The sequence below is a fragment of the Xenopus laevis genome, chromosome 1L (assembly GCF_017654675.1).
Source record: "Xenopus laevis strain J_2021 chromosome 1L, Xenopus_laevis_v10.1, whole genome shotgun sequence".
Taxonomy (NCBI): Eukaryota; Metazoa; Chordata; class Amphibia; order Anura; family Pipidae; genus Xenopus; species Xenopus laevis.
This window is the reverse complement of record NC_054371.1, coordinates 154,790,292-154,910,632: the sequence shown is the minus strand read 5'-3', so window position 1 is coordinate 154,910,632 and position 120,341 is coordinate 154,790,292. Positions and strand designations below refer to the sequence as shown.

Below are 120,341 nucleotides of genomic sequence, written 5' to 3'. Positions count from 1 at the left end.
AGCCTTGTCAGCTGCAGAAGGAAAGTTAACATTCCTACAATGACAAAGTAATTTGAAAGACGCAGGCTAAGTTTATTCTCAAGGTAATGTCCAACTTCCACATGAATCAAGATATTGTTCTACCTTCTTGTTTCCCAAGACCCAAAGTCTAGCCTGGAAGAAAAACGGCACACATTGGATGTTGTCAGATGCCTAAATACTTACCTAGAGTTATCCCGGAGGGGAAAAAAAGCAGGGGCTCAACCAACTGGATTAGGAGGTGTATAAAAATATCTTATGATGCAAAATCCAGTGCAGTACCTTAAAAAATCAGAGCACACTCTACTAGAGGCATGGCAGCTTCCTGGGCATTCCAATCTAGAGGAAATATGCAAAGCAGCAATGTGGACGTTCATAAAGAATTATAAATTCAATGTATTTGCAAACAAATTCTAAATTTGTTACTGCGGTTCTTCAATCAGTGTTACCTTCTAAAATCCCTCCCTCGCAAACTGGTATAAGATGCTTTTGTACATCCCGTTTTTGCCCACTGCCATGTGTAAGGAACAGGAAAAGTGAAAATCATATCATACTTACCGAGATTTTACTTTCCTGGACTGAAACATGGCAGTGGGCAAGGCTTCCCACCTTCGTAGGGGGACACTCCAGGAATTAAAGATGGCAGCCGGGGACGGAAGCAAAGCTTTTATTGTGTAATATCCTGTCCAATGTCTATGATGTAGAGAGTGATATTGAGACAATTTGCAATTGGTTTTCATTTGGTTTTTGAGTTCTTCTTTAGCTTTTTATTCAGCAACTCTCCAGTTTGCAATTTCATCAATCTGGTTGCTAGGGTTAAAATTACCCTAGCAACAATGTGCTGATTTGCATAAGAGACTGGAATATGAATAGGAGATGGCCTGAATAGAAAGATGATAAAAAGCAGCAATAACAATACATGTGTAGCCTTACAGAGCATTTGTTTTTTAGATGGGGTCAGTGACCTCCCATTTGAAAGCTCAAAAGAGTCAGAAGAAGATGACAAATAATTCAATAACTAAACAAAAAAAAAAAAAATAATGAAGATTTGAAAAGTTTCTTAAAGCTGGTCATTCTATAACAAACTAAAAGTAAACTTGAATGTGAAACACTCCTTTTACAGCCGAAGCTGGCTCTGTATTGCAGTTCCGTGCTAAAGGCTTGTTTCTGCATTTCACTTTCTGGTTTCACCTTGTGCCTGTTGCTGGATTGGTTATTGTAGACTAAGGGGCACATTTACAAAGCTCGAGTGAAGGATTCGAATCAAAAAAACGTCGAATTTCGAAGTGGTTTTTTGGCTACTTCGACCATCGAATGGGCTACTTCGACCTTCGACTACTACTTCGAATCGAACGATTCGAACTAAAAATCGTTCGACTATTCGACCATTCGATAATCGAAGTACTGTCTCTTTAAGAAAAACTTCGACCCCCTACTTCGGCAGCTAAAAGCTACCGAAGTCAATGTTAGCCTATGGGGAAGGTCCCCATAGGCTTGCCAGCGTTTTTTTGATCGAAGGATATTCCTTCGATCGTTGGATTAAAATCCTTCGAATCGTTCGATTCGAAGGATTTAATCGTTCGATCGAACGAATAATCCTTCGATCGTTCGATCGTAGGATTAGCGCTAAATCGTTTGACTTCGATATTCAAAGTCGAACGATTTTAGTTCCTAGTCGAATATCGAGGGTTAATTAACCCTCGATATTCGACCCTTAGTAAATCTGCCCCTAAATCTTTGTCGAATCCTTGTCTGTAATTTACTATTGGAATTATCTTTGCCGTATTCAGGTTCCCTGTCGATCCCACAGCAGAAAGTTCCAGGGCCCCAAAACGTTGTCAGTGAATGAGAAAATGACTAGGTTTACATTATATTCAGAATGCTTTAAATGTAATCATAACATATATATTAATAAGCTGAGTTTAGTCTCAGTAATGATTATAGGGTCATCAAGAAACATAAAGCTAATAAGTTCCTTGGGTTGGACTTAAAGTCACAATGGCATAAACCCAAATAAGGTTTTTGCAGGAGGGATGGCCTTAATAAATAAATGATCACTTATCTCATCATGCAGATCAGTTCAATCATGAAATATTTGTCTTTCACAAGGATGACAACATTTCAAAACATGTACAATAGGCCAAACTTGTCACATGATGTATGTTATATTTTACATATAAAATTCTATGTACCGCTGTAGTAAAAAAGTAAAAAATGTCTATAAAACAAATAAGTAATATGTTTCTGTGCTTAATTAATATGGGTGTATTTATGGTATGTGGTGATTTTTCATAGTTATATAACTACTAAATATATTAAAAAGCAAATTTTTGAAATAATTCTCTTTTTTTTTTGTTAGAGTTCACCCCTCACAAACCCAGCTCTGAAGTAAAGAGCAACAAGAACAAGCTGATAGGAACACTAATTGCCACTCATGACAAAACATCAACAACAATCAATATTAACCTTATTGTATGCAGAGGTGGTATTTATAGAGTGAAGAAGGTTTGGTACCCCTTCATTGTCAAGAATTTGTAGCTATAGGATGAGGACATACAGTATTCTTATGAAGTTTGCAGTCTGTCTTTATCACTATAAGACTGTTCTGTAGCTATAGACAGTGTACAGTAATTGAGTATCAGCAGCAGAGGTCATGAGGTAATGAGGCAGCGTTGGGATTTTCCAGACTGATAAGCAGAACATTTTTTAGGCAAAAAGTGAAGTCTATTTTCAGGAACCCTTTTTAGAAAGCAGACTTTATCAGTACTCTACAGAGTACACAGCATTAGTGATGGACGAATCTCTCCCATTTTGCTTTGCCTGAAAAATTTTGTGAATTTCCAGCGAAATTTGCAAAACAGCCGAAAAATAAGTGGACTCGAAAATCGCTCTTTGCGTCAGTGGGCATCCGAATAGTGTTGATGTGCGGCGGTTTTGAGGTGGTCGACTTTTCGGGTGCGTGTCCAAAATCTTCGCCCAGTGAATTTCCTCTGGAGTTTCGCAATTTATTTATGCAGCAGCACCACACGGAAAATCACCTTGAATTTGCGCCAGGCGAATTTATTCGCCCATCACTACACAGCATTGCTTAACAATTGCCATCTGTCATTCAGCACAGACATTCATTGATACAGTCTCTTAAATAGTCCACAGTTATAAATCATTAACCTGGAGAGTGGTTTAAACAATTTAACAACCAGTTTCATGTGAAACATCCATGAAAAACTTAGGGTCCACTTAAGGACATGTCCTTGGTCCTTTCATGCAATTTAACTTGGTGATCACTTCCTGAACTTCACTACGTGAGCACAGGGTGTGAGTGCTGAATTGATGCTGAGCTGGATAAATCATCAAGCAGGGCTTATATCTTCATTTTCGTGCTCTTCAATTTTGGATTCTGCGGTGGAGTTAAGAATAGGCAGGCGGTCTCCCCACTCAGTGTTTCTAGCACATCGATATAGATCCCTGAAAAAAGCAAAAAATTTGAATATCTACCGACTTTGCAAGTATTATTGTGGCATAATGTAGTAAAAGTCTTACATTTCCCTGCATTTATTAACCAATAGCAACCAGTCAGATGTTTGTTTTCAAACAGCGGACCTACTGATTCTATGGGTTAAAAGACAGGTAGCCGATTTAAGACCATTTATTACATTACCCTATATATTTGCTAATTATTTACATAGATACATTGATTGTGATTCAGTCATGCAAAACATATTAAAGATGATGGTGTATAGTGATTGAAGCTTTAAAAATTGGGTAAGTGGTTTACTAACAGTACAGGTATGGGATCAATTATGTGGAAACCTGTTATCCAGAAAGTTCCGAATTACAGAAAGACAGTCTCCCATAGACTCTATTTAACCAATAATCCAACAATTTTAAAATGAATTCCTTGTACTTGAATAGAATTAAACCTTATTGGAAGCAAAAACTGCCTATTGTGTTTATTTAATGTTTATATGATTTTCTAGACTTGAGGTATGATCCAAATTACGGAAATATAAGTTATCTGGAAAACCCCAGATCCTGAGCATTCTGGATAACAGGTCCCATACCTGTACAAAGTTTAATATGGCAAAATTCCATGCAAACTACAATCGAAAAAGCTTGGCATATTTCTTATGGCAATGAATGTTGGGAAATACAGTAGCACAATCATAGCAAATCACAGACTAAAGATGATTAAAATCAGTAAAGTATTATAGTTACTACATCTTGCTAATATCCTGCAATATATGACTAACTAGTAGTATACAGGTATAGGATCCATTATCTTGAAATTTATTATGCAGAAAGTGCCGAATTACAGGAAGGCCATCTCCAATAGACTCAATTTTAAGCAAATTATTCAATTTTTTTAAATTATTTTCTTTCTTCAGTAATAATAATAAAACAGAACCTTGTACTTGATCCCAACTAAAATATAACTAATGCTTATTGGAGACAAAACAATCCCATTGCGATTCTTTAATATTTACATTTTTGTTTTTTTAACAGATGTAATGTATGGAGATCAAAATGACGGAAAGACCCCTTATCTGGAAAACACCAGATCCTGAAGATTCTGAATAACAGGTTTTAAATCTGTACTACAAATGCTAAGGGTCATTTTCCCATCCTCTGGCACAAGTGCTGGAGCACTTAAACATCTTTGCCCTGTGGAATGCTGCACCCATCGCCGGATTAAACATTTAATTAGATTACAGCATGCTGACTTTTTTCACTTTGCACACTGCATTCTGTAAGTTAAATCCCCCCCTTATGTCTGGTAGTTGTAATGTACTAGAAAACATATTTCTATACCTATTTCTATAGAATATGTTACTAGATGAGTTAACTTTACCTGCTATGCCGCCGTGCTGTAATAACTTCATGCTTTAGCTCTCCATCAGCACAACACATGTGACAGTGCACGTGTCGTGGCCTGCTTAATACATGGCTAATCACACGTGGCCAGTGACCATCGCCTCCTCCCACAGAGCCGCGGGAAATGATTAAGAAGGAAAATTTCTCCCAGCGCTCATGAGGGTTCTGTGGAGGAAAGTAACATTTTTAGAAGAATGAACTGAAGGCAACTTTAAACAAAGTGAAAAATATAATAGAATTTAGTAACAATGTAATATTTTTAGGTCACTTGCACATTGGCCCTAGAACTGCTTCTTTCCTAGAATCAATGAATAAAATTATTTTAAAAACCACACAAACAGAAATATAGAAAAAGGGCATATTCAGATAGTTTTGCTGTAAGGTAAGTAAATGATGGGAACTCACCCAGCTCAAAGGCAATGTTTGGTACTTCTGGTTAAAGTTACAGGGCACATGCAGCCTTTCAGACAGTTTAGGACATGGCATCTGATGTGGACACTTCAGGAGAAACAAGAGGTGAATTAACAAAAATCTCTTGAGTAATGATAACTTTAAATTTAGTAGGCATATCCCATAGTGCATCTATGAAATATACAATATCTTTCACAAAACAGTCAAAACCAGACACATATAAGAAAGTAAAAGTCAGGCTAGACAAAGAGATGGTAGACTGTACTATAATGCTTGGCAGTAAAACCAATCATCACGAAAGAAAATAAACAAGCAATGTATGCAAGGAAATGACAGAATAAATGTTTATATATTATATATTACTCATAATCCATCACCTTTTATATCTGCCCTACATTTCTCTCCCATGGGTATATCCAACTCACCTTCCCATCTATTGATAACACCCCTTCTACTATGTTTATTCCACTGGCAGTCTTTGTTCCATCCCAAGTAATCTACCCCCCCCCCAAAGGGGAGTGCCCTAATTTGAATGTGGTGCCTTCACTTATTTATACACATAAACAATGATCTAATCTACATAAAAGGAAAACAGCAACATGTACTCACTGGGGCAAATACATGGGGAGGACGGTGGTCCCAAATCTCTTTGTCTTCTTTCTGTAGATAGGAAAACATATTTCTAATTTCTAAAGCATTGAGGCAAAAAAAATGTTTATCTGTAATGCCGATTAGGCTGTTCATTAAAGCCCAACGAGTTGAGTGTTCATGAAACTTAAAGAGTGCAAGTTTCTGCCTTAAAATAATAGCCTCTTAATGCAAATCCAATCCATCAAGTTACAATGATAGTTCTTCACTTTTCTACACAGACTTCAGGAAAACAAAAAGTTATGCTTCATGCTGTCCAACGTTTTCCTAATCCTGAACTGATTATCCACTATACCCAATGTTCAAAGAACAGATTATAACAAACTGATGATACCAGCTGGGGACCACAACAATAATGTTGATTGATGGCTGAAGGTCCCGGACTATTATGGTCTACAGTTAGTACAGACACTCTGTTACATTGTTATTTTATCATATTCACCTGTAAAACTATGTCCCGAGCTTCCATCAGAAGTTGATGCCCCTCCTTTGTACCATTCTCCACCAACACCTATGGCACAGAGAAAATGAGTCTGTATAGGCTCAAATTGGCTAGTATAATGATACATTCTTTATTTAAGAGAGAATCTTCAGAACTGTGGATGAAATGATTAAACAAACCAGAAAGCCTCCTGTTTTCCTCCACAAAGCATGAATGATTTTCTCCCGTTCGGACAGACTTGGAAGATCATTTAGTGAGAAGGCAGAGACTACGAGATCATACTGCACCTGGGGTGGAAAAAGGTAATCATCAACATACATATGTGCTAATTTAGTAACATGGGTGCCAACCTGGGCTGGTGCAATTACTTGCTTTCATTTTCTATCTTTTAGTAGGTTGATCCAAACCAGCTGCTATCCGGGTGCGATCGCTAACTGCATTGATGCAATTATAGTATTTGTGCAAGTAAATGAACCCAGATATTTGTCCATTAAGGGTGATGGTACATGGGTAGATTTGTCACCCAAGGTTAAATCTTCATTATCGCTGGCAAAAAATCTTCAATCTGGATTGCCGCAAAGTTTTGCTTTGATCGTAATTATGATCCTAATGTTATTCAACGGTAATTCTCCTTTTGTCGCTGCACAGTTTAATTTTTGCTACGAATGTCCCCGTGGGAGACATGCCTAAAGCTGGCCATAGACGCAAAGATCCGATCGTACGAATCGAGATCGGTCGTATGGTCGACAGGACAGGTTAGAAAATTTCTGTCGGCTGCCGATAATATCTCTGCGTGTATTGCTGATCGTACGATTTTCAGAGGGAGACTGTCACTAGCTTTGTCGGACATAACTTTCGTACGATTGCTGTCAGGGGCAGAACATCGGCTGATCTGTTCTTTAACTACTTTATTTGATCTGACTGGTAAGACTTTGATCTGAATAGTTAGTGGCAGGTCGGGAGATGGGGAAATCCGATCGTACCATGATACCTACGATCGGATCTTTGCATCTATGGCCAGCTTAAGAGTATGATTCGCTTATCACCCACTGATAAAAAAACACAGTGTACCTTAGGTGAAAGTGGCAAAAACTGTCTGAAGTAAACTCCAGAGATATGCATCTCACCATAATCTGAGCCACCTGTCAAAAAAAGAAAAACAAACATTTGCAGTCAAAGTAATGAGACAAAATTCAATCAATCAATTAATTCATTAATATTATTAAAGGAGAAGGAAAGTCTAAAATCATGTTATTCTCTATCTGTTTACCATGGAAAATAAATGCCCATACCACCAAGCATTCCCTCAATGTTTTGCATAAATTTTTGGGCTGCACTCGTTTTTTACAAAAGTTTAAACATGTATAAAAACCCATACCCATCCTGCAGTCCAGAAATCACTGTGAATAGGGCACACGCATGCGCAGTCCGTCTAAGTTGTGCCCTGCGCATGCGCACTAGGCTCTTGTCTGTTCCCTGTGAAGCGATGACGTTGAGGTCACGTGATACCTCAGTTCGTCATTGCTGACCTCTTTGCCCCTGCCTCATTTAATCATGCACCGAGCGAGCGCAGGAGCGGAGCAAGAATATTAATCAATGAATCCAGCGTGCGGGTCTGTCGGGTAAAGACGCATGCTTTTTTTTTTAAAATATATACTTTGTCCAGGTTTTTTTTTGAATGTGAGAATAAATGCTAGTAAGATTACTTCACAGGTCACAAAGGAGGCGCATGCGCATTACTGAGGGAGCGCAGAGTGAAGTGATGCGCCTATTTGAAAATGGCGGCGCCAAACTGGGAGAGGGGTCGAAACTTCTGAAGGATGGTGCACAGAAGCAGGAATGAATTCAGAGTTTTTAGTACTGCATTTCAGGAGGGGGCCTGATGGTAAACACACTGAAGGTAGTCTCGTTTTTTATGTTTCCTTCTCCTTTAAAGCAGAACGTTTGCTTTGTTCATAAAATGCAACTGTCAAAATGTATTCAGTCTGACCTGGACTCATTGACATTATCTCAGCACTAAGATAACTAAGTACATAACTGATGATATAATTAACCACTGTTTATAAGTATATAAGTAAAACAATATTCATGGTATGTATTATACAGTGAATGAAGTACCCCCTCTTGTAAAATATAAGGATATTGTAAGTTGACTTCTAATATCCTCATATTTTGCAACAGGGGGTACTTTATTTATTATAATACACAAGTTTGTGAGTCATGTGACAGAAATTGCATCACTAAGCTCCGATTATAACTGATGACAACACTAAGCGCCGTTCATAAGGTATAATTTAAAGGATATTCATGGCTTTTGTGTAATATACAGTTATTATGAACATAAGTTCAACATTAGAGGGACCAGAACACACATTCTCACCTTTTAGTACCAGTTCACTGAGTTTATTCATGGGTGCAGCATTATCTACACACATGTATTCAGCCAGACTTTTACCCCAGAGATTGCTTGCTGCCCTGCGAATCAGAAAGTAAATGGTACAAACAACAACTAATCGTGACATGTATTTAACCAATTTTTTACCTCAGGCATTAATTACTGTCTGGGGGTCACTAAGTAAACATATAAGCAAGGAATGAAAGAATAAAGGAATATTGATAGACAAGCAATACTACAATACAGATATAATAGGCGCGGAGTACCTAAAAATAATAAGAGGTGCATAAACTGATAGCTTGCTCTCACCATGTAACTGAACCAGTACCAGAGCCAAAATCCAGCAATGTTTGAGGCTTGAATTCTGGGCAACGCTGAAATATCTAATATGAAAAATAAAATTTGAGCTAAATATATCAGCACACATTATGCATGCATTCATGGCGAAATACCAGAAGTTTCCTGGTGTTTAAGGACAAAACAGACAAAAGGCTAAGGTAAAATGTTTTTTTTATCACCTCACCTCTTTAAAAGCTCGGGTTACTGCTGCATATCCTCCATCAAAACGAGCGGCAAAATAAACCAGACCCAGTTCTTCAGTGTAGCTACAAACAGACATATATTGATGTGATATGCAAATGTGAGGTGCGCTCATAGTGAAAAAATTTACTATATTTTATTTAGTATTTATAGTCTTGAACACAGACAGCACCAAAATGATTCAAGAGTATACACAGTTCCTGTTAATAATGATATAATAATATATATAATAATGAGTATATCTTTACTTGTTTTTTTGGGGGGTGGGGGAGACTAAAGGCAAGTTATTGACAGATTTGGAGTAATGATTGTTAGCTGGTGTACTGGGTGCACACTCATTTCAATTTTGCTTTTTTTCTATTTGTGGGTGTATATGTATCCACTATGTCCTGGTCTTAGCGACCACTTAAAGGGATTCTGATATGATTTTTATGGTGTAGTTTGTATTTCTAAATGACACTGTATACACTGCAACTAATTCACTCTACCATGTAAAATTTCATTCCTAAACCAGCAAGTGTTTTTTTTTGTAATACTGGTGTGTAGGCAGCCATCTCAGGTCATTTTGCTTGGGCATATGCTTTCAAAAGAGACAGATAGGATGGAACTGCTTTTTGGCAGGCTGTTGTTTCTCCTACTCAATGTAACTGTATGTGTCTCAGTGGGACCTGGATTTTACTACTGAGTGCTTAGATCTACCAGGCAGCCGTTATCTCGTGTTAGCAAGCTGCTATCTGGTTACCTTCCCATTGGTCTGTTGTTAGGCTGCTGGGGTGGGGAAGGAAGGGGTTATATCACTTCAATTTTCAGTAAAGCAGTAAAGAGTGACTGAAGTTTATAAGAGCACAAGTGACATGACTTGGGGCAGCTGGGAAACTGACAATATGTCTAGCCCCATGTCAGATTTCAAAATTAAATATAAAAAAATTGTTTGCTCTTTTGAGAAGCGGATTTCATTGTAGAATTCTGTTGGAGCAGCACTATTAACTGATGCGTTTTGAAAAAAAAAAAGTTTTCCCATGACAGTATCCCTTGAAAGGGGAACTATTGTGAAAAATTAAAATTTAATATAAGCTTCCTCATACTGAAGTAAGAAACTTTCTAAATACAATCAATTAAAAATTCTGCATTGTTTCTAACTTCTAAAATCTAACAAAATAACTGTCTTTTGTACAATTCTGCATGTAGAGAGACAGGATTTCTGGTGATTTTAATAGAGTGAGCTTCTAGACCAGGGATCCCCAACCAGTAGCTTGTGAGCAACATGTTGCTCTCCAACCCCTTGGATGTTGCTCCCAGTGGCCTCAAAGCAGGTGATTATTTTTAATTCCAGGCTTGGAGGCAAGTTTTGGCTGCATTACAACCAGGTGTACTGCCAAACAGAGCCTCAATGTAGGTTGACAATCCACATAGGGGCTACTAAATGGCCAATCACAGCCTGTATTTGGCACTCCAAGAACATTTTTTATGCTAGTGTTGCTCCCCATCTCCTTTAACTTGTGAATGTTGCTCACGGCTTCTAAAGGTTGGGGATCCCTGTTCTAGACAAAAGAAGCCCCTCTATATATTGGATCATTCATCTGACACCCAACTGCTGAATGAAGACAGAATGAGGAGAAACAGATGCTGAGAGAGGGATAGTGAATATAAACTTTATTATTTCCGAAACGGTACAGAGTTTTTAATTGATTGTATTTAAAAAGTTTCTTATTTCAGTATGAGGAAGCTTATATTAAATTTAAAATTTTCCCCTTTCAAGGGATACTGTCATGGGAAAACATTTTTTTTTTCAGAACACATCAGTTAATAGTGCTGCTCAAACAGAATTCTGCCCTGAAAGTCGTTTCTCAAAAGAGCAAAAAAAAATTTTATATTTAATTTTGAAATCTGACATGGGGCTAGACATATTGTCAGTTTCCCAGCTGCCCCATGTCATGTCATGGGTCCATTAATCAGATGTGCTGCAAATCAGTCCACGTGTGGCCAGAGGGCTGGTGTTATCTGCACTCTGCTAAATTGCCCAAATAAATGTCTTATCTCTTATCTTCCAGCTCTAAAATAAACAACAGAATGCATGTTTCTTCAGTATAGCAGCAAACCAACATCAGTTTTTAAAAGTTATTTAGGATATTGTGTATGGAGTCATTAAAGTCTGCAATTCAAAGATAACCCCTCTCACCATAGATACATGAAATAACATAGACAGCAAGGGACAACCATATAATAAGAAGTGAAAGCAAATTACATATTTACAAATGTTAATGAGCAGTTTAATTTTAATTTACAAATTTTAAAACATAGGAACAAGGAAAATAATAACTGTGGTCACCCTAGTTGCCAATATTTACTAACCCCCCCCCCCCATTGGCATAGATCTCAGCTTGTAAACACCCTTTGTATTCAACTAAGAGTGTGTCAATTCTTTGCCCACTCATGCAGATCACTTCTAATTCCCAGATCTTCTTTGGCCATTTTGCATGTTCAAAGGAGGAGCTTCATGGACTTGTGAACCTAATTTTCTGCATGCACCCCTTAAGGTTAGCTTCTAAGCAGCTGCCCAGACCACTTTGAAGGCCCAAACGGTATACATATTCTGAAATTTAAGGCGGGTGCAGTAAGTTCGGTATGTAAACTATGGCATTGTTATTAGGGTTTAGTTCTCTTTTAAGATAGATTTTTAAGGAGACTGTGAGGACCAATCCAAAATCTTCAGCTTACTTTTCTTCAAGTAGCTCATGTGGCTTTTAAGGTGTGGAAGTGTAAGTAATCTAATCAAAATTGCTTCAAACTTAGAAAATGTTGCTTATTTGAAGCATTTTTAAAAGCAGGATGGTAAGAAGGTAACAAAGACTGTACCAAAACATTTTATATCAGGAATAGAGTGATGTGAAGACTATAGATACTACAAGCATGTATAAACATCTCAATGAGAATGCACATTTGTTAGTTTATGCAGTAGATCAAGCTGTATGTGTGCTGGGTGATTGAGTGCTAAATACCTCAGTGGCTGCCAATGATATGTATTCTTGCGCAGAGTGTTTAGCACACGATTCTTTAACTTCTCTTGCTGCTGAAAACTCTCAGTCTCTGTAACAGAAATGCACATTTTATAAAACTAATTAGAATACAGTAAACAGAAAGTGGTATACTAACTCTGATACCGTAAATAATCTGCTTAAAATCACCTGCATCACCACCCACAGAGGCACAAAACTTCCTCTCCAGTTCTTCAGCCCGGACTCTCAAGTCCTTGTCCTCAGCTGGGCGTTTACGACTCCAAAGATAATTGTTTAGGGAGTTAATGTGCCCTTGTAGATCTCTAATGGTGCTACCTGAAAGCAGAAATGAGATAAGAAAATTAAACTATGTTATACATGTATTGCCTTTATTTAAACAATAGAAAAGATATTAGTTAAATTGCCAAGGATGTGTAGGGAAGGAAGTGGACTCTTGTGTGAGTTTCCCAAAACACAAACAGCTGCTGATATATTGGATACAAGGAAAAAAAGTGAATCAGCATTGCTTGTCTGTGAGACCAATTGACTGAGAAGGCTCCTTAGCAATGATATATAAAACATTATTATATATATATATATGCACTAACAAACAATATTGTTTTAATGTATATTAGTTGCTTAGAATTACATGTCTTTCACTGTAGAGAAAAAAGATTTTAGGTGGTGCACCCCTTTAACTGTACCTCTGTTTTTGTTCATGCCTAAAAACACTGTGTAAGCCTCGAAGTGTGTTATACAGTAATTACATACAATACAATTAAAATTGACTTTTTAAGCATAATGGAGACATCTTGTGGGCTGTTTAGGGTAATAAAAGACATTAAGCAAGATGTAAGAACTGTAAAACATTCACTGTTAATGTCAGAATGATCTCAATAGTGGTCCCAATGGGAATTACAACAATGAATAAATGTTGAACATATATAAAGTGAATCCATTTTTAAATCTGTTTATATATTGACTGTATTTATTGTTACTATTGTCTTTATTTTGTGAACCTACCTTGTATCAGAACCTTTGCTGCATCCTGAACTTCCTTTGGCAATCGAACAACTTTCATGTTTAAGATTCCAGGGTGTTTACGGTAAGGAACATGAGCCAGGAAATCAGATGTGTTATCAATCTGTGATACAGTGGTTGCCAATGAAGTCAGAGCCTGAGAAAGGAGAAATAATGATGTTTTACCAGTATGCCAAAATAAAGGGCTACTTAAGATGTAGGATGGAGAAAAAAAATGTATGACGCCACTACGCTAGAGATATCACACGGCCAAGCAGTGTAATAAATACAAACAGATTAAAAAATAAAGGTTTATTAAAAAGAACGAAAAATATGTTTCCCCTTAAAACTGCGCCCCAGGCAGGCGCCTACTCTGCCTACCCATAATTCTGACCATGAATGGGACAGGTGAAGGGTCTGCAATTTCTGTGCTGAGCAGAGCAACATCATATTCATGTGATTATTCAACAGCACACCTGTAGTTCACTTCCACTGCACTGGCGGTGCTGGTCCTCCGTTGACCGGCTGGGTCCCTTAGCAACAGCAAATGTATTCAAATGGATCTGAACACACACACAATTGTTTGCAGTCAGGGAGCTTACCCCTTTTATTTTGCTACCAACAGTATCAACGTTTCAGGGGGAACCCTCCCTTCATCAGGATGAAGTAATGGTCCCTCCCCCCCAAAACATTGATACTGTTGGTAGCAAAATAAATGGGGTAAGCTCCCCAACTGCAAACAATTGTGTGTGTGCAGATCCGTTTGAATACATTTGCAGAGCAACATCACAACACCTTTCTTTACTCAAAATTAAAGGAGACATATAGACGTATAAATGAAAGCCCCCCCCCCCCCAATCTTGTAGGCAATAATGAATAATATATGGTGCTGGTTCCACTCTGGGCAAAAAAAAAATGATCATCGACTTTATAAATGGCCCCTTTATATATAGCTCTGCTATGGTCCCTGTCTGTGTTTCAAATGAGGGGTGGGTATGTCTTAATGGTCCCTGGCAGGAGCACAGTAGTAGGGGAATAGCCAATCACAGCCCTGCAATCACACAAGCTTCAGTTCCCTATCATAACAGCCTAGCTGCTGATTGGTTCCTATCCTACAATGCAGTGTGGCACACAGCATCAGACTGGCACATTGGGGCCGACTGGGGCTGTGACACAAGGCCCCAAGTCCAACCTCCCCCACTGTGCATGTGTGCACTGCATCACATCTATTTAGAGCACTTCTTAAATGGGGCTGGCCAGTGCCGTTACTAGAGGGGGGCGGGCAATGGTGCGTGACGCTCAGCCGGGCCCCGCCCCCCTCCGTACATGACGGATTTCACTGGCGAGCAGGCTGCCGGGGGGCCCTGAGGGGGTGCGGGCCCTGGTCCGCTCGCACCCCCTGCTCCCCCGGTAGTTCCGCCACTGGGGCTGGCGAAGGCCCACCGGGTTTTTTCCCGGTGTCCCACTAGCCCAGTCGAAACCAGGGGCCACTGCCCCCTGCACAGCCTGGGGAAGGAGACAGCAGGACTAGTAGGGTTTTTGCAAAGATTTTCAATAATCAACCCAAAACAATACACAAACTACACAAACTACTTTTTTTTAAGCATGTTCCTTATATATTTATAAAATTGTACCGGCAATTTTTTATTTTTTTATACACAATATGTCCCCTTTAATAGTTTTTTCCTGTTAGTAGACAGTCGGCCATTAAGATCAGAAGGGTGAGCTGTTGTTACAAAATTCATTATACAGCGTTAGTGGTTTTTAATTGTATAAAATGACTAATTATCTTAGAAATGTAAAAGAAGAAATAATGTAAATTGCAAAAGTGCTCAGAGGCGGACTCTGAGCAATTTTACATTAACTCGTTGTTAAGGTTTAGATATTCTACAAATGCAAAACAAAATTGAGCAGGGAGTCAGGGATTTTCTGTGAATTCTGAACTTACTACCAATTGTGTCATTTATGGTGAATTGGTGAGATCAGCATCAGCTAGAACAGGTGGCAGACTTATCCAGTGTACACACAATCTCCCTGCAGAAGGGCCTCCTGCTAACATACCAGTCACAATAAAGGGTGAAGGAAGGGGGATTATTAGTTTAGATGTTTGTTTTTTCCCTTATAAATAACCTTGGCATGAAGCATCATATTTTTACGGCTATAACAGTATAATACCTACTAGGTGGCAACTAGGGTTGCCACCTTTGCTGATGGCTTAACCAGAACATGGGGGGGTGGCAGGGCAGATAGCATTGGGGGTGGGGCAGTGATGTAGGAACAGGCAGGATGACATCAGAGGTGGGCACAATGAAGTTGATGGAGTTATGACACTGTGTCAGACTATTGCATCACTTAGATGCATCTGGCTGGATTTCTATCCGGTTTGCAATCTTTTAAAGTGTTGATGCCCAGTTCAAAACCACACAGGTGGCAAGCCTATCTCTAGCTATTTTCTGCTTGATTAGTAAGCCCAATCCTTTAAGTATAGTACAGGTATGAGATCTATTATACAGAAATCAGCTATCCAGAAAGATCTGAAATACAGCAATGCAAATTTTGTATCTGTAATAATAAGACATTTTCTTAGTATTTAAATGTTTTTCTTGAATTGGCCAGATTATTGTTTGGGTTTTATGAGGCTGAAAAGCGAACAGAAAGTTCAGACCAGAACAGGCCTTACAAGATACCGAACTGTTCGGGTCAAGACCAAACAGGTGTCAACCCTACTCACAAGGACCAAACACTGAGTAGTAGATTTGCCAGTTTGAACTGATTTAACACAGATCATCATCATCATTAATTTATATAGCGCTGTCATGATACGCAGTGCTTTACTGCAGTTATAGCAAACAGGGAATAAATGGTGGATAACAAACAAGGATTACAGAGTACAATAGGGTTGGAAGGACCTAGAGATTAGAGTTTACAAACTAAAGGTTAGGGTACAATTGAGACATTAGGATTATATAAACACTTTGTCATTTTTGATACAGCAATGATTAATTAAGGTACATCGAATAAGCCTCTTTAAACAGATGGGTCTTTAAGGAGCGCTTGAAAGTTTGGAAAGAAGGAGAAAGTCTGACAGCTTGTGGCAGAGAGTTCCAGAGAAAAGCAGAAGCCCGAGAGAAGTCTTGTAGACGAGAATGGGCAGAAGTGACCAGAGGAGAAGTGAGGCGAAGATCAGAAGCAGAGCGAAGGTTTCGTGAAGGAGTGTATTTGGAGATTAGAGATGAAATATAGGGAGGGGTTTCATTATTAAGGGCCTTGAATGTGAGTGTAAGTAATTTGAATTTGATTCTAGAAGAGATTGGGAGCCAGTGAAGGGACATACATATGGGAGCAGCTGATGTTGAGCGGTGAGCTAGATGAATGAGTCTAGCGGCCGCGTTTAGAACAGATTGGAGTTGTGAAAGGTGACTTGTTGGAATACCTCTGAGGAGTAAGTTGCAGTAATCAAGGCGGGAAATGATGAGAGACTGAATCAGTGTTTTAGTTGATTCTGAACTGAGATATGGTCGTATTCGGGCAATGTTGCGCAGTTGAATACGGCAAGATTTTGCAAGTGTTTGAATGTGTGGTGAAAAAGACAGATGTGAGTCTAAGATAACTCCTAGGCAACGTGCCTGTGTGGTGGAATGAAAGGTGGTGTTGTTTACGGTGAGTGATATCTGAGGGACGGGAAGATCTTGGAGGAAATATAATGAGTTCTGTTTTAGAAAGGTTCAGTTTCAGGTGGCGCTGTGACATCCAGGAGGAGACAGCAGAGAGTGGGAAAGTAATAGAAGTAGAGTTAGAGAAGGAAACTTTAAAGGAACGGTCAGACAGATAAGATGAACCATGAAAGAGCAGTGTCCCGAATGTCAAGGAGGAGTGTGTGGTCAACTGTGTCAAATGCTGCAGAGAGATCTAGAAAGATTAGAATGGAATAGTGACCTTTAGGCTTTGCCAATAGAAGATCATTGGTTACTTTGGTGAGTGCAGTTTCAGTCGAGTGTGATGGGCAGAAGCCAGATTGCAGGGGGTCAAGGAGGGAGTTGTGAGTGAGATGCTGGATCAGGCGTTTGTATACAAGCCTTTCTAGTAATTTGGATGCGAATGGAAGAAGGGAGACCGGTCGATAGTTAGTGGGAGAGATGGGATCAAGGGAAGGTTTTCTGAGGATAGGATTGATTAGTGCTTGTTTGTATAATGATGGAAAGGTACCAGTAGAGAGTGAAAGATTAAATAGGTGGGTAAGTGCAGGAGAGAGTGTATTAGAGATTGGGTGGAGGAGGCGAGAGGGTATGGGGTCGAGGTAACAGGTGGTGGGTTTTGAGCAGGCTAGAAGTTGCTAACTTCATCTAGAGTTGCAGGGGTGAAGGAGTGCACGTTGGTCTGAGATTGTTGTCGGACGGATCGATTTTTTCATTAAAGAAATGAGCAAGGTCTTGGGCGGTAACATTAATAGGTGGAGGGGGGCATAGGAGTGAGTTAAATGTGGCAAACAGCTGCTGTGGTTTGGAGGACATAGTAGATATTAGAGAAGAGAAGTATTGTTCTTTGGCTAATGATAGAGCTCGGTTATAGTAGGAGAGCATGTATTTGAAGTGGATGAAGTCAGGATCAGTTTGTGACTTTCTCCACCGTCGCTCAGCTGATCTACTACATCTTCTGAGGTACCGTGTTACACTAGTGTGCCAGGCTTGGGGTTTAGCTGGCCGGCTGTGACGGGTGGTAGAAGGTGCAAGGGAGTCAAGTACTGTTGAAAGGGCATCGTTGTAGTGAGAAGCTGCCATATTGGGACAGGAGAGAGTATTAATTTCCTGTACTTCACATGGCAGTGGGCACTAATGGGTTAATCCCTCTCGACACCTGAAGGACAGGAAATGAGCTAATAAATTCCATGCCTCCCCCCCTCACCTCCATTCTCTTTCCTGTCCTCGACGAAGGAAGTGAAGGAAGTGTTTTATCACCTTTTACTGGCACCAGAGGGGGTTTGCCTCAAAGTCTCCGGAGCCTTGTCTTTAGGAGAGATCTCCATTAGGAGATAATGGCCTTTCGTTGCCCATAGCTGCAGTAAGACGCGAAGCCGTTAGGCGCATGCGCAGTAAGACGGTTGCAGAGCTCTTCCTGGACGCGTTGCTTGGATACGCGCCGGTGACGTCATCACGCTGTGTTTTGGCGCCAGCGTTTTTAAATCAGCGTCTGTGTTCCCCATCTTGCTGCCTGTTATCCAGACGCTGTTTTGGCTGTTTATGCCCTGAGCCTGCTACTATTTGCCTCCACAACTGCAGTAAGTAATCTGCCTTCTGGGGATGTTTGGTATGTATTACCTTTACTTATGGGTGTATTCTGCTTATGTTTTAGCTGACCCATGAGTTCTAGACGATCTAGATCCGCTGCCAGTGGGTGAGTTGCAAAGGGGTCTCCCCCTATCTGAGTGCTGTTGCACTTTTCATATGTTTATTTTAAGGAGTCCACATCATAGGCATTCTGATAGAAGAAGAGATGATGATCGTGGGAGGGAGAAGTCTTGTAGAAAGGAATGTATTTTCTGCTCTTTGCCTGCACTTCAGGATAAAAAAGTTTGTCAGAGCTGTTTTGATCAAAATAATACCTCCCAGTCTTCTGAGCAATTTAATAATTTCATGTCATGGATGAAGGATTCCTTTAATAAATCTATGTCTGACATGGTTGAAAAAGTTACAGATAATGTACTTGCTAAAGTTTCTGCCGATCAACCATCCACTTCATATGCTACAGCAGATTTAGCTGTTCACATTCCTGACGATAGTGTCTCCTCTGATTCACAAGAGGAAGGGGAAGTGGATTCAGATGATGAGTTGTTTAATACATCTTTCATAGAGCCTTTAATTCTGGCCATGAGGAAAACCCTTAATTTGGATGTTCCTTGTGAACCTTCTTCCCAACCAGACCTGATGTTCAAATCTTCCAAAAAAAGCAGTGTCTTTCATATTCATGATGTTGTCAAAGCCACAATTAAATCTGAATGGGATGTTCCTGATAAAAGATTTTTTCTGTCTAAAAGGATGAAAAAGATGTATCCTTTTCCTGAGGATCAAGTTAAACAATGGGTATTACCCCCTAAGGTTGACGCTTCGATCACCAGGGTGGCAAGAAGAACAACCTTGCCTGTAGATGAAGGGGTCTCCCTAAAGGATCCTATGGAAAGACGGCAGGACTCCATCCTTAAAAAAGCCTATAGTGTTTCAGGATCTATTTGTAAACCGTGTGTGGCTATTACCTCCTTAGCTAGAGCTAATAAGATCTGGTTAAATAACGTTGTTGAAGCCTTACAGCAAAAGGTCAGCAGAGAGGAAATTCTAAATTCCCTTCATGAGATTCAATTAGTAAATGATTTTTGTGCTGAAGCTTCTATGGATATCCTCAAGTTGGCGGCTAAGGATATGAGTCTGGTGGTGGCAGCTCGTAGATCCCTATGGCTCAGACATTGGTTTGCTGATACACCATCTAAGCATAACCTTTGCTCCCTCCCCTTTGAAGGAGATCTTCTTTTTGGTCCAAAATTGGAGAATATTATCTCTAAGGCGTCGGCTGGCAAATCAGCCTTTCTACCCCAAGATAAGAAAGAGAGAAGAACAACTTTCAGGGGTAACAGACCTTCATTTAAAGATGTCAAAGCTTACCGCCCAGGCAGAAATTTTCAGAGGCAATCCTGGAAGACTAAGCCTCAGCCCTTTCAGGTTAAGAAGGATTCCAAACCTGATAGAAATAAATCCTTCTGAAGGTTTGCGAGCCCTTCAGTTTCCTGTGGGGGCCAGGCTTTCACAATTCAAAACTGTTTGGGCTCAAACTACAACAGACCTCTGGGTATCAGAGGTAATTTCAAGAGGATACCAAATAGAATTCATAAAAATTCCTCCTTTTTCTCGCTTCCAAAAGTCAGCAGTTCCAAAAACAAAGGAGGCTCTGCTTGCCCTCAAGGGTATTCTGAATCAACTTCTGGTGAAGAGAGTGATTATCCGTGTTCCTTCCACCCAAAAAAGGAAAGGAATTTTTTCTCCTTTATTTCTTGTAAGAAAAAAATTGGGAGATTTCAGAGCTATTCTAAATCTAAGGTTCCTAAATCAATTCATAATAAAAAAGACCTTTCGTATGGAGTCAGTAAGATCAATCGCACAAGTATTAAGGCCCGGCGATTGGATGGTCAAGATCGACTTGCAAGACGCCTATTTACATATTCCCATCGCAGCAAGTCACCAGAAATATCTTCGGTTTTATTCCATGGGGATTCAATACCAGTACAGAGCCCTGCCATTCGGTCTCGCGTCTGCTCCAAGAGCTTTTACGAAAGTTCTAGCTCCCCTTATTGCTTCTCTAAGATTACAGGAAGTGGAAATCTTTTCATATCTGGACGACATTCTAGTAAAGGCGAATTCCTTGGAAAAGATTCAACACGACGTCAAGTTAGTGTTGAGGTCCTTGCAGGATCACGGTTGGCTCGTAAACATAACAAAATCTTGTCTGTCTCCGACTCAAGTTATCAACTTTCTAGGAGTCACTTTAGATTCAACTCTTTTTCGAATATTTCTCCCTCGAGAAAGAATCTTAGATGTTCAAAACCATGTACAGAAACTTCTCAGTTTTCCGATAACTACAGCTCTATTCTGTCAAATAGTCCTGGGCAAACTAACAGCCACGATAGACGCTGTTCCATGGGCCATGGCTCACATCAGGCCTCTCCAGTTGTCATTTCTGACCCAATGGCGCAAAGAACGTTCACCCGATCAGTACATTCTGGTGAGTCCTCCGGTTCTCGAGAGGTTGAGATGGTGGCTTCAGACACAGTATCTTCAGAAAGGTATTTCTCTTTTCTCCCCCCAGTGGATCAGGTTGACCACCGATGCAAGTGGCTCAGGTTGGGGAGCCCATCTACTTCATCTGTCAGTATGGGGCAAATGGAATATATGGGAGACAAGTCAGTCCTCCAATTGGAAGGAATTGAAGGCTGTTCACCTCGCACTAATTCACTTTCTGGAAGTGATCAGGTCCAAGTCGGTGATGATTCAATCAGACAATTCCACAACTGTCAAATATATAAAGAAGCAAGGAGGAACAAGGAGTATAAAACTCATGAAGTTAACGGAGGAGATTCTTGTATGGGCAGAATTTCATCTGCAGGATCTGACTACAGTCCATGTGCCAGGAGTGATGAATGTTCTAGCCGATCATTTGAGCAGGTTCCAGCCTCATCCAGGGGAATGGGAATTGAATCCAGAAATATTCAGATTAATTGTGAAGAAATTCGGGATTCCACAGATAGATCTCATGGCTATGAGGCACAATCGCAAGTTACCGAGATTTTGTTCCAAGAATCAGGATCCCCTAGCAGACCAGGTGGATGCCTTCAGTATCCAATGGAATTTCAAATTGGCTTACCTGTTTCCACCTTTTCCTTTAATTGCCAGGTGTCTGAGGAAAATCAGAGAAGAGAAGTCATCTGTTCTGATAATTCTACCTTGGTGGCCCAGGAGGTTTTGGTTTCCTCAATTATTCCAGATGGCAGTGAGGAGACCGTTCAGACTCCCAATCCAGCCTCAACTTCTAAGGCAGGATTGTCTATTTCATCCGGATCCAGGCCACTTCAAATTGACTGTTTGGAAGTTGAAAGGCAGAGGATGATGGGAAGAGGTCTATCTTCTAACACTGTTCAAACACTCTTGGCTTCTAGGAAGCCTGCCACTTCTTTGAAATACTCCAAATATTGGAACAAATTTTTGGAATGGTGTTCTTTATCTAACAGATCATCTGTTGAAATTACAGAAGAACATATTGTGGAATTTTTGCAGTCCGGATTTGAGAAGGAGCTCAGTCCAGCAACTTTGAAAAACCAAGTCTCTGCTCTTTCTGCCATTTCGGGAGTTGCTTGGGCATCCTCTCCATTAGTGGCAAGATTCTTCTTGGCGTTAAAGAAATTAAAACCTAGGATCATATCTAAAGCTCCTCCATGGGATCTTAATTTGGTATTGCTTGCCCTTACCAAGCCTCCCTTTGAACCTCTGGAATCAATTTCGTTCAAATTCCTTTCTTGGAAGATTGCCTTTTTGTTAGCTATCACAACAGCCCGCAGAGTAGGAGAGATCCAAGCTCTGAAGATTAATCATAACTGCATGTTTTTCTGTCAGAATAAATTGATTTTTCGTTTACCTCAAGACTTTCGCCCAAAAGTGATATCTGAATTCCATATCAATCAAGAAATAGTCTTACCTGCCTTTTATCCGAATCCTAATTCAGAGGAAGAAAGATCATGGCATACTCTGGATGTTGTTCGCGGTGTTAAAACCTACCTTGAAAGGACTGAATCAATAAGAAAATCAGATAATCTACTGATTCTATCTTCAGGTCCAAGATTAGGCTCTCAGGTGGCTAAATCAACAGTTTCATCCTGGATCAAATCATGTATTTCAGAAGCCTACAGGGTCAGTGCAGTTCCTTGTCCTCAATCTATTAAGGCTCACTCTACCAGGGCTATTGCTGCGTCTTGGGCATGCCGGGCCCAGACATCAACCGAAGAAGTTTGCAGAGCAGCGGTTTGGTCTTCTGCCAATACCTTTGTAAAAAATTATCAGCTTGATCTTCATGCTGCTGATCGAGATTCCTTTGGAAATTCGGTCCTTCAGGCTGCTTTGCTGATTAAATAAACTTATATTACCCACCCTTTTTTGTCATTGCTTGGGTATTTCCCATTAGTGTCCACTGCCATGTGAAGTACAGGAAAAAGGAAAATCAATTCATACTCACCGAGATTTTCTTTTCCTGGACTGAAGCATGGCAGTGGGCACGTTTCCCTCCCTAAAAATTTTGGGGAACTTCGTCTCGTACAGTGTGGAGAATGGAGGTGAGGGGGGGAGGCATGGAATTTATTAGCTCATTTCCTGTCCTTCAGGTGTCGAGAGGGATTAACCCATTAGTGCCCACTGCCATGCTTCAGTCCAGGAAAAGAAAATCTCGGTGAGTATGAATTGATTTTCCTTTATGAGATATGGATTGTGCTGATACTGTTGATAATTGTTGTGGTTCAAAGGCATTAAGGTTTCTGTACAAGATCTATTTTTTGTGTGATTAAAATAATAAACAAAAAGCCTGACTCTTTCTTGTAGCCCTGTGTCAGTGCCTTTTACTAAAGAGCTTGATAAATGCAGAAGGTGACAAGTAACATATCTGCAACTATAGTGTGAAATAACACAACTTCTTTACTATAAGTGACACTGCTTGCAAATCCTGTGAGGTTTTCTTGCGGCTTTGCAGCAAAATATTTATACCTGCGACAGTCGCAAAGAGACATAAGCGACAAACGAGAGAGGGGGGTGAAGAACGAGTTTATTAGGATTAATATGAAGATAATAAAAGAGCGGCGGGAGAGTAGTCTGACTTGGGTTATGAGGAGCGCACCAATCACGTGCTGCTGCCTCACCTCAGCCATTGGACTAACTGTGCCAGCCATGAGCCACTTCCAAGGTCCGGGGAGGAGGCTGCATCAGCTCATCTGTGTCGCTCATGGAAGGTGGGAGGTACCTCAATCTGTGGCACGCCTCCTTCCACTACGATCAGATTGCGCGTCTCCTGCATGGCCTCCTCCACTTGACGGACTGATCCACTCCAACGTGGGGTTTCTGGGGACTCACTCACCCGTATTCGGGTGACGCCCTGTGAGGGCGGTGTAGGCTCAAGTCTCAGACCTTCCCGGAGGTAACTAGGGAGTGACGACACGGATATGAAGCACCCAGCGTGTGACCTCAGCAATGAGCTTCCCTTCCGCTCGTATGAGACGTTCCGCCAGAACCCTTATATATACCCTCAGGAGAAAAATCTTTTACTTTAAAGCGACTCTATTCTTTCCCTTAAAAATATTATTTATTTTTCAGTTTTACTGCAAAACGAGCCGTTTCAAGACTCTGTAAAGTTTATGTCACTTAAAAAAATAATAATGATTGCAAAGTTTAAGGCCAAAAAGCTCCCAGCATCACCCTCGGTTTATTTAAATGAGAGGCGGGGCTTTGAAACGTGTCCTCAAAGTTAACACTTACAATGTCATGGATATGTAAGAAGCAGCCGGCCCTAACTCACACTTACTCACCCGAAGCTGGCGGTGGCATATCTTTGATGACAGCATGTTTCTGCAGCAGATACGAAGCGTCAATTACCGACTGTGCTGTCTTTCACTTGTATTGGTGCCTATCATGCTCGAATTCTCTCTCCTAGACAAGCCAATGGGATTGCAAAGCTTCAACCAATCCCTGCGCGGAAAATATGCGTCACGTTCCGCTGACATAGCAGCCAATGGGAGCGTGGGGCAAGTCGCTTGGAGAATGACTCTTAAGATCGTGACGTCACGAGCATGTGACCGCTCCATTTCTGGTTTACTATTATTGAGCGGTAGCGGCTTCTTCCTTTGGATCTGCAGGACGTTTGAATAGCAATCCAGGACTGCGCACTCGGGACTGTTCGGTGGTATGTATTAGTTCCATGCAGAGGGAAGGTTTGCATTCATTGACATACAGCTTTATCATATCTATGCCTGGCACTGTACACAAATAGTAATGTTCTGCTGCTGGGCCTGGGTGTCCTTAATGTAACAGCGAGATTAAAGAAGAAAAACCAATTTGTATTCCAGTTATATATCGGGTCTTTGATAAAAAAAAATGAGGCAGTATCACTTTAAAGGGGAGCTATGTTTGTCAGTAGAGTGTAAAGCGCCCCATTTCTTTCATTGGAAACAAAGGACATTTTTGGGTGGGGGGATGGGGAGACATTATTTGTATTCATCTCTACCTCAACTTTTGTGAGGCTCCCTTTGGTGTTTAACTGTCTTTATTCCCCTGCGGAGACACTTGTCAGTACAGATACCAGCTACTGACTATTACAAAGCAAAACATGTTTATCTACACACTAAAGTAAATGTCACTATTGTTTTGCTCCTAGATAACAGATTTCCAGATAAGAGATCCTCAATCTGTCTTACACTGGGAACACTTGTCATAGATAGATACAGTGACATGAGAAAAAGTGCTACAGTAAATGAAAACAGAACTTGTGACTTTTCTCTTCTTTTCCATAGGGTGCAGCAATGGCAACCCCTACAAACCTAGTCACTAACCGGGGCAGGCGCTTCAAGTGGGCCATTGAATTTGGAAGTGGTGGAAGCAGGTAATTGTCCAGATTCTTGGCCTAACAGAGGTTTTATAAATGATACTCTCAACACAGGGATGAAACTGAAGGTCCCTGCTCCTGTTAATTAAATGAGTGAATTCAGCATATCACTCTTTTTTTGTTTATGTCACTTCACTCCATTGCTACACATTCATATTAAACTGTATCCTTTGTATTCTCACAAGCCACATTGAAACCCTTAAATGTATGTGACTCCTCACTTCATCTTGTTTTTTTTTTTAGCAAACACTGTTTAGTTTGTGCTTGCCTAAATCTGACTATGGAACTTATGGTTGGGATTTTAGCAAATGTTTTGTTAAAAATGGTGTGCTTGGCTGGATTCGGTGCACCTTTAAAGAGGTTGTTCATCTTCCAACCCCTTTTCCAGTTCAGTCGTTTTCAGAAATTAAGACTTTTTTCGGTTGCTTTACATTTTCTATTTGTGACGTTTTTTTTCTAATATTGAAGTGTGAAGTTTAATTTTTCACCTCCTTATGTCTTTCTGAAGCAGCTTCAGTTGATATATTTCTTATTGCTGTCCCTACTGAGTAAAATCCCTGAGTTTAATTAAAGGCAGCTGTTAGAATTGATACAATAGTTGCTAATATTTCACAGATGCTGCTGAGAAATGTATCAATTAAATGTTGCAAAATTGTAACAGTTCAGAATCTGCACCTGAATTACTGAGCTGTCAGTCAATTTGTATGTGCTAACTTCATTTTTGGGTCTCTAAACACCAGATACTTTGGTACTCCTATGCACAATGAGCATCAAGCTGTTCAGTGGACCCTAAAATAATCAAAAAAAGATTGCACACTCAGCAAAAAAATAAAGTGTTTATTACATAAGAAAAATTACAAAATAATAAGTGATCCCAATGCATTTCGACCTAGTGGTCCTCCTCAGGGGCACAAATATAAATAATCAAAAAAAAAAAAGCAGACCCTTGGCATTCATATTTAGGATGTTTTTTCTTGGTACCTAATGTTATGTGGGAGATACAAACTTGCAAAGTGAATGTTTTGAGGTGATGTTTCAGAATTTTTATAGAAACCGCTAAGTTCAGAAAGGCTTTGATGTTTAGTAATTAGAAGTAGAAAGACCCATTTTGAATACGGCAGAATGTGCAATTTTCAAAAATATATGGTTTCCTGGGGTAATACTGTTCAAGGATGTTTGGCTTTGGAATCCAAAGTATGCCATACTCTACTGTAGTTCTTTGAAAATACGGTACTGCTGGGAGTTTCTGATCTATAGAAGTAAGAAATCTCCATAAAACTATACATATCTGCTAAACCCCCCCCCCCCAGGAAATCCCCCTAAAATGTTAAAGGGTTAACTACTACTTTGTTTAGTTTGATCTGCTTCCTGCCCATCACAAAGATGCAGAATGGCTAGTTGGAGAACACTTTTTTTCACTATGTGTTTTGTTTTTTTTTCACGTTCTTAGTAAGCAAGCTTCATCCATACCGGACATCTAAGCTTGAATGTGCTAATTAATAAAGGGCAAACATTACTACATATGAGGAGTACCTTATACAAGTTGCCTATTGTAGAACAGTATTGTAATTCCAAATGCATTTGTCTCACGAAAAATGGCCTCTTTCTTTTCGTTTAGGGGTCGTGGTGAAAGAGGGGGATTACAAGACAGCATGTATCCTGTAGGCTATTCAGACAAACAGGTTCCAGACACTAGTGTTCAAGAGTCTGACCACATCCTGGTGGAGAAGGTAAACCTGAAATGGACTTAAAGTGTATTGAATTTATGGTTGCATTTAAAATGATAGTGACAGTACTCCTCAGATATAAAGATGGCAAGGCTTTGCCTTTGGTGATTATATTACTTCAAAACAGGTGTTCTAATATGCCAAGACTCTACCACTATACAGTAGGGATGGGCAAATTTATTCGGCAAGCATGGATTTGCGGCAAATTTACAATAAAAAATTACCGCTTCAACATCGGCGCAAGCATAAAAGTTGTTGCGCGTCAATTTTTCGGATGCCCGTTGACTTTAATGCATTTGGACAAAAAAGTAGCGTGTAAAAAAAATTTGTCGCTTATGTCAAAATTGTTGTGTCAAAATTATTTTGATGCCCATAGATTTCAATACGTTTTGCAATTTATAGTTTAGTTTTGTGAGTCTAAGGTCCTGTTACTAGAGGTACAGCACAAACACTGCTTATATTTGGTTACTTTGTGCTGCCCCCCCCCCCCCCAATTGAGTGAAATTTACCAGGGCAAACTCTTAAAATTAAGAAGTTTACATACTTGGTAAATTTCTCAGGGTATCAGTGATACATTTTATCACTTCCAGTGCATTAAAGGAGAACTAAGCCCTAAAAATAAATATGGCTAAAAATGCCATATATTATATACTGAACTTATTGCACCAGCCAGTAACGTAACTAGAGGGATGCGGGCCCTGGTGCGTGACGCACAGCCGAGCCCCCCTCCGTACACAATTTTCTGTTGCAAATTATCAAGCAGAAAATGAGTTTGGCCCTTTAATAGAAGCTGATGCTACAGGGCTGATTATTAAATGTGGATGCTTGTCTGTATTAATTACTAATCAGCTTTATATTGTGACATCTCTATTCTATGTGCACTGTATATTGTGAGTGGGTCCCTAAGCTCAGTAAGTGACAGCAGCACAGGGCATGTGCAGTGAATCAGCAGAAAAAAAGATGGGGAGCTACTAGGGCATCTTTGGGGAGACAGATCTTTACTGCTAAAAGGCTGTGGTTGCCTCGGGCTGGTATAGAAGCCATAAACATAAAATACAAAATTACATCACACCTTCCTAGTTCCCTTTGTTGCAAGTTTTGTGTACTTCGCTACTAAATACGTGTCCTCTCTTTTCCTAATTAGTTTCTTTTTCTTTTTGTACAGCGATGCTGGGACATTGCTTTGGGGCCACTTAAACAGATTCCCATGAACCTGTTTATCATGTACATGGCAGGGAACACAATCTCCATTTTTCCAATCATGATGGTGTGTATGATGGCATGGAGGCCAATCCAGGCACTACTTGCAACACCAGCCAGTAAGTTATCATTCTTTCACTTTTAATTGTCTTGCTTATCCCTATAGTATCTGCATTTAGTCACCTTATACATTAGTGTGCAAACCTCTGACTTTGTAATGGTGCTGCGATACAGTTAACACCAAGGATTTACACTTCAAGCTATGAAAGAAAAATATAGATCTTTATAGCAGACATTTGCATTATTTTAGATTTTTATCTTATAGGTGAATAGGCAAACATTGATTTGATTACTAATGAAAGCTCATGACTAGATTTATCATGAGGTCCTAGAGAAGTGTGGATGCAGGCAGCTGGTGTTTGGCTAATGATATACAGTAGCACACTGTGCTGGCTCCTCACGTCATGTAGTGGTCAGTGCAAGATGCATGTTCCCTTCTAAATTAGCACTCGAACTGCATCCAATACCTCTTTGTTAAATAACACACTTGACTGGAGTAGTATTCTAGGCAGAACTACACTAAGGGGGTTATTTATCAAAGGTCCAATTTTAGAGTTATGTGAATTTTGTTATATTATATATTTGATTTTATTCACAATTCGAATGGTATGTTATTTATGAAGAAATATGAACGTCCAAAATTCGATCGAATACTCCTGACCCAAAAACGCGAATCAAAGTTTTCCAACAGAAAAAAAAAACTCGACATTTGTGCGGCAATTTTTTTTTTTACGCATTTTTTCACCCATTGGAGTCTATGGGGCATCATTTTCGAAGTAAAACTTGGCTAAAATTGGGCTGATCAATACTATACATCTTGAAATGGTTCAAGGGACCTCTACCATTAACTTCTACGTGAACTTGGCAGGTTTTAGGTGGAATTAGAACGGTTTCCAGGGTCGAGGTGTGATAAATCTCACATTCAAATTCCAGTTGGTGGTTTTAAATTCGAATTTTAGTTTTGACCAAAAAAATTGGAGAATTTGAGAATTCTAATTTACCATTCGAACCTTAGTTAATCTGCCCCCGACAGTTACCTGTCTGAGGGGAGCTTCCCTAGGCATAGACTGTAGAGTCGAAATGGGTTGGTGTGTTTTTTCAGTAAACTGGAGCGCTGTCCTGGTCTCGTGAGTTGAGCAGATATAATGGGGGGGTGGTTTAAACTCTTGCCCCTCTTGTCCTTCAAAAACAATCCTAGACTATCACTTCAAACATCTTTTTCATGTACAACAAATACATTTTGTCAGTTGTATCCACTTTAACTTTTTGATATGTAATCACACTAATAACAAGGTATGCAAAGGCACTATCCATTTAATATTACACATCCTGAAAACTATCATCCACCAAAGGGTTTGCATATATTGCCCTGGATGGGGGAAAAAAGGCAAATTTCAGTGACTGTATTTGAATATCCTCTGTCAATGTTCAAAAGATCCACTTACACAGCAACTATTGTTTCAATGGGGATATGCTTTAATATGGTCTGTTTCATCTAAAGAAATCAAAGGATGAATAAAGCCAATGAGAATTTGGCAGAGGATGCAGCAATGCTTTTAATGTACACTTAGGGGGTTATTTATTAAAGCCTAAATGTCAAAAACAATTCTTTTTTTTACTATAAAATCCAAATTTTTAGTGAAAAAAAAATTTAAATTTTTAATGATTTATTATACCACAAGGATGGGAAAAAGTCAGAATCAGAAAATTCTGGCATCTCAGACCTGCCGAGGTTTTATTGAAGTCCTGAAGATATCCTGATCTGCGCTGGGCTTTGTGCAAAAGAAGATTTTGTACGATTTTCATAATTTTTCCTGCACTGGAATTTTTCGGGAAAATGTATTGATAAGTAAGAGGAAATAACTCATGCGGATTTGGTCAAATTATATTTTAGAAAATAATGAAAAATTGATAACCCCCTTATCTGCATTATTTTTAACCCTGCGTTGCTATATGTTTTGGTATTCAATGTTTGGTTTGTGTCATCTCCTTTATTCAGCTTTCAAGCTCTTAGAAAGTTCTGGTCAACGCTTCCTCCAGGGTTTGGTGTATCTGATTGGGAACCTCTTGGGTTTGGCATTAGGTGTCTACAAGTGCCAATCAATGGGCCTTTTGCCAACCCATGCATCTGATTGGTTAGCCTTTATTGAACCACCAGAGGTGAGTAAAAAGTATTTTGACTTGACAAAGGGATAGCTTCCAATCTTTTATCTTCCAAGTGATTGACTGTGCCTGTCAAAGTGTTCTCATGTAAACATTTAAATGTTGTTTTGCAGAGAATGGAGTATACAGGAGGAGGATTCTTACTGTGATTGCGTGAAACTGTCTTCACAGAGGAAATGTTAATTCCAGCTAACACTTTGAAACAGAATAACCCTATTGCTGTAAATCCCACGGTTGCATTTTAATAAATTATTATAACGTCCATGACTGGCCAGTTCTTGCTAGACATCCATATAAGATAACAGACATCTCTCTTCTTATAAAACTTTATTTGTTCTTCTGTAGTTTTGAACCCATCCTCCACAACAAACAGGGGACATAGACATAAAGGCTTTTATTGCCAGCCATAAAACAGGCTAGACAAGGCAGCTTCTCTATAATGCAGCTATTGCTAGTTTCAATACTTTTGGTATCTACTCTATCCAGCAATACAACAAAGAAATAGAGACAGCAGTCATAGAATGAACAAACACATAGCATGATGCACTGAACAATAAATTAAAACCTGCTCAATTTGCATGTCGTATTAAAAAAAAAAACGTAGTGCAAATTTAAATAAAACTAGTGGGGGTTCCCATCCCTTCCGGATATAAAACTGCAATGAATCAAGGTACTGCTACTCATGTTTAGTTCATGAGTCCACAAAGTACATTTCTCTGGCCTAAGAGAAGACTTTTGGGCTAGTAGTCTCAACCAGCAATGCTGTCTGAAGAATTGCCAGATGCACAGTTCTAATCAGGACAGCATGCATGAAAAAAAAAAGGAAGGAGGCTTCACTTTCACAGGAATGTAATACATTAGAACACCCAAGGTTTTTGTGGCCAACAAGAGAAGTTCTATTTGGTGTTCAGTGGGTTATAAGGAGACAGGAGTCTGATCTGATAAAGCTGAGTCTTAACAATATGCACAAACTTGTGAATTTGCTTAAGTTAGTAGGGGTCAGTGACTTAACAATGGCTAGTTCTCTGAACCCATTCATGAAAACTGAGCTATTTGCATACAGTAATTTTGTATATTATTAATTAAGAATAATTAGTTTGTCCAAAGATACGTCTTAAATAATCTGGATATCTTCAGCTGAGTAGAACATTAAGCATTATTGAAAAGGCAGGAGCACTGCTGCATAGAGATGTACATTGTCACAGCATGATGTCTTATTCAGTCTTTTTCCAGTCAGAGGTGATTGTGATTCTTTGGACAATAAATGCATTCATGGCACTCCCCTTTGGCATTAAACAGGGTATTTTGGTGACTCCCTTTTTGAGAACTACAATTTATGGGAAAAGATCTTTAATGCCAACACTTCTGAGAATTTTCAGCATTTTCCGTTCAAGGGAGTGGATTAATTTGGCATTAACAAAAGTTCCATCTCTCCACTCTCTCTCAGATTGGTTTCCACAACCCCCAACCTGAGTAATGCACTCTATGCGTGCCTACGAGTAAATGGTGATCACCTCTGTTCCACCTCCTCTCACTAACAGCACACGCTCCAAGCCCTCTGTCAGAACCTCTAGAAACTCCATATCTGTGGGTGGGTGTTAAGGAGACAAAATGCTTTGATACAGAATGAAACAATAAAATCATTAGCCATTAAAAATACACCAATATTCTGCTTAGAATTGAGTGGTTCTTCGGAAGAATTGTAGAGTTGTTCAGAATTTCTGTTGAGTGCATGAGAATCAAAACTCAGATACTGGTCTCTAATTTTTCTCACAATTGAAACGAATGTGTCCTTCAGCCTCTGTACAGTAAATGTGGTACTTTTACTAAATATGGACAATTCCTGTACTTATAATGGACCCTGTAATGACCATAACCTTTTTTAAATGAATGTCACGATTTATAAAGGATACAATTTTCATCACCCTGAGGGTTACGAGGGGGTCCTGGCATGTTGAGCAAAACCAGTTTGGCATCATGGGATTTATTCACAATGACTTCATTAAGTTTCACAGCTGTGTGCATACGCCGAACATTTGACTGGTCCCTGGAAATCATACACAAAATACAAGCCATATTAGATAAACACACAAATTTAATTAACCAAAACATATATAAAGCAGACGTTTGATCAAATGCTGCCATTTAGGCCAAGGGCAGAATCCGCTACTCTCAGTCTGCATGTTTTTTATCAGGCCGAGAGAAGCGGATCCTTTTCATGACCCATTTCCATACAACTGAACCACTTCTGCACAGACACGCAGAAGAACAGGGCATAGGTGGGCCCAAATAGCAGGCATTTGGCAGAATGAGCTGTTCAAAGGCTGGAGCTTAGGAAAGGGAGGGGTTTGTCTGTTCAAAGGGAGATAAGCAACTCTGAACTAATGGCCCTGTTTATAATTATGTATTATGATATGATTAATTATATCTATAAGTATAATTCCTGTTTATCATTAAAGGGATTCGGTCATGATTTTTATGTAGTTTTTATTTCTAAATTACACTGTTTACACTACAAATAATTCACTCTACAATATAAAATTTCATTCCTGACACAGCAAGTGTATTTTTTTTAGTTGTAATATCAGTGTGTAGGCAGCCATCTCAGGTCATTTTACCTGGTCATGTGCTTTCAGAAAGAGCCAACACTTTAGGATGGAACTGCTTTCTGGTAGGTTGTTGTTTCTCCTACTCAATGTAACTGAATGTGTCCCAGTGGGACCTGGATTTTACTACTGAGTGTTCTTAGATCTACCAGGCAGCGGTTATCTTGTGTTAAAGGACCAGTAACATCAATTTTTTTCTATAAATTTTTTTTTAGTGTAGAACGAAAAAAAGCCACAAAGACATATTAAACTTTTAAATCGCTAAGTCTTTATTAAGAAATAACAGAAACTCTGCTTGCGCTCCTCTTCAGAAAAGGTGATCCATTGTGCGGCGCTCGATTTTTCCTTCCTGCTTTGCTTATAGGAGATAACCAGGGAGGAGAAATTGAGTGCTGCATGATGGATCGTCACCTTTTCTGAAGAGGAGCGCAAGCGATTTAAAAGTTTAATATGTTTGTGATTTTTTTTCGTTCTACAATAACAAATTTTTTTAATAAAAAAAATTGATGTTACTGATCATTTAAGGAGCTTGTTACCTTCCCATTGTTCTGTTGTTAGGCTACGGGGGGGGGGAGAAGGGAGCGGGTGATATCACTCCAACTTGCAGTGCAACAATAAAGAGTGACTGAAGATTATCAAGAGCACAAGTCACATAACTGGGGGCAGCTGGGAAACTGACAATATGTCTAGCCCCATGTCAGATTTTAAAATTAAATATAAAAAAATAGTTTTACTTCCTTATTTTGTGATGAAAAGTCAAGTGATTTCCCTTCCCACCCCTAATTTGCATATTTAGGATTCGGATCGGCCAGACACAAGGATTCGGCCGAATGCGAATCTTTCTGAAAAAGGCTGAATCCTGGATTCGGTGCATCCCTAATACTGAATAATTTCTTTAAAAGGCTCCCGATCAAAATTTTCCACCTGGGCCGAAACGCTAAGCCAACCGATATCCAAGTCTTCTGCCCATATTGGTTGGCTCATCTCCTGCCATACGCGCACCGAATATTGTACAAAGATTTGTTTTATACAATATTATTGGTGCGTCTATGGCCACCTTAACTCTTATGATCTATAAGAGGTAAGATTAAGGTTGGAGACAACAGAAAAAAATAGTTAAGTGGGGCATCAAGAGAAATGGCATATATGTATTATTTGTAACTGTATATTGCATTATACCATTTTTACTAGCAAGTTCTAAATTGGTGGCAATGCAGATACATGCGAAACAATAGGGCAAGCTGGTACTTAGTGTACAGACCATATAAAAAACAGCAAGGATTTACTTGTACAAGATCACGTTACATTGATCTAATGATTTATTTGACTAGATGTCTAATGTGAAATATATTCTATTTAGAAAAGTTTCACATTTTAGAAAATGTAGTTTTAACTCCCAGCAACCCAAAGCAGGCACAGTTTGTTAAAGGATGCTACAAATTGTAATCCAGGAACTGATTTAGAGCCATGGACTGTAGATTTTTGTTTTAGTCACAGTCACTTTACAATCCACTTAGTATATGGTATATCAGACTTTTCTGAAGTCTGACATCCATCACACAGAGCGCTACCAAAATACTGCAAAGTGAATTATACAGTAATATAGAAATATTAATAAAGTGGAAGCCCTTGGAGCAACAGTCAGAAGTATAAAGGTGGCCATACACCAGGGATCCCCAACCTTTTGAACCCGTGATCAACTTTCAGAAGTAAAACGAGTTGGGGAGCAACATTAGCGTGAAAAATGTTCTTGAGGTACCAAATAAGTGCTGTGATTGGCCATTTAGTAGCCCCTATGTGGATTGTCAGCCTACATTGAGACTCTGTTTGCCAGTGCACCTAGTTTTTATTAGGGATGCCCCGAATCCACTATTTAGGATTCGGCCTAACCACCGTATCCTTCACGAATGATTCGGCCGAATACCGAACCGTATTTGCATATGCAAATTAGGGGTGGGAAAGGAAAAACATTTTATACTTCCTTGTTTTGTGACAAAAAGTCACGCGATTTCCCTCTCCGCCCCTAATTTGCATACGCAAATTAGGATTCTGATTCGGTTTGGCCGAATCCTGCTGAAAAAGGCAGAATCCTGGCCGAATCCCAAACCAAATCCTGGATTCGGTGCATCCCTAGTTTTTATACAACCAAAACTTACCTCCAAGCCCGGAATACAAAAATAAGCACCTGCTTCAAGGCCACTGAGATCAACATCCAAGGGGTTGGAGAGCAACATGTTGCTCACGAGCTACTGGTTGGGGATCACTGCCATACACTATAAGATCTGCTCGTTTGGCAAGGTCGATAAATGAGCAGATATTGACCCAATATGCCCACTAACGGCTGGGCGATATCGGATGAATCCAAAGGTTCGGCCCTGGGGCCAAACGATTGGATTACGATACTACGAATGGGCTCCAACGGGTCGCAGGACTGCATCAACTAGCCGATGCGGTCCTGTCCTACAAAAAACCAAATATGACCAATCGATATGTGGCCGATTTTTGGCCTGATATCGATCGGTTGGACCCATCTGGAGCCCCCACACATGGGCAGATAAACTGCCAAATCAGTCTTAAGGACTGATATCGGCAGCTTTAATCTGCCCGTGTATGGCCACTTTAAGAAAAAGTACTTAGTAAGATGGGAGCATTTACAGTCTAATCTTCTTAGAGATTTAGGGGATATGCAGAGCAGATGGGCTTGTAGGCTTTTATCTGCCGAAATATACTAAATTTCTATTTAGACAATGGCTGAAAGAGGATTAGGATAAATTGAGGTGGGCAGTCAGTGAAGGAAGAACTGAAGGTGGAGAAGAAAACTGCAATTGAAAAAACAACTGCCTCAACTGAAAAATATGCAGCAGAACAGACCTGAACTTCTGCTACATAGTTTCAGTAGACCAAAGGAGTAAACCAATACTGCTTTCAATTACAAGTTTTTGAAAAATCTAATTTGCCCACAACTTCCCAAGCTGCAGTGAGAACAGGGACTCTTCCCTTTTTATTAATGGGATCATCTGCCTGTAACAATTTTCCTCCTTTGTGATCAAGACTTTTAGATAAAATGTAGATAAATCAAAAAGGAAAACATTTTAACATGTGAACAATTTAACAAGCTGTCATATTGATGCAAACAAATTATTTCTGTTTTTCAAAAATTAAAGCTTATGGCACATGGAGCATTTTCTAGAAATGTTGGTAAAGTGGCTTTAGAAATGTGTGCTCTGGCAAATAGACAGCATTGGTGACAGAAGCAGAGCATTTCTTCAAAATGCACATTATATGCTCGTTGAACTAATTAAATAATGTCTCCCTGTGTCACAGACAATATGCTAGGAAATGGCAGCATAGTAAATCTTTTTAAGGGCACCTATGGAAAGTGGCTGCGGATTCACAGATGACTGCATGTAGCAGTAGTCTTGAGAATGTGGACTTTTGGGAGTAGCAAGCTTTCTACCACACATTTCTATTAACAAAGCTTCAATCAGTATGTCTTACGGTCGTATGTTGAGGAGGTCCTGAAAGCTCGGCATTGGTTTGCTTTGGGCAACACGGACTGCATGGTGCTTGTCCCTGGTCCAAGTCATATGTACTCTCTCTGGGGCAGCCTCTGTATCTTCATCATCATCAGAGCCCACACTGGTTAAACGCAGGATTGAATTCCTGTCCTTCACCAACTGAGCCTAAATGTAACAAATGATATACTTTACTTTGACAGCCTATATGTCCATGACTGAATTTCTACATAATACTGCAACCAACTGCTAGAAAACAGCAGTGATTACTTTTACTGCTTTAAAATATCTGCTTCAGTACTTTTACACTTTTTTTGGTTCTCCCGTCAAGCCAGCTTTTTTCTTAAGAATTGCCTTTGAAAGATATTTACTCACCTCTCGCTCCCGATCTGTTTTAGAAAGACGCATTTGTCTCAGCATTTGTGATCTCTGCTCCATCATGAGTGTGCGTTCATATGTGTATGCAGATATATCACTGTCATGCTGCAAAGAACACAAGATTACATGAGATTCTTACAACATTTTTTGTTGTTATCATATGCTATCTTGTTATTCCATTCTCACCATCTCCACTACTTCCACATCAGCAGCGATACGTAAATGATAAAGAAAGGTAGCCAAGTCCTTTTTCATTTGAATACTGTTGTCTTCCATCTGAGCCACAGTGAAAATACGCATCTTACACTTCCTCCACACCTGGGTGGGAAAGGTGAAATTGTTGCTGGGTTAGAAAAAAAATTACAAAGAGGGAGATAATGCAATGAAGTTAGCTGGGAAAAAAAAGATTGAAAGTAGAGTGAAAATGATGAGTGATATCAGAAAAGAGTAGACAATAGGGAATGCACCATTGGAGTTTGAACTTTACCTTGTGTTGTTTTAGAAGGAAGGGCAGAAGCATAAGCATGCCCCCATCATGTACTATCCACCAAACATCAATGTGCCCTTCTGCTAATGTTTCACGGGAGCCAGGGAAAAAGGATACATTCTTTGCTACCAGAAGTGCTTGGCGTGCAGCTGTGGTCACACGAATGGTAGCTACAAAAAGAAAGGCGTGAGGTCAATAGAAAATGTGGGAAGTCACGGGAAGAATTTGAATAGAATTCAGCAGAAAATCACAAATACCCCATGCAATGGTACACAATGGAAATTACAAGGAACAACACAGAAAACACACATAACCAAAAAGATCACTTACTAATGAAGGATTTCCAAGCCCGTGAGTCATCACTCTGTCTCCAGCTACTTGGCCAGCTCATGATTACAGTGTTATGCCTCATTCCTCCAAGACCACAGGACTGTATAAGATGTGAAAGGCCCTCTTTCAACTTCTGAGCCACAACCACTTGGCAAAAGCCTTTTACTTTTTCTTGTTCCATTAAGTGTTTCAGTGCCTGTGGAATGTAAGACGGTCTTAAATGGGCAGAGTCTCAGATTGTATACAGAGAAATAGTATGATGTCCTGTGCAGCATACATACCTGCTCTGCTGCCTGTGACTCTGCATGGCTGTCTAGGTAGTCTCCCAGAAGTACTGTGCCCACAATGGTCAAACCTTTACCAGCCTTTAGTTGGGAGGCAAAGGAAAGAAGACGAGGTTGCGAGACATGGAGATCTGAATCCAGTTTCACCATAACAAGTAGCTGAGGTCTTTTGAAACACAGATATAGAGCAAGATAAACGTTTTAAAAGCTAGAACTGCACATATGGAGACCAATAATATACTGTATAAAATGCAATCTATTTCTAAGGTATAGAAAACTTTATACACAAACTTAATTTTTATACATGGTATATTTTATACGTATATTTTGTTGTGGTTTTATAGCTGGCTGTTGAGTGCTGTGAACATCCAATAATGTGACTTCAGGCTGTTTTAGGTCAGAGAACATTGTCATTCTAAAATTTCCCACAAAGACTTGTTTAAAATATAATACAATCATCTCTTGTACATCAGTGAACTACGTGGTAAGGGTAACAGCTGCTGAGCATAAGCCTAACTGAGACTATACAGAACTAGCTATAGAAGGGTTTTAAATTGATTCAATTTGTTTTCTCATAAGAGATAAATGTTTTTATATTTTATGGTGTGCAGAGGCACACAGGTTCTAAAAAAAAAACAATCTGTTCTGTTCTTGGGAGCCCCAAAATATCCTACTGCCAGCAACACTATTTGTGAAAAGCTTGATATTTTTATGCATTTTACAGATGATATTCTCTTTAATTTTCCTGATAAGGTTTCTGATGGAAGTTTGTGCGTATGCATTTTCTAAGGCTCCATTAAACACAACAGAACAGCTGTGACATTGGACAACAGATAAATCGATGCTGAATAGACAAGAGATGGAAACAAATATGATGGATTCTTTAAAGAAAAGTAGTAAAAATGATTAATATTTCATGTCAAATAGATTTCTTTTCATTAATGATGTTAGTGGCAGCGTAAAGTGTTTCTGAGGCTGTTCTATAGAGATGGTTAGTCCCTAGGAAGAGATGTTACGGCTCAGTGTAATGTGGTGCAGTGTAGAGTAATCAGTGTTCACCCCAGAGAGAGAGAGAGAGACAATGATTTTCTCACCTCCAGTTCTTAGTATGAGGTGGACCCGCTTCCAGACGCAGGAGAGCAAAACGTGCTGCACTCAAAGACAATCCACGGATTCCATCTCCCCATTCTTTCTCAGCCCTTTATAAGCAAAGATTGTCACATAGTTAGAGACAGAAATTACAAATATATCATGCAATATTCACTAGAACATGGCAACTCACCCATGGTATTCAATGTACTTGTATATCATTCCAGCAATTACCATGGAAATGAGGGCATAATACCAGGAAGAGATGAACATGAGGGCTAAGCACAGCGCCATTCCAAGAAAAGACAAAGTCCTACAGGTGGGAAAATACATTTAGCAGCAGATTAATATAAATAGCTAAATGTTTTTCAAGAAAACACAAATACACCTCACAGGTAATCAGTGTTTAGGACTTACCAATGATAATAATGAAAGCGAGGGCGCCAGTTGGGTGAATGGAGAAGGGTCTGTAATCCACATGCCAAGTTTACAAAAAGGTAACACATCAGAAAGAACCTATAAAGAAACAAAAGTAGAATAGGCATATGATAAGAAGAGAAGAAAACTCGTGTTAGGGTTTTCGGAAGAAGGTCAATAAGTATTTCCTGGCCATTACCAAATTTAAAATAACTCAAAGGAAATGCATACGGTCTTGTAGTTTAACCTACAAATTTAGTAATAGAAGTCATTTTTGAAAATTATCTGTAAATAAACATCTATATGAACTCCTAATGTCAATTATCTGCCAGTGTAATAGCTCCAGCAGTACATTATACTTACATAGATAGGATAGGTGCCACCAGGTCCAGAGAAGCAATGAGGATCCCCAGCTCAGCAATAACTGCTGTTAGAAGAAGAGCCCATGTGGGTTCCCCATTACTCTTTCCATGTCCAAATACCTACACACATGACAGCATATTTAGGCTCACAGTAAAAGAATAGGAATATTATTTCCTACCTCATTTCACCCCACTCACCCTCAGGAATGGAATTATTCCATCCTTAGCAATGGCTTGGAGCAGGCGAGGTGCTCCAGTCAAACTCTGAAGTCCAGCTCCACAAGTAGAGAAAAAGGATCCAATCACAATGACCCAGGGAGATGGCCATGAAAGTGCACCAACTACAAGAGTTCCTTGCACTGCATCCCCAAACCTGTAGGCAGTAATATACCAAATTAGTTTTACAGTACTAATCTGTAATGCACGCAGCACTGAAGTCTCTTTACTTACTTGTCTCTGAGCACAACTCCATCTATAGAAGCTCCGAACAGGATGACATTACTGAGGTCTGAGAGTGAAAGTTAAGGAATGAAATCTATAAATGTTCACCTGAAATAAAATAACCTACACTCTACAAAGTACATGAAATATGTGAAGTCTCTTTTACTTGTAGTATTTAATTTGAACTGTTTGAGGACACAAAAACAATATTATTGTACGTTACATCTAAAATATAATTACAAAACAGAAATGCAGAACAACTAAGAAGAGGTTAGTTCAACCTACTACCACCGCATCATCCATACTGAGTAGTATTTTACTTTCTTTTCCCTCTAAACAACAGTAGAGTTGAACGGTAACTTACTGTCCATCTGCATATATGAACGAACAGATCTGCAACATATATTTTTAAACTTATTTATTTTGCTATTGATAGCGGTAATGTTTGGTTCCCGGTTCAGAACAGGTTAGTATTGCTGTAAAAGTTTTGTAATAACCAATGACACGCCCACAGAGCAAAAAGGATACAGACTAAGGAGGTTGTGAGAATTGCAAGAATAGTTCCAATTGGAATTGATTTCTGGGCATCCTTGAGGTCACCCGAGCGATTCGATCCAGCCATAATTCCTGCAGGAAACATGAGGTAGCACTGAATACAACTGCATGATTAAACATATATAAAAAGCCACAGAATTACTAGTTTAACGTCCCATTTATTGTATTCCAAACTTCATAGGTGATACACTTGAGGACATTATTTTCTACAACAGTGTTATGAAATAGATATTTCTTGAGCAGCTCAGCTAAGATGGCAAACATTACCTGTCACAGATGGGAAAAATATTCCAACCAAGAGGGTAAAAGAAGTCGTAATATCAGCTAAAACATACTCTTGAGACTGCACAGCCAAATGCTCCATTGATGACAATGAAGCCTTCTCTATTATGTCTCCTTTTTGAAGGTAATTGCTCCATATATTTTCTGAGAACAAATAAGTGTTAATAAAGTAAGAAAATAAGGAAAGCAGGAGGGATAATATTGAAAACAATAGAGTAAAGAATGAATGGTACTATACCAGAGATGATCCCACTCTTCAAGCCTGGGATTCCTTGGACTAAGGTGACATTGTTATGGGCAAAATATTCATCACAAGTTGCATTTAGCTGACCCGGTGGGTGGCAGAATAAATCCCACAGGTCTGTGACAAAGGTCATGTTGTCCCTCTCCACTATCTTGGCACATTCAGTAAAATGATGCTTGGACAGAGTACGATTGCCAAGCAAGCAAATCCTGCAAGTTTGGAGAGACATGTCATTAAGAGGCACATGATTTTTGTATAACAAAATAACTGCTCCTTTTTCCCTACATATCTCTAGTTAACACTGACTGCAAGCTCAGGGACTTCTATTTTGGTTTGTTTAACAATTAATTAGCTACTCATGTTGTTGAACTAGGCATGCAGCAAGTTCATTGTTTTTGGATCCTCCACAAAATATCTGGCTGATTCTTAAACTTATTCTGAAATTTAAATTACATATTCAGATTTTAGAATAAAGAAATTGCATCAACTGTGAAGAAAAAGAATTGTGAGTTCAGTTGTCCAGAGTTTTAAAAAGTCACAAGAGGGCTCAGATGAAGTTCAGGTTCACACTTATGATTCAGCTTCATCGAAATAATCCTAAATATTGCTGGGATTCGTCCTAATCAGGGTTATAGGCCTTGTGTTTGCCATGTTTCAAATATGGTGTTATTTAGGCCTGGGGTAAAGTTTTTGTTTTTTATCCAAGTTAAATGTATAGAGTTGAATGGGGATAAGTCTGTTTTTTTACAGACAGAGTGACAGGTTTTATATGTATGAATGAACAATGGGTTATCTTGAATGTTTTTTTGGAATGTCTTTTATTGGGGAATGTAAAAGAGAATTCAGTGGTATTCCTTATGCCAGTGTTTAATCTGTGGATATCGTGGTGTATACATTTCTATGGTGGATCCAGTCGCCGGCATGCCTCATTGTATTCGGTTATGTTCGGGAGATTGATTCCACCTTCGTGTTTTTGTTGTTGGACTGTGAAATTGCCGATTCTTGAGCAGTTTTTTTTCCATATAAATGCTCTTAAAATCTGTTTTAATATTTTGCTGTCTGTTGTGGTGATATTGTAAGGTAACATTTGAATTTTATAGAGAATTATAGAATTATAGAGACTTCTTGTTCTATTTGATCAATGGATTGTCTGATATTTAATTTATATATGTCTGTGTGGTGTTGTGGCAATATGCATTCCTAGATATTTGTCATTTTTAAGTTATTTAGCTTTTTATTCAGCAGCTCTCCAGTTTGCAATTTCAGCAATCTGGTTGCTAGGGTCCAAATTACCCTAGCAAACATGCATTGATTTGAAGTGACTGGAATATGAACAGAAGAGGGTCGGAGTAGAAAAAGGAGAAATAAAAATTAGCAATAACAATACATTTGTAGCCTTACACACATTTGTTTTTAGGTGGGGTCAGTGACCCCCATTTGAAAGCTGAAAAGAATCAGTAGAAGAAAGGAAATAATTTAAAACCTATAAAAATAAATAATGAAGACCAATTGAAAATTTGCTTAGAACTGGCCATTCTATAACATATTAAAAGTTAACTTAAAGGTGAACTACCCATTTAAGACAATCTTGAACAAACATAATATTACTTTGCCATCCATCCCTTGAAGGGGCAGAAAAACCCTTGTTCAACATGTGTACAATGTATAGGGCTTGTTTTGAAATATTTTTTGTACTCCATATTTGGTCCTTGTGGGGTAGATAATTAAATATAAAAGATTTAGATTATAAACCGAGTACCTCTAGGCAGAATCACATAGTGGCTACTAAAGCAAACAAAGTACTGTTTTGCATTAAAAGGGCATTAACTTGAGAGACCAGTTACGTCATTCTAGATTTCCTTGTTTCTGTCCTATGGGATTTGTTTTTTGTCTGGTAATGTAGCATGTTTGCTATTTAAGCTTTTATGTTCATTCAAGCCCTCCTACTTAATAGGCACTAAAAAGTAATGGCAACAAATTAAAAAAAAAACTTTTTTAAATGACTTATTTCTTCAATTATTTCCCTATACTTTCAGCATTCAGTATTTACATTTCCTGTCGTCTTAGGGGGACACAGGGAACCATGGGTTAAGCTCCATCCTCCAGGAGGCAGGACACTTGAATAATAATTAAGGGGCGTGCCCACAGGCTATACCCCATACACTGTACATTCCTCTTCAGTTTTTTAAGTGTCCTGCTACTGGGAGGTTGGACCAACGCATGACTCTACGTTCAGCCCATGGCTGATACCTGGGGTGAGGCCTAAAAAGCAGGGTTACCTGTTTTTAAATAGGCAGCCCCATACAAGGTGCATAACACACCGGGGTCAATTCCTAGCGTTAGCTAATCAGACCACCTAGACAGTGCCTGCGCTAAGGATTCAGGGCAGAAGGTCTGGCCGGTGTGTGTGTGTGTGGGGGGGGGGAAGTGGTATACTACCTGTTTTTTATTACAGGGATATTGCCTAATTCTGCTGGGGACCCCCCCTTCTTCTACCGTGCCCCCCCTTCTTCTACCGTGCCATGCCTGCCTCCCTACTATGTTTCTGGCCTTGGCATTCTCCTACCTACAGTCTTCGCAGTCCAGGGCCTGTATGGGCGCTTAGTGTCAGTTGCCCACCCCTGCACACTCGGTCAGGACTTTGGAGGGTGTGGGAGGCTTCTGTGCGTGTTTCCTCAGGAGCGCATGGCAGTGGAACGCAAGAGAGCGCTTCTGCGCATGATTTTGAAAGCATTTTTGGTGCTGATTATCATCAGCACAAAATATTGCTGAGGCATCGAGCTACCTTTGTGACACCACCCTGGACTCATCTCAGATGACGGCCCGTACTTTGGCATTGTACATAGCAGCTCGCAGAACACTGTGGCTCAAAAATTGGTCTGTGGATCTTAGTTCCAAAAAGTCTCTAACTTCGCTACCTTTTAAGAGACAACGACTATTCTGAGAAGAGCTAGAGAAAATTATTTCCCAGGCAACGGGGGAAGGAGTACCTTCCTACCACAGACCAGAAGCAGAGGGGCTGCCTCAAATAGGCATGGAAAAATTTTTCGTGGCCAAAGTGGTAGATTTCCAAGGCAAAACCGTTCTTCCCAGTGGTCTCACTTTCAGGCCAGAGCCGGACACCATGGAAGACCAACAGGCCTCACAACAAACCCTCAGGGGAGAAGCCCACCTCAGCTTGAAGGAGCGCCCCCTCTGGAATCGTTGGAATGGATAGGGAGCAAATTACTGCAATTCTGGGAAGAATGGATACGTTATTCCTCAGATGCATGGGTCAAAGAAATTGTGACAGAGGGATTTCATCTAGATTTCACAACCAGGAGATTTTTCATGTCCAGGATTCCTCACTGTCCTCAGAAGGCACAAGCCTTTCTGGATTGTATTGAAAGTTTGGAGCGAAACCGGAGTGATCAGTCCAGTACCAATCACAGAGAGATTCTCCAGTTTTTACTCGAACCTATTTACAGTATCAAAGAGGGATGGGTCCTTCAGACCAGTGCTCGACCTCAAGAACCTCAACAAATTCATTCGTTCAGTGCGGTTCAAGATGGAGACGTTGAGGTCAGTCATCCGAGGGATGGAACAGGAGCAGCTAATGATGTCCCTGGATATAAAGGACGCATACCTCCATGTCCCAATTTGGCCCCCTCATCACCGCTATTATCTACGCTTTGCCTTCAGGAACAAACACTACCAATTTGTGGCTCTTCTGTTCAGACTGTCGTCCACTACCCAGGGGTGTTTACAAAGTTGATGGCGGTAACAGCAGCCACGTTAAGACTGCAGGGGATATTAGTGACCCCCTACCTAGACAACCTCCTTCTGAAGGCCAGTTCAATAACCAGGGCAAAGGAGGACCTGAGGATGGCATTGTTGCTTCTCCAGAACTTCGGATGGATCATCAACTGGTCGAAGTCCTGCCTAGATCCCAGTGACAGAAGGATATTCCTAGGATTGGAATGATTACACAAACTGTAAGCTTACCCATGGACAAACAGGCCAGGATCAGAGATCAAGTCCCCTTCCTACTATCCAGTCAAAGCACAACAGTACACCAAGCGATGCAAGTACTGGCAACAATGGTTTCTGTCATAGAGGAGGTCCCATTTGCACAAATACACCTTCGACCTCTACAAGTCAGCATTCTTACAACATGGAAAAAGGGATCTCTATCCCGAACCCTGTTATTGTCGCAGCAGACCACGGTGGCACTGCAGTGGTGGATGAGGCAAGAGAATCTAGCCATAGGTCAATCATGGGAAATTCCAGAGTGGGTGGTGATATCCACGGATGCCAGCCTCCAGGGCTGGGGGGCAACTTGGGACAAACAGTCTGCACAAGGTCAATGGTCTCCCGAGGAATCCAAACTGCCAATAAATATCCTGGAACTAAGAGCAGTGAAACTGGCCCTAGTTCAATGGACAGATCAACTCAGAGCAAAACCAATACGCATCCAAAACGACAACGCTACAACAGTAGCGTACATAGATCATCAGGGAGGCACACAAAGTCGAGCAGCGCTGGCGGAGGGCTGGCAGATTCTCCTCTGGGCAGATTTCAATTCAGCAAAGTTATCTGCAATACACATTCCAGGAGTATCCAACAGTCTGAATCAGCTAGATCCAGGGGAATGGGAACTACATCTAGAATTATTTTGACAGCTTGTAGATCAATGGGGGTCTCCCAGCATAGATCTAATGGCGTCCAGAAAGTAACAAGATTTTTCGGCCGCTGCAGAGACCCCTTAGCAGTGGGGGTGGATGCCATGACTCAGCGTTGGCAGTTCGACCTAGCATATGTATTCCGCCACTTCCCATGTTGCCAAGGATCCTCAAAAAGATCAAGCAGTCTCGATTGACAGTAATAAAAGTGGCCCCATACTGGCCTCAGAGGACTTGGTTCACCGATCTGCAGGAGATGTCAGTTGCGCAACCACTTAAACTATAGTGCAGACCAGATCTTCTACAGCAAAGTCCCATAGCACACCACAACCCCGGCCTCTTCGCTTTGACGGGATGGCTGTTGAAAGGTCCGTCTGGCGGAGCCAAGGAATTGATGAGGAGGTCATACCTATAATGATGAGAGCTTGAAAAGCCTCATCCTCCAAGTCAAACCATAGAGTTTGGCAGTCCTATTCCAAGTGGTGCAAGGAGTCACACTTCCCGTTTCTGGAATTGCAGCTACCCAGAGTTCTTTCGTTTCTACAACAAGGGCTACAACTGGGTTTCAAGCTCAGCTCGCTCAAGGTCCAGGTGTCGGCCCTGTCAATTCTGTTTCAATCTTGATTGGCGAACGAAGATTTGATACACACGTTTCTATAAGGAGTAGCCCATATCGGCCAACATTCAAGTCACCGGTGGCTGGTTGGGACTTCAATTTAGTGCTGGATGCATTGCTGGATCCTCCCTTCAAACCACTAAATTCAGTATCAGATACATGGATCACCTATAAGGTAGTGTTCCTAGTGGCAATATCATCAACTAGGAGAGTGTCTGAACTTAGCGCACTGTCGTGTGCTTCTCCATACCTAATATTTCACAAAGATAAGGCCGTTCTCCGTACGGTTCCTACCTTTCTACCCAAGGTAGAGTCCACTTTTCATGTGAACCAGGAAATTGTTGTCCCTTCTCTATGTCCAGAACCTAAGAATGATAAAGAACGTAGACTCCACAATCTAGATGTTGTCAGAGGTATGTGGAACGCTCAAAACCTTTCAGAAAGTCTCAAGCGCTATTTGTTATCCCATCCGGCCCTCGTCGGGATCAGGCAGCGTCTAAATCGACGATATCAAGATGGATCAGAGAAGCAATAAAACAAGCATACTCTGCAAAGGGAAGATTAACACCTGAAGGACTCAGGGCGCACTCCACTAGAGCGGTGGGAGCCTCCTGGGCATGGCGGAACTCGGCTTCCTTGGAGCAGATCTGTAGGGTGGCTACCTGGTCTTCTGCTCACACATTCTAAAATTTTACAAAGCTGACACATTTTCTTCCGCCGAGGCTTCCCTCGGGCGTAAGATGTTGCAGTCAGTACTTAAATAAACTCTGCAATAATTAGCTCGTTCCCACCCTGCTGTTTTGGGACTGCTTTGTGAAGTCCCCATGGTTCCCTATGTCCCCCTAAGACGACAGAGAAAACAGGATTTTTGATACTCACCGTTAAATCTGTTTCTCTGTAGTCATAAGGGGGACACAGGGCTTCCCGCCCATGACGAGCTATTGACCGTCTGGTCTAGTTTTGTTCAGTTCCACTGTTTACTTTCTGCCTGTTATGAGAGTTAAAGATTATTTAGCAGCTTTTGGAACAAACTGAAGAGCAATGTACAGTGTATGGGGTATAGCCTGTGGGCATGCCCCTTAATTATTATTTAAGTGTCCTGCCTCCTGGAGGATGGAGCTTAACCCCATGGTTCCCTGTGTCCCGCTTATGACTACAGAGAAACAGATTTAACGGTGAGTATCAAAAATCATGTTATCTAACCCTATCTATACATGTACACATAGCCATTTTCCCTTGACCAGTAGTTTGTATAAAAATTATTTTGTACTCACGGAAAGTCCGGGGGAGAAAATGCAGATTTCAGTGCCCCTGCATAAATTGCCAGAATAGACATTATGACGCAGGTCAGGAATACAGAGGCCAACTTGTTCACATATCGCACTCCCACAAACACAATAATAGCCATAATAATCAGGAATCCAGTTCCATATACTCGCATATTATTTAACATTGCTGCTGATTCCTCTGCCACCCCCGCACCATGGAATATGACTGCCTGGGGTGAAATGTACACCTAAACAAATGGCACAAAATAAATTAGTGATCTGAATATAGAACATGGACAAAACCAACAGATTCTAGATGTACTCTGACAATCAAGGCATTTGTCTCGAAAGACACAAAGCATGATAAAGCACAATTTTCTAAGAGGGAGGGTCCAAATTACCCTGGCAACCATGCACTGATTTGAATAAGAGACTGGAATATGAATAAAAAGAGAAGTAATCAAAAGTAGCAATAACAATACATTTGTAGCCTTACAGAGTATTTGCTTTATAGATAAGGTCAGTGACCCCCATTTGAAAGTTGGAAAGAGTCAGAAGAAAAAATGCTAATAATTCAAAAACTATAACAAAATAAGTAATAGAGGCCAATTGAAACATCGCTCAGAATTAGCCATTCTATAACTAAAAGTTAACTTAAAGGTGAACCACCCCTTTAAAATTGTTTGGATGACTTGCATAATAGGAATACATTATCACTATTACGGTAAAATGTCAAACATTTCATTTGAACAACTCAAGATCAACTGCTAGTAAATCATAAATATAAATACAACTTCAATTTGAAAATGGGTGATCGCAGGGGATACAATTTTTTTCTATTAGTTTCCCTAAAATATTTTCTTAGCTCATTTACTCAGCCTGAACTAGTAATGGGATAGCTCATCTATCCCTGGAAGTACCAGGACAACAGAGATTTTGCTCCTTTTCTCATCTCTTGTTCAATGAAAACTTCAGTCTTACAGAAAAGTTGAATTCATTTGTAATACTGCTGGCTCCACACAGGGAAAGAAAACACTGCCCCTTTTGTAAACCTCAAAGGGCACCTTTTATTAGGGGATAGCAATTAGAAGTAGGAATACTATTAATGAGCTCAGAAAGGACAATAGAAGCTGGGGGGTGTACTGTTTCCCACTGTCACAAAGAGAACTGCACAACTCATGGCAGGGAAGTGAAAAAGTACACCTCTATGCTTTGAGAATGTCTACTCTGTATCAGTAATGTCCAACTCTTTCCATATATAGAGTCAGTTATTCACTGACAAGTTCCCAGGACCAGTTTACAATTATATAATAATATGAGCCATGGAAGTCAGGGTAGAACATGAGCAGTTTGGGGGCCATAGCAATCTTTTGGTGGGCCCGGTTCAGCCCACGGGATATTTAGTTGGATAGTCCTGCATTATAAGGTGATTGACTGTGCTATGCATTGGTTGATAACCTTTGGCTTACCACTATCAACAATTGCAAGTGATGAGCAGAAATCCACAAAGTTGTGACTGCTGCAGTGAGGGAAATATAGTAAGTGAACCACTATGTCTATTTATTAGTGGCATCAATCACACAAAAGTCCCTTATGGAGAAGGAAAGGCTAAAATTAAGTAAGCTTTATCAGAAAGGTCTATATAAATACACCAATAAACCCTCAAAGTAATGCTGCTCTGAGTCCTCTGTCAAAAGAAGAACAGCTTTTCTTTCCTTCTAATGTGTAAACATGGGCTTCTGTATCAGACTTCCTGTTTTCAGCATAAACCTCAAAGGTTAGAGCTTGAGCATGCTCAGTTTGCTCCTCTCTTCCCCTCCCTAATGTAATCTGAGCCAAGAGCTATGAGGGAGAAGGGAGAGACTCAGGCAGGAAGTGATGTCACAACAAGCTTATATGGCAGCTGCTATCCTAAACAAATAGAGAGAGCTTCTAGAGCTGTTTACTCAGATACGATAAAGCATTCTGCAGAATAAATATAGTGTTATAGCTTGCACTATTGTGGCTAATCTATTGGCAATAAACTGCTTCAGTAGCTTTCCTTCTCCTTTAAAACATATGCCTTCTGAAACTAAAGCATGGCATCTCACCAGGAATATTTCTATAGCCCCCAGAATGTACATAGCAGTTGCAAACGTTGTTCCAAGGTAGAAGCAGAGGCCAACAGCACCTCCAAACTCTGGACCAAGGGCTCGAGAAATCATGAAATAGGAGCCTCCAGCTAAAAAAAAACAAAAACATGCACAATTAGTAATTAACTGAGACAGAAAGGACAAAAATACTTGAAAAAAATGCATAACAAAAAGGAAAGACTTGTCTAAGAAAACATGAGAGAAAACAGAATTCTAGTCAAAACAATAGGTATAAAGGTGGCCATACACGGATAGATCCGCTCGTTTGGCGATGTCGCCAAACGAGCGGATCTCCCTCCGATATGCCCACCTTGAGGTGGGCAATATCGGGCTGATCCGATCGTGGGCCCTAGGGCCCAACGATCGGATCCTAGCGTTCGCCAAACGGGCGGTCGGATCGCGGGACCGCATCAACGAACAGATGCGGCCGCGATCCGACGGGATTTTTAATCCCATCCGATCGAGATCTGGCCGACTTTCGGCCAGATCTCGATCGGGGAAGCCCGTCGGGGGCCCCCATACACGGGCCAATAAGCTGCCGACACGGTCTGTCGGCAGCTTTTATCGGCCCGTGTATGGCCACCTTAAGATTTGAATAATAGAGCCGTTAAGAAGGAACAAACATGAAAAACAAATTGTAGGTGAGTAAACATGAAAAGGGGAACAAGAAGTTGTGTAAAAGGACATGTGAGATGCAGCGGTGGAACTGGATTTAGGGTGTTAGGAAATTTCTGTGCCACCGGGAGACTGTGTCAGAGAGAAAAGAATGTGTAAAAGAGCAGATGGTAGCCAAAGACAACAAACATGTTAGACAACACCTGTGAGTGCTGTGGAACATAAATAGTAATAAAATGGCATATTCTGTGGCAGACAGAAAGTGAAAAAGCAAATATGTGCAAATGGTACAATATGTTCCAAAGAGTAAAACAAAGCAATTGGCTGGAGAAAAAACATTCAGCTAAGAACCATGATGAGTGAAATACATAGCTGATAATGTATAGGGCTGAAAGAAAGGGTTCTCATTCATCTTTTAGCAAGACCATTCTTGCATAGATGATGCATTTCCTATTACTAAAGGTCAACTTTCTTCCTTTCTGAGAATAACAGCCCCACCAGCAAAACTACTGTATATCTGCTGTATCCATATCATGATAGTCACAGCTTTTTAGTGTAATGTATCTATCAGTGCACCGCAAAAAACCTTATAGGGCGTATAAGGTTAAACAGGTTATTTGTGCAATAAGTATGGTTTCTAAGTTTTAATATGTGAAACACAATGAAATATTCCACATCAGATAGAAAAGAGACAAAGGGGTCTATTTATTAAAGGTCGAGTTTTGTTTTCTCAAAAAAATTGAGCTTTTTCACACAAAAAACTAGAATTTTTAGAGATAAAAACCTAGAATTTTTAGAAATAAAAACCTAGGATTTTTAGAGATTTATTATGCCCCGAAGCAGCAAAAAATCTGAAAATACTCCAGCTAAAACCTGTTGAATTCATGTAAAAGTCAATGGCAGATGTCTCTTTAATCATTTGAAGATGCTTTTTGCCTTCACGATATTCAGGTGTTTGACACTGGTTTTTGTACAAAAACTCGATAAATTTGAGGTTTTTTAAGCCTGTAAACACGAAAAATGTTAGGAATTTATAGAAACTTGATTTTTTTTTTTTAGTTTTAATAATTCGTAAGTTAGCCAAATTCATGGATTGGAGTTAGGCCGAGTTTGTAAAATATGAGAAGAAAAAAAAAGTTTTAGTATAAAAACCCAAATTGTGAGCTAGAGGCTGCATAAACATGACACGAAGGGGCAGATTTACAGTATAAAGGGTCACATTTTTTTTTTTAATGGTCAAAACATTCAAATTCAATTTGTGAATAATCCAAACTAAATTAGAATTTTGAGATTTATCAGACTCTGGCCCTTTAAAAAATTGAATTAGACTACAGTAACATTTTAAGTGGTGCATACCTGGTTTCATAAGACAATTTATCATCCACGGACAACAAATCTCCCGCAAATAGCTTCTCTTTACTTACATTTATATCGCCACATACAGTCATATGAAAACGTTTGGGAACCCCTCTTGAGTCTTCAGAGTTTTGTGCAACTTGCAATTGGCCACCTTAAATACCTTTTCTCATGATTGTACACACCTGCCCATGAAGTTCAAGGCTTAACGAGCTAATCCAACCAATTTGGTGTTGCCAGTAATCAGTATTGAGCAGTTACATGCATTCAAATTAGCAAAATTACAAGGGTACCCACATTTTTGCACAGCCAGTTTTTCACATTTGATTTCATTTCATACAACTGAATACTGCTTCACTAAAAATCTTTGTTCGGAAAACACCCCAGTACTGGGAAATGAAAGACATACCACTGTGGTATCTTTTTTTTTGTTGAAAGTGGTGTAAATTATTATGCAGGCTGAGAGGGGTTCACAAACTTTTTCATATGACTGTATACAACTTTATTATTATAAAAGTCAGAATAATAGAGGGAAATGGAACTAGTAAAGGTAGAAAAAGTCAAATGATAAAATACATCTTCTCTTACCTGGCACTACCCCATTGGTTGCAATGGCGCTCATAGAAATAGCGGTGAGCATGGTCTGAGGGTTGAAGAGCAAAGAAAGCATTAACAATAAAATGTCCCAGTCACAGAAACTCTTCTCAGTATAAAGTAACATCTTAATACTTAATACTTACACAGCAGCAGCAGGCAAATACAATGCAGAAGGAATGTAAGACTCCCGCTGTGCCGACCACCCATGGTAGTCGAAGGAATAAAATGACCCCAAAAATGTTCTGAAGGCAAGGAAGGTAAACCCCCATTATTGTGCCCATTCGGGGGGTCTGGAAGAAAAGTAAAAATACATTGTTACAATAAAGTAACGGTACAGTGTTAACAATCAGAACAATTAAATGGAAAATGAGAAAGGTATATAATATTGATGGGATGGAAAAGAAAGACAAACTACTGACGCTTCTTCAATTTCATAATCTAATCAGACAGAACAATCTCAGATCCACTGACCTGGATCAAATGATGTCTAGTAATGTTACAGAAGCTTCAGGCAGCTTGCTCAGAGTTGCAAGCACTACCCAAATCGGAACTGAATTACAGGATGCAACACTGATCTGGTGGAGTTCACTTTAAATGACAGATTGGGAGCTGGAGGAAATTCAGTAGTTTGAATTAGGGCTAATGAAGAACAAAAATGAAAATGCCCTTCACTCCTCTGATCCTCATTACATTTCTTCTCTTGTCTCACTATACATTCCTGGTCATCTTCTCTGCTCTTCTCAGAGCCACCTTCTCTTCACACCATCCACATCTACTGCCATCTCTCGTCTCAAACCCTTCTATCTTGCTGCTCCTTACCTCTGGAATTCTACCCATGAATTCCTCTGTAAGGAATCCTCTCTTAATCTCTTCAAGAAAAAACTAAGACTCTACCTTTTGGACCACTAGAACATTAGCCTAGTCCTGTCCCTACTGACTATGCCTTACCTTGTGCACTTTGTTATCTCCAATTTGTACCTGTATCTTAGCCTCCCATCCACTTACCTACCGGGCAGGGACCTCCTTCCCACTATGTCTCTTACCACATAGCACTTCAGCTCTTATATATTGTACTTTTATGCACTGTACAGCGCTGCGGCTCCTTAACCGCACTTTACAAATAAAGTTATACATACATACATACATACATACGTCTCACTTGCCTGCTTATATAATACATATTAGAGATAATTTACAAATTACATCTGCAGTGTGCAAAAACTTGATTTAGAACAGTAGGAAAGCAAGTGGTGCCTAGTGCGAAGATTTGGAAGTGCAAGAAGCACAGTTGGCATCAGTACCTTTAATTAATGTTTCTTTTTTTTGTGCAACTGACTGGGGGCAAATGTGCAGGCCTGCAACTGCAGTGCAAGGGGAAAATAACCCCTATTAAAATATATATATATTTGTCAGTCAGTACTACTGGTAAACAGTCATACAGCAATATCATACTTCGTGTCTCATATATTCCATGTGGCACAGTCTAATTTAATAGTATAAACAAGGTGACCAGTAAGCTCCACTTAATGTGTCACAGACCGTCAGCATGTATTATAGACAGAGAAGCTGAAGTACAGACAGCTTCAGTACCCTTGCCAAGAGTAATAAGAGACAAACAGTTTGAAATTTTTCTATTTTGCCTCTGGGTGGATCTGCTGATGTTGTGTTTTCACTGCTTGAGCTGTATGTAAATGTCGTCCTCCATATTATATAACTACTCTGGGTAACTGGTTAATTATTATCAATCTTTAATTTACATAGAGTTAACATATTAAATGCATTAGATAGATTTTACAATCATTCAAATCAGTTCCTTCCCCAGAACAGTTACAATCTAAGGTCCCTGTGACATTCACACACGATGGTCAGTTTATCAGAAGCCAGTTTATCAGAAATGCATGTTTTACATGTGTGGGTACTTGGAGAAAACATACAAAACCACAGGAAGAACATACAAACTTGGGTGGGGGAAGACTATGAATAATTTATTAGCATAGTGAATATTCTATAAACTGTTGTAAGGAGGCACCTGAGGGGATACAGAGATCATCACTCAGGTAATTGTGATATCATTATAAAACACCACTTTTATGCCCCTAAACCTGACGTGTTTGAGGATATTGCCCCCTTTGTTGCTGATGGACCACTTCCAATAATGGTTACCATAATGTTTACCTATACAGATGATTAGCATGTCAGTTTTATGATATCTACCATAATTTAGAAAGTGTTTACTCATCCCAACTGGCAACCTAACATTTAAAGAAAGATCTGTAGTTGTTCTGTACTGAAAACAATTCTTAAAGCTCAGACAAGACTGAAGCACAGTTTGTACATTTTGGGTCATAGTCTTGCAAGTATAAATATTGTATGATAGTTAATTCATGCCTTATTAGGCTGCTCTCCCCAACTTCACTGTTTTTACAAACATGAAATACCACTGCAAATTATCAGTGGGTCATTTAGTACACATTTGCTTTCATGCCAAGAAGCTTTGGGAAGCTTTGCACTGCAGGAATTTTACCAATGCAACTCTTGCATGTACTCATTTTAATGTATTTATCTTTTTTCTTTAGGCCTCTATTTAGTTTCATGTAAAATTAGTGGGAGGGTTTAGATATAAATAGGCAGATCATAGACAGCCTAGGCCTAATCCTTTCCAGATTTAGTAACTGCCATGACACAAAGTAGCAGCCTCTTATAAAGTGCATGGCCCACGCAGCATTTTTGCTGTCTCGATTTACAATACATTTCCCTAAGAGCAGTCACTTCCCATTCACATAGCTGAGGAACATGTTGTCTATAGATTCTGGTCTCAGGAAGGCATGGCTTGGGAACACTAAGCCATGCTTTTTTTTGTGTTATTTTTAAGCCATCCCTCCCTGTCTACAGTGCCAGCCATCAGGACTCTTGATCTTTTCTTCACTGAGTTATACATTAGCAAATAAAGGCATGTGTAAGCCAGGTGAATGAGACAAAAAAAAGCAGAACTACCAGGTTTTTGTCAAAAGTGTGTCTCCAAAATGTATTAAAACAAAAGACTTGCAGATCAAAAACACATTTGAAAAGAAAAGCTATTGACCCAAGTAATCTGACCTAGCAAGATAGCCTAGTGAGAGCCAGATTGCTCAAGTTTAGGGCAGCGGCTGACGGGGAGATTTGACGCCCGCAATTATTTATGCACGACCGCAGTCTCTCCCGAATCTCCCGAAAATGCATCTCCAATGGAAATAACTGAAATCACTGGAGGTAAAACCCAGGGCCACCATCAGAAATCACTGGGCCCCATACAACAAAATTTTGCACCGGCCCTGCCCCAGACTTCACACACCCCCAAACCACAGTAAAACATGTAAACTAAAGTAACGCCAAACGAAACAAACATGAACGCTAAAACCCATTGGTGGCCAGACACCCCCTAACAAGTTTAAAAAAAAACCCAAAAAAACCAAAAGGATTGGTGGTCAGAGGCCCCACAAAATTTTTAAAAAAAAAACATTGGTGGGCAGGGCACCCCTTACAAGAAAAAAAAATTGGTGGTCAGTGGCCTCATATAAAATTTAAAAAAACATTGGTGACCAGGGGTTTAACCTTTTCACTGCCAAGTTGGAAATTCTACTGCCAGACCGTTTTTGAACCTTTTTTGCTTTTTAACTTTAGGGGACTTTCCTGGGGGGGTTTCTTAGTTTACCCACAAAAACAAGATGTCGTTTTTTTCAGGACAACCTAAGCTTTCAAAATATGCTAGAATTTAGTTGTCATTCCAGTCCTGTAAAAAGATATGGGCTTCTAAGTGTATATATATATATATATATATATATATATATATATATATATATATATATATATATATATATATATATATATAAAAAACAGTTTCACATGATACAAACGCATATTTCAAAAGCATAATTTATTTTATGCATGAGAACACGGCAGATTTGGAAAGTCTTGTGTCTCCTGAACGAGCCAATACCAAATATATATATTTGTACTCCAAACAACCAGTTGCAATTCTTTCCTAAAGTTAGCAGTTTTTATAAAAAATACATTTTTGAAAAATTACCTCAAAGTGTCCAGTCTACAGCATTGTATTTTCCACATATCATTATATAACAAGATAAAGCACCCTAAATATGAAAGCCCGGGGTCCGCTGAATAGTTTGATGCTCAATATGCATAGGTGCACCTAAATATGTGGCATATAGGGGCCCCAGAACTAAGACACCCCATACGAGTTATCAGTTCTGGAATTCCAAATACTGCAAAATCAGCACATTTACAGCAGTTTTCAAGTGGCAAAAATACAAAAATGTATGTTCACCCCAGAAAACCATATATTTTTGGAAAGTACAAAATCTGACAAATCCAAAATGGGTATGGACGTCTTTCTACTCAAAAGTACCAAGCCGCAAAGCTTTCCTACATTTCGCAATTTTTATGACATTACCGAAAATCGCCTCAATATTGCAATTCTGAAGCATCGTGTCTCCCACATATCATTATATACCAAGAAAAATCACCCTAAATATGAAAGCCCGCGGTCCGCTGAACAGTTTGATGCCAAATATGCATAGGTACACCCAAGTATGTGGTGTATAGGGGCCACAGAACGAAGACAGTTCTGTAATTTCAAATACTGCAAAATCAACACATTTACAGAATTTTATGAGAGGTAAAAGTACAAAAATGTATGTTCACCCCAGAAAACCATATGTTTTTGTAAAGTACACATTCTGATGAATCTAAAATGGGTATGCACGATTTTCCACTCCAAAGTACCAAGCCGCAAAGCTTTCCAACATTTCCCAATTTTTATGACAAAAATCTCCTCAATACTCCAAATCTAAAGCATTGTATCTCCTACATATCATTATATACCATGATAAAACACCCTAAACATGAAAGTCTGGGGTCCGCTGAACAGTTTGATACCCAACATGCATAGGTACACCTAAGTATGTGGCGTATAGGGGCCCCAGAAAGAAGAGACCCCATACGAGTTCTGTAATTCCAGATACTGCATAATCAGCACATATACAGCATTTGCGACAGTTACAAAAAAGTACGTTCACCCCAGAAAACCATATATTTTTGTAAAGTACACATTCTGCCGAATAAAAATTTGCTAAAACTGTCTTTCTACTCCAAACTTACTTACTGCAAAGCAACGTCAAAGGCAGCGGTTTTTATGATATTTCTGAAAATCTCCTAAAAATATTGCAGTTGGTCAAACTTATGTCACCCAATTTCTCACATACAAATGGAAAACATCCTAAATATTGCCGTCAAGAGTCTACTGAACAGTTTGATGCCCAATATGCATAGATATACCAAAGCGGGTTGGCATGTGCGAACCCCAAATGAAAATAGTGCATAAGAATTTTCTCTGCTGTCAATTCGCATTCTGTGACCATAGTGCCCTGACTGCATATAATGTGCCGTAAGACACCCTAACAGTACAAAGACCCCCAAAACCATATATTTTTGGAAAGTACACCTTCTGCTGAATAAAAATTTGCTAAAACTCAGAATCAAATTTTCATACTGCAAAGCTACGCTAAAGGCAGCGGTTTTTATGATATTTCTAAAAATCGCCAAAATATTGCAGTTGGTCGCATTTATCTCACCCAATTTCTTATATACAATTAGAAAACACCATAAATATTGACGCCGAGGGTCTACTGAACAGTTTGATTCCCAATATGCATAGATATACCAAAGCAGGTGGGCACGTGCAAGCCCGAAATGAAAATAGTGCATAAGAATTTTTTGGCTGTCAATTCGCCTGACTGCATATAATGTGCCGTAAGACCCCTAACAGCACAAAGGCCCCCCAAAACCATATATTTTTGGAAAGTACACATTCTGACAAACACAGAATTGCTAAAAATGTGTTTCTACCCCAAATGATCAAAGTGTAAATGATGCTAAAAAAATGACATAAGGAAAAACAATGCAAGCATAAAACTGCAATAAAAATCACAAAAAATCAAATACAATTAGGAAAATCAACGAAATAACGAAATAACTGATCCAACAGCGTGGTTAGTGGTCAGAATGCTTGAGCCAGAAGTCACGCTGTGAAATCTAAAGTTTTTAGGGAAATAACATAAGGGAAACTTAGAAAATGAAGAACTAAAAAAAAAAATAAGTAAAAAAAACCCCTATAAGTGTGTGTTTGTGTATGCATGGATGTACAGCTCCAAATAGTGTATAAATATGTGCATATGTGTATGTGAGTGTGTAAATATGTGCAAAAGTGTGAAAAATCAAACAAATCAGAAAATCAAAAAAAAACTAGTTTTACTAGTATGTGTACTGTGTATATGTAAATGCCTGTAAATGTATGTAAATAAGTAAAAAAAGGGGCACTTACCGACTCTAGATGAAGGGGGGTCCTTTTCAGTGCTGGAGGGTCCAGGATCGCTGAGTCACTGCAGCAGAAAGTGCGTGGGCGGCGCTAGAACACATGAGCTGCGGGTCCTGCTACAAGGAAGCTGTTGGTGCGTCTCTGTGCGACCCTGGAGTGGAGGATCGCTGATCTGCTGCAGGTAAGCTCGTTGCCTAGGGGGTTCTGCTGCTAAACGCTCCTCTTGGCATGCTGATTTTGGATTTCGCTGTTTTAGCACAGAACGTAGCTCCTATGTTCTTGGCACTTAAAGCCTTTTTTTTTTTAAAAGAACGAAGGAGCTACGTTCTTGGCAGGGAAAAGGTTAATTTAAAAAAAAAAACATATTGGTGTTCAGTGGAACTTTTCTTAGGTTCTTCTTCCTTGTCCTCTGCGATTGCAGATTCTTCGGCTTTCTTCTACAGCATTCGGCTCCATTCGGGCTTCGGGTCTTTCTACAACTTTGGGTCTTTACGCTGCCACTTCCATTGCCGATTTGGGTCTTTGCATTTCGCACACTCTTAAGAGGGGCCCAGCATTTTCGGAAAGTGCAGAACAGCCGGGCCCCCCTTTAACCTTAGGTTTGCCAGGCCCGGGAGAACTGTTCCCGATGTGCCCCCTGATGCCGGCCCTGGTAAGACCAACATATATCGAAGCCTCTAGAAGTTTCCTCCTGAGGCAACTTCGGCCGACTTTGAACAATTGAAGCCATGCATTGATTTTAATGCCAGCAATTTCAATTACTTCAAATGGAGAGGCGGGGGAGATTTAATGCCACAATTTTATCATGGCCGACAAATCTCCCCGTCGACCACTACCTTTAGAGGCCATTGACATTGACTTAGTTAAATCATGTAGCAAGGATAGGCAAGAATACACATAGCTGCAGCACATAGCCCAAAATATGTGCCACAACAGCTAACATATAGTAAAAGATCATATACTGTGACGGGTTTTATAGCAATAAGTTCACAAGAAACAAAAATGAAGACCAGGATTTTCATGCTTCTACCATTTGACTACAAAAAAGGTTTAGAGGTCCATGTTCAACAAAAAGCACTCAACCCACCCACCCCAAAAATCTAAACATTTGTGCACAATGAAAGAAAATATAATTTCAAGAAAATTTTCAATACACGTTCATTTAAAAAATTGCTCTCAGCTGTTTAAGATTTCCTATTAAGTTACAGGACCCTTTGTAAGATGCCTCAATTGTGCAGCTTTAGTAGCACTGGCAATATTAAATAATACATAAAAATTAGCTACAGAGATCGATCATGTAACAGACATAAGCATCACAATTTATGTCTTGAATGGGACCCTCTTGTACACTGTGGCTTCTTTAGGGTACTGCCACATCAGATTGATTCTCACCGTGTGCACCCTGGCCGGCACAAGCACATCAGAAAGCTGATCGGAGCACAACTCCTAATGTTACACAATGACAAACACCCAAATTGACACACACAAAACGATGACAAGCAGACCTCACCACACTTTCAGGCAATGAAATTAAAAGTGCAATATTTGCCCAGGTCTAGTCACCAATCAGACATTTTTCTTTTACACAGCTGAACAGTAAATTCTAACCACATGATTGACTACTATGGATAATTAGACTCGTAGCAGACTCTGAAGCTATTATTACATTACCCTACAGAAGCAGTGACACACAGACTGGGTTGTTTTGTACGTCCCTACTAGCAAACATTCCATGTGCACTAGGAAATATATCCTTTGTAATGCCTACAATATGTACTTATTAGCAAATAAAACTGTCACCTCCAGGCATAAGAAATATAAAAATAGAGAAGTACACAGACTTCCCCTATTTTTGAAGATAAAATTTTGTATTGTCACATAAATTTCTAAATGTAACAAGACGCTGTTGTAAAAAGAAAATATATTTTGGCATTTATGTTTAATTCATGCTGTAAAAAAATCCTGCTCATCCCACTCACCTTTGTGGCCTTCTTCTTGCCCTCACTTTCCTCTTCATGTTCTTTTGCTCCCTGAGGCAGATTTGTGTAATTAGCCAAACGGTTAAGGAGGGAAGAAACTTTGGGACGAGTATCCATTTCTTCCTGCAGGAGAGAAAATGTAAATCAGTAGGAGAGAAAAGTTGGGGTAAAACTACTGTATATAAGAACTATAGAAACAATTGAGAGGAAAGTAGTAGATCTCTCACCTCAAACAGGGCCAGATTTCTGTCAAAACATTCCTCTTCATCATCGGTGTGATTTTGATAAAGCGCTGAACTCTTCCTGCGATCAATGTCTACAAAAGGAAAGTTTGTGTTTGCAATGGGGAACAAACATTCTTATCTCAGCAAATGTATTATCTCTATAACCTAATAAGCTGTACCTAGCAGCTTACTGTTCTCCTCTGTTACTGATGTTTGGCTCCGATCTAAAGGGTAAAAAGAAAACCAAAAATTAACCAAAAGGCTCTACTGTATTGTAAGCACAAGGCACACCAAAAATCTCTGCTCTTCAGAGTCAATCCAGCAGAAGGTTTATGTTCCAGAAGCCTTCACAATACTAAACATTAACCCTGGGAACTGAAAACAACACAACAGCGACTCAGTGTTATTCCAAGAGCTAATCCAATTACTGTTTACGGTCTGCTGTGGTGAGTCCTTCATACTAACACTGTATACTTACCAGCTTGTGTTCCTAAACGCACTCAGTACTAATCAGGTGGAAGACAGATGCGAGAAGACTTAGAAAAAAAAAATGTGGAGGTATGAAGCTGTTCAGGGCATCTTGTACACTTACCAGCTCCCCATGAATCCTCATTTTCAGTCCAGCTCGTAGGACTGGAGGTCGCCTCCTCAGTAGCACAGTAAGAGTCAGGTACTTTGGTTACTGTAAAATGTGGCATGGCTCCTTCTGCTTTCTTCCAGTTATATTCTTTTGCTACTGTTCACGGTTATATACACTAATTTTCCCTGTCTTTTTCTGATATATTCAGACATTAACTTACATCCTTGCAATTTTTACTTCTTTTCTTGTTTCCCTTTTCTGTATTTTTTCACACTCCCTTACATCCGGCTTTTCAACCTTTTGCCAACTAAACACTACCTTCAGATCTCCTTATCTCAATCCCGCTCACAGTTTTAGTCTTTCCTGTTAAACCCTCCCTCCACTTCCTCTCTAGTTTGCACCTACTTACCTATTCCTTATCCAACTTTTTACTGAACAGTTTTACCCTTAACCCCTCTAGAAAAGAAATAAACTTCTACGGTTTGCTGTTTTTAAATACTTTTCTCCCCTTTCGATGATCTCTGCTCTCTCTCTCTCTCTTTTCCCTTGCCTGTGCTTCGGGAAGGCAGACTGTCATAGCTTCCCGATCACATGTCCATTTCCCATCCCAGGAGGAGGACGTTATCTTAAAGGCACAGCTACAAACAAAAGCTCAAGCAAAACTACCCTGGATAAAATGCTTTCAAATAATGTTAAGGGTTGTTCAAACAAGGGCTCTGAAATTTGAGTTAGAATATCCAACATTTTTAGACCCACGGAGGACCAGATGTACACCTTTAATGCAGTACATAATTAAAAAGAAAACAAACATCTACGATAACAAATAATAGTGCCAAAGAAACATGAGACTGTTTGTGTATATTATAAAAACAAATGATATACACAAAACCTTAAATTGCCTGCTTCAAATAATAAATTATGGTAATCTTAGCAAACTATTTCTTAACTTATCATGGGACCTGCACACCCAATATTCATTTGATTGAGACTTCAATCAAATCAGCAGGTTGTATTTACTGGTCTGCTTTTTAAAAATACACCTCTGGTTGCTATGGGTTACTAGATTTTGGGCAAACTTTAGAAATACACTACCCCATATCATTCCCACAAGCAATTGGCACGGTGTCTGTCAGTTTGAAAGGCAATTGTATAGGAATACACTGGCACTCAAGGCAATTAAAGTGCAGCGTTACCCCTTGCTGTTTATTTCGTGCAAACTTTTGAAAGGCAGCCATGTGACATTATTTTAAACTTGCTAAAGTCATGGACAAGCGGTAACAGCTATTTTCAGATTTACATGCATAACAGCACTCAAATCCAGAACAGAGCACCTTTCACTCAGTCTGCTGTGGAGATGAATGTTTGGTTGGGAGTGCTGCAACTCATGCAATAACAGATATGCTCACGCTCTGTAACTGGGTGTGTTGCTTCCTTTGTAGAAAAAAAAAAAAGTACATTTATATTCAGTAAAATGCTAGGGAGGAGTCTGTAGCAGTCTGACTGCTAATTACCTGGTTTCAGGATACCCAAACATGTTCTTTACACACTTGCCATGGCAACAGATTACTAGTGTTGACAAAGGTAAAACTGAATTTTGCATTGTTTTTATTCTCTTATGTAATGCATCTCCTCACTTCCTATCAGGGTGAGGAATTACTGCAATTCCAGTTGTTGCTTCTCTGCCTATTACTTAGCACTGTGATACCCCTGCCTTTCTGAACAGTTACTCGAGCAATGTTCCCTTGCAACGGAAATCAAAGTCTGGAGGTCATTTCCAGAAGCTGGATATCTGAAAATAGCTGCTGCCGCTTGTCCATTTTTACATAATGTCACATGGGTGCCTTTCAAACTGACAGGCACCGTGCCAATTGCTTGTGGGAAAGATATGGGGTTGTGTATTTCTAGTATTTTCAAGTTTGTCCACATCTAGTAACCCATAGCAACCAGAGGTGTATTTTTAAAAAGCAGACCAGGAAATACAACCTGCTGATTTGGTTGAAGTCTCAATCAAAAGAATATTGGGTGTGTTCTGAAATCTTTTTTAATAGTGAAGATCATACGAAGGCTCAGTACAAATGTTAAAACAGCACCTGGATCAGCAAGGGTTGTCTTTTCAGAATGAATCATTATAATTCCCTTGTTCATCTAGAGAACATACAGTGCTGACAAGAGAATGCCTAGGGGACAATGACAGTTAAGCACTATCTGTCAAAACAGATAGCAATAAGGTTAGGATTCCACTGGAGGAAGATAATATCATGGTTCCACACATATATTCTGAAAATTTATATAGTGCCAGGATTCTATGACTCATTGTTCCAGATTATAAAGCCAAAGATTGTCCATGTTAATTAGGTGACCACAAGCTATTTTAAACTACATTCCAACATGGAGATTGAATTTTGTCAACAATGGAAACCTTGGGTCTCTCAAGTAGACAAGGTTGACACGGGGCTTGCGAATTTCGACTAATTTTAGGACAATGGAAAATTTAGAGCACTGAGTGGAGCAATATAGAACATGGAAAATTTTAAAGAATTTAAACACTCGTCAGTGCAGACAAACATTCTGATTGTTGTTCGAAAGGGTGCAGCTAAGCTTTATAGCAGTAATGTGAATATCAGTACTGATATTTGGAACTTTATGATCCCCACTCTCCTCAGAGTTTAAAAATCCTCAGAAAGCTTTTGCTTTTATAAAGGTAGTAGACATAAAATGTCAGTATGCTGTTTTAGAAATGAATGAAGACTTTCCTGCAACAACATCTACCAAGAAACACACTCACACATGAAATCTTCATCAAAACAAAGATCAAATTTCCCCCCAAGACTTCTTTGTTCAACTTTCCACAATGTTGTCAGGCACAAATGACTCTTGAACAAGGTCATGAGAAGGATTTTCAAAGGAGATAGAGACACTGTCAGGTACATTCCAATCCCATTTAAGCCAAACACATTTGATCATAAACATTTGGTGCATGTAGTGTCTGCTCTCAATGCTTCTCATTAAACCTCATTCTAAAATACTGCACTTTGGTCTATAAAAATTAATCTATATGGAACAACACTATGACACACAAGGGTAAATAGGATTACTGCCCTATTTATTATTCAGAAAAGTTGTTTAACTGTGTCTTTTAAATTATGTACAAAATGCAGTGGATAGTCTTAACAATAAATATGGCCATACACATAAAGATTAGTTTGTTTGCCGACTTTGGGAAATGCGCAGAACTCGCCTAATGGGATTTTCAAACCAGCGTGATAGATATCTGCCCAATTTTCAGCTGGATATCTATCAGGCAGACCGCCAGAAAGGGACCATACAAGGGCAGAGAAGCTATGACTCGAATTGTCAGCTTAAATCTGCTCGTGTATGGCCAGTTTTAGGGATTATACACAGGCCATTACTTTTGAACAAACAGCAAAGGCTTGTGAGGGTTTTAGCACAGAGTTGTTTGGATGGGTGGAACAGCACTTATACAGAAACACATGTTTGCTTACAAGCCTTTTAGATCTCCAACTCTTTACCTAACTCTGTCAACAGATAACCAACCCATAGTACTGTAAAAAAAAAAAGCCCTGTACATTTCAGCTTTGCCCCATTATATTCACATTCTCACTTCTCGGTGAAACATTTACAGACAAAAGAAGACAATGGAATCAATGACATATGCCTACATATAGAAATGCATGTCGCTACGGAGACATGCAGATCATTAATCAGCCTCCTCAGACCTATAAAATGCAATGCATACGTATTGGAGGCCTATGCAACTGCTAAATAAATCAGGATAGTGCAACATCAAAGTCAGTGTGTAGGTTTGGAGTTTTTACACACAATTATAACCAGAAAGTTTTGGTAAAAAAAATTATCAAATTACTAATGACCTCACAGGCAATCATGCATGGATAGATAGATAACTTCAGCGATTAGGAATATGGAGCACACGGTGGTTAGGAAAAATCACGCCTTCTTTATTGAAAAAGTAATTGTAAAATCATCCGTGCAGTACATATGTGGACATGACCTCCCCCACACTTTACGCGTTTCGTGGCATCTTGCCACTTCCTGCTTCTGAGTAAGTGGCTAGATGCCACGAAACGCGTAAAGTGTGGGGGAGGTCATGTCCACATATGTACTGCACGGATGATTTTACAATTACTTTTTCAATAAAGAAGGCGTGATTTTTCCTAACCACCGTGTGCTCCATATTCCTAATCGCTGAAGTTATGTACAATACGTCTAGATCCGGGGACGCTTTATATGTTGTAGCACTGGTGGAATAGGACCCGTGGATTTAAGAGGGTGAGTGCATGCGGATTGAAATTCTTACTATGGATAGATAGATAGATAGATAGATAGATAGATAGATAGATAGATAGATAGATAGATAGATAGATAGTGTAGATATCTTGATTTGTAAATGTTTGAGGTTTGGAGTCAGACAGTCCTATTAAACAGCAATAACCTTTTATCTACACTGAAAGATAAGGGTAAATGAAGACCTTCAAGACACTTTTTGGACTACAACTTCCATCAATCCCAGTGTGCTTTTAGCGCTCACTTCAGTTGAATGCTTGAAGTTGCAGTCAACAGCCTCATGAGACCCACAGGTTGCCAAAACCAAGTTTATAGCTTCCTGGAGCATAGGAAAAATGGTGAAGTTTTCCAGACAAAGGTTAAAACATGCCAACACCCCCCCCCCCCAGCAGAGCTTAGCCTTTGAAACCTATTCCTTAAATCATTACCCCACTTTATTACCTTCTCCACTGTCCATAGGGTTAGAGGTCCTCTCACTAGCTGGATCCACTCCTGTGGTTGCCAGTGAAGTGTCACTGTAAGCCTCACTGTGACTGGCATCTCTGACACTCTCTCTGGAGCTGAACCGCACACGGGAGGATGAGCTGAGATCTGGGCTGGTGTCAGAGATTGTCCCCATTTCATCTATTTTGGTGGGGGTAACCGTGAACCGTACCGATGCCATTTTGGGAGGCATTGATGGCAGCTCCTCGCTCTGAGCGGCCGTCCTGTCTTCCACGTAAAATCCCAGACAATATATGTATATTTAATCCAGCTATACGAAAATGCAGTAAACTGCGCCCATGTATTCCTTAGTTACTCTGAATAACTTTTTAGGATGCAGACGTAAAAGCAAAAAACAAGTGCCAAGATGATTTCTTGTTAAGAAAAATGACTCTGTACATCCTTGTTCATTCCAGTGCGATTTATCTTCATATTCTGCAAGTTATATATATACTGATTAGAAGATTAAATGGAAAAATGTGATTCGAACAGAAGACAAAAAAAAGAAGTAAACAACTAAACACCACAACAGACAAATACAGCTATAAGAAAGTTCAGAAAAAGAAATTGCAGTCACGCCATACAAAGTACATTTGCACTTGCTTGAGAAATGTAAATATCCTGTCCAGGCAAATCTATGTAAAACATTTCAAAGTAGCTAAGATTCACTGAAAGAGAAGCACACTTAACACCCAAAACCCATAGTGATAAAGACAAAAAAGAGGAAGATAGTGATATTACCACAGCCTCGCAGAGAAACACAATAGGAAGTTTTGACACAAAAACTGACGTTGAAAGAAAGGCACAGGCAACCCACCGGCTTAAGTCCAACCTAGAGCAAAAGAGAAAAGCAATAAATAGAATTAAGCAGAATGCAATAATGCAGGGATCTACTGCACAAAATATCTGGTTTATGGTTATTCCATGGAAATGAGAAGTATAGGAATCGAATGAATAAGGTTTTCCATTTGTAAAGGTTAGACTAAGTGAAGACTGCCCAGATGAATGGAGTAGACGAGGGAATTTCAGGGTTAAATGAATGATGATGACAGGGTTTATAATGGTTGGAGGGTATATATCGCTATTGCTGAGGGGAGAAGAAAACCAAAAATAATAACCGGATAAGGAAGGAAGAGAGAGAGAGCCGCTTGTCTTGTCTAATAGAGAGCAGCTGCAGCTCCGGCGCGCGCATGACAGACAAGAGGCGCGCGTTCTCGGGCGTAAAAGCGCGCTACTCACGGCGTACAGAGTTTGATAACGGGGACGCGCGTAGCTAGGTGGCGTATTTAGCGCTACCATCCGTGGGTTGTGCAGTTTGTTATGTGCACTGGTTAAAAACAGTTATACGGTCATGCAGAACTAACACACGTTAGCTGTGATTCATTAGCCCGTGCTGTTACTACAATGTAATCCACGGTGTAATTACAAGGAGGCTTCCCATAAAAGCTTTCACTCATTAGCCATCAATATGTGTTGATTATCTGCTGAGGGGGTTCGTGTATTGTCGATCACGCCACCCGTCGCCATACTCTATTGCCACTAGGCACCCTCTGTGTAAACCTGGCGGCAAAGCAAAAGGCGGCCACTTAGGAGACAATGTACAAGTGCTATTAATAGAGGCAGTGTTTTTGTTCATGTGTCTTGCTATCGTGCTGTGTTCTTGTGCCGGTGTTTCAGATAGAAGAACTGCACTGCACTGACAGTTATCACGAGTTTGCAGCATTCCAACTCTTACTCATACACTGGCACTCTGAAAAGGGTCATTGTAAGCAAAGCAGGCCCGCCTGAGAGGAATACTTAAATAACGATTTGCCTGTGTTGGTAAACTCGTTTACTGTAAAACATTTATTTATGGGGAGTCAGGGAAGCCACCAGGGTGGTGCTGTTTAACTGTTGTGGCCTGGCACCTTGTGAAAACAAAAATATTTCACAAGACGACCAACTATTACACAGAACACTGTGTCCTTGAGCTTGAATGATGGGAGGCCCACATCTGCAGCTGTAGGGCAATGATATTGCTAACTAAAGCCACATACAGTGTCACATTTTTACTGAGGCGCAGCAGAGATGTCACCTCACCCCGAAGTCATCACTGGGATTTAAATTCACTCCTGAATTCTTTTTTAACCTAATTCCATGACATAAGGTCTCAATCATGCCCTGGATCAATATCAGCCTAATCATGGTGTTGTAGTAGTAGATGTCTAGGGAGTAGAAAAGGCATAATAGCCCTTGGAAATGGATCGTAGCTGCATGCAATAGGCCAGAATGTGACAAGATGGCTGTATATCACTTTCCAAAGCAATGGCCCCTTCAGCTGATGTTACACACCCATGTTCCAGCATTTGACTGACAGGTTGAACATTGCAAACTTATATAATAGATTGAGCCCTGCAAAGTATTTTTTTTTTTTTTTTTTTGCTCTGGGTTCCACCACCAATGAGAACAGCTCTGGTGTTTTCTGTGATGGATTTGTGTTTTTAAATATGGCAAATTATGTACTCAAGGACAGCCAATAAGGCTGGGGTGCTAAGGAGATAATTTGCCCATGAAAAGGTTTACTTAATGTGGGCAAGTTTTAACATGCAAACTATAAGCTTGCTGTGTCTTGTCAAAAGGGCTTTTATGGAATAAGGCAAAAAAATTACATTCCTTTCACAGTTGCTGATTACACCAAAAGCACAGCAAAAACACAAACCAGTAACATTTCCAAAGGACTAGCATTAAGATGCTGTTGACAAGCCTACAACCTACCTTTTGTGTTTTTTTAGCTAACATATTAATGAGCTGGCCAGTTCAAATTATTACACATTTTGTTAAAGGAAACTATGGGCTGGTTCTCTGTAACATGGTGCCCTTGGCATTTGCTTCCCGTCACCACATTTTGTTTGAAACAGAGGCTGCATATAAATAAAGTGATGGTATCGGTTATTTTCTGCACTGAGGAAAAAGCACTGGCCAGGACAGGTAAACATCCAGGCAACCCTAATAATAGCACTCTAATGCCCTAGAAAGCTTAAGCGTGGTTGGCCTTGCACACATATTTCAGTCATGCAACACTTACACAGTGCAATTTGTAGAAACATGGTGATGCGGTGCTGAGATGAAAAGTAGCTAACCAGACCGGCTCTCCTCTTCTGTAAAAAACACACCAGCCCAAGGTCCCAGGTTAATTATTAGATTCCTCCGGGTATAACTAACAAACTGGCACACCCAGGGGAATTTGACTTTGCTTGTCCTTAAATCTGCTTTCCAATTATAATCCTAAACTAACAGATTACATTTCAGGCTGTAAAAACAACTAGAGAGCTGGGTCAAATGTTGGCCTTGTAAGGGGTCCAAGTCTACTTTTTTGGGCTTCAAAATTCCTCTTTCTAGCAGCTCTAATATAAGCCATTAGGACAAATGGCACAAAATCATCATGTATAAAACAGCATTGTGACCAAGATAGATCTAGACATTGCTAGACTTCATCTTTTCTTACTGGGCTGATATGTTAATGATACGCTTTCACATAATAACACCCATTCCTTTGCTTTCCGGTTGCTTACTTTTGGTACCTTCTCCTGACTGGCTTTGAACTTACTCAGACTACTGCATATTGATTGTCCCAGAATCTTCACAGATAAAGAACAATGTCCCCTCTAACTGTGTATGTGTGTGTATGTATTTTATTTATATATAGTACTACTTGCATATGCAGCAACTTAAATTTTTAAAATACAGTAACAGATCAAACAGGGAGAACAAAGTGCTATAAATATACTGTTGCACAGAGCTAAGAGACAGAAGAACTCCTGTCCTACAGAGCTTACAATATAAAAATCAGAATATAAAAAATTATTTTCTGCAAATGTTTAAAACTGTGTGCACAGAGAAGTCATGAATTATGCAAGTGCACAAAATATTTCTTTGCATTCCACTGCATTGTGTGCACTGGCATACTTTACAAGTAGTGTGTGCACACAAGTAAACAGAGCAGAGGGACCCTTGGTAGGGAAGCTGATAGTAAGTTGGTCCTTTGTATCTCCGATATGTGAGTTACCCTAAATTGCCTGGAATTTTTTTGATGCACCACCACTCCTATCATTTGGAATAGCCATTCTCAAGTTTACTAGTAACAGCAGCTTATCCTATATTGGGAGTGGCTGTGTAAATTAGTTTTCTGAGGAATCAAAAGGGAAAAGGGACTAGAAGCTGGACACTCCTTTGCATTAACAAATGCAAAGGAGTGTAAATAAAAAAAAATTATGGATGCTTTATACTACTGTTAAGGGGCCAAACATGCCCAGATTTGGTCACGGAATCTGGTTAATTGTATCATTACTGGACAACCATCTGTCCATGTATGACAAAGGACACAGTTGTTTGTAAATGGAATTTGTTTGTCCCCCTCCTGCACCACTCATTCAGACTTAAAACAGATGCAAGGTCTCTTCTAGCCTAGACTCCGACTCTCACAATGTTTTGTATGCTCCTCCCACTAGACATTTAAACAGCTGGCTTATCATACAATGTAAAGCTTTGCAAAAAAAATAGAAAAAGACAAATACTTCTTTTACAGTAGTTACATTTACAAATCACTCAAACCATCAAATATGTTTTTGTATAATGAAAACTTGCTTAGAATATTATTTTCTTATACAAAAAAATTAGGTGGAAACCCCCTTGAAGGAGAGCTGTCATCCATGTAAAGGTGCCTCTGCAGAGCTGTAAATTAAGGTGGTCATAGACTTAAAGATCCGCGCGTTTGGCGACATCGCCAAACGAGCGGATCTTTCCCCGATATGCCACTAAACTGCGTGGCTATATCGGGGGTAATTACGATGCGCCAAGCGGCTCCGACGGGTCGGTCGGGTAAAAATCCAACCTTCCCGATCGATATCGTTGCCAGATATCGATCGGGATGACCCGTCGGAAGCCCCCATACACGAGCAGATAAGCTGTCAAATCGGTCCAAACGACTGATATCGGCAGCTTTATCTGCCCGTGTATGGCCACCTTTAATCTCAGTCTCTTTTAAAAGAGCACAAGCCACCTGGCACCCAGTTATCTTAGTGGTGACAGCAAAACAAATTCCTGTCTTGATGCCATACACAATTCCTTCACTTTTGGTGGACCCATGGCCTGGGTAATTACTCTGAGGTAATAAAGACATATTCATACAGTATAGACATTATGAATAAATTCCATTTCATCCTTGTATGTCAAATGTGTACAATACAGATCTGTGGTTTTGCACCCTGCCCAGACTCAGACCCAGCATTTCATTCAGTATTTGCCAGCACAAAACTCCTGCAATATGCAAATGTAAACAGTTCTATACAGCAAGAGAAGAAAATATCACAGCAGATGAGCAGGGCCACAAAGTTGACCTTAAAGTACAGGGAGTGGGTCCTTGGAGCTGAAACAGCTTTAAATGTGTTTTTCAACTTTGAATTAACTTTTAGTATGATTCAGAAAGTTATCTTTAGAAGCAATTAGTCTTCAATTTTAATATTGGTGGTTTTTAAATTTAGCTTAGAAGCAGGTATCTGGTTGCAAGGGTCCAAACTACCTTAGTAACCAGGTAGTGGCTTGAATGAGAAACATAGGAATATTAAAGACAAGATGACAAGGAAAGGTATACAGCAAAACAAATGGAATCTTCTGAAAATAAAACTGCTTTATTACATGTGGGCTGCAGTTACTCAAGGCCTTAATGTATGTATAAAATTCCACCTGAATGGTTAATGCTGCAACAGCAATTTAACTGTTTGTGCTGCTGACGGGGTATTCTGGCAGGTGTAGTTTACAGCTGTATAGTTGCAGGTACAAAAGCAATGAAATTAATACTGCATAATTTTCTTTCTCCATTTTCTATGTCTGCTGCAGTAAACGCTTGCTTGTGCGTGTAGAGGCATTTAGTGCAAATGTTTTTTCCCATAGCAAGTTTGGAGCAGAGGTTTACTCTTGAATATTGTGTTACTTGTCTTGATGCTGCCAAATGAAATCACCCCAAAAATATAAATATTAATCTTGTGCCTATAGAGAATGTGATTCTAAGCATAGTTCTAACATTTTCAGCATCAGTGTTTTTAAAGTTATTTTTGAATGTAATTGCTACAGAAAGCAGTCTGCTTTTTGAAACAATGTTGCAATAGTCAACTCTCCTCAGGCCAAGATTATGTTTCTTCACAGGTCTGTCTAGGTCAAGTCAAAACCAAAGGTGCAGAAAATAGAAAGGGTCATGGACTGCTGCTTGTAGCAGCACTTACAGCTGCAAATAACTTTGAAATGATTCAAAATATTTTATGTATAATGTATATTATATCGGTTCAGGACGTAATAGATATGGCAAATTCATAACATTCAGTACTATTAAAGGGCAACCAATCACTGACTGATTTAATTCAATAAACTGCAGGCAGAACAATGAAAGCAAAGATGGAAGCAAACAGAAAACTTGTTTTAATTATCACACAACTAGGAAACAGAAAATCCCACCTGATTAGGAATGAGAAATTACAAGGTAATAAAAAACAAAAATGAATGGTTGTACCACATAGGGATAAGTCCTTTTGGAATTAAATTTACATGTAGTTTCTGAAGCATGCCTTCACACAGCATTAGGATGATGACGTGAAGGTATTCTTTCAACACTATGCGGTTATTTGCTGGTCAATGCATGAAGTATAGATAATTGGCCGATGTTTTCAACACAAGGAAGTGTCAGGCATTGTCACATGGCTCATAGCACAGGTCTAGGTTGCTGGGTAAGTAGAAGTCCAAATCTCTTCTTCAGATTGACACGGTGCCGGGAAAACTTATCATCAGGAGAAAAGCGCGCAGGGTGGGCTGAAGCAGTCGGCTGTCCATCAGGACAAACCTTCTGAATATTGTAAAAAAAAAAAAAAAAAAAAAAAAAAAAAAACAATCATTAGAATTACCAACATGTTCTTCCTTCATTCATTTCTAAATTACATCCATCACTGCTTCCACTAATTAAAATGACCCAACATCTGGACAGGTGGGTTGAGTATGTTATCTGGGTACACATGGATGGCCGTTTGCCCCATGCCAGTTTTTACATGTGAATCACAAAATAAATGCAGACCACATCACATATAGCAGGGCCCCACTCTAGCACCAATAAACAGCCTGTCAAATCTGCAGAAAAGTAAAATTTGTGACCCTGTATGCTATGTACATACGATAGGATAGGATACGGCTTTAGGTACAATATAAATTAATCTATTTCATAATTCCATCCTGACAGTCAGGTCAAAAAGAGCAAGGAAATAAATGACTGGTCTCTCTGAGTGTGATATGTGATTCTGAGGGAATAGATGGACCAAAGCTGTAGCTTTGGTTCCATAGTAAAGAGTTTGATTGTGTAATGTTAATAAGACCATCAGATTCACATAGTAGAAAAGGGACTTTTATCCCATATGTTGCACAGCATGTTTACTGGCAACATGCACCATGAAAGAACAACAATGGCACAAAAAGAGTTAAAGGCAGATTTTTGGCATATATAAAGTGACCCAATGATCTTGATCACTATCTATGTACTATGGCTATTTCTTTACTTAAAGGGGTTTTTCACCTTCAAACAACTAGTTGTTTTCCAATAGATCACCAATTTTTCCAATTACTTTTTATTTTTTATGTGTCACTGGTATTCTAATATTGAAGTGTAAAGTGTCTTTTTTTCACCTTCTAAAGCAGCTCTAGGAGAGGGGTCGTCGACCCTGTAAACTGTTTTAAATTTACATTTAGTCTTTGTCCTTGCTGAGCAGAATCTCTGGGTTTCACTACAGGCGGCTCTTGAAACTGATACAATAGTTGTCAATACTCCAGAGATGCTCCTGAGAAATGCATCAAATAAATGTTGCAAAATTGTAACAGTTCAGAATCCGCACATGAATTACTGAGCTGCCAGACTCAAACACCACAGACAAGAACATTCAACTATAAACTTAGATTTTGGAAAAACAGTAAAAATGTAAAGTAATTGAAAAAAGTCTATTTCTGGGGAACTATCTAAAAACAACTGAACTAAAAAAAAGTATTTGGAAGGTAAACAACCCCTTTAAGTTTGCCATCCATCAAGATTCCCACTTTTAGGCGGGCAATATTGTGCAGATTAGATCATAAAGCAGCACAAGCACCACATCAATAAAGCTGGCCATAGACGCAAAGATCTGAACGTACGAATCGAGGATTCGTACGATTTTCGGACCGTGTGTGGAGAGTCCCGACATTTTTCGTCCGGCAGAGATCGGTCGTTCGGTCGATCGGACAGGTTAGAAAATTTCTGTCGGCTGCCGATAATATCTCTGCGTGTATTGCCAATCATACGATTTTCAGTGGGAGACTGTCACTAGCTTTGGTTGGACATAGATATCGTACGATTGCTGTCAGGGGCAGAACATTGCAGATCTGTTCTTTAAAGGGGTTGTTCACCTTCAATGTACAAATCTTATGAAACCACTAACAATGCTCTCAATGTGTTAGAAAAACCATTTTCCATAACAAAAAGTAAAAATGCCATTGTAAAAGCTAATTTCTATACCTATTAACTCAGCCCTTCTCCTGTCTCTCTGACCAGTTTTCTGAAGTGATGGGAGTGGCCTATTTTGAACCTGACACACCAAGAACTTCCTATATGATGACATCATCATGCCCAGGCTTTGCCCTTACTTGTTTCCTATTGGATGTTGATACTGCCCTCCTCCTAGTAATTTATTGGGTGCTTGTGAACTGTAACCGGTCACATAATTTGAATGGTCATTGGTTGATTACTCAATTGTAATGGCAGAGGTTAACAGACGCAGCATATAAACAAACCTGTCTTGCAACAAACAATCACACAGCCATGCAGACAAATACTGCAGAAAAGGAAGGAGCAACATTGTTTGGCAACCTTTGGCATTAAGCATAATGTCAGTTATTTACAAAATTGCAACAAAACCAGCACTGACTTGCTTAGAAACGTATGTAACTTACACATCTAGCAGGGACAGTAGGGCTGCCACCTCACCCTTTTAAAACCAAACACATAAGAAATCCACAGGCTGCATGGCTAATTATCAACTCATTTAGATGCTGCAGACTGAACTGATTTCTGTGCAGCCATGTATCATGCATCTAAATGAATTGCTAATTAGCCATGCAGGCTGTGAATTTCATATGTGTTTGGTTTTAAAAGGGTGAGGTGGCAGCCCTAAGTGACAGGCAGAGCAGTGATGAGGGCAGGTACGTTTTTTGAACATTTTGTGTGCTCTCAAAAAATAATAATATATTTCTGGAAAGTACAAGTGTCATCTCCCATAGTAGCCATTATAATCCAATAATTAAAATTTTTAAAAATTTCTTTTTCCTGTGTAATAATAAAACAGTCGATTGTTCTTGATCCCAACTAAGATATAATTAATCCTTATTGGAAGCAAAACCAGCCTATTGGCTTTCTTTAGTGTTTACACCATTTGCTAGTACTAAGATCCAAATTACAGAAAGATCTGCTATCCGAAAGACCCCAGGTCGCAAGCATTCTGTATAACAGATGCCATACCTGTACCTTGTACTTGATCCCAACTAAGATATAATTAATTCTTATTGGAAGCAAAACCAGCCTATTGGGTTTATTTAATGTTAATATGATTTTCTAGTACACTTAAGGTATGAAGATCCAAATTATGGAAAGATCCATTATCCAGAAAACTCCAGGTCTCAAGCACCTTGATCCCCCCATCTGCACAGTTGAAGTCTCTGCAGTACACAGCCCACACTCCTCCTCCCTCTCACAAACTTGTAACAGTTTCTCTTCAGTACCTGAATGCTGCTCAAATTCCCCAGCACAGGAAGCAGTGGCAGATTGACAGCAGACATAGCCAATAGGAGTTAAGTTAGCTGCCAGTACAATGTGTGATGTCATATAAGGAAGAGGAAGTGAACACTGTAGTGTTTTTGGGGGTCAGTGACCCCCTCCCAGCACAGGGTCTGTGTGGAACTGAAGGATTAGTACAGGGACACTTCTGGGGTGAATATCTCTTGAACTGTACTTTTTCTGTTAACTATTTCTATGGAAAAGTTTGTTCTATTCATGTGAACTGTTAGATTTGTCAATTTGTTACAAAGGTGAACAACCCCTTTAACTAATCTGACTGGTAAGACTTTGATCTGAATGGTTAGTGGCGGGTTGGGAGATGGGAAAGTCCGATCGTACGATGATTCATACGATCGGATCTTTGCATCTATGGCCAGCTTAAGCCAATGTACTCCTTGCTCAAACAGGATTTTTTTACCTGATCAATATCTGCATGATATGCCGCCAGATATCAGTCAGGGAGGCCAGCTGGAGAGCCCCATATGTAGGCCAATAAGCTGCCTTTACTGCTCCTTCAGGATGTCTGGCTTAACAAGTGGATAAGCAGAAAGAAGGCCCTACTGTATAATGGCCCCTTGTATGGTATGTGTCAATTTGCCTAAAGATGCCCATACATGGAGAGATCCGCTCGTTTGGCGATGTCGCCAAACGAGCGGATCTCCCTCCGATATGCCCACCTTGAGGTGGGAAATATCGGGCTGATCCGATCGTGGGCCCTACGATCGGATCCTAGCGAACGGGCGGTCGGATCGCATCAACGAACAGATGCGGCCGCGATCCGACGGGATTTTTAGTCCCATCCGATCAAGATCTGGCCGACTTTCGGCCAGATCTCAATCGGGGAAGCCCGTCGGGGCCCCCCATACATGGGCCAATAAGCTGCCGACTCGGTCGGCAGCTTTTATCGGCCCGTGTATGGCCACCTTAACAGATGTATTGATTGCTTACCACACAGCATCAGCATAAGTATAGCCACATATAAACAAAAACTGAGTGGTTGCACATGTGCTTCAGTGTGAAAACAGACTGAGCACATTTATTTTCTCTTAAGAAGGTGGCAAAGTGATCCACAGCTTATTTTGCATAGAGCACATCCCACTGGGTAAAAAAGTCTATTTACAATTTCAGAGTGCTAAATTGTTTTGTAATGCGCAATTCTACCTTTCTCTTTACATGTCTTCAACAAGCCCCTTTACCAAAATAAAAATTTAGCGATAAGTTTCTTTTACACTTTTTAATGACGTTACCTCCTACCATTAGGATCAGCGTAAAAAGCAGTTGAGGTAAAGGGGTGTCAGCGGCTCCTTTCTCAACTGAGCCAACATCATATAGGTACAGACTTCATCATCATTATCATTTATTTATAGCGCCAACAAGATACACAGTGGTATAAAATTGAGCGCCCGAACAGGAACAGGAACCCTGGAACACTTTAAAGAAACTAGCAATTTTTGTTAGAAGAAGAAATGTAAACAAATAGGTGGATGTCCCCTTTATAGCCTATCCAAAATGTCTTATTTGTGGCCACAAAATCTTTTTTGGTTTTGTTTTGTAACTTATCTTTTCAAAAGGCGTCTCGATGACAGGCTAAAGGCCTAAATGACACAGGTATATTACATTACAATTAAATGACAGAGAGGAAGACAATTATAACACTTTAAAGGAACAGTTCAGTGTGAAAATAAAAACTGGGTAAATAGATAGGCTGTGCAAAATAAAAAATGTCTCTAATATAGTTAGTTAGCCAAAAATGTAATGTATAACGGCTGGAGTGACTGGATGTCTAATATAATAGTCAGAACACTACTTCCTGCTTTTCAGCTATATAACTCTGAATTAGTCAGTGACTTGAAGGGGGCCACATGGTACATATCTGGTCAGCGAGTTTGCAATTGATCCTCAGCATTCAGCTCAGATTCAAAAGCAACAGACATGACCCATGTAGCCCCCCCCCCTCAAGTCTCTGATTGGTTACTGCCTGGTAGCCAGGGTAACCAGTCAGTGTAAACCAAGAGCACTGAAAAGCAGGAAGTAGTGTTCTGGCTATTATGTTTCACATCCAGTCACTCCAGTCTTTATACATTATATTTTTGCCTAACTAACTATATTATAAATATTTTTTATTTTGCACAGCCTATTTAGGCAGTTTTTATTTTTATACTGAACAATTCCTTTAAAGTGCGCCCCTCTAGGTACTAAAGAATAGTCAAGCTCAAAGTAGCTTCATAGTATAAAAAAAAATGTTAGCTTTGTATTTACATTACTCACCTTCATTGTGTATACACGGTCCCCCTGCTCGTTCAAGTAATACTGCAAGAACATTGTTTCACTTCAATCAGTAACACGCGCAAATCAGAAAGAAAAGAGCACACAGTCCTCTTCTCGCTCTACTAAGCACTCCACGTTTTCCGCCAGAGTATAACTATAACTTCCGCACAAACTAATTCCTGTTCCGGCAACGTTCGCGACTTCAGCACTTCCGCCCACATCTGTTGATCCTTCAGTCTTGTCTCAGTTTGTGACGTAACTATGGGCGGCAACAGTCCTACTGGATTTGTGCGCCACCAGCCTCCAGTAGTGTTTTCTGCCCTTTGTCCTATCTAGTCAGTAGATACTTGGGTATGTCGCTGACCAATCAGATCACTTGAGAGTGTAATGGTTAAAACAAATGCTTATGATTGTGCCACTTTTCTCCGTCAAATTAAAATACACTTGACCTTAGAATCTGTATATTGGGCTTGTAGTAAGCAGATGATGGTGCTTAGAAGTATGAAGGGCAGCAGGTCTGGATTGGGATCATACCTCCCAACATTTTGGAAGTAAAAAGAGTGACCACGCCCCTTTATGTGGCCACATTCCCTAATTACCATGTTCATTTTACAAAATGTAGCAGGTTATGAAAGTTTGAAAATTTTTCTCCTTTTTTTGTCTCAAAATTGTTACAAAGTATCTTATTTGCACCTGTTAGCTGTCCTGTGCTCTGCTAAAAGACAATTAAGTGAGAAACTTTGTTTCTCTTTCTGGCTGTTCAGTGCAGAGAAAATAGGGACTTTCCAGTACAAATGAGGGGCTGCAGGTTGAGCTGTCAAAAGAGGGACTGTCCCTCCGAAAAAGGGACAGTTGGGAGGTCTGTCAGATTCTACACAGAGGCCCGAATGAATGTGGGTCCCCAATCTATTTTAATCGTGAGCCACATTCAAATTTAAAAATAGTTGGGGAGCACAACACAAGCATGAAAAAAGTCCCAGGGGGTGCCAAATAAGGGCCATAATCAGCTATTTAGTAGCCCCTATGAAGACTGGCAGCCTATAGGAGCATCAGTTGGGCACTTCACCTGTTTTTTATGCAACCAAAACTTCCCTTCAAGTTAGAAATTCAAAAATAAGCACATGCTATGAGGCCACTGGGAGCAACATCCAATGGGTTGATGAGCAATATGTTGCTCACCAGCCACTGATTGCGGATCACTGGTATATAGGATTGTCACCTTTTCTGGAGAAAAATACCAGGCTTCCTATATATATATATATATTTATCTTTTTTCCCTATTAATAACATTGGGATCAACCATAATTTTTACCGGTAAGGCCTGTAAAATACTGGCCAGGTGGCAACGCTACTGGTGTATGGCATTTTACAGCTGCCCCTCTGGCATTTGTCAGAACCCACAGATTGCTAGTCCGGGCCTGCATGGAGAGTGTTAGAACATGCATGCTTGCGGTTTGAGGTGGTAAACCTAGTAGGTACAGTTGCCAGCTTTTCTGGAAAAAAATAACGATCTTCTTATATTTTTGCCTTATTTCTTAATAACTTCGACATGAAGCTTAATTTTTACTGGCCAGGTTGCAACCATACAAATAGGTTTGGGGGAGAGGGTGGAGTTAATATAAGCTGACCATTTGTCCCTGTTCCACAGGGACCAACCCTGTTTCAGCAGTTGGGTCCCCGTGGAGAAACGACTGCGGGAACTGTCCCCACCTGGAACATTCACAGTAAAAAGTCCCAGTGTGGATGTCCCTATTAATAACATTGGGATCAACCATAATTTTTACCAGTAAGGCCTGTAAAATACTGGCCAGGTGGCAACGCTACTGGTGTATGGCATTTTACAGCTGCCCCTCTGGCATTTGTCAGAACCCACAGATTTCTAGTCCGGGCCTGCATGGAGAGTGTTAGAACATGCATGCTTGCGGTTTGAGGTGGTAAACCTAGTAGGTACGGTTGCCAGCTTTTCTGGAAAAAAATAACGATCTTCTTATATTTTTGCCTTATTTCTTAATAACTTCGACATGAAGCTTAATTTTTACTGGCCAGGTTGCAACCATACAAATAGGTTTGGGGGAGAGGGTGGAGTTAATATAAGCTGACCATTTGTCCCTGTTCCACAGGGACCAACCCTGTTTCAGCAGTTGGGTCCCCGTGGAGAAACGACTGCGGGAACTGTCCCCACCTGGAACATTCACAGTAAAAAGTCCCAGTGTGGATGTGTGTGTGTGTGCGCACACAGAGCATGAACAAGTTTAGTAAAGCAGGGCCCGTGATAAACCTTTTAACCACTAGAGCAAGGGCACAGCAGCCAAAGTGAGCTGTAAGCTGAAGAGCCTGGCAGGGAAAAGCTTGCAGTGCTTTGAATTTCCCACCCCATTGGTTCCTACTGGCGAAGAGGAGGAAGAGAATTTTATGCTGCTGCTCTGCATTTCCCCCCTTCGCCCCTCAAATGTACTGAGAGAGGATGGGTAAAAACAACTTCTTCCTTATACTTAATGGTGTATACTATTTACTCTGTCTGCATTCAACCTACCTTATTACTGTTATCTTGTTGCAATTTGGCTCTTTAGCCTCAGTTTCTCCCTGGTATGGGTTCTGTGTGTATTATACATAGAATTGCCACTCTGCTATCCACCTATGAGTTTTGGGGTATGGAATGCCATACTGGGGTGTCACTTATGCCTTGAGGTGCTTGGGGTGTCTTTCACTCAAAATTAAGTCTATATAATAATTGTCACTCAAAATTATTTTCTTAGTCAAGTACTGTCTTGGAGCATTATACATGAAATTACCACTGTGCCATCCTACTATATGCGTTCTGGGGTATGTATACATGAAATAATCTCTGTGCCAACCTACTGAAATAATCTCTGTGCCAACCTACTATGAGTTCTGGGGTATTTATTCATGGAATTTCCTCTGTGCCATCTTTCTATCAATTCTGGTGGTATTTATACATGAAATAATCTCTGTGCCATCATACTATGAGTCTTGCACAGTGGGCATGGTCTAAAAATTTTGCCATTTTCTGCCCTGTCCCTGGATTTCGCTCTGACAATCCAGTCACCTTAAGCTAAAGGTCCAGTAACATCAAAGTGTTTTTTAAAAGAAATCGTTAGAATACATTGAAAAAAAACCACTAAGACAAATGAAACTTTCAAATTGCAAAGTCTTTAATAAGAAAGCATTTTTTATCAAGCTTTTGTTGTTCAGGTAAGACTAGGAAATGTCCCTTAAGTGAAATAGAAAAACATTTTGAAAATTATCTTGGGGTTTTGTACAAATGTTTAGGGAAAATTGCAATCAGTGAAAATATTGAATACAATACTGGTAATCAATTTGTCTGCCATTAGCCTAAATGGTAGGTTATAATTCACTGTGCTGTGTTACTATTTACATTTACATAGTCTACGTACATAGTGATGGTGCAGTGGTTCTGTCTTTCACATTCAGTAAGTGTTAAATTGATAAAACAATATTCGTCTCATATTCATCGGCATCAGACTTGGCCATCCAGCAAATTCAGGGAGAAATAGATTAGCAATGATCTATATTTTTATTAGCTGTAATATAATTATACCGAGGCACTCTAACTAAGGAAATATTATACCATAGCCATTAGAGCACTGATGTCTTTCTGGCTCCCAAGAAGGCATGGGGAAATGATAAAATGAGTCCGATAGGGAATTATGAAGACACAGTAATGGATATGTTTTAGAATATGAGTAAAATCCCTAGCTATTTCCAATAAATAACATTTTTCTATTTCATAGAGATATTTGCAAGGGTCCCCTAAAGAGCATTTGAGCAATTATGAGGGGATTATTATTGTCAATCTTTATTCTTATATAGCTCCCTAAACATAAATTGGTATAATTTACCTAAACCAAAAGTTTTAATCCTGACTTACTGCAACTCCCTTACTAACATAGGCCTATACTGCCAATTTGGTAGGCACCCTCCAGTGATTATAATTGCTAACCCTAGACCCCGGTATGTGTTCATCTTCACTGAAAATAAGCTGGCCCAAGGTCTGAGGTTAGTGATTATAATCACTGTGAGATACCTACCAATTTCATTTTTCCATTAAGTGTGATTATACCATGGTGTGACGTATGCCTACGCCCTTATATTACAGACTGATCTTCACAACAAACGCATGCTCCTAAATACAAAACCAATTTTATAAAAGGCTTCTAGCAAAGCTAATTTGAGTCTGAATATCACACTCAACCATGATGGCAAGTTGTAACCAATGAACTGATTTGGATGCATAGGTCTCCCTGCTGCCTCCCATTAAAATCCATACAGGGTGCTTTCTCTACCAGTGCACTTTCTGGCAGTTTGCATTGCAGGAAGAGGGCGGGGCAACAGGTGGTTTAAGTTGGCTAAAATACGCTGCTGGAGCAAAAACAACCTATGTGCCTTCAGGCAAAAGACTTATTGCCACTTACAGAGTTGATCAGTTGCTTTGTTCAAGGCAAGCTGTAGCTAGTCTAAGCTGACTGATACAAACTGCTTGGCTTCTGCATTGTTCAGGTACCACAAGGGACTTTAAAAATACGGCGAATGCCTGAGCAGGAAACTTGCCTATATTGTGAAATACCTACCATTGATGTATTGAACGTGCACAAAATAAATATACACATGATTTTCTTTCCATTTTATTAGATATAAACATTGTTAAAAATATTTGCAATCAGCTCATCATTGATCTCATTTAATATATTAAATATGATTTGCTTAAATGACAGCTGCTCTCTCTGTAAAAACTATTACGATAAAGCTAAAGTTCCCATGTATAGTTTTTCTTTCTTCTCCCTTGTATTGTCTGTTGCAGTTTTAACCCCTACATGTATGGCTCAATGAATATTCCTGATTTTCGAAATATTGCTTTACATATTTTTATAAGTACAGTATATCTGAGGTGACATTTTGGCATCTCTATGTTATTGAGGATCTGGTCATTTGTACCCCCAGGCCAGGGACACGAAGAAGTTTTCTCAAAAGCCAGTCTGCTCATCTCCAGCCACATCTTGTGTGCACACTGACTGTGTTTTACACCAGAATATACCCCATGTGTCCCTGATGGACCAATTCTGTGCTTGTCAGCTGGCCTTAAAGGAATTGTTCAGTAGAAAAATAACAACTGGGTAAATAGATAGGCTGTGCAAAATAAAATGTTTTTCTAATATAGCTAGTTAGGCAAAAATGTAACGTATAAAGGCTGGAGTGACTGGATATCTAACATAACAGACCACTACTTCCTGCTTTGCAGCTTTCTTGGTTTCCACTGATTGGTTACCAGTCAGTAACCAATCAGTGACTTGAGAGGGACCACATGAGTTATAACTGTTTGCTTTTGAATCTGATCTGCATGCTAAGGATCAATTGCAAACTCATTGAACAGTTATGTGCCCCCTTTAAGTCGCTGACTAACCTGCGACTTAGAGAGCTGTAAAGCAGGAAGAAGAGTTCTGGCTATTATGTTAGACATCCAGTCACACCAGCCTTTATAGATGACATATTTGGCTAACTAACTATATTAGAAACATCTTTTATTTTGAACAGCCTATCTAGTTACCCAGTTTTTATTTTTATACTGAACTGTTCCTTTAAGTCCTAAGACTGGTGAATGGAATTTTGCTATGTGGATCGGCAAGAATTATAAGCAAAAGCCAAATGGCTGTTGGAGAGAAAATAATAAGGTTAGTAAAGAGTTAACTGTAAGTGCATCTTGTACCTGTGTTATCAAAACAGTCTATGTGCTACTGAGCACTGCTTGCACATCTTATTTTTCTGTTTGCCTTTTAAAGGTAATGCTCATCAAAAAGGCTTTCAATTGGGTTCTGAAATATAGGGTAATATAATGGAGACATATTCATACTGTGAAAGAAGTTGCAATTGGACTTTATGTTTTCAGGTTGTTGAATTTTGAAGCGGTTTGTTCAGCAGCTCTTCGGTTTAGAATTTAGCAGCTAGGCAGTGATTTAAATATGTGACTGGAAGATGAATAGGAGCGGGCCTGAATAGAAAGATAAGTAATTATACAATTGGAGTTCATTAACGAGTTGAATTTTGTATTTCTGGTGCAGGAAAAAGTTACAAATATTTCTGGGCAATCTGGTCTACTGACCCAAGGGTCTATTGGAAGTAGGGACATATTAGAAGGAATGAGTAACTAATAAAACAAGGAGCTTTTCTGCTGTAAAGCTGGGTATGCATCCCACAGGAATGATGGCCCTCATGCAAATTACATGCACCCCCATGGAGGGCACGTCATTTCAGCTTTTTTAATAATAGACAGGTTCCCAGTAGGTTTGTTGGCATCTGCCAGTACATATTCAACTGACAAGAAGTAGACCTCAAGCAGAGTATTGCCTGCAATCAGCTCCATGAAGTTACAAAACTGTTGCTGCTTCTTCTTATGCAGAAGGGGAAAAAGTGCTTCCCACAGTGTTCTCTATTTTAAAGTTTTCAGGGCCAGAAATTTTAATCATGCTTTCATGATTAAATTAGTAAATATTAAGTGAGGCCTCCTGCACAGTTGCATTTTGGTTTGCCGGATCAAAACCTTTTAGCGTTCTTATAACGGTTTATTGGATGGTAATGCCACCTGATGGTCAAAGTCAAGTACAACAACCATTGTGGTATCCTTTTTTTTTTTTTAAACACATATACACTCATATAGGTATGGTAATAATAACGGTAATATTACAATAAAGTTTACTTTTATATACTTTACCACACTATGGAGGATAAATGGACATTCAGAATCATTAAAGGAAATGGAAACACAATTTCTCCATCATACTTTACCCAGATGTTGCTGCATTTAAAATCCCAGATTACTCCATCATATTAATGCACTTTATATGCTTAAAGCAACAGTGCTCAAAAACATTTTCTCTGGTTTTCCAGGGCCATCGGCCAAATTAATGAAAGAATTATCCAATGGAATAGGTGGCGATTGGTAGCTTGGTTGTTGGGAAGAAGTAACCAATTTTTGTGTACTGTTGCTCCACACTGGTAAAAATGTTGTGTTTGCTTCAGAAACACTACTATAGTTTCTTTAAGCAAGCTGCTGTGTAGCCATGGGGGCAGCCCTTCTAAAAGAAGGAAAAAAGGCACAGGTTACATAGCAGATAATAGATAATTTTAGAAACTCATCTTGAGTCTCATCTGTTACAGAAACATAAGGTTCACTAGCAAGTGATAAGATGAAAGATAAATATGCAATAGCTGAATATTGAGGGAAGGATGTGGTCAGGACTAGACAAGCAGGTCAGAGGTATTAATGGTAGACAAAAATTGGAAAAACAAAGAGAGAGGGAGGGTGAAGACTGCATGTAACCAGTAAGTTGAAAAACCAGAAGGTGCAGTTACAGGCCCATAGTAAAAATCATAATTTAAACAAGCCCAAATTGCCTAGTAACCCACAACAACCACATATTTTCTTTCAAACAGGTGCCCAGTATATGCTTCCTGACCACTGGCTATTGGTGTTTGACTGGGCTGGTGGGACACCGGGAAGGGGTGTGTTGGTGACTGGCAGCAGGATAGTGCAACACTGCTGGCTACCATGAGTTAGACCCACTAGAAACTAAAGATGCACCGAATCCAGGATTTGGCCAAGATTCTGCCTTTTTCAGCAGGATTCATCCAAATCCAAGTGCCTGGCAAAATCGAATCCAAAGACTCACATGACTTTTCTTCACACAAACAAGGAAGTCAAATTTCTTTTTAACCACGCTTGTCTTTCACCCTTTCCCCCAATTTACATGCAAATTTAGGTTTGGATTCGGTTCGGTATTCAGCCGAATGTTTTGCAAAGGATTCAGCCGAATCCTAAAATAGTGGATTCGGTGCATCCCTACTACAAACTTTGTGACTTTACCACATAGCCCCTTCTTCACTCTCGCTGAAGTAATTATTTTATTATGGCTGTTACTTTTGTGGTAACAGCTTATAACTGATACAAAAAACAAAGAAGGCAGATTTTTTTTTTTTTAATAAAAATAATTATAATATTATCGAGAACCGTAACAACAGCTTCCAATACACAGGATCTGTCAGAAAACAAATATGTCCAGATAAGATACAAATGTAAAATTCTCTGGGGGGGAAGGGAGAATGTTTTCCTGAGAGCTTATATAGTTGAGGTGACACCGTCCTCCCCAACCTGCACCCAATCAGGTAACAAATATACAGAGTATTGCTCCTATAGCACATCTTAAGCAGGAATTGTAGAATTGCAGAGCAGCCAGTCTTGCTAACCCCCACGCTGTCACATGATCACAGGAGCACGGTTCCTTCAGAAAGCAAGAAATGCTGGCTCCTCCATTACCCTGACCATGTGACCACATGCTGTGGGTACATTTCTTCATTAAAATTTGAAGAACACTTTAAAAAGTTTAATGCCTTTCAAGAAAATCTTGTACAGCATTCACATTAAAACCCTACAAAGTATTTGCTTTAAACTTCATTTACTGCCAGGCTTCCCATGTTCTTCTGGCCACATACATAGAGATGGACCACTCCAGTCCGTGTTACAGACACAAGCAGAGTAAATCTCCTTTCACTATCTCCCTTGATAAGTAATTTTTAATTGCCCCCCCTTCCTAATCCCACGCCACCCCCTTAAAAGATTCTCCCTCCCTCCCTCCCTGTTGTCAATCCATTTTGGATTGTTTCCCAGGGTTGTTTTTCCCAGAACAACCCCCATTATGCTGGATTTGGGGTGGCTTCCGGCGGCCAGAAGATGGAGGCCGCAGGTAGAAGAGAAACAGGTGACGGTAACAAGGATGCAGAATGGCAAAACCCACAAATCCATCTAAAAAAAAAAAAAGATAAAGTCTTTATTTTTTAATGTTCTTGCTGCTTTAGTTAAACAAGACCTACAATTATATTTAGGCATGTATAATATACTATTAAAGAAAATATAAACCCTCAAATTGAAATTCACAAAGTGTTTGTAAGACCACTCTGAGCACTTTAGATCAATCATCTTTAAATATCATCAGTTATTATATTGTTACAATATTGTTAATTTTCAGACTGCTAATGTCATTAGAGAAATGTCAGGTGACTATTTATTTTCACGGGCAACAGGGCAACATTTATTTTCTGGCTTTTCTTGCCTTTCTTTTTGACTGCACCTAGGCAGCCACAATGACCAGGGGTTAATGCTGTTGTTTCAAATCTTTATTTTATTATTAATATATTGAAAACTAGAAAAATATTTTAATAGAAAACGTTATTGAAAGTGCACTCAGAGTAATTTTCAATTTATTTTGAAGGTTTACAATACTTTAAATGGAATGTCAACCCAAAAAATAATGTTTGCCTAACAAAAGAAAACAATTCTAGGCAACTTTGCATTATACATACATTATACATTTTCTTTGGTATTTAAAAGGAAATCTCAACCCAAAAATAAATGTTTTGCCTAATAAAAGAAAACATAATTCTAAGCAACTTTGCAATATACATTCATTACACATTTTGCATGTTTTTTAACTTATTTGTATATGTATTGCTATTGAAAACAGTGTCCTTTCTATCATCTGCCCTGATAGCTCAGACTGTTGATACAATGTAAAACAAGGCAGCTGAATAAGTCTTTGCTAAGGAACAAAGACATTTGCAATATTGTTTAAATAGTAACAACTAGGAGTTAAAGGACCAGTAAGATCAAATTTTTAGTATACAAAGAAAAAAAATACAAAGACAAATTAAACTTTGAAATTGCTAAGTCTTTATTAAGAAATAACTTACCGAAACTTGTGAAACTCCTTTTCAGAAAAGACGACAGGGCGATGATCCATCGCGCAGCGCTCGATTTCTCCTCCCTGCCTTATAGGAGATAGCCAAGGAGGAGAAATCGAGCACCGCACAATGGATCAACGCCGTCGCCTTTTCTGAAGAAGATCGCAAGCAGAGTTTCGCAAAGTTATTTCTTAATAAAGACTTAGGGATTTCAAAGTTTAATTTGTCTTTGTGTTTTTTTTTCGTTGTATACTACGAATTAAAAAAAAATGCTGTTACTTGTCCTTTAAGCAAATGCTGCTTTCAATAGCAATTGTTTTTTCTAATAACTTTAAAACCACTGACAACTTTTGAATAAATGTGTATTGGAAAGTTGCTTAAAATTATGTTTTTATTTTATTAGGCAAATTTTATTTTGGGGTTAACGTAAGTCACATTTGTACATCGCTGCATCTAATACAGCAAAGACTGTCAAAAAATGAATAGCTCTAATACTGGTGTAACTGCAGGCAATATTTTTAACCCTGCAAGTTTCAGATTAAAAGGATAATGAAAGTGAAATTTAGTGAGGTGGGGGGTGGTGCCAATACGTAATGCACCCCCCTCCAGTAAAAGTCATCACTGTTTCCTAAAAGTTGCCACAGTTCAGCACAGAGGCTGGATACAGTACAGCATACAGTGCTGGAGGTAAGATGTTTTATTAAAATGCCTCTTTGCTCAAAGGTCCTGGTGTTTCCCTATTCCCAATGTGCTCTAACTTGTGTAACCAATTATTATTTCAGGTTTAGGTTAAAGCTAAATAAAGTGGGTGGAGGTGGTGCCAATATGTTATGCACCCCCTCCCACCCTGTAAATGCAATCACTGCTCCCCAATTCCCCAAACAGTTGCCACAGGTCAGCATAGAGGCTGAAATTTATTTCCAACATTAATAATGGTGGCATAAATAGGTTTGCTTTAGAATCTGTTATGGAACTGCCACACAGCTCTTGAGGTACAGTAGTCCCATGATTTTTTAAAATTTCCGTATAAAAAAAAAAGTAGTATACACTAATACCCAGTTTTAAAACACAAGACCATAACCTCAGCAAGATTTAACCCCACAAACTTACCCTGGGTCAGGCCATGCAGCTCAGTGTAAGCGCACAGCTCTGTGAAAACTTTCCCACTTTCAGCAGGGGGTGAGCCAAGAAGCGAGCGCAGTATAGATGCAAACCCATCAGCAGAGAGGAGGGAACGGCCGTCAGCATCACAGGTAGAGAAGAGCTAAAGACATTGGTTGGGGAAGAGATTGAAAAACAAATTATGTTACGTAAGGTAGGAGAATAAGAGAAAATAAATGCCAATATAAAATCTGTTCTAGCAGTTAGAGACATTCATACACTAAAGTGCTGTACAGGTATGGGATCCGTTATTCAAAAACCCATTATCCAAAGAGCATCCGACTATGAAAAGGACATCATCCATAGACTCCATTTTATCCAAATAATTCAAATTTTTAAAAATGATTTCCTTTTTCTCTGTAATAATAAAATAGTAGCTTGTACTTGATACAAAGTAAGATATAATTAATCCTTATTGGAAGCAAAACCAGCCTATTGGGTTTATTTAATGTTTTTATGATTTTCTAATAGACTTAAGATATGAAGATTCAAATTACTGTTATTCTGAAAACCCCAGGTCCCAAGCATTCTGGATAACACACCTCATGTTTGTGCAAATCAGTGGTACCATTATTGGGGCAAATTCACTAAGATTCGTAGTTGCGCCAGCATCCGCTTCGCCGCACTTCGCCAGGTGTATTTTCGCCAGCGCTACGCAAATCCACTAAAATTCAAAGTTGCGCTCAGGGGAAGCGTAAGTTTGCGAAGTTGCACTAACGTTAATTCGCCAAGCAAAGCAAAGTTACGCTACGCTATGCTTTGCATACGGCGCCAAATTGAAGTTACAATGGAGGTACAGTATATGAAACATCACTACACAAGCCTGGGAAACCTTCAAAACACCAAATAAAATTTTTATTTTGCCCTACACATGTGCCCACTGTATAGTTAAGGTGCCACGAGTTAGGAAATGTAGGGGGGAAGGAGGGGAGCCCCAAAAAATGTTTCGATCTCTTTCAGCCTATCACCCATAAAAAAAGAAAAAACGGCAGCGTTTTTTGGGACTTAGAGAAATTTTTAACTTTTTTTGAAGCAATCCCTATCTACTCTATTGCAATTCACCTGGTCTGAGGTGGCGAAGGAAGTCTGGCGTGAAAGGTAGCGTTCAGAAAAATGCGCGCATCAGTGAATTTGCGTAGTTACGTCCGTTGCGCAAATTCGCCAGGCATAAGGGTGCGAAGTAACACTAGCGAATTTACGGCAGTGTCCGTTAGTGAATCGGCGAATTACCGAAAATGCGCTACGCTAGCGAATTAACGCTAGCGTTAGGCGCTTCGTCCTTTAGTCAATTTGCCCCATGGTCTACTGGAAGTAAGTAATTCTGCTTTTTGTTTGGTGGAGGACTGTGTGGTGGAGGTATGGAGATACTTACATCAAATGCAAGTTTTGCTAACTCCTCTGCTGATCGTGTTGCATCCTGAGCAGCCAGCACCAAAGAGACCTCTCGGAAATCTATCATGCCAGAGGCATCCTGAAAAAATACAGCAGTTGTCATTAATCCAAAACTCAGTCACAGAGCACTGAATTCAACTAAAATGACAATATATGGGGGGCACTACTGGATGTATGTAGAGCTATAAGCATTTATCAGTATATTCCAAAATCTACCAATTGTAATTTATTGACTCACTATTTCTCTAGGAACTAAGGGGGTTATTTATCAAAGTCCGAATTTATCTCAATATTTTCTGAAAAAAACTAAGACCAAATCCGCATGGGCTTTTTATTAATACACTTTCCTGAAATTTTCTTTGCGGGAAAAAAAAAATCTGCAAAATCTGATTTTCAATATTTTTTCTGATTTTTTACACAAAAACTCAAAAATTTCAGGGTATTTCCAAAACCCCAGCGCACATCAAAAAATCATTGGGACTTATATGCAACCTCAACAGGTCTGAGATGCCAGATTTTCTGATTCTGACTTTTCCATCCTCAGGGTTTAATAAATTTGTGATTTTTTAAAATTCCAATTTTATATTAAAAAAATCACGAATTTTTCTTGATTTTTGCATTTGGAGTTTAGTAAATAACCCACTAAATGTAGCATCTATCATTAACCAATAAACCACATCAAATATCATGTGCCTCCTCAGACAATCCTACCTCTGTACATCACACTAAAGGTCCTCCTGTAAAAAGGCATCATTTTAGTCTACAGGTTTTACCCAGGTCAAGGTACCATGCTGTGGACCGGCATGTCTTCACATGTAAAAGAGTGCAGCTAATGGAAATCTTGTTTCTAAAGGAAGCCATACAAATTCTCACATTCACTTTAGCCCACATGGGAATAAACTTTTCAGGAGCCGTAACGTATAGCAACCAATCAGCAGGTAACATTTACTGGTCATCTGTTTAAAATAAAACATCTTATTGGTTGATATAGGTTACTGCTCCTGGGCAAACTTAATGCCTTTTATTACGTATGTATGTTATAGATAGGCCAATTCTAAGCAACCTTTTAGCTAGTCTTAATTTTTTTCAAGAAAAATAAAAAAAAAATGTTTTTTGGGGTTGGGGGGTTCACTTGGCTGCATATTTTTTTTTTAGAGCTAGCAATTTTTAGAGGTAGCAACCAGGCAAAAAGTTAATTATAAGGAGAGCAACCCTTTAGGGTAAGGACACGTGCAGATTCGGGGAGGTAATCGTTCCAGCGACAAATCGCCTCTTCTCCGGATGACAATCTCCCAGAACTGCCTACCTTCCCACCAACTATAATGAAAAATCTCCAGCGGGATGGCGCTCACGGCGATTCGTTTTCCAAAGTCACCCGAAGTTGCCTCACGGCTACAAAAAAGACAATAGTGATAATTGCCTTTGCTAAGACATTACATGTGTTTTAGCAGAGGCAATTCTCAGTATTGGAGATGGCAGGTTATTTATTTTTATTTTTTTGCACAAGTAGCTGCTACTAGTAGCTCCGTGTGTCCCAAACGTAATCTGATTGCTGGACCATCTACTGAAAACATCTTCACAAAAAGGCAAGAACAAACTGTCCTCCTAGATACCCTACCCAGTTGCTCTTTTGTAATGCGAGTCTTACTCACCTTGTGGAAATAATTGAAAACGCTGGAAATCACATCATGCTGTGTCACACCCAGTTTTTCTGCAAGCTCGTCTAATCCCACGCGAGAGCACACCCCCTCTAGGCAAAGATCAATCAGACCCTGCACGCTATCAAGAGAGAACCTGTGAAGGAAAAACAGCACTATGTTTAAGGATTCTGGAAAGATATTAGACCGGGAATCCCTTACACTTATGTACACCCTTATGCTTTCAAATAATGCTTCAACTGGAGTATTCCAAAGAAGACAGAAGGGCAATGAGTGATATTGGAATCCATGGGTGATATAGGTGGTTGTTGGTGTCGCACAGGCTTGGTGCCCGCGTTTCCCCAAGAAAAGGAGATGATGACACGCATATTGTGACACAGTGCAACAATGTTCATGCAAGCGTGGAGGGGGAGTGAGTCTGGAAGTCAGGAGAGTCAGGTGGGGCCCCCAGGAGGATCCTTGGTATTGCTGCCCCAGTGGGCCCCCAGTGCTTCAGTCCAACACTGGTGTCACATTGGAGTGGGGAGTGGCAAGTAAATTTGAAAGGATAGACAGTATTCAGAATAAATAGAATAGATGCAAAAAGGGCAGTGGGATGACTATATATGGGTTTATAGTTATGCCTTCCTGAGACTATTGAATGAAATGAAAAATCTGTACAAGTAGAAACACAAATGTAGTGTGTGAAAGAGAGATACACACAAAATTGTTATAACCGGGGTAAGCAAGTAATGACAACTGCATAACATAGAGGATGCTATACTGGACTTGATACCACCCAACAGAAATTATAAGCTTCCGTCAATGAATTTAAGCAAATCAGAGATGGGAGAAGGCAGATAAGCTCGGCAACAGCACTCAGACTCACCTGTGCCCAACGTAAATTAATGCTCAAATAACGTAACACTCCGTGTATTGTGTAAATTTCAACACTGACAATTTAAATAATCTCAAAGTGCAGGTGTACAGCATAATGTGTCAGTGAATACAATCAACAATGACAATATTATCTTTTAAAATATATATATATAGAAATCTATTATCCACCACTTTCTTCCTTAAAACTTTAAAGGGGAAGTAAAGTCTAAAATAGAATAAGGCTAGAAATGCTGTATTGTGTATACTAAACATAAACATGAACTTACTGCACCACAAGCCTAATCAAACAAATGATCTATGCTTTCAAAGTTGGTCACCATCTTGTAACTTTGTTAATCATCTTTGCAAGGCCAAGACTGTGCACATGCTCAGTGTGGCCTGGGCTGCTTAGGCATCATCATAAATTATCAAAACAGCACAAGTCAAATAATATCTGCCAGAAGCCGAAACAGCAAGACTGATTAATAATCAGAATATGCAGACTGCACTGGGTCCTGTGTTGTCACGTAATCTAATGTGGATTTTACAGTTTTTGTATTATTTAATACAAACTTTCTCCAACTCTGCAGAACCAGTGGCTGCAGCAAAATAATCCTTCAAATAGAATCCGAGTTTATCTGTTTAAATCTGGCTCCATGATCTTTGTCCCTGTAGCTGGAGTTGGAAACAGTAAAGGGGATATAAAGGCAAAAATAAAATCCAATACAAATCTCTACACAGTCGCCGACTGCTCTACAGGGAAACAAACAAAGCCGCTTCAGTTCTGCATGGCTGGGAAGTAAGGTGGGGGCTCCCCTGCTGTTCACAAGTATGATTGTTTCCCTGCAGAGCAGTTAGGGACCGTCAGATAATTCCTATCCACAGCAGTAAATGAAAGAAGAATTTCACTGTATACAGTCAGGTTTCTTATAAAAACAGTACACATTTTTTAATTAAAGTATATTGTAGATAAGTTTCTTTTTCATTAAAGAAAGTAAAAATGGGATTTTATTTTTTGCCTTTACATGCACTTTAAAAGAAGAGAAGGTCCTGTTGTGAAAATAATGTAATGTATAGATTACAGCCAAAATGAATATAACAAGAGTTGTACACATTGAGTGAAAGAGCCTAAACCAACCCAAAGTTTGTTAAGTGCCTGTCTGGATGAAGGATGGTGCACGTATACATTATGTTCCTGTCACCATAGTACCTTCTTTTTCTCTGAGGATGTGATTTGATGGTACACTTAAAAATGTTACGTTTTTTTACACGGCAAAGCCTGGCGATATGTGGTGTATTGTCCAGCCATTTTTTTTACACGGCATAATAAATATGCCTTCAAGAGTGCTACAAGGATAAGATAAAATGATGGTTGTACATCATTAATATCCCTGGTATAAATGCAGCATCACTAAGCTGAATGAAATTTAATCCAGGGAAAAAACGCTTACCCTTTGAAGACAAAGATCAGATCAGGTTTATCTTTGAAGTGAACCCCCCAAGTGGCCAACTGATGTGTTTTGTACGTTAACCAAATCCTTCTGCCCTATAGATATCAGTATATAGTGAATAATGTACCCCATTGTAAAACAGAACGATATTACATATCACAGACAAATGTGACCATATAAAGGCACAATGCTGAAGGCCTCTATAAAATCAGCAACTTTTCTGTTAATAACCCTGTATTTCTTCATGTTCATCTGTTCTTCCTTTCCTTCATTTAAAGGGATACTGTCATGGGAAAAAAATTTTTTTCAAAATTAATCAGTTAATAGTGCTGCTCCAGCAGAATACTGCACTGAAATCCATTTCTCAAAAGAGCAAACAGATTTTTTTATATTCAATTTTGAAATCTGACATGGGGCTAGATATATTGTCAATTTCCCAGCTGCCCCAAGTCATGTGACTTGTGCTCTGATAAACTTCAATCACTCTTTACTGCTGTACTGCAAGTTGGAGTGATATCACCCCCTCCCTTTTCCCCCCCCAGCAGCCAAACAAAAGAACAATGGTAAGGTAACCAGATAGCAACTCCCTAACACAAGATAACAACTGCCTGGTAGATCTGGTAGATCTAAGAACAGCACTCAATAGTAAAACCCATGTCCCACTGAGACACATTCAGTTACATTGAGAAGGAAAAACAGCAGCCTGCCAGAAAGCATTTCTCTCCTAAAGTGCAGGCACAAGTCACATGACCAGGGGCAGCTGGGAAATTGACAAAATGTCTAGCCCCATGTCAGATTTCAAAATTGAACATAAAAAAATCTGTTTGCTCTTTTCAGAAATGGATTTCAGGGCAGAAGTCTGCTGGAGTAGCACTATTAACTGATGCGTTTTGAAAAAACCATGTTTTCCGATGACAGGATCCCTGTAACTTTGCAGTTCCCTGTGTAATGACTCCATTCCTTAGTCATTATTAGTTGAATGAAAGCAACAGAATAGCAAACCTTTTATATAGTGTTTAACTCCAACAAGGGGCAAGCAAGAAGCTTTTGAGGTTTACTTATATATGCACACGTATTTGCAGCCACATCATAATTTTGTTTCCAAGGTCTCTCACAGTCCAATCCACCTAGTGGCAACAATTTATGGAAAACACAACTATACTCACCCTGCCTTTTCCAATATGTTCCCAAGTTCCCAAATTTTGGGATCCAGTGCCACTTTCAGGTGACCAACTGGTGATACTGGAGTGTCTCCAATTAGCTCAAACTCTGTTGCTGGTTTTGCCAGAGCACTGAGAAATAGAAAAGAAAAATTGATTTCATTAAATAGACTATTCTGAAAAGTTAAGGGCTCTTTTATCTACATTTATCCAAGGGTTCCCAAAGTATCTCAGCACATAACTAAGACTCAGCCTAATCTTTGATGACGCTCCCAGCCTTGTGAGTCCCCATGACTTACTCAGCCATTATCTTCTGAATTTTGGAAGCATAGAGTGTGGGATCAGTCCTCTCCTCAGCAGTAGGGTGATAAACTGGCAGAAACTGCAACATAAATATTTTACAATCGGAGAAGTTCATGTACAAGACATATTGCTATTACTTAAATAAGAATTGGTAGAAGATTGAGTTAGAAGAACATGTAGAGGATTTTTTGAAGGTCAACTACAGTGTCTCACCTCTATCTCCAGGTTGATATAAAACTGAGACATTGTGAGCCACAGAACCTTAAACCTAGAAAGGAAAAAAAAAACAATAAATACAGATAACAAAAACAAATTAAAGAGGGAGAAGAATGTGGAGAGGACAGATGAATCTTGTTAGCAAGAACCAAAAAATTATTAAGTAGAGCATGGATAATGACAAAGGGGTGGGGGGTTAGAGAATTCATCCACCTGCCCTCCTCAAGCATCATCTCCTGAATAGATGTACAAACATCTTAGTACTAAATCAGCCTAACAAATAATTATAAATGCAGATGTCTGCAGTTCATTGTACACTATTGATGTATGTATTTAAAGGACAAATACATTCATGGCACACATCTAGCACCTATCAGTATGAAATATCACAGAATAAAGCACTGCATTCAGCTATATGAAAATAACATGCATTTCTAAATTATAATGCCACAGCTGAGAAAAAAAGGAGACATTCATCTCTACAGACAAGGAATTCCTACATGTAGTGCAAAACGAAAATATGAAAGCTGTGCAGAAGTCAAGGTGCATGGACATCATTGCAACCCATTGCTTTTTTACCACCACCACCAAGGTCTCTGTGAAGCCTGTTGTTTACAAGAGTTGGAATAGATAAGAGCTCAACATGAAATGGCATAATCAAAGGGAAATCTTACACCAGGGTGCACAAAACCATCTTTAAATACAGCCTAAAGCTGGTCATAGATGTAAAGATTATACTTTTTTTGGCACGATGCACAATCGTTATTTTGACGGATTGGTCGGATTGCACTGAAATCGATCGTTCACCAACGAAATTTTGCGTCTATGGGGACCTTAACCCTCCCACGTATTACTGAAATGCACAATGCCCAGCTGATGATAGTCATAAAGCAAAAATTATCTGCTAGAGTTACCATCTCTGGAGCACAGGGGATTAAGAGCACACACTCAGATTCTGAGAGATTAGTCGACCATCGACAAATATACTCTTCTTTGGGGCAACTAAACTCCCCAAACTACCTCTGGCTAAAATGCAATTTGCCGGCGGGATGGCAATCGGTGCGATTCGTTTTCCGTAGTCGTCTGAAGTTGCCTTACGAGGAAACTTCGGAAAACAAATTGCTCCGAGTGCCTCCCGCCAGCAATTTAGATTCTAGCCGTTCGGGGAGATTAATCGCCCCCGAAGAAGAGGCAATTTATCGCTGGGGCGACTAATCTCCCCAAATCTGAGTGTGTGTCTCTGCCCTTAAAGAGCTGCACATCCCCAGTGCTTTGGCCCTGCCCACAACAACACATGAAGAAACAACTGTCCCCAAAATTTTCTATTAAATTCTCACATCATTGACTACGGGAGTATTTGGAGTCTGCCTATACCATATACCAGGGTCCCCAACCCTTTGACTATTTGGCAGCCTCTATATGGACTAACAGCCTGCAAGAACCTCTGTGCAGTGCACCTGGTTTTCATGCAACCAAAACTTGTCTCCATGCCAGGAATTTAACACTAAGCACCTGATTTGATTCTACTGGGAGCAACATCCAAGGGGTTGGTGAGCATCATGTTGCTCTCAAGCCCATGAAACTGCCCTATTTTAACATGGTATAAACTGAAATCAATTGTTTTCATTCTGAGAGTGCTCCATAGTGTTTGTATGAAAAGGCCTCTTCAGTGCCAATCCTGCTAAATTCCTCCCTGTTGCAATGCCTGAAGAGCAATACATGTCAAAGTCTCCCCTTTAGCAGGCTGGAGGGTAGTAATACGTAATTATATAACTTCCTGAAGTTTTTCTTCGTGCTATACTGCAGCCTCCACCCAAGGCATAGAAGCATGCTTATGTGTAAAAAAGCACGATTGCCTTTTCATGCAATTCAAAATATGTGTTCCATAAGTAGACTATTCTCTTAAGCTATGGTTTGGTTAGGCAATACTAAGTACATAGCATGAAGAATGTGAACAATCTCTTAAAGAATTCTTCTAATGAGAACTTATATCACATAACACACACAAACAACAGACATTTGTTTCCAAAAAGCCTTGTGCAATGGTATATAGCAGTAGAGAGTAGTATATTAACTTAAGAAGCAGAGGGGAAAATATGCAGTTAAAAATTAAGGGTCAGTTGCACAGGATTATAAGAGTGAATATGTGTTCTTATTGTTTTTATTATTTATGAATATGCTGTGGCAAAAGGCTCTCTTTTGCATCTAATGCTTTTTATCTTAAATTACTAGTTATTGTATCTAGGACACCCTGCCTCCAGGGCACTCTGACTTTTTCTTAGCTCAAGCATTGAATAATATTTGTGAGTTTTACCTAGAAACAAGATGTGTGGCAAGTTTTTTGTCATACAGAATTAATGCAGAAATCAAACTGAAGATAGTTTTTAACAAGTTGCATTTTTGGCCGTTACTTGACTCTTATAGTTGGTGTGGTTGACATTTGTTTATCTATACTTAAATATATGCTTTGTATATTTCTATGTTGTGTAACCTCTAAATGACTGCAATGAATAGGCTTTTAGTGCACATATCTGGCATTCTTTAAGCTGCTTACTGACTCGCATATGACCAATTTCCCTCTCATCCCAAGCTGCCCCAATTACCTCAATGGTTGGTAATTTATTTAAAATCCCTGTGAAATATTTGTTGAATAAAAAAAACAAGGTAGACTAATTAAGGAGACTAATTAGAAAAATTATTTTCAATACTATGCATTACAAGTGAACAAGCTTTGGCTGCAGATTAAATTGTTAGGAAGCCCCAGCATTACAAGAAATATGATTATTTACTTACATGATTATTTACTTGCTTTTCATTAAAAGTGGTAAAAAGTTAATGCTGGGAATATGGTATAAGTCGCATTGCAAATATTAAAGAAAAAGTGTCAGAGTGTCACTGACGCACAGAATCTATAATCTGGGAACAGCTAAAAAGATCAGCATGCAGAGCTGTGATTATGTGTGATATAAGTGTGTGTACCAACAAGTGACACATTGAAATGTAAGATGGGACAACAGATCGAAAAAAATTTAGGTGAAATAAATCATGCTCAGTTGTGATTAACTTACACTCCATTCCCTTTCCATGTCCAGATAGTTGCAGGCTGCACAAAATGAAAAAAAAAAATATGCATTAGTAAAGCCAGTTTTTAGTGACACTATGTTGACTACAAATAAAGTAAAAGTTGGATTCTTATCAGAAGGCACCACACCATCAATTTCTTTGATAGAAGAGCAAGGGATGTCTACACTGAGCAAATCAACAAGAACCATTAAAACGACAACCCAGTAGTACTGAACTAGCCATTTATTAATTAACTGGCTTTCGTTACATTAATTTGCCATTTATTTCATTATAATAAATCATTTAATTAATCAATGGTTTCATTGTAAAAGTCAATGCATTGGAATTGTCATTTATTGCTTAAATGATCACCCCAATGTTTATAAATATTAGCTATGGTTCTATTTCAAAAATTCAATTGGGCTCTGTTGGTGGTAAGAGATACTTTCAAGTTCACTATGGGGTGGCACTGGTTTCAGTCCCTAGTGAAAAACTCACTCATTTCCCAACTCATTTTGCACATGCGTGACTTCAAACACATGTGCATAATGAGCTAGCCGGGAGACTTGCTTATCATGCAGGTGTCTGACCAAACATGGCCATCCCCACCAGGAACTCGAACCCAGTGCCGGAGACATCACACTCACAAGGAGCATCACACTCACAAAGAGCATTTTCTGGCCAACTAGTTTTGCTTTACTTGGCAAATGGCACACATTTTAAAATCTGGTGTTGAGTTCAATTTAGGTGCACACAAAATTAGGGTCAGCACACACAACAAATGTTGGGGTGCACAAGAATCACACAAGTTCTTACTTATTTTGATCCATCAACTTCTCAGCGCATGTAGTATTTTAAAAATGTGAACAAAATATAATGTTTTGTGTGCAATGTAAAGAAATATAGTAAATAAATAATTTTCAAAGTGGCCAATACACAGCATGCCCATTCTTTGTATACAACACATAGAAATATCGCTCATGCCACAATTCAAATAAATTCTTGTATACAGAGGTCAGTGTGAGCCAAGTCAGCAGCCATGGAGGAAGGTAGAGGAGATGAAGTCTTTGGCCAGAAAATAAGCACTTTACAGACTTGGCTTGATACAAATGAAGATTTACCAAGCAACAGAGATCATTAAGTCACCTTTCTGTTAATTCACAAAGTTCAGAACTTTCACTAAAAAATTTAACCTTTGCGTCATTCCCCAATTGTGGCATCAACACTTACTTGTTGTCCTATACCAGGGATCCTCAACCTAAATAAGTCAGGGAGCAACACAAGCATAAAAAATGTTCTTGGGGTGCCAAATAAGTGCTGTGATTGGCCATTTGGTAGCCCCTATGTGGATTGTCAACCTACATTGAGGTTCTGTTTGGCAGTGCATCTGGTTTTTATGAAACCAAAACTTGCATCCAAGCCTAGAATTCAAAAATAATCTGCTTTGAGGCCACTGGGAGCAACATCCAAGCGGTTGGAGAGCAACATGTTGCTCACGAGCTGCTGGCTGGGGACGACTGTCCTATACCTTCAAAATAGGTTTCAATTTTTTTTTACATGTCTATAGTTAGTAGCAAGCAATCAAATAGATTTTCATGTCCAACTCTTCCAAAAGCCACCCACATATGTTATACTCAAAAAGACAGTTCCTTGCTTTTTGTAGTCAGTAAAACACAGAAACATAAATTAAAAAATACCCACTTCATGTTTAGGAGTCTTGTAGCACTCACCAATTTGTTGGGATACCTCATAAGCAATGGCTGAACTGGAACCCCAGCAACAAAGGCACCTGAGTAGAAGAAGAAAAATGAGTACAAGGACAATAAAAAATGGCAAAGGAAAATACAAAATATGCTGGGTATAACTCTCTTGAATAAGGCCTTTGTTGCCATTTCTCACCTGGTTTGAATTTCAGCAAAACTTTGCCATTACCATTAGTTCCCTCTGGAAAGAATAACACCTATACAAATGCAGAAAAAAAGAAAAAGAATGAAGGACTCCAGAAAGCTACAGCAAAAAGATTAAATTTACAGCTAAATGGAAAAGGTTTCCATATGCAATTGATAACTGGCATGTTGCTACCTGAGGCCATTCTCCATTTGAGGTTGCTCGTCGTTTTACCTCCTCTACTACTTTCTTCCGAGAAGATGGATCTTGCCGGGAAACCAAAATGGACTGATTGAAACGGAGTAGTGCTATGATATAAAAGAAAAATATTTCTATACAGACACTGCAGCAAAAGTATTAAAACCACATATAATAGGGCTGTTAGTAGGACTTTAATAAGGAATTAATAAGGAATTAATCTGCTCACCTCCAATCACTGGGATGTTGAGGTTTTCCACTCGGGATACAACAGATGGAAGGTCACACACCACAGTGACTATGGGATCAAAGAAGGTGGAGTGAGGGGCTACAACCAGAATTGGGGCCTCAGAAGCGGGGGCTCGGCGGCCACGTATGGTGATCCAGTGGAAACCACACATGAAGAACATAGAGCGGCTCAGGAGGTAAATCAGGTGATGGAGAATGCTGTGTATAAGGGGAGGAAACATATGGAATGGGATGTGGAGGAAGTGGTGGAAGAAATGAAAATGTTTCACTACACAATGGTGAAAGTATATTGTTACAGAATAGTCTACTTGTAATTTAGCAAAACACTTACGTGCGGCGGTGCCGTATAGAGCGGCTCAGTTCTTCATCTGCGAGTCCAGCCACTCGTAGGGCAGCAATTGGCCACATAAGGAAGAGGAAGATAGCAGCCAGGAGGAAACGCAGAGGGAACAGGGTAAACCCCAGGATATAGAACTACAAATACAAGACAGTAAAGGGTTTGATTAAGTTTAATTATGAAAAATGCTCTGAAAACAAAGTAAGGAACATGTAAACAGAAATGCATTATGTGGGCCAAGGGCTAGGGCTACCCAAAAAGCATGAAAGTTATCAGCATTAGCAAATCCAACAAAGAACATCTGCTGTAATTAAAAGGTCAGGTTAATGTCCATTTCCTATCAGAAAAGTTTAACATCTTTAGTCCCAGAACAGCACAGACTGCAAAATAATGACCTCTGACTTTGCCGATTACAGTGCAATGCTCTGCAGTTCTGGAATTCAGACAAGCACAAGATCAGCTCTGGCCTAACAAATGTTCCCATCCTTAATCATTTTTGTCCAACATAAGATTTCATTAAGCAGCCTAACACCAGGCTAATGAAACGGATTGTAAATAGTGTGAGACATGTGGGCCTCTTTTCTTAGGAAACCACACATTAGTGTAAACATCCTATTAACTGGTGACTCTGGCCTTCAGCCCAAATATTTAGAAATAAGAAAAAAACCCTCAGACGCAAGGCAGTTAACACAAACATGCATTCATGTAAACGCTATATACAGCCACTAACTGAAGTGTTTATTCAAATACGTTTATGATGAAAATTACTAATAATAATGGTTTGCCTCTCTGAAAAGAATCCAAATCATATGGAGCCTTGAGAAACAGGAGTTTATTTCTGAACACAATGTAGTACATTTATCAGCTGAAACTTCTGTCAAATTACTTGGCCTACAGCCTTGTGCTGTACTGAATAAACATCTATCTGCAAATAGAAGTCTCAGGCTAGGCAAGTAACCGTTACCTCTCCAGCTCCAATATTTAGCAACAGTCTGCTCCAAATTATAGCACTTGGCATCGTGTCTTTATTTGGACTGAACAGACTGCTACACACCCCATAATAAATTGTCTGTTAACAATTAAGCTTCAGAGCAAACCTTTCTCATTTTTGGTATTGCAGTCCTGGGTGCAATTAAAGGTAAAACATTATAAAATAATGTAATAAAGTTGGAATAAACAGCTTCAAAGCAGAATTTTCAAACTGCATGTGTTTCTTTTATTAGCAGTGCAAAACACTACATGTTTCGGGTACAACCCTTTTTCAATTGTACACATGAAAAAGGGTTGTACCCGAAACATGTAGTGTTTTGCACTGCTAATAAAAGAAACACATGCAGTTTGAAAATACTGCTTTGAAGCTGTTTATTCCAACTTTATTACAGTATCTTATACTTTTTGGGAGTCTGACACAGGCTCCTAGGAATTCACAGCGATACACTTTTTGAACTTACGCTGGGACCAGCAATTTGTCTTACTTTAAAGGTAAAACATTTGTTTATAGAAAATATCCCCAAAATAGAGATGAAAAGTAAGCACTGTGTGGACCCAAAATAAGCTCCACGGTTTGTTGTTGTTGGTCCGGGTTTTATTTCAGATAAAGATGAAGTGGTCTTGGTTAGAAATTTGCAGACAAATGAGACAATGCAGGTCGATGGAGGGGCACTTGCATTTATTAGCTTTTTTTTTTAATACAAGTGGGAGTTGCCATACTGTGGGGCTTTAGCTAGAAGGCTCATCTACTGAATCCAGTGACTACAGTGGACTACTCCTAACATAAAAGAATGCTTGCTTAAACAATGTGAGCAAATTTTTTAAGGGGACCTAAACAACCCAAAAACACAGATTGGTCCTTTGAGCACGTTTGAAATCAACATTAACTTTACATTTTTCATGGTTTCTAAGATATTAGCAGTTTTAGATGAGTCTGAGAATACAAACACAAGGCTTAGCTCAGCACCTCTGAAGGTCAGAGTGCTAGCAACCATAACTTTGGATGCATTTTCTATGCACTTTTTCTATAGTCCGTAACTCTTGCTAATTTTGACTTTTAGAAAGAGCTGCTGCAGTCTAAAGCTGCTAATAATAACGGCTGCAAATCGAAAACTAATGTAAATTTCAAAAGTGCTCAGAGGATAACACCGAGTGAGTTTACATAAATGAATTTTTAGGGTTTAAAAAAAATGAAGTATCTTTATAAGAATAACATATAGAAAAGCTATAAATAATAAGGAATCTTTTGGAGGAGTTCAGTAGCTGCCACATATGAATGAAGGTGACTAGGCCTTCACACGACCTGTAAATCAAATCATGTTTTCATAGAAGGTTTAAAAAAAGAGAAAATAAAAAAACTAGTTACAGACAGGTGTAGACAGCAGGAAAAATGTCAACTATTAACTATCATAACTGTGGAATTTCTTGGGGACAAAATTAGCAGCTTAAGGTTTGCAAATGATTATATGAAGAGCTACAATACATGGAATATGACATGGAAGAGAGGGAGAGAGGGTAAACGGGTATTAGTTATTAACCAAGGAACCATAGCTTTATTGTATCTACGGTAAAACCTCGGTTTTACTTTTCCCAAATTTACATTTTCCCGGATCATTTGTGGTCCTGTGTTCGTACACTCCATTAATTTCCTCAGGATTTTACGTTTTCGCAATTTCAAGTTTGTTTTGCTTGGCCCCTTGAGTAATGTAAAAAACAGGGTTCTACTGTATATGAACTAGTGGTAAAGCTGCCTCAAAGAAAAAAATGTCATGGTCAGACTGGCACCAGTTACTTATAGCAGGGTATTTAAGTATTTGGTCAGACTGGCATCAGTTACTTATATTTAAGTATTTGGCTAGAGCCAGATGTGGCCGTTTCTTGGCCAAACATTAAACTCAGGCCAAGAAACAGCCTGACTACTCACCTCTGCTCCATGATGTTTCTGCACCTGCAAACATGCCATTGGCCTGGGCTCAGACTGATTCTCTAGATTGTCTACACTGTTTATACTTTGGCTGAGATCTTTTTAAGCCATATTACGAGTGTCAGCCACACGGCAGTGCTGAACTTTTTGAAAGAGCCGGGCCCCCCTTGAAAGCGCCAAAGCCGTGCCGCCTCCTTCCAAAGTCCCGAACAGCCTAAGTGCCTAACAGCCGAAGTCCCGAAGTGTTGAAAAGACCCTGAAGCCACAAAAACTGCCGGAATCGAAGTCATGAACGGTGAAAAGACCCAAATTCACGAAAGGTTGAAGTTCCTGAAGCCACAAGTTCAATTCTACTGAACTCCATTGTGGTTTTTTTTTGTTTTTTTTTAATCCCCTGGCCACCAATGTATTATTTTAATACTCTATAGGCCCCTGCCACCACAAAATATCCTTTGGGGCCCCAATTTTTTTTAACTTGAAAGGGGGCCCTGGCGGCAATGTTTTTTTAAAAAAATATTCTTTGGGGGCCTCAATTTTTTTAAATTGTAAGGGGGGCCCTGGTGCCAATGTTTTTTTTAAAAAAAAAACTTTTATGGGAAGCCCTGGCACCAATTTATTTTAACTTATAGGGAGCCCTGGTCCCCAATAGCTTTTTATAACTTGTGTGTGGGGGGGTTACCTTATTTAGCACTGATGTCTATGTGGTCTTTTAACTGTGATGTGGAGTGGGTGGGATCTGGGGTGGGGCTTGGGATGGGCGGGGCACTGGGGCCCTGAAAATTTGGTTGTATGGGGCCCTATGATTTCAAATGGTTGGCCTGTATATGAATCATTAGGAGTTTTTAGAGGGAAGTGCTACTCTGAGCAAAATGTTTTACTTATTTTGCAGATTACATGTTAGGCTAACTTCAGTCCCTTATCTTGCCTGCAAACAGATCCATTGAGTTGGCCCAGCTGCAAGCATATGCTGTGGATTTCTGTGCTGAAACGTGAGTGTGTGCCTGCACCCAGACCAACGCAATGGATCCAGGTGCAGACAAGGCAAAGGAACAATTTCAGTGTAGGGGCTGATTCTCAGCCTGTGTCTTTCAGCAGGATGAGTTTCTGTTCAGTGTGACATTAGCCTAGGCAAAGAAGGCTTATCATGTAAAGCAAAAGAAGGTTTTTAGAGGTTTAATAATAAAAGTTATAAAACAGTGAGCAAAAATCTCCACTTCGTTATAGTTTAATACATAGGGAATCTGCCACAATCTCACACCTGCACTCTGCATTATTTTGGTAGATACAGATCATTCTGAATAAACGGCACACATAATTGGTGGATGATAGAGTGTAATTTCCGAAGGGGTTATTTGCCTGTCAAACTACCATGGACATTATCTATTCAGGAGCTAGGAACGGCTAGGATAACAGCTTTTATCAAAACTTTATGGATCTTTCACAGCAGCCAGGGAAATGAGAAAAGATAACCTCAGATAGATAACAATACCTTCTCAAGGGAAATGTCTTGAAGGCATCATCCTATGCAGCTGATAATAGTAATAAACCTAGAAGCTTAATTAGAAAGTCCAACTGGCCTGGGTGGGGGTGCAATACTCATATAGTATGGTTTACATTTGTACTTCAGCTAATAAGAGGATCTTGCCTCCCCTAGTTCAGCATAACTGACAAATCTGGCTTTCCTGGAATAGTACAGTTGAATCAAGTGCATGTATTGTATCTAATGTATATGTATACAATGCAACTAAAAGAAACATTTTGCCAATTACATTTAAGTTGCTTTCTCCATTTAAGACAGGACAAATGCTTAATCCATATCCTGCATGTATAACAATTAATTGCCTAACATATAATAGGCAATTAAATTACTAGGGATGCATCAAATCCATCACTTTTGTATTCCCATAACCCTACATAAATGGTTCAGCTGAAAACCACATTTAATACCAAACTTGTATATTCAATATAGCATAAAGACCAACATCTCAAATACAGTCATGTCCAGTTGTCCAAGGTCACATGGCCTAAAGGGTTTGGATTAAGTGAAAATCTGAATAAAGTTCCCCTTATCAGCCAAGATTTCATTCTTGTATTTAGAGTATCTGCATAATTTACATGCAAAATGCAAACACAATCCAATATTACCACAAAATATGCAGGCAAATTAATTACTAATTAGCCTTGCAATGTAATAAACATATAAAAAGATATAGGAGCAAATTAAAAATAGCACACAGTTCTGCTGAGGTATCCATGTGTATATACGGTACATGTCTGCTGTGTGATGCTATCATAAGATTTTTGACCACATGGGAGCACAAGAGTTAACTGATTTAATATTCCCTTGTTGGTCTATACTCACAGGAACAAATACCAGCAGTGAACGCAGAAAATTATGATCAAGACCTATATTACTCTGCGTTCAGCATTGGTCTCCGCTCCTATGGGCACTGACCTACATGACAGAGTAAAATCACTTAACTCTTGTGCTGCCCTGTGGTGGAAAGCATAAAAATGCATAACACATAAAACACATTTAAATGCCTGTGGGTAATTCATTCTATAACTGACTTGAATACATTTAGATTAGGCTCTCCACCTTTCCTGGAAAAAAATACCGGCCTTCCTATATATTTATTATGTTTTCCCTATTAATAAAATTGGAATAATTTTTACCAACCAGACCAATATAATACTGACCAGGTGGCGACCCTAGACTGATCTGACTGGTGCATAATAGGACTCAAATTATCATGCAGCATGCCAATGTTATTTAATAGTGTTGTAGTGTAATAAAACTAAGGATGCATTATTTAAGGATTATTTAGGATTTAGGATTATATTAGAATCCCGAGTGAAAGATTCGCCTGAATACCGAACCAAATCCGGTAAGTAAATTAGGGAAACAACAGGGAAAGAGAACCGAGCACTATTAAAAAATGTTTGACTTCCTTGTTTGTGTGGCGAAAAGTCACGTGATTTTTTGGATTCCGATTCGGTTCAGCGAGGTACTTGGATTTGGCCGAATCCTGCTGAAAAAGGCAGAATCTTGGCTGAATCCTGAACTGAATCCTGTGCATCCCTAATTAAAACCAAAAAAAATCTAATCTTTTGATCAAATTGCTTTGTCTCTTCAATAATGTAGTACCTTGCACTTGATAATAACTAAGCAAGCAACAATCTATGTTGTTGGTAAAATCATCATAATGTTTTTTTTTAATCTTATCGTGTATTTAGAGGATAGGTGCCCTTATCCAGAAAACCCCCGGTCCCAAGCACTCACGATAATAGATCCCACACCTAAAGGGGTTGTTCACCCTTTAAATTATCTTTTAGTATGATGCATAGAGTGATTTTCCAAGACAATTTGCAATTGTTCTAAAAAAATTTGTTTGTGATTTTTTTTAGCTTTTTATTCATCAGTTCTCCAGTTGCCAATTTCAGCAAACTGGTTGCTAGTGTCCAAATTACCCTACCAACCATGCATTGATCTGAATGAGAGACTGGAATATGAATAGAAAGAGGAGTAATAAAATGTAGCAATAACAAAACATGTGTAGCCTTACAGTGCATCTGATTTTAGGTGGGGTCAGTGACCCCATCTGAAAACTGGAAAGTGTCAGAAGAAGGCAAATAATTCAAAAACTATATAAAAAAAGAAAACATAAAGGCCAAATGAAAGGTTGCTTAGAATAAGCCACTCTATAACATACTAAAAGTTAAAAGGGTAGTTCATCTCTATGTTAACATTAATTTGTGTGATCCACAATTCAGCCTGGCATGATAGGCAGCTCCTAGCTAATAACATACTAATCACTTTCTCATGTTATTAATTATACTATAGCAAAGGACCTCAACTTCTCACCTGTAATGTTTTTTTTACACATAGGATACAAATAATCATTAGCATAATGCTGTATATGTAAACAGATCGTTTTAGAAAAGCAACAATTGGCAGCACTGCTGCTAGGCTCCTGCCTCACGCAAATATTATCATGTAAATAAATATAGTTGTAGAAGTAGGCCCAGATCTGTTCAGGTTTCCGTGGTTACTAATTAGCAGTTAAAGTGGTTAGGCCTTAAACATAGGGTTATTACAGAGACACAAGAACATTGCTGTGCTCCTGGCAGGAGGCCCTTTCACAGGAACAGGGGCCACTTCACTGCGACTGCATTCGATTTGCTCCCTAAATGGCTGTTCCACTTATCATTTTAAAGGAAGTGCAGGGAAATGAGGCAACAGGGACAATAAAGATAATCAAGAGTTCTATTTTTATACAGCTATTCTGAGACACTGGTTATAAGCACTATAAGGCCAAGCAATTTCACGGATATAAACATTGCAAAGTGTCACTAGCAGGGCTAGCGAGATTTATACAGTGTTACACATAAGCTCATAGTGCTGCCATTCCTCAGTTTATACCACATAAGACATCTTCTGCAAGATGCAATAAAGTGCCATCTAAGGTAAATAATAAGCCACCAAGTGTCTCAGTGACCATATATAGAATCAAGGAGGAAGGCAGAGTAATTTTACATATACTAAGGAGCTCCAAGGTGACTTCTAACATCCACTGAAATTTTAACTAAGGAGGGCATTTTTCCATACAATACATAAGTTATGCCCTGTAAATAATACAAGGAATTATGTAAACCTAAATATTATATTCTGTGACCAATTAAATCCCTAACAACGCTGCAGGCTGACAGTGGCTTCTAATATATTGTGGAGTAGGGGGTACATGGCTTCTTAGGCTAGTGCCAGATGTAGTAGACTAGAGAATCTGCTCCTCAATGTCCAGATACATTGCCTCAGCTCGGGTGCAGGCGGACAAGTGGATTTTTGTGCCAAATGGAGTTTGCATTAAAATGCAGGTTCCATGTGTTAAGTTGTATGGTGTAAAAATATAGCAGATATGAAGTGCGGGGCCTGTCAACTTTCCTGTATTTTCCAGGAGTATACCACATATATGGCTTAAAATCTCCCAGCAATTAACCCAAAGAGGTTGACATCTCTGTAAACTACCAACTTTTGCATATAAATGGATGACAAATATTTTGCTGGTGTTTGTATGTAGAGACTATGTATGTCAATTGTGGTCACGCATCAGTACTGTCTATAGGAAAGTGAAAAAGTTTTGCAAGTGAAATACATGGGATAATAAACCTCAGCTATTGAGAGGCTATAAAAAAAGTCACCTCCTGCACAACAATTTAATATGTCAGAAATATGTTAACTGCCATGCACAACATGCAGCACTTTACCCCCACACCTACAAATTTCACAGCTAATGCTGCAGCATTTCTGGTGTGGCTATAGGCAGTTCCTTTCAATGCAGTGTGTATCAAAAAGCTCCCCTAATTTAGGGAATAATCCACGCAGAAAGAGGCCTCAGGCCTAGTGCTTTTTTAGTGATCAGGCACCTTCAAGAGATTTTTTGATGCCCTCATATTTTAGTAACTGGATACATGATTTTTTATTACACTGGTCCAGGTCATGTGAGACAAATTACATCACTAAACATGGATTATAATCAATTTAAAGGGGGTGAACATCTTTGTCAATAATATCACACTGATACATTTAAGATGCCCCTCATGCTTAAATGCAATACTTCTAACAGCTTCATTTTCTGCTAGAGATTTAGTAATCAAATAAATTGTAAGCCTTAATTCTGAAGACATTGGACTCAATTGATTCCCTACACTTAATTGTGCATGCGATTGCATCAGTCCCTGACATTTCCCATTGCTATTGGACAACTCACTACCCCAGTCTGTGACACATTTAATCTATAGGATGTGCCGCCTCGCCCATCGGACAGCACGCTTTCCTCAGACTGTGCAAACCTATCATGACATTGGCTGATTTTGGCGACCTGATTGGAGTACAGGAGGGAGTCACTGAACCCCTACCTGTCTAGTGCAACAGGTAAGTCTGTGAATATTATCAAAATTCTGAAGAGAACACTTGTGCACAATATCAACCCAGACCGTTGGTTTGCCATTTCCCTTCAGGTCCCCCATTATAGCCTTAGATTTGTTCAGCGAGCCCTTACCCCCATAACAATATACGGTAACCAATATAAATGTCACTAACAAAACTTAGGAACAAAATAACATGACGCCAAACTCCATGCTAAATAGCATTCAAACTAGGCATCCAGGCAACAGATACCCAAGCTCTGCTCTAGTGTATGAACATATTGTTATGACAACAGCACACACACACACAACAATCAGTGGACCACACATAAAATTGTACAGGTGCATTCTTTGCAAAGACCCATCAGAAAATGAGAGAGAATGTCACTTCCATTAATGTTTTGCAAACCAAAATGGTGTTCTCCACAAAACTCACCCTAAATAGCCTTTCTGCTGTGCTTCAGTAGAATCTAGGCCAGGAAATAATCATTCATTCAAACGCTCACCCTGTCATTTAGTCTACCACTCTGCAGACAGGGAATTGTGGACCTAGAGCAGGAGGGCCCATACTTTGCTAATGTGGGGGTCTACTTTTAGCGATGATGTCCCATCAAGATCTACATCCATAAAAGTATTGTTAGCATTCTGTAACATGAAAATATGACTTAACTATTGATTCATGAGAAAATGTTGTTATTTGTAACAAACAACTATTTCTTATGTAACCGTAACATAATAGGAGGGCTGTTTGTTGACAATGTCTTGAGATCTACTGATCACCAGCTAAAAGTCTGCTGGTAGATCCTGAATTACCCTTTGGGCACCCCTGACATAGAGAGAACACTGCATCACGTATGAGTTCTCCAGATGTTGTAGAACTTAAACAGGCAGCACCCCAACAGCAGGGGACACCACACCTAGGGTTGCCGCCTTTCTGATATAAATAGCCACCTCTTCAGTGTTACCAAGCAAGTCAGGGTGGCAGCCTTAACCATAACATCCAGCCCTGCAGATTGTCTTCCACTACCAGCACTAGAACACCTCCTCTTCCATAATTTCAGTGTTCAGGCTACTCCGAAAATATGATGGTTGGGGAAACACGTATTAAAAAGAAAATATGCCCACTGTAGTAATGAATGGGACTGATAGCGAATGGTTAAATGAAACATTACACCTAATGGTGCAGCACAGAGAGTACAGTCTTGTGGGACCCTGAAAGCAAATACTCAATGCTGTAAAGTCACAAGGTGCCCCTTCTGTGTCTCTAGCAAAGGCCAGCAGAAGACTGAAAGAGGTTCTGATGATAAACACAAATAGAACAAATGGTGTATTTCAGTTACAGGACACACAGAGGTTGTTGAAGTTAGATTATAAGCGATATTGTTATTGGTGCATGGAGAGTAGAAGCTGTAGGAGCGATCGTGTGTGTGTGACAGTGCAGTGATGCCAGTGACAAGGCTCTGCGGTGCTGTTCTCCTTGCGCAGCCGGACTTTCTCCCCACAGCTGCAAGCTCCTATAAAGTGCCATTCCTATGTAGTCTTCCATCAGCCCTTACACATCCCGTCCTTGCACACTCACCCTCGCCTTCTGCCAGAAGCCTTTCGGCTCAAACTCATGCAGGAAAGGGTTGAACGGCACACACTCCTCGCCATCATCTTCAGCAGGGCCCTTCTCTCCTACTGGATCAGCCTCACTCATGACTGCTGAAAGAGAAACTGACCCGCACTGTTAGCAGCAGGGCCCAGGCGGGGTTAAGATCGGCCCATAGGATGTAGGAGGAGCAAAGAGTCAGCTTCACCTTAACCCTTCCCTGCCTAGAATGACTGCAGTATTATTGTACTTGGGGGGAGATCAGATGACTGCTCAGGAGCGCCGTGGGCAAGAGAAGCCAGTTTAGCTGTTGTGAGCAGAATGGGGTTGCTAGCTCATGTATTTAAAATCAATAGTGTATACATGTCACACACTGCAGGGCTGCTTACTAATCACTTCGGGTGCATTTTGCGTAGAAACCTGCTGCAGCCCTAGAAAAGAACTTACTCAAGGGATTTTGTGTTATTGCCTTAACAGTTAGGCCCCACCAACCGGTTTCATATGGATATCATTAAAAAAAAAGAAAAAATACTATTTCACTAACACTAGAGATGACTGGTACTGATTGTGGGCAAATCTGCAGAAAAGTTGTCACATTACCCTATTGGGTAGTGCCCCCCTCCCTAAATAGTTTAGCTGATAAAACATAGACACTCTCCAAAATGTTTTAGTAGTCTCCCATGTTGTCCCTTCCTATCCTGCTAACCAGGGTCAGACTGGGGGTTAAGGGCCCCCTGCCACTGCCCCTCCCGGTATCACGCCGCCCAGTCCAACACTGCTGCTATCTACCGCATACATTCTAACCTAAGGTTAATAGGCAGGGCCAGAACTAGGGTCAGGCAGAAGAGGCACATGCCAAGGGCACAACGTACCCCTAAAAATGTGCCGCCCTAGGTCCAGCCGTTGTGGCCTTGCCACAGATTCTGGCCTGACTCCAGAAGTAAGGTTACCTACTTTCTGACATATTAATTAGATTGTTGTCAAACATAAATTGTCCTACCCAGGCCAGTAAAATTGCCATGTGGCAACCTTATCAAGAAATCTAGAAAACAGATATAAGAAGGGTGGCATTTCATCCTTCAAGGACATGTAAACCCCCTCCAGTGAACAGCCTGGAGAATCCCCTTAAACACTTAGAATTCCTTTTACTCCTCTAACCCACTCTGCCCCCTCACTCAGATTACTTAACACACCCTCCAGTCTTACAGCCAATGAAGAGATAACATTTCTGGTTTCCATAGAAACTCTAGCTATCTGATTCTATTTTTTTTCTGGTAACCACCTCTCCTGAGCTCAGCTTAACCATTACTGTGCTTAACCCAGGGCAGGAACTAGGGGTAGGTAGAAGAGGCACGTGCCTAGGACGTAAAGGCAGAGGGGCGCGAGGCCTGTACCTCTGCTGACGCCATCCCCTAGTTCGGAGCCTTGTGTCCTTAACCTGTGGCTGCAGCAGTTCTTTCTGAATGGCAAGTGTGCGCATGCGCACTCACGCTTCCGTTCTTCGGTGCATGCGCACTCACAGGTACTCAGCTCTTCCATGCATGTATACTCGCGATTCCTCTGCACGAATGGTGGGGGGGGGCACGTAGTCGGCTGGGTTGCCTAGGGCGCCTGGCCGACTTGGCCTGGCACTGGCTCAACCCCAGCAAAACTTTTTATCAAAGTATGTTGTGCCTGTCTTAATCTGCATTCTGCATTGCATGAACTTTACAGCATACATGTCTCATTGTAACTGATGATGTGTCAGAGGGAAAATGGTCGCCAGTAAAAGCTGCTATTTGTTTTAGGAAAATGTGATGGCCTGGCTAATGGAGGTGGTATATGAAGTACAAATTATGTGGCTTGTGTGGGGAAGATATGCCCAATTTATATACATGGTAGGAAAATGTAGGCTTTACTTGTCCTTTAAAAACACAAGATATACGCCCTCAAACCACAAGTAATGGAGGACTATCATGGTTATATAAAGGACCTTGCATATTGGGACATACGTCAGTGCCCTGTGGTATAAGGGACAAAATATTTTGCAAGATTAGTTTATACTAGATTATTGTTTTCATTTTAGCACTGTAATTGGGTTAACCAGAGCTTAATTTCATAAATCTCATCTGAAGCCCTGGCACATTATCAAAAAGGCATAAGGATATTGTACTGTTTCCCATGTACAGCAGTCCTGTGTATAATTTGCACTGAACATATTTAAAAAACAAGAAGAAATACCGTTTCTCTTACACTACAGATGATTTATATTGATTATCTTATTCAGCAGCTTTGCCATTTGCAATTTTAGCAATCCTGCCAGGGTCCTAATTACCCTAGCAACCATGCACAGATTTGAATAAGAGATTGGAATATGAATAGGAGAGGGCTTGAATAGAAAGATGAGTAATATAAAGTAGCAATAACAATACATTTGTAGCCTTACAGAGCATTTGTTTTTTTAGATGGGGTCAGTGACCACCATTTGAGCACTGGAAACAGACAGAAGAAGAAGGCAAATAATTAAAAAACTAAGAAAAAATAAGGGCCAATCGAAAAGTTGCTTAGAAGTAGCTATTTTACAATATACTAAAGTTAATTTAAAGTTGAACCACCCCATTAAGTACACTGGTTTGACAATCATAGAGCTGAGCTGAGAACCCTAAGATAAATGCGACCCTGCACTTTTGTTTACTTTTATATCTTCAAGTGTCTTTTAAACTTCCTCCTGAGTCAACCAGCCATTAGTAGCAAAATTATTTGATTTGTGTCTATTAAAAAGGAATGCCTTAAATGCACATTTGTTTCTTGCCAGCCTCAACTCTAACATTACTATCTAACCATAACGTTTTTTCCTTTCTCACAAGTTCTCTCAAAAAAAAGGTGAAAAGAACCTAAGGGAGTAGGTAATGTGTGCAACACACACTTCACTCTATGTTTGCTCATAGCCATCAAACAAGTACAAATCACTGGACAGTATATCATGCCAAACATTCCTATAATGCCAGTGACCTGTATTTTGATAATATAAGTGCAGGATTTTTAAATTAATCCAATAGCTAAATTGTGTCTTTGGCAAAATGTACTCATATCATGTAATAAAAGACAGGTGCAGTAACTCTAGCAAGCAAATCTCCAGGTAGCATTTACTGGTCACCTCACCTGTTTACAAGCAAACACCCATTTGGCTGCTATGGGTTACTTTACCTAGGCAAACTTGCTTTTTATTATAAGTGTGGGTAGGCTGCCACACAAGTCACACAGGCTTTATTTCCTAATGAGGACTAGGTACAAAGCATAAAATATTAACATACCAGTACTAGCAGTATCCTGAGGTGATGTTAGATGGGTTAACTAATTTTCTATGCTAATTTTTTTCCTCTTTTTTTTGTTGTTGTTGTAACCCACCAAACATGCCCTGAACCCTCTCCCTAGTGTTGCAACTAGGTACCCTACCATAAGTCACACTCATTTGCCATTCCAGGGATAAAGCCACAGTTCCTAGCTGGCCTGTGGCCAGAACTGGACATCAAACTCATCATAAACCATGACTGTCCTAGAGTTCTTGGCAATTAATCCTCATGTGATCCTTCACATAACCTTAGCAGTAACATCACAGGGACTAATTATTGGAATAACCTTCTGCATAATTCTAAATCTAATTCAATTACTCCATATAGGTTTATATGCACATCATTACTTCTTTTATTCCCTGTGTTACTGGACAGTTACATTTCACTTTTTTTTTCAAAAAAAGCTGTAAAAATAGGGTAGCAGACCCTGCGATTGCTTATTGTCCCAAGACTACGGAGGATCTTGTGTATTGTGCAGTTCTTATATACAAGGCTGGATTTCGACTCACTAGGCCATGTGGTCCTAGTGCCCAACCTTAGCCCAACTGCGTGGTTCTAGCACCCGTCACCCACACACCCCCTTAGCGTGCGCATTCGCCAGAGCACTGGGGAGCTGCACGCCCTCAGTGCTCCTAAGCAGGCGGCTGGGCAGCATGCTGCCCCACATATATTCTCGCCATAGGCCTTGCCACAAATTCGGGCCTGCTTATACGCTATATATGTACTAAACAAATTTTAGTAGCCAAATATAATACAAGGTACATATATACCTTAAAAAGAGTTTGCAGTGGTGCCCAGAAACTTCAAATTTTGTAAATTTTTCTAAATGTTAAATGGGCAGCTTCATATCCCACACAATTTCAAAATCAAATTAAACTACATTCTCTGTTGGTCTAGACCCCCTTTGAACTCCCCTTCCCCCAGTTCCCCAGGCTGTCTCTGAATTGGCTGAATTTATTTTTAATTCCATGCTGTTGGTGTCTCATACGATATTGAGCTGCACCCTGTCCAGACTCCAACTCCTTTGGGTGATCGTAAGCTAGTGTCCCACACCAGTCCATCATACATTGACAGCACTCAAATAAACACACCTAGAATAAGAATTAGAAACATGGATATGGAGAAGCAACATTTTGGAACTACATGGTGCTATATCAAGCTTAAATCAGATATTAAATTAGATATCCCCCTGCTGTCTTCCATGCTCTGTTCAAACCAGAGAAAATGTGCACAGTAACTTTGAAGTTTTATTACTAAAAAGCAATTATTTCTGTATAAATATTAATAGGTATTTGCCTTTAAATAGAAAATAGGATGTAGCGAATGACTCAGTGTGCAAAAACAAATAAATATGCTTTTATAATTCTACACAAATAGCGTAATGTTCAGCTGAATACAGTTTCCGATTCCTTACATAATGACACCTATGAACATTATTTATTGATGCTGTACTCATTGGGAATTTGGGCTGTTATCTATATGTTATAAGTATGTATGCTAAAACAATTACTATTTGCCCCTCTGTGTCCTAGTAAAGAGTTCATCAAAAGGTGCTCTACTGGTTTGAGCACAATGGTTTAATCATGGTTCTTTGCTTCAAGCACCACCACCCAGCACAGATCCAGAAAAACCAGAAAGTGATTGGTAATCCCTTTGGTGAGCAACTGCTTTAAATACTCCCATTTCAATGGGTTTTCTTCACAGACGCTCTTGGTGTACACTCTGTTCTAAGCCAGTCAGGTCGGACCAATTAAATCCTCAAATCAATATTCAATTCTGGCACCAGCTCTTAGCAAAGGAAAAATGTTCTACTTGCACATACAACATGAAAACATATTTCAAAGGATAACCCACTGTACCCAAAACATTGTCCACTATTGTAAAAAAAATACTATTTAAACTGTGGCTCTTTATGAATGTCAGCCAGAGCTATTAGCAGGGTCAAACTGGGCCGGTACAATATTGGGAAAATCCTGGTGGGCTCTGGCCTTGTGGGCCCTGTCAACCCAGACCTATTCCCTGACTTCCCCTACTGGGCCCAAACGCATTGTGTCAAAAAGAAAAAGCATGATGCAAAACATGGGGGGCTGCCGAAGGGGGGGGTTACGGCTGGGGCTAGAACAGGGGGAGGAGGGTTATGGCTGGGGAAGGTTGTCGAGGGGGGTGTGAGGGCCCCTGTGGTGGGCCAAAGACCCCCAGTCTGACATTGGCTATTAGTTACATATATAAGTAATACTTTTTAAATTGAATTTACAAACCCAACATTTAGGTCACTGTGACTTTTCTCAAGGGAATACAGTCAGTGACCGAAATGCTGGGTTTGTAAATTAAATAAAAGAAATCTGATTTTTTTTGCCCATTTGTCCAGTGTTTATAAATGACCCCCAGTGAGTGCTGCCCTTCATGGGACTTTTACATTATTTGTTACCAGCACCCAGAGAGACAATATATTTTTGTATGAGGGACGCGACATCTAGTGGTAGACAGCAAGATTTGCACTTTATAACTTTTCATATTGTTCAAAAGATTTGTGCATAATCTGAATGAACTTTATTGGGACATTAATTAGTGTGCAACTGACACACATTTGGTGCCATGTTTTCACTTGTTAGAGTTTATTTAAGTCACACATTGATCACTGTTTGGTATCCTTGATAAATGTCCTTTTGAGGGCCGAAACTTTGGATACAAATGGTATGTGAATACATTTTTTTTAGTTATCTAGAGTGTACTTCTCTTACCTGCAAAATGATTAAGAGAGAGAAAGCCTCTAAGCAGACTGTAGGGCCATGAACATTTTCTGGATGGCTGCATCGCATCCAATCCTAAGGGCCTCCTCCATCCTACCCTAACTCTACACTGGTGGACACACACCCAGGGTTGGACTGGGCTCAGCGTCAGACTGGGAAAAAACCCGGTGGGCCCCAGCCCTCCACAGAACTGGCACTCCTGACCTCCCGTCCCCCGCCTGAACACATAAAGAAGATGCAAAGCAGGTATGTGCTGGGGGGTGGGACAGAGGGGGCCCTGTCACTGGAGAGGGGGACCCTTGGGGGCCTTGGCAGCCCCAGTGGGCCCTCACCATCCAGTCCAACCCTGACTGGGCTGGTGGAATACTGGGAAAAAAACCTTGTGGGTCCTGGCCTTTATGGGTCCTACTGGCCCAGATCCGCCCCCCATGAATGCTGCCTGCAACAATTAAGGACAGGAGGGGTTGACAGACACCCTTCTGATTGCAGTTCCGGTGGGTCCAGGAGACCCCAGTCTGATGCTGCACACACCTTCTACATACCTCCCAACTGTCCCGTTTTGAGTGGGATAGTCCCGCTTTTGACAGCTCAACCCGCTGTCACTGATTTATACTGAAGTCCCGAGTTTCTATTTGATCTGCTGCACTGAACAGCCAGAAACAGATACAAAGTTTCTAAATTAATTGGGTCTTGGCAGACAGCCCAGAATAGATACTTAACATTCTTTTGTAACAGTTTCATAAGATAAGAATGAAGACTCACAGCTTAAAGGGCAATTCACCTTCATTTGCAAAACTGTAATAACATATAAAAAAACACAGAAATGTGTTCAAACTTTCATAACCTGCCAAATTATGTAAAATGAACATGGTAGTTAGGGTGTGTGGCCACAAAATGGGTGTGGCCCAAATATAAATTGCCGCGCTATGCGCACTAAATCTTTTTGTCCCTCTTTCCTAAATGTTGGGAGGTATGCTTTTATTTCATACCTAGTGCAAATGCATGATAGATGTAGCCAACTACTAGATTCCCTTTATTCACACTCCACTGGAGTCTCTTTTAACCCCAGAGCATCAGCATTTTCTAACATTGAGAGCTAATATTGTTTCCCTCTTCCTTATTTGCA

General features: G+C 39.7%; 6 protein-coding genes across 12 annotated transcripts; 2 read left to right on the top strand and 4 right to left on the bottom strand.

Moving 5' to 3' along the window:
* Positions 1–2,362: 2,362 nt before the first annotated feature.
* On the bottom strand, positions 2,363–24,646 carry mettl17.L (methyltransferase like 17 L homeolog). Its single transcript, NM_001092070.1, is given in 14 exon segments — positions 2,363–3,483; positions 4,868–5,055; positions 5,296–5,388; positions 5,911–5,961; positions 6,392–6,460; positions 6,571–6,678; positions 7,463–7,533; positions 8,772–8,866; positions 9,096–9,169; positions 9,310–9,391; positions 12,326–12,413; positions 12,512–12,658; positions 13,346–13,499; positions 24,444–24,646. Coding segments are annotated over 14 exon segments (1,371 nt in total). The 5' UTR covers positions 24,480–24,646; the 3' UTR covers positions 2,363–3,368.
* Positions 18,180–20,339, top strand: LOC121394449 (lamina-associated polypeptide 2-like). Of its 2 annotated transcripts, XM_041565575.1 has the most exons (3): positions 18,180–18,617; positions 18,692–18,733; positions 18,798–20,339. In XM_041565575.1, the coding sequence occupies exons 2-3, from the start codon at positions 18,699–18,701 to the stop codon at positions 20,089–20,091; spliced, it is 1,329 nt and encodes a 442-aa protein (XP_041421509.1). In that variant the 5' UTR covers positions 18,180–18,617; positions 18,692–18,698; the 3' UTR covers positions 20,092–20,339. The 2 variants fall into 2 exon arrangements, with proteins under 2 accessions (XP_041421509.1, XP_041421512.1); XM_041565578.1 differs by having other exon boundaries at positions 18,180–18,733.
* A 27-nt stretch (positions 24,647–24,673) lies between the features above and the next one.
* On the top strand, positions 24,674–31,202 carry emc4.L (ER membrane protein complex subunit 4 L homeolog). The gene is given in 6 exon segments (NM_001099863.1): positions 24,674–24,817; positions 25,425–25,513; positions 27,135–27,246; positions 28,409–28,562; positions 30,503–30,663; positions 30,780–31,202. Coding segments are annotated over 5 exon segments (543 nt in total). The 5' UTR covers positions 24,674–24,817; positions 25,425–25,433; the 3' UTR covers positions 30,816–31,202.
* On the bottom strand, positions 30,979–68,129 carry slc12a4.L (solute carrier family 12 (potassium/chloride transporter), member 4 L homeolog). Of its 6 annotated transcripts, none has more exons than XM_018260009.2 (27): positions 67,982–68,129; positions 67,605–67,695; positions 66,822–67,298; positions 61,657–61,701; positions 61,481–61,569; positions 61,254–61,376; positions 53,045–53,191; positions 52,893–52,947; positions 50,292–50,422; positions 48,208–48,449; positions 41,651–41,865; positions 41,398–41,556; positions 41,104–41,202; positions 40,585–40,642; positions 40,333–40,507; positions 40,136–40,254; positions 39,773–39,871; positions 39,549–39,668; positions 39,361–39,465; positions 38,264–38,432; positions 37,983–38,178; positions 37,653–37,822; positions 37,352–37,483; positions 37,163–37,270; positions 36,771–36,955; positions 32,580–32,713; positions 30,979–32,251 (listed from the first exon to the last, which is right to left on the bottom strand). In XM_018260009.2, exons 3-27 carry the CDS (start codon positions 67,054–67,056, stop codon positions 32,160–32,162), a joined length of 3,402 nt encoding a protein of 1,133 aa, XP_018115498.1. In that variant the 5' UTR covers positions 67,057–67,298; positions 67,605–67,695; positions 67,982–68,129; the 3' UTR covers positions 30,979–32,159. The 6 variants fall into 6 exon arrangements, with proteins under 6 accessions (XP_018115498.1, XP_018115527.1, XP_018115550.1 ...); XM_018260038.2 differs by having other exon boundaries at positions 67,681–67,695; positions 67,982–68,122; XM_018260061.2 differs by lacking the exon at positions 61,657–61,701.
* Positions 68,130–73,290: 5,161 nt separating this feature from the next.
* LOC108715140 (H/ACA ribonucleoprotein complex subunit 3-like) lies at positions 73,291–79,230 on the bottom strand. The gene is made up of 2 exons (XM_018259993.2): positions 79,003–79,230; positions 73,291–73,734 (listed from the first exon to the last, which is right to left on the bottom strand). The coding sequence occupies exons 1-2, from the start codon at positions 79,054–79,056 to the stop codon at positions 73,594–73,596; spliced, it is 195 nt and encodes a 64-aa protein (XP_018115482.1). The 5' UTR covers positions 79,057–79,230; the 3' UTR covers positions 73,291–73,593.
* Positions 79,231–86,996: 7,766 nt separating this feature from the next.
* lpcat4.L (lysophosphatidylcholine acyltransferase 4 L homeolog) lies at positions 86,997–113,349 on the bottom strand. The gene is made up of 14 exons (XM_018259980.2): positions 113,122–113,349; positions 102,698–102,840; positions 102,347–102,564; positions 102,115–102,227; positions 101,932–101,992; positions 101,763–101,821; positions 100,038–100,072; positions 96,967–97,021; positions 96,750–96,832; positions 96,457–96,582; positions 92,976–93,117; positions 91,304–91,402; positions 89,881–90,034; positions 86,997–87,835 (listed from the first exon to the last, which is right to left on the bottom strand). Exons 1-14 carry the CDS (start codon positions 113,239–113,241, stop codon positions 87,675–87,677), a joined length of 1,569 nt encoding a protein of 522 aa, XP_018115469.1. The 5' UTR covers positions 113,242–113,349; the 3' UTR covers positions 86,997–87,674.
* Between the last annotated feature and the right edge of the window lie 6,992 nt (positions 113,350–120,341).

What these genes read in the sequence shown, in the direction of transcription:
- LOC108715140 (XM_018259993.2), bottom strand. Translation starts at nt 79,056, where the DNA reads ATGTTCTTGCAGTATTACTTGAACGAGCAGGGGGACCGTGTATACACA. An exon ending in ACCGTGTATACACAATGAAG is followed by an intron (nt 73,735 to 79,002) that starts GTGAGTAATGTA and finishes TACAATATTCAG; the next exon opens with AAGGTTTGTCCTGATGGACA.
- lpcat4.L (XM_018259980.2), bottom strand. Translation starts at nt 113,241, where the DNA reads ATGAGTGAGGCTGATCCAGTAGGAGAGAAGGGCCCTGCTGAAGATGAT. An exon ending in GCTTCTGGCAGAAGGCGAGG is followed by an intron (nt 102,841 to 113,121) that starts GTGAGTGTGCAA and finishes TTGTATTTGTAG; the next exon opens with TTCTATATCCTGGGGTTTAC. An exon ending in TTTTCAATTATTTCCACAAG is followed by an intron (nt 91,403 to 92,975) that starts GTGAGTAAGACT and finishes GTATTTTTTCAG; the next exon opens with GATGCCTCTGGCATGATAGA.
- LOC121394449 (XM_041565575.1), top strand. Translation starts at nt 18,699, where the DNA reads ATGAGTTCTAGACGATCTAGATCCGCTGCCAGTGG. An exon ending in TCTAGATCCGCTGCCAGTGG is followed by an intron (nt 18,734 to 18,797) that starts GTGAGTTGCAAA and finishes GTTTATTTTAAG; the next exon opens with GAGTCCACATCATAGGCATT.
- slc12a4.L (XM_018260009.2), bottom strand. Translation starts at nt 67,056, where the DNA reads ATGCCTCCCAAAATGGCATCGGTACGGTTCACGGTTACCCCCACCAAA. An exon ending in GGAGAACAGTAAGCTGCTAG is followed by an intron (nt 61,570 to 61,656) that starts GTACAGCTTATT and finishes TTCCTTTTGTAG; the next exon opens with ACATTGATCGCAGGAAGAGT. An exon ending in CGCTTTCATTATTATCATTG is followed by an intron (nt 39,669 to 39,772) that starts GTAAGTCCTAAA and finishes TCCCACCTGTAG; the next exon opens with GACTTTGTCTTTTCTTGGAA.